Raw genomic sequence first — 110,060 nt, forward strand, 5'->3', positions numbered from 1 at the left:
TTTTCTGATGCTGCTGGAAAAGGCATCTGGACAAAAGAGAGAAAGAGGCGAGTTTCAAAAATGCCTGTGTTGCAGAAAATGACAGGCTTTAGACTTCTCAGGATACAGGGAAAGTTTATTTGGCAGCCAGGTTCAGAAAGCTAGCCCATGGCTTAGCATTGCAAGTTCTGAACAACCTTCATTATCGAAGCACGCGTTCTTATACATTCTCAAAAGCATTGCAACACGGAAATACTTAACACATTTCTTAGTGGTTACCTTGAGGAGAAAGCCTTATAAGGAGATGGGGGTCTTACTTATACTTTTTGTTTATGGAGTACATGTCATTAACGAACTTTAATTGAACCTTGGACTTTTGACATAGATTTTGACATAGAGACATCTTGTGGTGAGGCACTGGCTTCCTGTTTCTTTTGCAAGCTGCAATTCTGCCTATGTGGCTTTAATATAGAAGTAAAGGGGCTCTGATAAAGCAGCCGTAAAGTGAGATTTGGACATTAAGTGTGAAACCTACTGCGTCAGCCTCTTAGAGCCCCTATACTTCTATATTAAAAGCCACATAGACAGAGTTGGAACTTGCAATAGAACAGGAAGCCTGTGCCTAACCACAAGATGTCAAAATCTATGTGAAAAGTCCTAGGTTCAATTAAAGTTCATTAATGACACGTACTCCAAACGTCTTTATGAGCAAGTCCATACAAAAACATCTTTGCACCTTTTTGCTTATGGTGCCTCTCATATAATGCTGCCGTCCTCCGTTTGTTTCCTTTTTCAGCTTGTCTTTAATTCTCAGTGGTGGTATCAAAAGTTTTGCAGATGGTATTTCATAAAGTATAAATTCTTTAATGCTTCTCACTCCTCCTACGCTCTGTCTTTCAAAGTAAATCTTCTGTGTGGCTGCCCCCTCTTCAGACATTCCATCTTTTTCTCCCTCAGAGGTAAGCCAGTTGCCTGGAATATCAGCAAGTTGAAAATCTTCATCTCTGACATCTTTCGTTTGTATTTCAAGAACATTCAAACATTCAACATTCTCATTTTTTTCTTCATATTTTGTTGCTAGAAAGAGCAGATAATCCAGTTTCCTCTCAAATCTATCATATGTGGCAGATAATTTTTGTAGTGCGGAAAAAATCATTTGAATAGAGCAATGCTTTTGAGAATGTATAAGAATGCGTGCTTCGCTAATGAAGATTGTTCAGAACTTGCAATGCTAGCTATGGGCTAGCTTTCTGAACCTGGCTGCCAAATAAACTTTTCCTGTATCCTGAGAAGTCTAACGCCTGTTATTTTCTGCAACACTAAGAGGCTGTCCAGCCTGACCCAGTAGGTTTCACACTTAATGTCCAAATCTCACTTTACGTCTGCTTTACCTGTGCGGATTCTCAAATGCCCACGCAGGGGTTTCACACCAAGGAGAATGAACTTAGCAACGCCTTCTACTTCTCTGGAGAGGGCAGATGAATTCCCCCTGATCAGAGACATTCTACTACTAGGTAACAGTAAGAAAGTTGCTTTTGCTTTTGCTTTCTTTCTCTCTTTTTTTGCAGCAGATTTTTTATTGTTTTTTCCTTCCGTAACATCTTACAATCATCACATCAACATCGTTATGTCATCAGACCTGTACGTATCAATCTTACTTCGCTTCTATATTTATATACGTTTATCTACAGTTCTATACATTTCTCTATTGTTTCGTGGCTGAATTAATTTTATTCCCGTTTTGCAACCATTTGTACCAATTATCCCATCTTTCATAATATTCAGACTCTTCTTTGTCTTTTAATTTTAGCGTTGACTTGTCCATTTCTGCACAATCCAAAGTTTTCTGAATCACTAATTCATCTGGGGGAGTATTATTTTGCTTCCAACGTTGGGCAAACGTTATTCTAGCTGTAGTCAGAAGATGTATTATTATGCATTTAATTTTCTTTTTTATATTTCCCCTCTGCTTTTGCTTTCATGTCTCAAAAGGGAGTTGTCCAGTGCAGTGGTCTCCAACCATGGCAACTTTAAAACTTGTGTACTTCAACTCCCAGGATTCTTAAAGTTGCCACGGTTGGAGACCACTGGTCTAGTGCGTGTAAGAGAGGTGGACTAAGTCAGGTTTGATCAGGAGGAGACACAGGATGCCTTTCTCTGCATTGCCACGGTACCTACGCCCCCTAATTTAATTCCATTTCCCCCAGGATCTGTCCTGTGTTATTCCTTCTGTTTTGGGGTCGGGAGGGAGAAAGAGGGAGTCAGATGGTTTTCTTGCCATACCTTTCATCGGCTTCTCACAGATAAATGAGGTGTTGGCCTCACAGTCCCAGTCCCTCCACTGCGCAGCGTAGATGCCCACAAGCTGGGTGCAGTGCTTCTGCCCGGGATGGCCCTGGAGCCAGTGGCTGGAGAAATGGAAAAACCCAACACCGGAGGTGATTTAAATAGGGCTCCGTGGAAAAATGACGTTGCTGGATGTTCCATGACCTGGAGGCCACCTTGGAAGGTCTTCTCCAGTCAGGAGGCGATGGGAGAGGAAAGGCTGACGAGGCCACCTCTGCAGGCTTTGATTTAATAAATTTGATTTGATTTAATAAATTTATAGGCTGCCCAATCCCGAAGGACTTGTCTACGTTGGCTGAACCCTCCCTTCTCTTGGGAGGCCCACCAACCGAACACCAAACTCTTTCTTTCCTCACCTGTACCAACTCTGTGATATTGGTGTGTCGTCCACCCAGGTGAGTTGAGCCTCTCGCCAGGCCAGTCCAATCCAGAAGTATGACGCGTGGCCCCTGGCACCTTCGGTAAGGTCCCTCAGGAACATCTGTGCAGGTTTCAAAGGCAAGGTCTTAGCCTTTTCTCTGCCCCTACAGAGAGTGGGCAGGCTAAAGCTTATCTATGGCTGATGCAGCAACAGAGCTGTCTTCATGGCAGGTGGACCCAATCCAACCACCTGCATGGGCACTCCCCCCCCCCACTCCTAATTCCCCAAGAGTGTGTGGGTTGCAAAGACCGCCTCTTACTTGCTTGTTATAATCCTTGATGACCACTAAATCTGCCTTTTGGTCCTGACAGAAGACTCGGGCCTCCTTCCAGGAGAGAGCAGGGGCAGCCGGGAGATAGAGGCAGAATTCATCTCTGTATGGGATCCACTTTGGGGGGCACCAGCCCAGCCCTGCATGCAGAAGCAGTAAAGGGGCACCTTGGATCAGAATTTGGTTGCCAACAGGAAAGGTCCCGCGGTGTTTAGTCCCAACAGCTCCTGAGTTTCAGGCCAAGGTTCAACCTTCCTGCCCAAGAACGGCCACTTATCACAGGCAGGATGGATCACACAGGTGATCTGTTCTTTTAACTACAGCTTTCTTCCGTGGAATCGATTCTGCGGGCAACCTTGTGGCAGGTTCTCTGTCCTCACCCACACAGCCAGACTCCCATGGCCTGTTAGAATCCACAGGCTAAAATATTTCAATCCCAATAATAAAATGAGACCGGGCAGACCCCGGAGCGGAAGAAACGAGAGGGCATTCAAAGGAAATATTTCAGAAGGAGGACTTGGGAGAGCGTGATAACTGCTCAGACCAGCCCTTCTTCCTGACCATGGGGATGGCAAGGGAGATCTCCGTCCGGACAGATAAAAGGTTAAATGAAGCATCCTCTCACCAGAACCTATGAAGAGCAATGCCAACGGCCCCCAGGCTACCTTCCTCTGCGATTCTCCTCCTCCCATCTCGATGGGCCCTAAAATCAGAGGGAAACCACCGTTTTTCTTCCTCGGCCTCCGGGATGGTGGGAACCCCCTTTAAGTGGAGACATTTCCACCATCAACCAAGCCAAGCTGGGCTCTCTCACTTGAGCAATTATTCGGGAACGCAGTCCGTCTGGAACCCCTGTCAGTAAAAGGAGGACCGGCGGTTGAATAGGACTGGAAACCCCCCATCCTGCCTCCCACCCTGCAACATGGGACGTGGGGTCCTGCCAGGGAGGGCATCCCTGGGCATCCTCCTCCATCCTCCCCAGGGGCCGGGCAGCCGGAGCGACCCCTCTCCTCCCTCTCTCCGTGGTGGGGCCAAGGCCTCTCAGGGGCCCTCAGGGGCCCACCTGGCCCTGCTAACTTGAGGCAGGCTTCTCCGGCTGCCACTAGGCCTCAACGGGCCTCACCCAGGAAGGGACCGGAGCAAGAAGAGGGAGGGAAAGGGCGGGGGAGGGAAGGGGGGAATAAAAGACCTGGAAATCTGGACGCAGCCTCCAAAAACCTCCCCAGGAGCCTCTGAGGCCTCCGAGGGCCACAAAGGACGGAAGCCTCTTGCGACAGGCAGACATACCTACCTGCCTGGATGCTTCCAGCCTACCGGGCTTTCTTCTTCTCACCTGGCCCAGGCACCCAGGGCTCCCCCTGAGCCTCCCCAGGCCCACCGTCGGCCCTGGAAGGGAGGTGAGACCCAGAAATGGCCCCCGCTTTCCAGAGGGCTTTTTCTGAAGAGGTTCCCCCACTGTCTTCCTCTTGATTTGGGGCTACCTACTATCCCTCTGCGCCTCCAAGTTCAAGCTTTCCTGTCTGCCTTTTAAAAACAGACTCATGAGTAAGAATTTGCCTGAAATATGTATGTTTGTGTGTGTGTGTATGTATATGTATGTATGTATATGTGTGTGTGTGTGTGTGTGTGTGTGTGTGTGTGTATATATATATATACACACACACACACACATACACACACACACATATATACATATTCTATCTTTCTATCTCTCTCTCTTTCTCTATCTCTATCTCTATCTTTCTTCTCTATCTATCTATCTATCTATCCATCCATCCATCCATCCATCCATCCATCCATCCATCCATCCATCCATCCATCCATCCATCCATCTATCTATCTATCTATCTATCATCTCTACCTACCTACCTACCTACCTACCTACCTACCTACCTACCTACCTACCTATCTATCTATCTATCTATCTATCTATCTATCTATCTATCTCTACCTACCTACCTACCTACCTATCTATCTATCTATCTATCTATCTAAACAGCCACTTATAAAAAATATCAACTGATACCGAGGCATGGAAAAATCACGAGCAGGTTCATATTTGGAAAGGCAGGTTTGTGAGTTTTAATTAAAAACAACCAAGGCACCTCAAGCTAAAATATGACTTGGCAGATCAATTAATGGTGCGTCAGGAAAGCAGAAGCAGCCAAACCTTTTGGATCCCTTCATGATTTGATACTAAGGCAGGACATAAAGCGAGATTTGGACATCACATGAATCAGGGTCAGACTATAAGACCTCCTGGGGGCCCCATCCATCCCTTCTATTTTGTTATACCTTTACTGAGTCTTGAACCGGAAACTTGAACTCTGGAAATACAAACGTCAGACCACAGCATCTGTTCTAAGGAGGCAAAGTCAGTTAGTGGTCTCGCCTACGAGTCAGGCATATACGTAGCTTAACCACGTATGTCAGAATGAAACTAGTGTTTCCTGTATGCTTTTCTGCTTAGAATTAAGGAATTTTGCCAATAAGAATGCTTTAAAATATTTCCGTGTTTTTGATGCTTTGAATACAATGTCAAAATGTGTATTTGGACCAGAATGCTGTCCAGATGTTAGAAATCATTATCTCTGTCTGGACCTTTTGGCTAAAATAAAGCTTATCTTGACCTCGCAGTCCAAATCTCCTGATTTTCTGCACACAATACGGCTGCTTGTCATTCAAACATCCAAGTCGGGCTAATTTCAGTATTTTCACTTGTGCCAAATTCGACAGGTGAAATGAAGGGGATGGAGCTGAGAAACACACATTAAACAACGTTTTAACCAAGGCGTCTGAGAAGCACTCAGATATCACAGATTTGAAAATCAACGTTTACTGCCTAGTACTGACTCCTCATGAAATTAACAGCTCTGTAGATTATCAATGTTGACATTATTTTCTTCTACTTATGACATAATTCATATCAGAAAATACTTTAATATTACTATGGGGCTGCCCTTGAAGAGCACCCGGAGGCTTCAACTGGTCCAGAATGCGGCTGCACGGGTTGTCATGGGGGCACCCAGGTACTCCCATTTTACACCCCTTTTAGGCGGCCTGCACTGGTTGCCGGTTGTCTTCTGGGTGCGATTCAAGGTACTAATTATGACCTTTAAAGTGCTCCATGGCTTAGGCCCAGGATACCTGCGAGACCACCTACTGCCACTGGTAGCCTCCCACTGTCTAGTGCGATCCCACAGAGTTGGCCTCCTCAGGGTGCCGTCGGCCAGACAGTGTAGGCCGTCGGCCCCCAGGGGGAGAGCCTTCTCTGTGGGAGCTCCTTCCCTCTGGAGTGAGCTGCCCCTGGAGCTTCGTATAATCCCCGATCTCCGGTCCTTCCGACGACGTGCCCTAAAAAGTTGGCTTTTCCAGCAAGCCAGCCTGGCCTGAACAAAACAAAACAAATTATTGATCATTGTTAATTTTAATTCGATTTTTTAAAAAAAATGTTATTGTTAATCCTAATTGGGTTTGTTTGGGATATTCTATTTAATTTTTTTTAACTTTTGTAATATGTGTTTTTTTAATGTTGTACGCCACCCTGAGTCCTTGGGAGAAGGGCGGCATATAAATCGAATAAACCAAACCAAACCAAACCAAACCAACTATTGCGGCAAAATAGCAGCATGATGTTATTTCACTTGCGAACTGTCAGAAAGACATCCCAGTTTTTGAAGAAGTGACTGACTTAAAAATATATATATCTTTTACAAAACTTACAGAATCAAAGAGCGTACAGAGAAGCTCTTGAAGTTCAGCCCCTGATAGAATCACAGCCAAGGATGTTCTCCCAAATGGAAAACAGAGAAGGGCCGGGGGTGTTTACTCCAAGGACGCCTGGTGCCCAGTCCAGTAAAAAGACAAAAATTGGGAGGTAAAAGAGGGGAGAAGAGCAGAATGACAGAACTGGAGGGACCTTGGAGAACTTCTAGTAGGACCCCCTTGCTTAATCAGAAAACCCTGTACCATTTCAGGCAAATGGTAGAAAACCACCAGACCAGGAAAGTCTGGCAAGATGCAGCAAAAAGATTCTCAGAAAAACCTGGGATCTGAAGCCCAGCAACGAGCAAATGCTTCTCCTCCCTCCCCAGTTACTCCCCCCCCCCCCCCCGCAAGGTAGGCAGGCAGCTAATTCAGCTCTGAAAAGCTGCAGTGGTTGCACAGCAGAGAGAGGGGTCGCAGGGGCAGCAGCAGGAGGGTTGGGGTTCAGGTACGACATCCTGGCACGAGCCGCTCGGCTGCTCCGTGACGGCTGGCTTCTCCTTGGAGAACTGCTCCAGCTGCAGCCGGCCTCCCTGCCGGGGAAGCGCCTTCTCGGACTTGACGGCGAGGAAGGCCGCGAGGTCCAAGTCAAGCATTGCCACCCCTCCGCGTGGGGTAGGGGTGTTCTGGCGGCACTGGGGGCAACGGATCCACCACTGCTCGTTGGCCGCTACATTGAGGCGCCGGATGCAGGCCTGGCAGAACGCATGGCCGCAGTAGAGGCGGCGAGGGAGGCGGGCAGAGAGGTCATAGCCGCAGTAACAGATGACGCACTCCAGTTTGAGGCTGCCGGGACCAGGGACAGAGGCCTCCGGGATGGGCTTGGCAGCCTCATCATCCACAGGCCCGGAAGGCAGAGCAGTCCTGCAGGGAGGAACCCAAGGGAGGAGTGGGTCAGGGCCAGACGTGGACGGCAGCAGCTCCAGCTGGTCTCAGTCGCCACTCTTTCAAACCTGCCTGCTGCAGAAGGCTGGTCAGCTGAGAGGCTGCCTCAGAACTCAGCCTGAAACTCCTACATCTACTCCGGAATCTGTTTCTAAAGCTCAGAACTAGAGTGAGAGGGGGGGGAGAGGGGGGGGAGAGGGCACAACGTCCCAGTCACATTGTGATCTAGACAGCCAGGTTGCTGGCAAAGGGACTTCAGGTTTTTAGGGGGCGCCTTACTCCCTTGGAGGCACCGTCTGCAATTTTAATGCAAAGTTGTCCAGCAAAACCGGTCCCTTGAAATCAGGGGACAACCAGCCGGCCCCTTAAGAGCCTTCATTCAAGTGAAAAGCGAGAAAGTTAGATGGAAACCCCTCCCGAGTGCAGCTCCCCAAAAGAGGCGACCTCCACAAACGGCCTCGGGGCTGTGGTCAGCAAGCCACCCTAAGGGCTCACCTTACCCAAAGCCAAAGACCGGAGGCCGACGGGGGCTGCACAGTCGGCAGGCCGGTCTCTGCGGGAGAAACTTACGTTTCCTGCTCCTGCTGCATCTTCTCTCTCCTCCAGAAAGAGAAAAGAGAGGCTGGCAGCTTCTGGCCGCAGCCCCTCACGCTGTTAAATTATACCATAGGTTCACATTTCAGGCACAGTTGCTGGGACTGTATCTACCACGAGGAGGCTGAGATAGAGTTACAGGTGTCCTGGCCAACAATAGCCACAGAAACACAACTAGAGGCTCCCTCTTTGCCTGCCTCCTCCAACTCATCCCACCTGCACTCCCCTGGATGTCGGTCATGAAACCACTTTCTGCACAAACGCCTGAAGTGCTTACCTCCCACCCACGGGAGAAAGGACCCCTAGGACTGAAAGAGGGGGAAGCGAGAGAGACTGTTCTATCACGTCCCAGAGGCTGGGAGAAGAATACCTGGGGGAGAGAGGATGCTGGTGGAGGAGCCTCAGGTGAGCCCGTCAGAGAAGCTCCTTGGGCAACCTGGAGAACAGTCAGGGGGGGAGCACACTGCTTGCAACAAGAGACGTGGGAGGGGGGGGGGTTGCATGGGAGGCGAGGCTGCTGGTAGAGTGGCCCCTTCTGCAGATTCAGATCAGCTGTAGGAATGCTAATGCTTGAAAGCACAACCGTGGCCAGTGGTCCAGAAGGGGGCTTTTCACCAGCAGCTCCAAAACTGGGACTTCTTCCTCTTGCAGGAAGCCTACTCCTCTTTGGGCAAATCTTAAATGCCACTCAAGCCTCTCCTTGGTAGCCTTAAGGCTAAAGAGACTGGTCCCTGCTATTTGAGCTGGCTTTCTAGATATGCCGCATTAAGCATTTATTGTAAATTGCCTTCTGAAAGAAAGATAAGGAAGTTAAAGAACAATTCTGCATTTCTGAAAAGTTCAGAGTTGGGCCACCTGTTCCTTCATGGGGCGTCTGTTGTTGTTTTTTTCATAATGTTCCCATAATTCCCAAATGGGCTGAACAATAAAAGGAAGCCGGAAGAGAATGGGACTGTTTCAAACCCAGAGATGCTTTGCCCGTCCTTCAGATCCCCCTCTTCCCACAGACAAGACCAAATACGTGGCTGTCAGAGAGTTCAGACAGGATCTCAGCCCCCTCCCCAGAAGTCAGGCCACAACAGAGGCTGCCCGTCCAAAGTCTTCCCGGAAGGGCTGCTGGCGGATGTTGCCCTGTCTTCTGGCTGCAATAATGGAAATCGGAGGGCAGAAGGGACCATGGGCCAACCCTGTAAAGCCTTGCCCACATGGGGCATAGACTTTCTAGGGTGCCCCACTTCACGAAGCAGCCTCACTGCTATTTCTCTAAATCTATCCCATGCCTAAAGTTTTTTCCCCAAGCTATCATAGTTTCTTTAACTTGTTCCTCTTGTAATTTAATCTCCAATAAATATCCATATAGTTTTTTTAATTACTTTTTCATCAGTACCTGTTAGGATTTTATCTAACTCAGTCATTTTGTTGTAAAAACCTTTTGATTTTCTATCTAGATTGTATCTGTACATATGAGTACCAATTCATTTCTATCCCTTCTTGTTTCAACTCTTGGATAGATTTGAGTTCCCCCTCTGCATTCAGTATTTCAACATATCTAACTGTTTGTTCCTTTTTATATATTATTGGATATGAAAGTGCTTCAATCGTTGATATCCAGATTGGAATTTTTAAGTAGTGTAATCTTTTAACCTTTTCCCAGTTTAATAACAAGGCCTCCCTTATATAATGTCTTCTAAAACAGCCATGTGCTTTAGTTCCCTTATACCATAAAAAAGCATGCCATCCCAACAGTAAATCATGACCTTCTACATTCAGTAGTCTAGAGTTTTTTAGTGTTATCCACTCCTTAATCCACATCAAGTTTGCGACTGACTTGATGAAATGGGAAAATTTACAACTATCAATGATGGGAAGAATTTCTACAATCAAAATGAATATCCTACCTAGAATTTTATACCTGTTCCAGACAATCCCAATCAGACTGGGTAAGGACTTTTTTTTCAAGATCTAAAAGAAATGAGGCGGGAGAAGGAAAGGCCGAGGGAGAAAAAACCGCTGCTGTGGGCCAGACCCAAAGCAAGCCCTCTCTTGCCTGGCTTCCTCCTGAACAAACAGCCAGCAGTGGGGCAGGGACCCGCCTGGCAACATTCCTCAGCCCTTCATAGAAGGGGTGTGTGTGGCTGTTTAATTTCAATGGGCTCGGTGGAGGGAGGCATAGCACCCATGAGACCGTGGGGGGTGGGGGTGGAGAGGGTGGAAAGTGGGGAGAAAGAGGGGGAGAGCCAGCCCTTCTCCTGGGGGGGGGGGCATTTAGCTGGTAAATGCCTGCCTGCCTTCTGCTACTTGCTAGTGCGCTGACCAATGTGTACCTCCGTCTGAACCCTTCGCTCCCACTTAGCTGGTCATAAGCAGGAAGGGAGGAGGTCCAGAGTCCCCTTTGCCCCCCCCCTGGAAACCTCCACCTGCTACCACCCCAATTCCTTTCCCGTGACTGGGCGAAACTGACCGGAGGTGAAAGGTTTTGAAGACCAAGTACTTCAAATTTACAGAATCTCTCCGAAATCCAGGACTCGTGACTCCAGAATAGAATTGAAATTTGGCAAATTTTATAAAACTTTTTTTTTGCGACATTAAGATTATCATCATACAAAATGCCATAATGTACTGACGCTTGGCTACGTTGTAACAGTTCCACATGGGCCCATTTTCAAGGCAGGAATGCCTCCGGATGTCTCCCACGGAAGAAGGCCGGACAAGAGATGCTCCACCACTAATGGAGGAACCAGAAAATCTCCCAACGGATGAGCCAGCGGTCGGTGGGTCGCCCAGTGCAGAACCCGAAAGCAGCGCCATTCCTCTTACTGTGCACTAATGCGCTGGATTTTGCTTCTCCTCCACCTCGGCTCAGAGCTGGGCTCTGCTTTCCAGGCCCCCAGAAGTCAGCTCCCCAATTCCAGCTTTGGAGACGCAGCCCTAAAGCCCCCGGGCAACTGCTCCCCAACTGTCTGCTCCAGCAGAGGCCTCTGTTGCCAATGAATCTGAAAGGGAGGCCCAGCGGAGCGGTCACGGCAGGGCAGAGAACGAGGCAGGGTGCCCCAGGCAGGAAGGCTGGCGGGGCAAGGGAGACGTGGAATCTCGCCCTGTTGGGGCTGTGCCAAGGAACGCCCGCAGGTGACCTTCCGAGTGCCTGTCCTTGGGAGGCTCACAGAGCAGGTCCCGAGCCAGGCTGCCTTGGGCGAAGATAAGGAAAATGGGCAAAGGAGGAGCAGGGGGGCGAGGGGAGCAGGGGTGCCCCTCCGTGAACACCAGGAAGACATGCTGGCTGGGCAAGGACAGGTTTTATGACCCCAGTTATTGATAGAGTACTTTCACTGCCCCTCCCTTTCTTTAAAGGACAGAGGCCAAGGGCCGCACCCTGAGCAAGCAAGGTCGGCTTTCCACACTGGCAGCCACGCACACGCCTGCCTGAATCCAGTGCCCTCTCCACCTCCATTGGTCTTCTACCCACTTCCTCCCAGGGAAAAGGCAGGGGGAGAGGCCAGGTGTCCAAGGGAAGGGAAGGGAAGGCACCAAAGGCTCCGGCTGGTCCTCTCGGGCAGAGAGCAAATCCGGCTCCCACCTCCAGATCGGGGTTTGTGCCACGTCTGTTCTTCATCTGCCAGGGGAACCTTTTCCCTGTTCTTCATCGAAGGCTGGCCCAGGCCGCCCTCCCCTGCTACCCATGTTGCCTCAAGGGAAACGGGAGAAAGAGAAGTCGACTGTTCCTTTAGGCCTCCCAGGCATCAGGGCACAACCAGTCTGGCAAAGGGAGGGCGGTGCCCAGGTGTGGGGCAGGTGAGCGCAGCAGTCACATCCAGCCTCAACTGCTCTTCGATTAGGAGATGCGGCAGCAGCACTTCCTGCAGCAAGGAGAGCAGCCGCAGCAGCCGCAACAGCAGCTGGGATCCGGAGTGGCCTCTTCGTGGCTCTTCCAGTGGAAGGGCTCCGGAGCATCCGCCTTGGGCACCCTGAGGCTGGCGTAGGGGTTGGTGGGTCTGGCTTGTGACTCCGCCCACACTTGGCCGTTCCAAGCCAGAGAGGGAGGCGTGAGGTCTGCCTCTTTCCGTGGGGCTGCCGAGCAGGGGGGCAAGGCGCTGGGACTCACGTCCTCCCCCAGGTAGTATCCCAGGAAGTCGTCCTTCAGTTGAGTCCGCGGAAGGGTGACGCTGGCGTAGGGGTTTTCGATGGTGAACCCCCGGTCCATGGCTCTGCCTGCTGACGCTCCCAGTGGCTGCAGCGGCACCTATGGGGGGCCTCTGGGCCTGCCCAGCTGCTGCTTCTCTTGTCCCGTCACCAATGAAAAGGAGCAGCGCTTGAAGACAAAAAGGAGGTTTTATTGTCAGCAATTTTCCCCATGTTGAAAAGCAAGAAAGGAGGCGTTAAAAAGAATCAAATGGAAACTGACTTTGGGGAAATTATGGCAAAAGTCAGGGACCAGCCATCTTCTGGCAGAGGGGCAGGGGGAGACTGGCGGCCCACAGAAAGGGGCATTGTGGGTGGGGATGGGGGGAGGCTGCAGGCCACTTCAGCTGACTGTTATCTGCAGTTCGGCGGTTCAAATCTCACCGGCTCAAGGTTGACTCAGCCTTCCATCCTTCCAAGGTGGGTGAAATGAGGACCCAGACCGTGGGGGCGATATGCTGACTCTGTAAACCGCTTAGAGAGGGCTGAAAGCCCTATGAAGCGGTATATAAGTCTAACTGCTGCTGCTGCTGAGGCTGGGTTACAGCCCCTGTCCCCAAAGCACTAACTGGTGGCCTTGCGGCTCCTTCCGTTGCCTGGACAGCTGCCCAAACCGAGAGAGAGCGGCTCTTCCCAAGGTTACCTGGCTACTCTGTGGTGACAGCAGCACAAAAGCGCACTGAGAAAGTAAGCAATGAGGAAGTGGGCGGGGTGGGGCAGTGGGGCTGTCACTGGTCAACAACTTTCAACGGGCTGCATTTCCATCGGGGAACCTTGTTTCTCTGGCTCCCAGCTCTTCCTTCTGGGAGGGTCTCCAGCATTGCCGCCCTGTTTGGAAGCCCCAGGCTTGGCTCTGGAAAGTCCCAGCTTCTCCTGGGGGTGGGGAACAGCTGCACCGGTAGAACTTCTTCCTGCCAAAGGCAAAGGGGCCGCCCGCCTTGGGAGAACCCAGAGGCTACCTCTACTCTCAGCGCGCCCAGCGGTGGAAGCCTCGGGGTGCCCCAGGGGGCCAATCCTCCCTGGGTTGACGGACAGGTGGACGCCTCTGTTCCCTACCTGCCTTCTTCGGGAAGCACCCCCGCGACCACCACCCCCCCGCGACCCCAGCCTCGCTGTCGCTGCCCGGGGAAGAGAGGGGGCTTCAGCCAGCGCGGCCCCGACCTACCTCGCAGGATTGTCGGGAGGAAGGAAGAGGTGACTTCAACCTGCCGCCCTCCCGGCCGGCGCTGCCCTCTCTCTGCCAACGCTCTGCTCCGCCTCCGGCCAGGTGCGCCCGCCCAGCCTTCGCAGGAGCCGCCAGTGGCACCGCCCAGCCAAGTTCGTCCGACGCGCCGAGCCCCGCCGCAACAGCCCTCCGCCGCCGCTTCGGGGCGCCACGCGCAGCCGAAGCCCCTCCGCGTGCCCCTCATGGACAGCCGACGCCGGCAGCGGTTCGACCTCGGGGGTAGGGAGGAGTCTTCCCCAAGTCGCCCCCCCCTCCGCCTGCGCCTTGCCCCCCCCATCCCATCCCAGGGCGCACCGGGCAGGAGGCTAAGGATGCCCCCTCCAAATTTCCCCTCCCCATTGGAAGTGGGGGCCATCCCTCCTAAGGAGAAAGGCTTGGGGGGGGGGCTGCTCTTCGCTTCCCCACAAAGGTGCCTGGCTCCCCCTCCCCACCGAGAGGGGCTCTTCCTACCCTGAGCCTGGATTGCGGGGGACAGAGAGGTCTACGGGGCTGCCCTTCTCCCCGAGGGAGGGACAGGTAGGTAAGGCAAGTGCTGTTCCCCAAAGCCAACACTAGGGGTCAGCCCTCCCCTAGCCCTGGCCTGCTTCCCCTCCCTCCGCCCCAATGCTTGAGAGTTGCGGAGTATGGGGCTGCGGGGGGGGGGGGGACATTATTTAAAAGGCAGCAGGTTGACTAATCTTATGGATAAACTGTGCATGATACCACTATCTTACAACTGTATATTAAAAGAACTGCTACATATGAGGTATAACTTTTTAAAACAAGGAAACAGTTCCATGCATATGGAAATAAATAGAATTCTCCATGGTCCAAATGTGATTGGGCCCATAAGGACTTTGTCTTTGGTGCAGATGCTGCGCTCAGCTTATATGAAAGAAAAGACACATCCATCACCAATCATAAGGTACAGCACTTAATGATAGTCTTAGGGTACAAATAAGCAATCAAACCACACTTAGGAAACAATCAATATAAATGGTAAGGATGCAAGCAGCAAAGTTACCCTCATACGGTCATAAGTGGGAGGAGCTGGGTGACAGGGACGATGGGAAGGTTAACTTAGTGAATAGTTTGATGGTGTTGAGGGGATTATTTGTTTGCTTGTAATTATTTGTAAAATGAAAAGAAAATGCAACTTTCCCCTCACTCCTCACTCCTGGTTCCCAAAGTGGCTCACTGTGCAACATTGGGCCACACTCTCCTCACAACCACCGGCAAGCACAAGAGCCTCTTCCGTTTAGCTCAGGGCTCGGGTTAAGCCCAGCACTTCAGCCCAACTAAGGGCCTGGTCCAGTGTTGTGAAAGCTTCCGTGGCCCTTGTCAATGCGGCCTTCTCTTGCCAGCACAGGGAGCTCCGGGCCAATCCAGCTGCCTCTTGCCAACTTGAGTGAGTGGCCTAGCTGGCCTGATTCCCCACAGCCCCCCTCGGGGTGGGGGAGGAAAGCCAGCCATTGTGACCGCCCACTGAGTCTCCGGCTGGAGGAGAAACGGAGGATTTCCTGTCCCGGAACCAGCGGTTCCGCCTCCTGGGCCCCTCCCTGTGGTTATCACCCCCCCAGTGGAGAGGGTTCCACCCTAGTCCTGCCCCGTGTTGCCTCTTAGTCATACTTAGCAAATTTCCCAGCCCAACAAGTCATAATCGAGAGCAACAATGCAATTTTCATTATCACTATTATCATACCAAGTAAGGTTATCACTCTGAGCAAGTTTCCTCAGAATGCCAATGACTCGCTTGGCTCCCCCAGGGAAGATTCTGACTGAAAAGACAGTGCCCTCTGCCCTCTGCAGCCCTCAGCCAGGAGCCCAATTAAGCCTGCGCAGCATCCTTCAGTTAAACGAGCATCAAATGAGTACATTTCACATATCTGTCACAATTCACAACGTCCAGAAATTTCCAAAAACAAATCACATCATACCTTAGCCACCCCATGTCTCCCCTGGGGTTCAAAATCAACATGTTGAAGGCCAGCCGAACCTCAAAGGAGTTCGGCTCTATGGGAGGCCAGATGTGGCTACCTTGAAGGAAAATGGAGCCTCCAAGTTCCATTCACGCTGGGTGCCAAATGTAACATTTGAGAATACATTTGATGTTTGAGAACACATCCAAGTCACCATGAGCCAAAAATGAGATTTAAAACGGAGGCTTGAATAACAGTCAGCGTTTAATCTTTGATCAAAGTTTAAAGACAGGATGGCCAGTTGTTCCCAACATACCCCAAGGATATGCAGGGAGAGAAATACACTTCAGAGAAGGTGTAGCTCCTTTTTATACAGTCAGAAACATCATAAAATGGCATTCTGGCTTCACAATACTCTCACTAGCTTTATTAGTCTTATCTCTTTCCTCTGTTCTCACGATTGGCCATTTGACAGGGAACAGATCAAAGGTGAGATACTTTCTTAGGCAGAAGGTGAGGCATAGGTTTTGACAAATGCCAGGTACTTTCCAATAACAGCATTTTCCCTTAGGAAATAAAAGCACCAGGGTCTAATGTGGCATATTTGTGTTACAACTACAAAGGGCGTAACAGGTATCACAAAAGGCGCAACATATATGTGTCACAGGAAACAAATATTCACAGCATGCAAGTATACAAAGGCATCATCTAGTACAGTGTTTCTCAACCTTGGCCACTTGAAGATGTCCGGACTTCAACTCCCAGAATTCCCCAGCCAGCATTTGCTGGCTGGGGAATTCTGGGAGTTGAAGTCAGGACATCTTCAAGTGGTCAAGGTTGAGAAACACTGATCTAGTATCTTATTATTGAATATATCCTTATTACTATTCCCCTTCAGCCTGATGGGAAGAGGAGGGAGAGAGCAGGGGAGATTTCCCAGGTTAAATTCTGATTAACTGGTGTGGGGGGGGGGGTGCAAGCAGCCTGTCCTTCCATGGGTATCCCCAACCCATGTGGGGTACAAACCCACAGGGAACAAAAGGATTTCCCCACCCCCCACCCCGTTTGCCATCAATAACTTTTGGCAAGGTCCAGCAGCCCCCCCCCCAGGAGGAATCTGCTCAGCAGCAGGACACCAACCCCCCCCTCCCAATTTTATGGTAGCCTTACTGCTGGTGTTATTTTCCAAGCACCTTAGGAACTTGGAACAAAGGTGGGGATTAAAAGGGATTCGGTGACCTTCTTCTTCTCGAGGTCAAGATGGAAAGTCTGCAAGGTGGATCTTGAAAGTGGGGAGTGGAAAGAGCATGAAGGGCGCCTGGAGGCTGTCCTCCCCCCCCCCCCGCCCCAGGATCAGGAGGGGGCCAGGTGTCTCTTTCTATTCCCAAAGGTTGGGGAGTGGGAGAGCAGGCTAAGCAAGTTTGGGATGGCTGGCTGGGGGGTGGTTGAAGAAGGGGAGTGCGTTGAGCTCCTTTTTATACAGTCTGGGAATTGAGCCGAGGTGGCGCAGTGGTTAGGGTGCAGTACTGAAGGCCACTTCAGCTGACTGCTATCTGCAGTTCAGCGGTTCTAATCTCACCGGCTCAGGGTTGACTCAGCCTTCCATCCTTCCGAGGTGGGTGAAATGAGGACCCGGATTGTTGTTGGGGGCGATATGCTGACTCTGTAAACCGCTTAGAGAGGGCTGAAAGCCCTATGAAGCGGTATATAAGTCTAACTGCTATTGCTATTGCTATTGCTCCAGCCGAGCAACAGCGGATGGAAGCAGCCAGGGCTGCCTGGGGGAGGCTGCTGCTGCTGCCGCAGGGCGCCTTCCTCTCCTTCGGGCTCCTCGGCATCTCTGCCCATCTCTGGAGGTCCCTCGGCCTCTGCTTCGCCCTTTGGGCTCCAGAGCGACCTACCCCGCAGGGCTGTCGTTCCAGGCTGCAAGGGGAGGCCCACCCGGCAGCCGGAAGGAAGCTGCTGCACTGCCGCCGCCGCCACCACCGCCTCCGAGGGTAACTTCGCAACTGCCCGCCGGGCGAGCGAGCGAGCGAGGAAGGCGGAGCAGAGCCCAGCGCGGCTCTTCTTCCTGCGCGACCTGAAGACACGAGCTTCTCCGCAGCGCGGCTGGCAGGAGCGGGCGGGCGGGCGGGCGCTAAGGCAGCGCAGCCCGCGAGGTCGGGCCAGCGGCGGCGGCTGCTGATTGAGGGAAACGTGAGCCGAGCGAGCGGGGCTGCCTGCATCACTGCAGTGCTCTCACTGCGGAAAGAGCGGGGGACGGAGTGAGGCGGCGGCCGCGGGCATCCGGCATCGGCAGGGCAGGCAGGCTTCCCCATCGACCAGAAGCAGACGGCACCGAGGCATCCCGCGATCCCGGGCACCGCTGGCCTTCAGGCCGCCGAAGGAAAGGAGGCAAAGCCGCCGCCGCGGCCTCTCTTGGGTACCAATCGCGCCCGCCCGGCCGCAGCTTAGCATCCCGCTCCGCCTCGGGGGCTCCTAGGAAACCAGAGAGAGGACCCGTCGGCCGGGCGCTCCCCCTCCGTGCCTTCCCGGCTACGGGGCGCTTCGGCTGAGCCCGAGGACGCGGCGTCCGCTCCCCAACGCACCTGCTCCTCGGCCAAACCGCTGGAGCGGCGCCAGCTTGCTGGGGAGCCAGCCGTGGAGGATGCCCGGGGCTCCGGGACAGCCGGGTGGGAACATTCAGAGGTGAGGATCTGGGACCGCGATGAGTGGGGGGGGGGAATGCCCACGAACAACGGGTTGAGCATCTGCCTCGGGCCAAACAGGATGGGCCCCGGAATAGCGAGGCCCCACCAGCAGCCTCCTCTACAAAGGCAGCAGACTAGCTGTGCTTGTTGGCTCCCGGGCCTCTGCAAGGAGGGCGCTGGACTCAACCCCCTTGGCCTGAATTCACCAGGCACTTTCCCTCCAAAGACGCCACAGCAACTCCTCCTCCTCCTCCTCCTCCTCCATTAGTGTCCTTCCTCCATCACCCCCAGCAAGGTCTCTGCAACCCAGAAGAGATGGGCCATCAGCAGCGTCTCTCTTGGGCTGCCCAGCGACGTTCCTGCTGCAGGACCTGTGAGCCCCCAGAAGCTGCTCAGGCGATGAAAGGGGACGTGAGCTTTGTGGCAGAAGGGAGATGAGAGCCGGTCGTCTTCTCCTCCCGCTCTGCCAGCACAGCTTGTCTGTAGCCCAAAGGCACCTGCCAGCAGAGCGGAGGGCAGAGAACTCTACGTCCCTCCTGGCCGAGAGCCTTCGCTCCTTCCTTCTCAAAACAGGCTTCCTGGCCGGGCTTGGAACAAACGCAGGGCTGGTGCTCTCACCTCATGGCACCTTCGCCTCCCCATCTTTGCTCCTAAAGGGCCGGTGAGCCCATTACTTCAAAACTGGCCCCATTGCATTGCAACCTGAAGTTATTCTGCCTCACAAGCCCCCATCCCAAGACGTTAGCCCCCCATCAAGGCCTCCTGGCCGGCCCTGGGCGAGCCTTAGCCAGCCGTGTCCCTTAGATTTGTATCAGGCAGGATTTGAACAGCGATCCAGAGGGCCCCATCTCAGCCTTTCAGGGCAGGCTGCTTTCTTCAGCAACAAGGAAACCCCCCCCCCCCCGCTTTGGGTCTTTAAAGGAACCCTGCTCCCCCCCCCCCCACCGGGAGAGACGATCTCTGGGCTAATGTTGGAGTTCCCAGCTTGCCCCAGAAGAGGAAGTGGCCGCCGTTGCAATCGGCCTCAGTGGCCAAGTTGTGGCTGGGGAGCCGTGACGCGGAGCAGGGGCCCAGCCTCTCAAATGCAGAAGGACCAGAGACTCTTATGGGCAGTTTGGAAACTTGGCTGGTGCTGCTCGAGCAGATTGTTCCTGGCAGCTGTGGACAGAGATTGGCAGAGAGACGGCCCTCGCCCCGTCCTTTCCCCAGCCTGAAAACCGTGTGTGTGTGTGTGTGTGTGAAGGGAGACCTGCCTTCAGAGGCCAGGGCTCATTTTGAAGCATTTCCCCGTGCCCCCTCCCCAAGGTAGCCTTACACCCCATCCATGTCCCGAGTGTCCGGAGGGTCTTTTGCAGGGTCATCTTTTCACATAGATGCCGGGGGGCCCCCTGTGTATTGCACCCTCCCCCCCCCGCCCGAGGTTTCAAAAATGCCTTGCAGAGCAACAGACCCAGTTAAGAGCTCCAGGCCTCTCTGAGCTCTCTCCAGGAGAGGGTGGTAGCTGAAGGCCAGATAAGATGCTTGGCACAGAGAAGGTACCCAATTTGGTGCCTGCTATCTCTGGGTAGGAAGGTCAGGGACAACTGGTGCTGAGCGAAGAGGGCCCACAGCTCCACCTGGCCTGGTTGGTTCAGAGCAGCAGAGAATTATGGCTCAGAGAATTAAAAACGCTCCTAGCCCGCAGAGAGTAAATACACCAAAAGAGAAAAAGGCAGGGAAGAACGGAGAGAAAAGAACTGACAGTCGCCAGTGGGGAGTTGAGCAGCAGAGGACAGGGAGATGCCAGGTGTGCTGGCTGGTATTTCAAAAGGAGCCCCCGTTTTCTGGGTGCCTTTCAAGCTTTGGGAGGGGGAGCAAAGGGACCCACAAACATGCGCTGCTCTGCTTTGTTTTCCAGGGGTCTGAAGGGCCGGGCCAGTTCCAAGTGAAGCCGGGGCAGCTTCCCCAGAGCAAAGCCTCTGCCTGGCGCCTGAGCAGGATCTGCCCCACCTGGGGGCCTTTTCCTGGGACCTGATCTTCAGGGAAGAGCGTGGAGGAAGGTGCACGTCAGAGCTCAGGAATTTGCAAAACACATTCTTGAGCGTTGTTAGGATCTCCCCACACGTAAACAGGAACCGAGGCGCACGGGGAGGGAGGGAGGGAGTGCTCGGGCCTCCCCTGGACACTCCGGCCACATTCCATCCCCTCCTCTTCACCCGAGTGGGCTCAGCCACGCCAGCAGGGCGGAAGGCAAGGCACAGGCCAGCACTCCCCCCGGCCTCCTTTCCTAGGGCTCATCCGGGGCTCATCCTGCCAGCCAAGCACCCGTCCTGGGAACTAGGCCCAACGCCCTGCTGCCCAAGAGAGCCGCATCTGTGGGCATAAAAAAACTCCTGGAGTGGACATCGCCCCCCTCCCCCCGGCCTTACGACCCGCCTTGGACAGAAAGCGTGGAAGGCCCAGGCCGCAGCCATTTTGGCAGCCCCGCTGCAGGATGCGTCTCTGCCCTGCTGCCCCCCTCCAGCGCTGCCCCTTCATGGTCCGTGCCCGGTTCAAAGCCTGGCTTGCCACCAGCCCCATCTAGCCTCATGCAGGAGGCCTTTGGAGGACACAGAGCCGCGGACAGGAAGGTGAAGAGCCTCCTCATGTCATGTCTGAAGGGGCAGCAGGTCATCATCAAAATGGAGGCCATGAAGATCATCCACCCTGAAAAGTTCTCCGAGCTGCAGAGCTCCCAGTCGCGCTATGTCCCGGCACCACGCCGGGACCCTCCCCTGGTTGCCAAGCGGGCCTGGCCCTCCGATTCCGAGATCATCGTTAACCAGGCCTGCGGCGATATCCCAGCCTTAGACCACAACCCGGGGTCTCTGGGGCTGTCCCGGACCCCGCCCCTGCCCCGGCGAGAGCGGCTGTATCCAGGGCAGCGCAAGGGCAGCTCCGACCTCTGCTTCCACCGCCAAGCCCCGGCCTCAGACGAGGTGATCGTCAACCAGTACGTGCTGCACCCCTCCACTCCCTCCGAGCCCCTGGAGTGCCCCACCTGCGGCCACACCTACAACTTCACCAACAAACGCCCGCGCATCCTCTCCTGCCTGCACTCAGTGTGCGAGGAATGCCTGCAGATCCTCTACGAGTCCTGCCCCAAGTACAAGTTCATCTCCTGCCCCACATGCAAGAGGGAGACGGTGCTCTTCACCGACTACGGGTTGGCTGCCCTGGCGGTCAACACCAGCATCCTCAACAGGCTGCCGGCCGAAGCGCTCTCGGCCAACCAGGCGCAGTGGAGCGGCGAGACCGACCGCAGCTGCTATCAGACTTTCCGCCAGTACTGTGGGGCGGCCTGCACCTGCCACGTCCGGAACCCGCTCTCTTCATGCGCCATCATGTAAGCTGCGTGTCCGCCCCTGCCCCGCTCTGCCCACCATCTCCCGCCGGCCTCGGCAGTGGGATTGTGTGAGGGAGAAGAGGGTGGCTTCCTTCTGCAGGTCCTGGGAGATGCCCGACCGACTGGTCCTCCGCGATGAGCAACTATCTGGCAGGGGACGCCCCTGAAGTTGGGACTGCTGCTTGAAGGAGAGGAAGTAATCTTGGGCAGTCACTCCTGGTCGGGAGGGCCTGCTCCTGGCTGGGGCTGTCGGAAGAGCCACCAGGAAGCATTGTGGAGATCCGACTGCCCACTGCCCTCCCCTTCCATCCGCCCCGCCCCCTTCCTCTGCGCATCCCGAGAGACCCCCCAAGCCGTGCTTGGCTTGGCTACTCAAGGGCTGGATGTGGCCTCTTTCCTTTCAACTGACGGCTCAGCCCCAGTGGGGGAGAACAGGGCGCTTGTTGGGGGAAAACGAGCCAAGGCAGGACCCTGGAACAATACAGAGACGATGCCAGGCGGGGCCTGTGCTGGAAAACACGGCCGACGCCAGTTTTAAGTTATTTGCCAAAGCTTCTGATTCCGCGGCCAAGCGTTGTTAAGTCCACTCCATGCTGCCAACTGAAGTCCGGTGGCAAACAGGAATTTCCTAAAGAATCGCCCCGTTTTCCTGATACAAATCCTTAAGGGAAGCGGAAAACAAGTGTACATTTTTAATCCTCGTTTTGGAGGAAGCGTTCCTCAGCACTGTTTCAGAAATGCATCTTATTTGGGCCCTTGCTGCCGAATAAAATGGACCAAGAGGGCAGTGATCCCTGGGTCGCGTCTCCTGGGGCGGAGGGAAAGGGGTGCCCCCTGGCAACGGAGGCTCTGGCAAGCAGCAGCGCCCTCCCACCCGGGACACGGAATCTCCTCCTAGGAAAAGGAAGGTCCTCTTTTCCCTCTAGGGCGACTTCGGGAGCGGACAGGGTGTGGCCACTCCCCAGCTGTAGCCGGGCCCTGATAACAACCCTGGTGTCCTTCCGTCCGTGGAAAAGCCCCCCCCCCCAGCTGAAGGGGCAGAGAGAAGGCGGCCGATCCCCAGAATGCCATGACAGTATCAAGCTGGAGGGAAGAGGATGCCCACTTCCTCTGATGGAGGCTGGTCTGGGAGGAAGTGCCCACCTTACAAAACATTCTGTGCCAAGCTAGAAAGGAAAAGCCATAACTTGACCTGACTCCAACCTGCCCCCGAGAAAAGGGGCTTTCCTTAGTGACCCATCTCTTGAGGTTCTGTGGGTCCAGGAGAGCCGAGATTTACAATTCAGTTGCCCTGCAGTGGGGGTGGGGGTCTTTCTAGAAGTCAACCAGGAAGGCCGGCTCAGCTGGCAGTGGGCCACCAAGGGGCACCCCTGGGTCAAGCCGGGTTCAGAATCTGGAGAAGCCGCAGCACGAGGAGGGCTGGGAGTGAGGCCTGCTGGGAGCCCAAAAGATCCTCCAAAGGGGGACGTTGAGTCTTGCCAACCGGGGATGCCCACGTCAGCCAAAGGGCAGAGCTGCCTTAGCCAGGCTCTTCTCGGCTTCGCTTCCACAGGGGCGGAGAGGATGGGGAGCCAAGCCCCTCCTGAGTCCATCTCAAGAGGAGGAGCTGAGGAAGGCAAAGTTCCTCGGTGGTGGCCTGGGCATTTCCCCTCCCCCCAACCTCCCAGGAACACCTCGGGTCAGGAAAGGCCTGGCGTTGGCTTGGCCAAAGGCCCACAGCTGCTTGTCCCTTGGGTAGGTTGCCGAGCTTCACCCAAAGCCCAGGCGGAGAGGAAAGAAGGCGCTGCAGCCATCAACCCAGAGAACAAGATGGCTGACGAAGAAGATCCTGTTTTATACCTGGCGGTCTCGTTAACCCTCAGCCCAATCTAAATAAAGAATGCTCCTGAACCAAAACAGGCATGTGCTCTCCATTCATGTGTGTGCAGAGGGAGAGAAAGAGGAGGCGTGTGTGTGAGTGAGAGAGAGAGGGAGAGAGAGGGAGAGAGAGGAGGCAACTCTGTGAGAGAGAGGGAGAGAGAGAGAGGGAGGGAGAGGGAGAGAGAGGGAAGGAAGGAGAGAGACGGAGGGAGAGAGAGAGAGGAGGCAACTGTGAGAGAGGGAGGGAGAGAAAGGGGGAGAGAGGAGGCAACTCTGTGAGAGAGAGAGAGGGGGAGAGGGAGGGAAAGAGGGAGAGGGAGAGAAAGAGGAGTGTGTGTGAGAGGGAGAGAGAGGAGGCAACTCTTTGTGTGTGAGAGAGAGAGAGGGAGAGAGAGGAAGTAATTCTGTGAGAGAGAGAGAGGGAAAGAGAGGGAGGGAGAGAGAGGGAAAGAGAGGGAGGGAGAGAGAGGGAAAGAGGGAGAGAGAGGAGGCAACTCTGTGTGAGAGAGGGAGGGAAAGGGGGAGAGAGGAGGCAACTCTGTGAGAGAGAGGGGGGGAGAGGGAGGGAGGGAGAGAAAGAGGGAGAGAGAGGGAGAGAAAGAGGAGGAGTGTGTGAGAGGGAGAGAGAGGAGGCAACTCTGTGTGTGAGAGAGAGGGAGAGGGGGGAGAGGGAGGGGGAGAGAGGAGGCAACTCTGTGAGAGAGAGGGAAAGAGGGAGAGAGAGGGAGGGAGAGAGGGGGAGGGAGGGGGAGAGAGAGAGAGAGAGAGAGAGGAGGTGGGCGAGAGAGGCCAACCTGCAGAGTGTGGACTGGGGCGCTGGAAGAACCGGGCTCCGGGCCGCAGAGGTGGGGTTTCCTCAGCTGACCGCTGGCTCTGCCTGCAGCCAGAGAGTCCAGCAGGCGGCTCGCCACCCTCCTTGCCCTGATCAGCCAGCGCAACTGGAGGACCCAAAGGAAGACAGGTTCATCCCCTCAGCCTGAAGGAAAAGCTGTGAGCCCTCAGCTCCTCCAGTGGGTCTCCGAGGGGTCCTTGAGGGGGCCGTCACCCATCACTCGAGAGCTGTTTGCTTTGCCTCCCCCACCGTTTCTCCCCCCTCTTCCTCCACGTGGTTCCTGCCACAAGGGGGAGAGAGGAAGTGGTTCTGTGGCTGAAGCTTTGCAATGAAGCAGGAAACGCCTGGAAGAGGTGTGGCAGTTGGGGAGGGGGGGTCAGGGCAGGGCAAAGAAGCCACTGGAAACGGGTCCACAGACACACGCCCACAACACAGGACTCCCAGGGTCACCAGGTGTGCAGTGCACCCTATTTGTGTTGTAAGAAACCAGGCCATAATACTCAACACCGAGAGAGGAGAGACTCTGGGGTGGCGTAACCCTGCCTCCTCCTCCTGCCCTTCAGGGAAGGCGGCCCCTCCTTCCTCCCACCCTTCACGTGCCACCAGCTCCCCCAGGCAGGCCCTCCCCTCCCCTTCCTGCCGTCCTGGGGAGGGGGGAAGGCACTTGTGAGTCCCCCAAGGCGGCCACCTTGAAGGGACCCCCATTTGCTCACTAAGCAGAGTCGGCTCCAGGTAGAGAGTCACGCACGAGACAGCCGTTCTGGGAAAACCTTTATGTGGGTCTGCCCCAGAGAGCGGGCGTTCGGCCTTTCAGGGGGGCGGGAGGGAGGGGCACTAGGTCTCCCAGGTGGGCAGGCTGGGGAAAGCAGCCCTGGCGGGAGGCAATCCACACGGGATGCTGGAGCAGAACAGCCAATGGGTTTCTGGGCAGCTGCCGACCTCCTCTCCTCTCCTCCTCCCCCACGCTTGAGGCAGGCCGTGCCAGCCGCTCCCGCCTCTGCCCTCCTCCACCGAGCAAGCAGAGGGCGCCTGGCACCTGCTGAGTCACGCCAAACCAGAAACCCCGTGCGCTTGGTTTGGCCAGATTGCCTGGCAGCTTCCTCTCTTCCCTCTTGGCGAAGAGGACGATGTTGTTGGCAGCAACTGTTCCCTTACACACCAAGCCCGGACCCTCCTGGGCAGCCTCCGGTCTTTGCTGGCTGGGTCGAGGACGCAAGGATCCGAGGCTTCGTGGAGAGAGCCTGGGCAAGAGGGCTGGCGTGGGCAGAACAAGGCCAGTTTCCTGGGAAAGCACAGGACACCACACTGCCAAGAGCTCAAGCGGTTGGGTGCCAGGGACAGCCCCTCCCTCTGCTGCACCAGGTGCTCCTAGCTGGGCACAGATACGGCAGCCCACTTCCCCAGGCCCTCAGAGCCATCTCCAATTCATCTGCGCCGCCCGCAAATGCCACCGTCCCCTGCTTTCCGAAGCCTCCTTTCCCAGGGAGCTGGTTCCTTGCTTGGTCGGAGGAGCGGGCAACATTCCCAGGGAGGCCACGTAGAGAACAGCCTGGAGTTTGGGCCCTTCCTCGCTTGCAGGCTGTGCCGGAGGCCCCCACCCTTCCTCGCTCGCTCGCAGCCCCTTGGATCCGAGCCAGGCCAGCGGGAGTCCTACTTGTCCAGGATGAGGAAGAGCAGCAGCAGCAGAAGGATGGGCAGGAAGACCAGCAAGAGGCTCAGCATCTCCGCTGCGGCCAGAGCCAAGAGAGCCGTCCGGTAGCACCAGGGGCATCGGCGCTCCAGCTCCGCCAGGCCGCCCACCAGGCAAGCTGGATAGCGGAGGCAGGGGAAGAAGCCCATCACGCGGCTGGTGTGGAAGCGGACGCGGAAGTGGTGCTCCAGGCCCCCCCAGAAGCCGGGCTGCCGGGGTGGCAGTGGACTAAAGGCAGGGGGCTCCGGGCCCTGGGCAGCGTTCAGCAGGAACAGCTCCTCTTGCAGCTTGCAGATCTCCCACTCCATCATTGGCGTCTTCTGGCGGCAGATGGGGCATCGCACACGGCCAATGTCAGCCGCGCTGCCCGCCTGGAGGATGGACTGCAGGCACTGGCCGCAGAGCACGTGGCTGCAGTTGAGCAAGGCCGGCTTGCGCTCGTCTTGGTCGTAGAGTTCCGTGCAGATGGGGCACTCCTGCTCATCCCCCACCACGGGCTCTTCGGCTTCGATGCAGCAGGATTGCCCCGGGGCCCCCCTGCCCGGGCCCAGCGCTTTGCTCCCCAGCAGGCAAGCCCCTTCCCTTTCCTCCTCTTCCCCCAAAGTCAGCTGGGGTGCATTTCCTGGCGGGCGGTTCTCCTCCTCCTCCTCCTCCTCCTCCTCCTCCCCAAGTGTTGCAAGCCCAGGTGGGCCATAGGCCTCTTTGGTCATAGGAGACCCTCCAGAATCCACTCCCAGCTCACCCAGACCTCCTTCTGGTTGCCCCATGGGGGAAGCGATGCTGGGCTCCTCCTCCCTGCCTCCAGAGGGCTCATCTGCTTCTGGCCCAGTCCTGGGCCCTTTGCCCTCCTCCTCTGTCAGCTGGGGACCAGTCCACTCTCCCTGCAGCAAGCCTTGCCGAAAGCTGCCCGAGGAGGGAGCAGCCCTGGACTCAGACTCCTCCTTCTCGGGGTGAACCTCTGCGCCCCCAAGGGCCGAATCCGAGGGAATCCTCGTCCCCATCCTCGTCTTGCTCCCAGCTTCAAGGAAAGGCGGTCCGGGAGCGGCTCAGCAGCTGCCGCCTTCTGCTTCTGGGGGCCAGAGTTGCCCGGGGCGCATGGCAGGATTCCATCCCGCCCAGCCTGAATCTCCTGCCCGGGAAGGGCTGCTGTTGCCTCTGCTCGGCGGCCGAGCGGCCTGACCCCAAGGGCTGCCAACAGGAAGGCTGGCAACAGCTAGGATCCTCTCTCGACTTGCGACAACCGAGACGCTGAATGGAGGGCGGAGCAGCTTTCCCTTGGCTGCAGGCCAGCGGGCGGGGGCGGGGCCGGCTGAGCAGGTAGGGCCATCCAGGTTGCTCCATGGGCAGCGATGCTGACGGGCGCGGCTTTTGTTCCTCCGTGCTGAGATGACGCCCAGCACAAGGGTCGCTGCTGCCTTTCTGTTGGCCTGCTGCCCTTCTTTGGGCTGGGCCGCGTTTTCTGGAGGAGGGGGGGGGGCGCTTCTCTGAGAGCAGCCCCAGCAGCAGCCATGCTGAGCGCTGCCTGTTTGAAGGGAGGGGGGGGTCTCCTTTGCTGCTCACAGGGATCCCTGCCAGGAGCTCAATGGAGGCAGCAAGGCTGGGCCCGTCTCCCCGTTAGCCTCGGTTCCCGTCCTCTCTGCCGCTGGGACGCTCGGGGGCTCCTGCACAGCGACTCCACGAATGCCAGATCCTCCCAAGAGACCAGGAGGCCGAGGCTTCTGGAGGCAAATTCTATCCTTGGGCTCTATCCCCCAGCTCTCCACCCACACCCACGGGGAACGTCCAGGCAGGAGTGCAACTCGGCAGCAGGGCCCGGCCTACGCTTCCCCTAGGCTCATGGGTGGGGCAGGAGCAGCAGAAGGGCCCAGCTGAGTTGGGACATCTGGAGGAGGCCCGAGAGGCCTGGCTCCTGACCTAAATGGCCTGGTTCTCCCTGTCTGCCTTCGGCCTGAACGGCCCCCTCCCAGCTGCCTGCAGCCAGCTCTCTGATGCTGCGGGAGCAGGAGCCCCTATGCTCCCTATGCCTCAGCATGATTTGCTTGGGGGAACCCCGTCTCTTCCTTCAAGGGCAAAGACAAGAAGGGAAATCTGGCACAAACAACCAAACCAAGCTCAGCCCTCTGGCCAGAAGCCGGAGCCAGGGAGGCGGGGAAGTGCTGGGAAGTGCTGGGAACCTCCGGGGCTGCTACTCAAAGGAGAGACTTTCCTCCACCTTTCCCTTCATCTCTTGAACCCTTCCCCCCTCCCCCGATTTGAGAAGAAAACATAATGTCGTCCCCCCCTTTTGCCCACCGTGAAGAAATTCTACTTCTTACTGTGAGAAAAATAATAAATTCTCTGCCCAGCGGATGTTTTCGCAAACTCTGTAGGGGCCGAGGCGATCGGATGAAGTCCCGCGAGCCACAAAAGGGGATATCATAATATCACTGGGGCTCCCCTGGTGTTTCCTCAGGCAAGAGCGAAACCTCCGGTCAGTGCCAGGCACCCCTGGATGTCTGCAGAGTGAGGAGGGGCTTCTCCACCTGTGCCCTGGCTACGGCTGGGCATCTTTCCTAGGGTTCTGTCGCCACAGCCCAACCTCAGCTGCTGAGCCCTTTTTGGAGCAAGGCCAAAGGGACCTGGGGGTGTCCCCGTGGAGCCCTCCCACCAGCCCCCCCTCTCACGGTCAAAGGCAAGAGCCAAGCGGTCATAGGCTCCGATGGCCCGGTTTATTGGTTGCGATCACGGCAGCGCTACAGCGGTTCGGTCCTTCCCCATCCACCCCAGACTCCGTGGCAGCTCAAGACCAGGTCTCAGCTTGGAAGCGGTGGGTTTGTGCCAAGCGGGCAAGGTACTCCTCCGCTTCTGGAGCAGAGAGGCCTCCTTCCGACTGGAAAACAAACTTCAGGGCTTCCGCCACTTCCTCCGGCATCTGCTTGGCATTTCTGGAAGAGAAGGGTTGCCGTAACAGGAGGAGGAAGCGGGGACAGCAAAGGCTCAGGGCCTGGTGGGCTGGCAGGAGCTCCGGAAGGGCTGCAGCAAGGGGCAACGTTTCAGCTCGGCCTGGCCCACCCCAGGAGGAGTCGGAGCCGGCTGATGATACCAGAGAAGAGTCCCTGGGGCAGATCAGGCTCTCATCGCCCTCCAGCTGCGTGGCCAAGGCGGAGCCAGACCTCCCTTCGGATGAAGCTACTTAAAGCGGATGGAAAGAGGAGACCGGGACAAAATCTGCCTACACCAATCCCTGCGTGTTGTCTCCACATCAATCCTTAGAAAGCCGAGAAATAATATAAAAATCTAATGCAATTAATTCTGTATAAAATAATACCAAGTATCAAATGTCGGAACAGCAGGTGTTACCTTTTTTTAGGGATTTAAAAAAATCCTAGAAACACATTTAAACATCTTAGGGGGGGGGGGAGAGTAAAGGGAAGCCACAAATTCAGGAAAGCGTTTTGGAAAATCCTGGCGTAGATTTTCTTCCTCCAGTTTTTTTTTTGGCGCGAGTGAAGTTGCTTTGAATGTTTGACAGTTACTACTTTTAAAACTTCAGATAACTTGGAGGAGACAGCTCCAGATGTGCGACCTACATCTGGGCTAACCTCACACAACGCCCAGTTCGTCCTCCAGGCTCCAGAAATGTGAAAAAACTCGTTTTACCCCCAGAACGGGATTGGCGTGGCCTCCACCCTGGCCTGGGCAGGAAGATGAATCAAGCGTTTCCGCCCAGGATTCCCCAGGATACACACGAAGGTGCACACCAGCCCCACATTGGAAGAAGCCCAGGCTTAAAAGCCCCACCACGCTGGCGTCCGTGCAGACATAACAAGGAAGGCTGGAGCCCAACGTGGGAAGGAGGACGGAGGGTTAAGCCCCATTCAGTCAGCAGCTCTTGCCGTCGCAAAAGCTCAACTCTCTGCCCAGAAGCTGTGGCCACCGATTCAGCGCTGCTGCCTGACCCCCTCAGGCCTTCTGCCCCAGAAAACCACCCGTACCAGCCTCCCTCTTGGCCCCCAAGGCCTATTTCCAGACGGTGCGATGGATTAGGCCACAATTCCAAACGTATGGATTGGGGGCAGCCCCGGCTGGAGCTTTGTGTGTGGGGAAAAGGAGGAACATAGCACAGGACTGGGTAAGCGAAGGCAGCCTTTAGCTGTGCCCCGAAGCTAACCCCCTTTGCTGTGGGGGCTTCCCGTGATGTGAGTTTGTTCTGGATTCTGGCATCGCTCTGTGCCACAAACGGGCTTCGTGTCACTGGGCGCCGGGAATCCTTCACTTGAGCTTGCCAAGAGGAAAGGGGGAAAGTGCAGAGCGCAAAGCCCCAGGCCTATCCCTGAGCAGCTCCACCGGCAGCGGCATTTCTTCCTGGGTAGGCTAAACCTTGTCAATCGGAGCCGGAGTATCCTCCGTGCTGAGGATAACTGGGCACTGGCTTAATTCTTTCAGCAGCTTCCTGGCACTTACCCAGATAAGTAGACGTGGGCCTCCTTGTGCTCCACCAGTTCCCACACCAGCTCCTTCTTCTCTCTGATCCGGTGCTGGACGTAGACTTTCTCTTCCTGTGGAGAGACCCCCGTGAGAGCTCAGGAAACCCCAGGGGCTCCAGGCTCCAATAAGGGAAGGAAGGGGCTGCTTCCAACCATCCAACCCCGGACCTGGCCGACTCAGAAGTGGGTTCGGGGTGCAATCGCACAGGGGCACTAAGAGGGGCCTCTGGAACAAGAGGAAGTGGGGCAAGAAGGACTATTCCACGGAGGGCACCCGCTGGCCTCATGGGCATTGCATGGGAGACACTCCCAGGGGGCTCAGGGGCTGTACAATAAAGCAGGGAAAACACAATTCTTCCTCTTTCTTAGGCAGTCAGGGGAAGCTGTCTTTCCTCCTGATACAACTGGGCATGATCTCTCCTTTCTTTTTCCCCCCTGGGCAAACGGAACAGGCGGCTGAGGAGCCTCAACAACATGGAAAACCAAATCCAACTCCGGGCAAACCAAACAGCCGGAGCGTCTCCGACAGCGGCAGCCCAGCCATGCCTCTGCAGAGGCTCCCCAGGAGCCCAGCCTCAGCACCAGAGTTCCTGGGAAGGTGGTGACGAAGGGAAGCACTTCCAACGTGCGGAGCCACAAAGCTCGCTCAGACTCAGAAAAAGGCCACCCCGACTGCGTGTCCCCCGGCGGCTGCCGCAGGAAGCTGGGTGAGGACACAGGGCCCCTCCTGTCATTGTTCTCCTCCCGGCCCCCCTTCCGAAGGCAGCTTTCGGACCAGAGCCAGGCTGCACGTTCAGCAGAGACGCCCTGTGCCACCCCTTCCTGGGCGTGAGCCCCATCCAAATGCCAGTGCCAGGAGACCACAGGCTTGGCTCATCCTCTGTCCTTTAAAAGTATGCCGCAAGGGGAAGGAGATGGCCAGGAGCCCCTTCGGCAGGCTGAGCGTTTGCCAAAGGGAAGGAAGCGTTCCCACCGGGCGGTTCCCCCACCTGCTTGCAGAAATGGGATAGAAGTAAAGCCAGGGCTGAAACTGGACTATTACCCACCCAAACCCAATGCTATTTCCTGAGCGGTAACCTCTTCCTGGAGCCTCCAGAAGGACTCTTGCCGTCATGTGGATTTTTAAAAATCTGATACCGCCACTAAGGCGAGCACCGGAGACCTTTGGCCCACTAAGGCAGATCCTTGGCCGGTCAATGCAGGAGGAAGCCAGAGTCAGACCCACCTGGCACTGGAAATGGGCAACAGTCTTGGCGTTGTATTTATTCAGTGTCAGGACAACAATGAATCAAAGCGCCAGGCCAACCATACCTGGGGGCGATAAGGCCCCGTCTGCTCCAGAGGAACAAAGTAGGAGGATGGGTGGATCTGGTGACCCAAAGTACCCCAGCCTGTGGTCTTCTGCCCCTGGACGTCACCAGCCAAAGGCCGGACCGGGCTAGAGCCTGATCACTTTCAGCGAGAACCTGCCAGACAGGCTGGCTCTCCAAGGGAAGACAGGGCCCCAGAGCCAGCCAAAAAGGGGGGGGGGAGCTGACAAAGACACAGAAGCAGCTGGCACAGAGGAAAAGCGGATGGTACGGCTCCCCCCACCCCCAGGGCAAACAGGGCTCCTCCTTCCGGCCTTCCAAAGGGCGGTTCCAGAGCCTTCCTGGATCTGGCGCAGATGAATTTCGCGGGATCCGAAATCCAAAGTTCCCGAGGGCCCACAGGACGATTCCTCTTGCCCGCTCTCCTTCCCTCCCTCCCTTTCTGCTGTGATTCCTCGAGGCCCTTCTTGGCAATCCTGGCAGAGAAACACACCCCTGCACCCCGGGTTCACTGGTGCACAAAGCTGTGTGTGCGGGATTTACCTGATCGCGGGAAAAGGCCACAAAGAGTGCCAGGAGCCCCCTCTCCACCAGTCCTTCCCACTCCGCCTGGCAGTAAAAATCTCTGGCTCTGTTTCGGCAGCCGAAGAAGAGGCAGTTCCCTCCTGAGGGAAGGCAAATGGGGACGGCATCAAGAAGGGCGACAGCCGGAGCAGCCGACGGGGCGTTGAGGGGCAGCCTGGCCTGTTCCATACGAGATCTTGGGAATGGCCAGGCTCCTCCTGGGCAGAGCCATTGTCTAAGGGAGGCCGGATGAGCACGGGGATCAACGTTACTCCGGACAGGGAAGCAGAGCCAGTCCCGGTTCCCGCCTGACCAAAGTGCGGGCAGGGCAAATAACCGAATCTTTGGAGGGCCTGTGGTGCGTTTAAGGACTGACAGCTGGAATAAAAGCAGCTGAACAGCAAGGACTTCTAACCGCAGCCATTTGTCCGAGATAGGTGATTTTATAATCTTATAAAGATGTATTGTAACTTAATAGATAATTAAGGATTTAAGGAAATAAGGTTTGTTTGAAGAGTTTGTTTTAGAGCCGAGGTGGCGCAGTGGTTAGGGTGCAGCACTGCAGGCCACTTCAACTGACTGCTATCTGCAGTTCGGCGGTTCAAATCTCACCGGCTCAAGGTTGACTCAGCCTTCCATCTTTCCGAGGTGGGTGAAATGAGGAGCCAGACTGTGGGGGCGATATGCTGACTCTGTAAACCGCTTAGAGAGCGGTTGAAAGCCCTATGAAGCGGTATATAAGTCTAACTGCTATTGCTATTGCTATTGAAATGAAGGAATATTAATGGAAACCTAAACACATAATGCTCAATGACAGTGATGTATATTTAGTTATGTTTGATGGGCAACCAGTAATCTTATTTCTAATTGTAAAAACTGATGCACCAAAGATTGTAACCAAATGAACGGCATGCTTGACAAAATTGAGGAAAGTTTTTTTGCATGTGTTGTTTTGTTTGTCTTAAAAATAAAAATATTTAAAAAAAAAACCAAGAGGCCTCAGACTCAGCATGCGAGCGGAGGCAGAAACCTGATCGAATTCTTCCACACGCCACCCTCTTTCAAAAGAGCTTTTCGGAAAGTCCCCGGCCACAACCCAGCGCCACCTACTGAAAGCTACAGGTGAGATCACACCATGCCCCTCCCTGCTGCTCAAAGTGTTCTTGCGTGACTAATTTAAAGATTAACTGGGGAGACTTTTGGGAAGTCTGCCTCAACCCCCCCCCACACACACACACAGCGGCTTCACCTGTTTTGCGCTGGGCCACTCGCTCCTGTATCGCTGCTCTAAAAACCGCCACGCCGGTGCCGGGCCCGATCATGACCACCGGAGCGCCCGGCTCCTCCGGGAATTTCAGGGTCCCCTTCTTCACCCACAGAGGAACTCGCACCACCTCTGGAAAGGGTTAAAAGAGGAGCCCGTGTCACAGAGAAGGGCACAAACCTTCCTTATTTTAAATGGCTTTATGGCAATTCCCTAGTTTTGAGAGTTGCGAGCAGTTGTGGAAAGTTGGGCGGCACACAATTGGGACAGATAAATAGACCCCAATGCCCCCCACCCCCCCCAATTCTGCAAAGCAAGACCTCCTTCTCTCCGCAGTGGTTTCGGTCAGCGGTGGGTTCCTACCAGTTTGGACCAGTTTGGCTTGGTGACCTGGGTTGCTGGAACCAGCAGTGACCCAGACCCGCCATGCCCCCGAACTGGTTCTATGGTACCGCTATCTTGTTTTTTGGCTTCTGCAATTTTTATTGCATTATACATGCGTGCACAGTGCGCAATAAGCATGCACCCAGCGCATCCACCAGCAGACCGGCAGCAGTGACCGCCGGAACCCACCCCTGGTTTCCACGAAGCTAAAAGCAGGGCAAGCTCACCATTCTGTGGATTGAGAGAGGCCAGCCAGGTGGAGCACAGGCCCCGCCGAGCTTTAGTGAGAATGGTCTTGTACTGCACCACAGCCAGGAGGATCTGAATCCGGTTGGGATGCACCTGGGAGGAGGAAGAGGGGGGGCAGAGACAGAATAAGTCCTGGACCCCGGATGGGGGGACCTGGCAGACCTGAAGAGCCGAGGTGGCGCAGTGGGTAGAGTGCAGTACTGCAGGCCACTTCAGCTGACTGCTATCTGCAGTTCGGCGGTTCAAATTTCACCGGCTCAAGGTTGACTCAGCCTTCCATCCTTCCGAGGTGGGTGAAATGAGGACTCAGACTGTGGGGGCGATATGCTGACTCTGTAAACCGCTTAGAGAGGGCTGAAAGCCCTATGAAGCGGTATATAAGTCTAACTGCTATTGCTATTGCTAACTCGGACAGGGATCAAGGGGGAGAAAGTACCTGCTGCCCTGAGCAGCAGAAAAAGGACACAACCCTTTGTAAATAAGAAAAGGAAAGAAAAAGCGGTGCCTGTGAGCAATGAGCTGTTTGGGGGACTGGCCAGACGTAGGCAGAAAAACTCTCTCTGCAGGCGAGCTTTATTTTTATTTGTTTGTATTTTTGTATTTGTATTTTATTGGTCTTGTATGCCGCCCACTCCCGAAGGACTCCAGGCGGCTTACAATAAACAAAGGAAGGGGATAAATAGACAAATAGACAAACAACAATTTAAAATACACAACATTCATAGTTCCTGTGGGGCTGACTATTTCAACAGCCACCCAGCCTGCCAGAGCAGCCAGGTCTTCGTGGCTTTGCGTAAGGCTGGGAGAGTAGTAAGGGTCCGGATCTCCACAGGGAGCTCGTTCCAGAGGGCTGGAGCTGCAACAGAGAAGGCTCTCCCCCGAGGAGTCGCCAGCCGACATTGGCTGGCAGATGGGATCCGGAGGAGGCCTAGTCTGTGCGATCTGATCGGTCTATGGGAGGTAATTGGCAGGAGGCGGCCTCTCAGGTACCCAGGTCTGATGCCATGTAGGGCTTTATAAGTAACGACTAGCACCTTGAAGCGAGTCCAGAAACTAATGGGTTAGACTAGACTAATTTCTTGGTTCTGTGGGAAAAGTGAAGGAGCGAGGGCAGCCTGTGGGTTGAAGGGGCTCCTCCTCAAGGAAATGGGGAGTCCATTACACTCATCTAAGTGCCACTTTTCAGAAGGTGGCAGAAGCCCAGGGGAAGCGAGGGGGCTTTCCTTTCCCCCAGGGTTGGAGTTCACAGGAACTAGGAAACCTCCAGATTTCAGTTCCCTCCACCCAAGAATGAAGATGAGACGAAGTGACAGCTTGGAATTATCCCAGGACAATTCCCGATTCCCTCTCAGAGCTCTAGTAGGGCAGGTGAAGAATCAGGGACGGGATGGGGGGGGGAGGAGGCGTCCATTTATTCCAAATCCATTTAGCATCCGTTCAAAGCACCCATCCGCTCTTCCCTTCCCGACATCTGCGCCGTCTTACCAGCGTGGAGGAAGCAATGGAAAAAGCCCGGGGCCTGATCTGTGGAATGAGATCCAGCAGGTAATTCCATGGAATGGCACATGTTGTGTGTGGGAAGTCGCAGAGGACCTTGGGAGGAGGAGGAAAGGAACAGGTAATATTCAACTGCGGTAAAAAAAAAGAAAGACAAATGCAGAAAAGGAAGCAGCAATATTTCAACTGCTCGAAAGGGCTTTTCTGAAGCCAATGCAGAGGGGGTTTTATTGGGGGGGGGGAGGGTCTCCTGAAGATTAAAAAAAATTTTTTTTTATATATTCTCTTACATACCATTTTAAGTATACATTCACATAATTGTTATTCTTCTTCACATCTTATACATTTGTTATTCCATTTAATAGGTTATAGTATACAGTTTGGGTTGCTTTATTTACCATCCCTTCCGCCTGTTGTAACACCACCTTCTTTTCCCTTTTTCTCCCTCCCTCCCTTCTCTACTTGCTTCCTTCCTCCTCTCCTTCCCCTTCCTTCTTCCCTTAACTCTCTCCTACTTTTCCTCTTCCTACCTTCTCTCCTTCTCTTTCTCTCCCTTCAATCCTCCTCTCCTTTCCCTTCCTTCTTCCCTTCCCTTTCTCCTAGTTCTACTCTTCCTCTTCCTACCCTCTCTCCTTCTTTCTCTCCCTTCAATCCTCCTCTCCTTCCCCTTCTTTCCTTCCCTTTCTCCTACTCTTCCTACCCTCTCTCCTTCTCTCTCTCTCTCCCTTCCATCCTCCTCTCCTTACCTCTTTCTTCTTCCCCCCCCCTTCCTCTCATTCTCTCCTCCTCTCTCCCTTTCCTTTTCTGTTGCTGTAGGTGTCTCTTTCAAATCTCAGTTTATGTTTTCTTGGGGATGGTATTTCCGCAAACCCGAATATGATTTGCTATCATTTCTTATTCCCTTACCTTCGCTAATCTATCCTAGCTATGTTTTTTCCCCCCTTGGAGGTTTTTTTAATGGAACTAGCTCAGCTGGGGCAGAACGCGTGTGCACAGCTCTGTGGGTAAATGCTCTGAGATCTCAATCGCCAGAGTGGACGGGATTTCTCCCAACCCAGAGAGGGAGGGGAAAAAAATCACAACCCCCTAACCAAAAAGTGCAAAGCTATTGGAAGGGCGATGGCTCCTGGGAGGTCTGAACTTGAAAGGGGTTTTGGTTTATGGAGGAACGTGGTTGGGTTTGAGGACAGGAGACCAAGGCAAACTGACCCCACCAAGTCCCCCAGCTAGCAAACAGCGGCTCCCTTCCCTGTGGCCGGGTGCAGACCCAGAAAGGAAGCTGGCTTGGCCTACCTCGAGGGTGGTCCTGCGTGGCCTGTTGCAGTAGGCGTAACGCTCCTCCTGGCCTTGTGCTGAGCTGAATTCCTGCAGCTTGCTCCGCTCCAGGTCATTTGGGGAGAAGTGAGACAGGAACTCGAAGAAGGAGCGACGAGGGACGCATGTTATGTCCAGACAGTGGGTCACCAGGTCACAGACAGTGGATGCCTGGGGCAGGTGAGCAGGGAGAGATGTGCCTGGAAGGCAGGAGTCCAAGAAATCAACAGGGCTCTGGTGGCTGAAAGGCTACTGGATTAAAGCTCCTTGTGAAATGGGCCAATTTCACCGGTTTTCATAAAAGCTACCAATGGCGACTGGACCTTATCACAACCACCATCTTGAAATCAAGAGGATAAGTCCCTTTATCCCTTTATAGAGCCGAGGTGGCGCAGTGGTTAAATGCAGCACTGCAGGCTGACTCTGTAAACCGCTTAGAGAGGGCTGAAAGCCCTATGAAGCGGTATATAAGTCTAACTGCTATTGCTATTGCTATTATCCCTTTCAAACTGGCTGCTACAGAACTGTCTTCATTTCTGCAAATCGTATCAATCAATTAATTAAAATTGGTTGGTTTATTCCCCTAAGATTTCTTTAATCAGACACTAGCCAGAAAATGGCACGACAGAGAGTTTATCAATTCGGCACAAGAAACCATTGGTTGCCCTCTGACACCACGGGGTGACATCACCAGATCTCGCTGCTTTAGCAGAGATACTCAGAGAGGATTCACACCCTGGTCAGTGTCTCTTTGCACTTCGACCATCAGGGCAGAAGACATCAAAGCATAGCCAGCCGAACAAACAGGTTTAAAGATAGTTTCTATCCTTGGGCTGCCAGACTTTCAAATACAACCACAATCACTCCATGCGCACGCTAGTTTCCCCCCCCCCCTTTTTTCTTTCTCTTTTTGTTTCTGTTATAATTTTGCACCAGTGAGGTTAAAATCAATTTCGTTGTATTTAAGTACAACGACAATAAAGATTATACTTTATATGTCCAAGATGACAGGATTCAGAACAAGGGATCAGAACAAGAACAAGCCTGGCGTTTGGAGACTCTAGAATTCTAGCTGTTGAAAGTCAGCCTTTCTGGTGCTCTTGCCCCACAAGGAAGCCCGTTAGCCCTGGGAGTGGGGTGGGGAGCAGCCGGAGGGAATTCCCAGGCTCCCTCAGCTGCTGAGAGGCTGGCAGGGAAATGACTCCTCTGCCAACCAGGAAGAGGGGGCTGGGGAGGCTCCCATTGGTCTGGAAGAGACTGCAGAGGGAAACTCTTTATACCTGCCTCCGTTGGCCTCAAGGTGAAGCAGGCATCTTGGTCCAGGCGCAGGAGATCACAGAAAAGGCGCACTTCCTCAGGGCCATTGTGTGGCTGGATCATCACAACATCCCCTGCAGCATATCTGCCCGGAAGAGGCAAGGCCTGAGATCCTCGCTGGGGATCCGTTTTCTCAGGTTTCCTGCTTTCTTTTACGCCAAGCTGCCCTTGGAGAGCTTGTTAGAGGCCCAGGAAGCTACCTGCGACCTGCTCTATCACAGCCAGGCTGGGCAGGGGATGCTCCTTCGCCTGCCCCTTGCCCACTTTGACCAGGCGATGCTGGCAGGGACTAACCTGGGCACTGAGTAACAGGCCCTCCCATACAGGGAGATCCTCTTCTAACCCTTTCTCAGTGCTCTGCGTTTGAAGACCCAGGAGAGAGCAGCAGAACGAACCAAGGAAACTCACTCGATTCCAGAGCCTGTGATATCAAATTCGATAAGGCGGACATCTTGGAAATGGGATTCTGACGTCACCCTCTGATTGGAAACCATCCGGGCATAGAAAGGATTCCCCTCTGATGGAGCATCGCTCAGCCCATCCTCCTCCGGTTGCAGCCTTGCTCTGCAGGGGTCACCAGAGGCCTCGTCCAGGAACTGAAAGGTGTACTTGGGGGGCAAGCTGCAAAAGTCGGAATTGGGATAATAAGTTCTCTTTCCTCAGCATGTGGGGAAGGCAGGAAGATGCCGAGTCGCTGTGGAAAACCCATCCCTTTTCCCCCTTCACCTCGCATAGGCAGCCCAGTTCTATTTGCGTGTTTCAAAAAGGAAAACAGCAAAGTTATTCGAAAAATAATGGAGTGTGCTGAAATGAGTAAATTGACATTTGAAATTAGAGAACAAGAAGACGAGCAATTTTATAAGATATGGGATTTGTTTTATCAGTGGCTGGGGGAAAAAAACCTGGGAATGAAAAATGTCATGTTTTAACTGAAGGAGCTAAGTGATAATACAATTATGCTGTGAAATCATATAACAATGATACAATGACTGATACATATATGAATTGAATACTTTAGAACTTTTTGTTTTAAAATGGATAAGGATAACAATGAATTTATGTATACTTGATAAGAGGATTGGTGATATAATGTATAACCCTAAGAATATATTACAAAGATATCTTGTTGTTGATATATAATTTTAGTAAGGAAGTAATGAAAAATTGGTATATATATGAAGTGGCTATTTAGAATACCTTGTTGAAAAATGAAGGAATAGCATCTTTGTTTGAAGGTATGATGTACAAGGACAATAATGAACATAAGCATACTCAATGGATGATTGGTGGAATTATAATTGAAAACAGTGATATACAAATATAAATGGTTGGTAAATCTCTTTCATATCGGGATCTGTGATTATATAAAGGTACACTGTTATTAAATAGACAATCAAGAATGTAAGGGAATTCGGTTTATTGAAAAAATAATAATAATATTAATTGTAACTGAATATACATTGTACAATGAAAGTGAGGTATTTAGTTATACTAGATGAAAAATCTGTGATTGTAAATGTATTTGAGAATATGGATGCAAAAACACTTGTAACCAAGTGTTGTATGTAATGGATAAGATCATTTTTTTTAATATTGTTTTTTTATGTTTAAAAATAAAAAATAGATTGGAAAAAAAAGGAAAACCGCTTCTACTTAATTTTAATCAATACATGCACGAAGATAGCCCACATTTCCTTTCCTCGTTGTGGTACTTACGGGATATCGGGGCTAATCACACGGAGGCCAGGAGGAAGGGGATACAGAGCTAAGATCTTGTCCCATAAATTCAAAAGCCAGGGCTCAATCACGGCATCCGGTCTAAAAAGAAACGAATGAGTTTCAGAACAGAATTCTCGTTCGTGTTCACTTATTAGGGTTTACCACAGCCAACGTGAGCCTGTAAAGCACCCACATTCTCTCACTGGCACCTCCGCCTTGTGGGGAGTGGGGGGGAAGAGGCCCCAATGGTCACCCCACATGCAATGAGCTGTGCGACTAGGCAGGAGGCAGCTTTCCCTGTGAATTTGGCCGTGCGATATGAAGCTTTGGACGAGGAGCAGAAGAACGATACAGGGAGGGGAGGGGAGGGGAGGGGGGGAGACAAAACCCCTGTGGCTTTTCAGAGCTCCCCGACAAGTCACCATATTCCTCTCTTACCCCAAGTCGTGCTGGTCGTCCCCCAGTGCAGCGGGTGCAAGAGGGCTGCCCCCAAGCTGAAGGAGCCGCCTGTGCAGTTTTTTGGCAACGAAGTTGAATCTGGACCAGGAAACAGAACAACACGCTGAGCAGCAACTGAGGGATTCGGGGGTGGGGGTGGGGGTGAATTCCAGAGCCTCCATTCCCACAGAAGCAGAATGCAGAGATGAGTTACAGAGCAGGAAGGGTCTTTTGGATCAAGGTAATGCAGGAAACTCCTTGTTTGTTTCATCACGGTGGACAACAAACTTGTTAAGCCTCCACCTCTCATTGCATTTGGCACGAGAAACATTGCAATCTTATGGGAAAAAGCAGGCAGGGGGGATGAAATGGCGGTGTGTGTATATGTTTGTGTGTGTGGGGGAGAGATGGGAGGAATCTGTTCACCAGCAACCTGAGCAACGCATTGGCCCCCCTGGATGTGCCCCCTGAAGAGCGAAGAGAGTTTGTAATGCTAAGCACCACAGAGGAGCCTAAAGGTTCTTAAGGGACAAGAGCCACTGCCACCATAGGACAAAAGAAAAAGGGGGGAGTGGGGGGGGGGACCGAAAGTTGCAGGAGAAAAAGTGGTTTGAAAATCTTATTCAGAATATAGCGGATGCTTTTATTCAAAGACAAGCAAAAAAGGAAAACGTCCCACTCGCCTAGCATTTCAGTTACCTGTTTTTGTGCAAATCAGAATTAATAAAGTTTAGATTCCCCCCCCCCATTAGCTAATTCTGCCCCACATTTTTTTTTGTTTTGACGAAGATCTAGAGCCCCAAAGCCTAGTCAGCAGCGCAGAAGGCTGGAGGCCTCAACGTGACCAAGAACTATTGATTCCCCTGAGAGAGAAGCGACACTTACTTGGGATAGGAGGAATCCCCCAGCCCCAGAACAGCATAGTCCATCTGGCACAGGGAAGTGGGAGGCAGGTTCTTCCGGAATAGAAACTTCCAGAAATTCTGGAAAATTAAAGGAGTCCGCAAGGAAGACGTTATGTGGAAGCTTCCCCCCAAAGGAACCTTGTCCTGGGAATTTGGCTCTAGCCCCATTGGGGGGGGGGGGAGCCAAAGCTGAATGGCACCATCACCCCTGCTGACCGGCAAGGAAAAGACCGAGCGGTGTTAGCCAGGTCAGCCACATTGAGCCACGCAGGCAAAGGCTCTTCTCCGGCTCAGAGCCTTCCTCGGCCCAAATCACAGACGGGGGGAAAACTCTGATGCCAAAGGATTGGAGCCCAATCAAGTATCACAATCAGGGATGGAAGGGAGCGAGCTTTGTTCATGGCTGTCTGCCCCCCCTCCCCCTCCCCAGGAACAAGGGGAGGGTTTCTGAACTGACCTTCATGTTGTCGGGAGGGTCTCCTTGTCCTGTGGTTGCGCAGACAAATACCACCAGCGGCTCATTGATCAGGTTTGCCTTCCGAGAAGCCACGCAACGACACAGAGAGGGTTGCAATTAGTTCCTAACGAAGGCCAGCCAGCAAGGCTCTTTTTCCCCCCCCCAGGAGCGTCGATTTCACTGCTGACCCATCTTTCCACCAACACATTTCTATTTGGGGGGCGGCTAAAATGGCAAAAGCACCACTTGTAGAGATGGGTGGCTATTGAAATGAATGAAATCAATAAATGTGAGAAGCAGCTCCCGCCCAATTCCGGGAAAACCACGAAAGGTTGACCTCCTCTGGCTGGATGCTGTCCCTTTTGACCACCTTTTAAGGGTGCGTGGGTATGCGACCAAGGGAGGGGCTCCTTCCACAGGTCGGAAAGCTGAGCTTAGGCCACTTCATAAGCTAAGACGGGATGGTTTTCTACAGATATGTAGGCCGAAATCACTGCAAAGTCATCATAGCTGCTACTCACCACATGGTAGTCGTCCAGGGCCTCAACCTTACAGTGGAAATGGCATCGCTTGGCTTCTCGGCCGACCCTCTCGGCATTATCTTGGGCAGTTCCTGTCTGGCTGCCATAAAGCACCAGCATCTTCCGTGCTGCCATCTGAAGGGGAGCAGGACGAAGACATCCGGGAATTAGGACGGAGGCACAACTTTCCCAGTTTAAGAATTCCACAGTGGAACGAAGGAGGTGCCGTTGTCGGTGGAAACAAGGGGAAGACAAAGCAAACTTTTCTCTTGACCTCTGCCCAGCTGTACAAACCTTTTGCCTCCTGAGGCTGGGGAAAATCACCAGGCAAAACCACCACTGGGAATCTAGGCTCACCTAGATTAAACAATTGAAAAAGGGACCAGCGAGGGAGGTTCAAAAGCTAAACGTGGCCTCTTTCAGACAAAAGGTTTCTCCTGTCAAATTAAGGGTGCATAAAATGGATTTATTGCAATGTATGACTTGCACATTATGCCTTAAACCAGCCGGTGATCTAACTGAAGTGGCGTAGTAGCATCGGTAGACTAAAACAAGAGCTGCGTCCCATATGCATAATAACCACTTAGCGGTGTCTTTGCACATTTCAAGAGTGCATAGGAGGAGGACCTTAGAAACCCTCCTATTGGGGGGAAAAAAACCCATATAGGACAGATTAGCCAAAGTAAGGGAATGAGAAATGATACCAAATTATATTTGGGTTTACGGAAAAACCATCCCAAGGAAACATAAACTGAGATTTGAAAGAAACACCTATAACAAGAGAAAAAGAAAGGAAGAGGGGAGGAGAGAATGAGAGGAAGAAGGGGGGAAGAAAGAAAGAGGTAAGGAGAGGATGGGAGAGAGAAGGAGAGAAGGTAGGAAAGGGAAGAGAGAAGGAAGGAAGGAAAAGGAGAGGAGGAGGGCAGTAGAGAAGGGAGGGAGAAAAGAAAGGGAAAACAAGGAGGTGTTACAACAGGCGGAAGGGTGGGAAGGGATGTGGGATTGGGGGGCAGGGAGGTAAGGGGAAAGGTATAAAATTGTAAAACTTATTAAAACTTTTTAATAAAAAAAACAGGCGGAAGGGATGGTAAATAAAGCAACCCAAACTGTATATATTACAACCTATTAAATGGAATAACAAATAAGGTGTGAAGAATAACAACTATTAGGTGAATGTATGCTTAAAATGGTGTGTAAGAGAATAAAGAATAAAAACCATTTTGGGAGGGGGGAACCATTCTATTCATGGAAGTCCAGCCTTCGTCTAGCACCTCCACACTGAAGGCTCCCCCCGCCCCTCCCCCCACGGGATTCATGATATCTGAACTGCAGTTCTGTGTGTGTGTTGTGCGTTGTGTGTGTTGTGTGCCCACGTTTGCATTTTAAGCCCTGTGCAAAGTGACAGGCGTTTCCCTTCCTCCTTTCTGCTCGCCTGCACAGCAGCTTCTATACAACAAGAGACCCCCCCCCTCCCGCTCCGAGCAGCCCTCGCCCCCCATCCTGGCCCGCGGGCCAGAGGGAGGGAGGGGCCGCCAGCCTCTGCCTCGCCTGACCTCTTCTCTCCTCAGGGGCGCCGAGACCAGCCAGCGGGGGGAAGAGAAAGGAGGCTCCGCTGGAGGTGCCGGCCGGGGCTGCTTTCGGACCCTTCCCGCCTCGGGCCGGAGGGAGAGAGAGAGAGCTGGGCGGGGGGGAGGAGGGGGGAGGAAGGAAGAGCCGCTGTTCCCGGCCGCCCGGCGACGTTCCCTCCACTGGGGCCAAGCACACGTGCCCGCCCACTAGCCGGGGGTGGCCACGCCCCCCCTCGCGCAAGGGGCCCGCGCCCGCCGCCTACGTCACAGGAGCGCGCCGGAAGCGCCTCCCTGCGGATCCCCGGGCGCGGGGGAGATCCTGCGGCGGGGATGCTGTTCTCGCTGCGGGAGCTGGTGCAGTGGCTGGGCTTCGCGCCGTTCGAGCTGCTGCTGCAGGCGGCGGCGCTGCTGGCGACGTCGGGTCTGCTGGCGCTGAAGGCGGACGGCGCGGCGGCCGGGCTGAGCTGGTGGAGCGTCTTCGCGCCGCTCTTCGCCGCCGACGGGCTGAGCACCTACTTCACGGCCATCGTGTCGGTGCGCCTCTTCCAGGACGGCGAGAAGCGGCTGGCGGTGCTGCGCCTCTTCTGGATCCTGACGCTGCTCAGCCTCAAGTTCGTCTTCGAGATGCTGCTGTGCCAGAAGCTGGGCGAGCAGAGTCACGAGCCGCTCTGGTACGGGCTCATCATGTCGCCCGTCTTCATCCTGCTTCAGCTCCTCATGATCCGCGCCTGCCGAGTCAATTAGCAGGAGGAGGAGGAGGAGGAGGAGGAGGCGCCTTGGCAGGAACGACCAGGCCGCTCTCGACCGGGACTCCACTGGGAGATTCTCTGACCGGCTGCGCCTGCTTCCTGACAGCCAAGACTGAAAGCTTCCGCCTAGACCGCAATGAAGGCCTCTTCCTGCCCTCCCAGGCAATACTTCTTGTGCTCTGGGAGGTGTGGCAGCCTTTCTGTTCTGCCTTTGAACTCTGATTTCTGAAGGATGAAACATCTGGGAGAGCTCTGATTAAAATCAAGAATAAAAAAATGTAAAGCCAGTATGTAAGACTTTTGTTTTTCTTCCCAAGGCTGAGATTTGGTTTCACTCACACCCTGTGACCTCAAGACTGGACTACTGCAATGCGCTCTACATGGGGCAGCCCTTGAAGAGTATTCAGAGACTTCAACTCGTCCAGAATGCAGCTGCGCGAGCGATTGTGGGTGCACCTCGGTACACCCACGTTACACCTATCCTCCGCGAGCTGCACTGGTTACCGATCAGACTCCGGATACGCTTCAAGGTGCTAGTCGTAACTTATAAAGCCCTTCATGGTATTGGACCTGGGTACTTGAGAGACCGCCTGCTGCCAATTACCTCTCATAGACCCATTAGATCTCACAGGGTTGGCCTCCTCCGGGTGCCATCTACCAGCCAATGCCACCTGGCTATTACCCGGGGGAGGGCCTTCTCTGTGGCAGCTCTGGCCCTCTGGAATGAACTCCCCGCAGGGATTCGGACCCTCACCTCTCTCCAGGCCTTCCGAAAAGCTGTCAAAACCTGGCTTTGCCGGCAGGCCTGGGGGTGATGAGTTCCCTCCCCTCTCGACATGTATGGTTGTGCGACTGTTGTCTACTTTTATTATTTGTATTTTGTCTTTTATATTCCCCTTTTTTCCCCCCTTGAATTGTTCGCTGCCCTGAGTCCTCCCGGAGAAGGGCGGCATACAAATAATACAATACAATACAATACAATAAACGCTGAAAGGAAAGCTGGGTGTGTTTTGAGAAATAACTGACAGCAATGTTTGAAAAATGGCAGGCAGTTTTTTGTTTTTTTTTAAAGTTATTTTTATTTTTTATTACACAGACAACAATGGGAAAGGGAGAGGATGGAAAAAAAAGGGGGGGGAAGGGAAAACCCATCTTCACATATAATATGTCGTTTAATCACAGGTGCATCCCTACTAAGTTTATACATCCCGTATCTCTCTATTGTATATTTGATAAGCACCACAATAAGCTAGGGTTTAAGAAACAAAAACAACAAAATAAAACAAGGGAGAGAGAGAAGGAAAAAAAAAGGGGTAGGGGGAGGAGGGGGAGGCCAAAAAGGGCAAAAAAAGGTCAAAAAAGGAATGGAAAAGAAAAAAAAAAAGAAAAAAAAACCATCATCACATACAAAAATTTTAAGTATGGGATTGATTTAGAGAATTGGCAGAAATTGTGGTCTCAAAATTACAAAATGACAATGTCTACTGCATATAGAGAAAACTTCTATAAGATGTTTTACAGGTGGCACCTACCCCCGACCAGAATCGCAAGAATGTTCAAGAATAAATCAGAAAAGTGTTGGAAATGTCACCAGATACCTGGCTCATACTACCACATGTGGTGGACTTGCACTGAAGCCAAAAGATACTGGACTAAAATCCACATGTGGTTGGAGAAAATGATACACAAACAAATAGACTTTAAACCAGAGGTCTTTTTATTGGGAATCTTACCAGAAATCTACAACAAAGACTTAAAATATCTGATTGTAAATGTGTTAACAGCAGCCAGAATTGTATTTGCAAAAAACTGGAAAAATGAAACAATACCAAAAGAGGAAGAAATCATTCGAAAAATAATGGACTGTGCCGAAATGAGTAAATTGACATTTGAAATTAGAGAGCAAGAGGATGAACAATTTTATAAGATATGGGACTTGTTTTATCAATGGCTAAGGGAAAAAAAACAAAATTTTGGAAATGAAAAATGATACACTTATGTCTTAATTGGAAAAAGTAAATGATGATATAATTATGCTGTGAAATAATTCAACAATGATATGAAGGTATGAAATGAAATGCAAGATTAACAATGAATAGAAGTATATTCTCTGGGGGAAAATAATGCTAATGTTAACTGAATATATATTGTAGAAGGAAAATGAGACCTTTAGTTACATTAGAGGAAATATCTGAGATGGTAAACATTATTTGAAGATGTAGATGTTAAAACAACCGTAATCAAAAATGGCAGGCAGTTTTATACAGAATTCCTTTTGCAAGGGTATACTTCCAAGTTCATTGCTAATGGCACACAATCAAAAGTGAGCAGGGCTTCTTGCACTGCTTCCCCTGCAAGAGAGAGAGAGGGTGAACTCCAATGAAACCGATGGCATTCAATTACAAGTATGTAGCTGAAAGTGAAGTAAGTGCTTGTGGGCTGGATCATAGTCCAGCAGCCTTTCTAAAATTGCACATTGTCAAGGTGCTTGAAATAACCAATTTCAGGATTAAAGATTTGGATTTGGCTCATGTGGGCTGCATGGAGAGATTTAGCTAATAAATGCCATGATCTGGATTGGTGGAAGAGTGCCAGTGGGAAAAAATGTGGAAAAAATAGATGAGCAAATATGGCAGCCTTAAATATAGTTATATAACATGGATAGTTTGCTTCTGGGTGTAGTTTCTTGTGTTTGGGAAATAGGCTGACTCATGGCCCACTGGAACATAGTATATTTAATTAACCAAATTGCCTGGACTCACAACAGACCCACCCTAAAAGCAAACTAACTATATTTAAATTTGGCCGGACTGGTCTTGCAGGCAAACCTACTGCAGTGTTATACTCGTTTGGCAGCTTTGCATGTATTATGTTAGCTTCTCTAAGAGCGTGTGGAGACGGCCAGACACGGGGGACGGCGGGGCATCTATCCTATCGCCTTCAGAAGGGCCGCAGGGGAGATTCCGGAGGTGAAAAGGCTGCCAAGTCGCTCCCCGGGAGCCCATTCTTGCCTGACTCCAATTCCCAGAATCCCCAGCTAGCGGGAGCAAGGCTCCCGACCAATCGTTGACGAGTTTCTCCAAAAGACGCGACTCCTGCCCAATAAGACTTCGCTTGCTCGTGGGAGGGCGGGGCTTCTTCGTGGCTCCTTTGACCTGATTCGACGGAGCGTTACCCTTAGGCCTGCGGGATGTTCTCGCTTAGCGCTACGCCCGAAGCCGCTTCCGCCCGAAAAGCGCCACTAGGTCCCAAGCCCTCAGCAACGAGCGTTCCGCTTACCTAACGAAAAAAAACAACAACCAATGTGAGACTTCCGCCATAGGCTGGGCGGAGCCGTCCCGCCTCCCGTCCAATGAGTGACACTGCCGACCGCGGCTCCACGCTGAAAATCGGCCACGCCCCGAGACGTCGCGAGTGGCTAGCCGGGGGGCCGTCCTTCGTGCGCAGAGGCGGGATTCCTCCGCGACAGCCAATCGGGTCGGCCGCTCCGCCGGGGCGTCTCCTCTGCGGTCGGTGGGCGGCGCTATCGTCGGCGAGCCCAGGAAGTCGCTGGAGGAGGCAGCGGCGGCGCGGCCGGTCGGCCAGGTGGGAGGCTGCCGGCTGGCCATGAGCGGCCTACGGGAGACCGCGGCGGAGGAGGCGGCGGCGGCCGAGGCGCCGGCCTGGAAGCTGGCCCTTCTGGAGCGGAAGCGGGCCAAGCTGGCGGCCGGCATGAGCCAGGGACGCGGCCGGGGCTCTGCTCCGCGGCCCGGCCAGAGCTCCGAGGCGGTCGAGGCGGGGTCGGTGGTGGCCGAGAGCCTGGGCCCGCTGCGGGAGAACCCCTTCATGCGCCTGGAGAGCGAGCGGCGGCGGCGGCGGCGGAGGGGCGCCTGCGAGTTCCCGGTCCCGGCTCCCCCCCGCTCTCCGCCCGCCGAGTCCCCGGCCCTGGCGCAGCTGCTGCAGCTCTACGGGGCCATGCCCGGCATCCGCACCATCCGCGCCGAGAACATCCTCATCATCGAGTCCAGCGACGCGGCGGAGCCCGCGGAAGGCGGCCGTCAGAGGTCCCAGCTGCGAGAGCTGCTCGCCCGGCACGGCCCTCCCGTCACCGAAATCCGCGCGGCCCAAGTGGTCGTCTATGAGTCCGAAGCGCCGCCGCTCGCCGGCCCCGATTCCGGTCTGGTCAGCCGGCTGCTGCAGAAGTTCGACCGCGCGGCCCAAGGCAAAGGTCGAGGAGGCGACGGCCCTGCCCTGACGGTGCCCCCGCCGGCCGGGACCCTCGCCGCCCGCCCGGCCCCGCCGCCCGATGCTCAACGCGCCGGCGTTTTCCTGCAGAAAATCGGCTCCAACTCCTTCGTGGTGAATCCGCGGGGACACCGCCCCCGCCTCCGCGCCATCTCTGGGCTCAGTAATGAGGGTGCAAAGGAGGAGGAGGGCGCTGCTGCCCCTCCGCCTCCTCCTGGCAGTCCCGGTCAGCGCGATGTGGCCTCCACCTCCAACGCCGTGCCATCCTCCGGGAGCCCCACACCTTCCTCTCCGCCAGAAGCTGAGGTGGAGAAGCCAAAGTCCGAGGCTGCCGCTGCCCTTGAGACCTCGCCACAGCCGTCCCCGCCGTCCAGTGCCACTCCGGCCGGCCGAACCTCAGACGGTCCTCCCCGGCCCAGCCCGCTCTTCAGCTCCAGCTGTTCCTTTGAGATCCACCCAGCCCCGAAGCCCGATCTCGATGCCATCCCTGCTCACGACCTCCAGGCGCGTGCCTTGGCCAGCCTGCGGCTCAATTCCCGCAACTCCTTCCTCTTTGTGCCCCATCGGAAAAAGGCGCCTCCTCGGCCCGCCGAGGCCCTTCCCGCTGCCCCCGAGGAGAAGTCGGCAGAGGCTCCGGTGCCCGTGACTTACATAGACGAGGACTTGGTAACAGCCATGCCACCCTTGAAAGTCTTCAGCCCCAGGCTGGAGGGTTTCCATGTGCCCCGAGAAGGTGCCTTGGCTCTGGAGACGGAGGAGCCTGCCTTGCCCACCTACAGGCCCCTTTCCACTGGCTCCGTTACTCGCACCAACAACACCTTCACCGTAGTGCCCAAAAGGAAGCCCCCCACGGCCGGCCTGGAGCGCTTCAGCAGAGCCTGGCTGCAGGAGGAGGAGGAAGAGGAGCAAAGCCGAACGGAAGCGCCGATGGGAGCCCTCCCGCAGGAATCGGGTCGGGTCAAAAAACGCTATCCCACCGTCAATGAGATCGAAGTGATCGGCGGCTACCTTTCTCTCAAGAAGTCCTGCATGAGCAAATCGGGCATTCGGCGCAAAAAGGTAAACCAGTTTGACGCCTTTGCTGACCACTCATATTTCAGTTATGCTTCTACTGAATATTTGCAGAGTGCGGAGGTGAGCAGGAATTGGCTGCAAGAGAGCCTTGGCCACTGTTGTGCAACTACCGCAGGGCCTCTCGATCTCATAGGTTGTTTAGGGGGGCCTTAGAACGGTGGATTAAGCTGCCTGCATGTGCCCAGGGGAGCATAATATGCCACTGTTCCCCCTCGAGTAGCTGATGGTATAAACAGGCCAGACTTTAACGCGGGCACAGAGCTAGCCTGTGTGAAATAGCAAACAAGAACTCGGAAAGGTCATCCATCCCTTGTGGATTATTAGGAAGGGGCCCTCCTTGTCCTGGGGTCCTTTGGTCCGGCGCTGTGATTTAGTGGTGGTGGATCCTATCCAAACAAGCATTGTTTATGTTTAGAAAGTTTCTTTTTAAAAAAAATAGTGATCTTTTAACGCTCTGCTTTTATTGGAGGATAAAGGATTCTCTTGCGGAAAGAGTTATATAGTCTACGCACACAGATCAGGGACGTCCTTCAAGGCTGAAGATGACACCAAAGAGATCTGCCGTTGCTGCAGGGCATAGGTGGCTTCCTATCTTTTCACACTGACCTGTTCCGCAACTGCTTAGAAACTGATGGGAGATGCAGGCCGTTCACTTTAGGACTCTTCGACCACCTGGGCCACTGCTAGGCTGGGGGGGGGGGGGGGAATTGTCACTTCCCAAACTCAGTCATGCCCAACCAAACAGAGCCAGTTTCCTTCTGATTCATGCAGTTGCCTCACCATGGGTACGGATTCCTCTCACTGGGTGTGGCAGACGCAGGGTGGGAAAGTGAGGTAAAAGTGATCGAATTATTACGCAATATCCAGGGTCAGGCTGGAGGAGGAGGTGGAGGTGGTAATTATTTATGTATACGTTTCCTTGCAGCTCAAGTTTCCTTTGAGACTTTGCTGCACTGTTTCTTAGCTGGGCTTCTTTTTTTTTTTTGTATAGAGGTTCCCGCACCCCCTCACCCCCGCCTGCCTCCACGCGACCTTTTTTCTAAGCAAAACTTTTTTTATTTTCCATTTTCATAACACATAATCGCATGTATACTATTACATAGCCAATATCATATTGTACTAATTATTAATTACATCAGTTCGTCTTGCCATCAACTCCCGGAAAAAAAAAAATGAAAACCAATTATTGGCTCTTCTGCTCTCCATACACCCTGTTTATGCCTTATCCACCCCTTTCTTCTGCCCCTCTCCTCCCCCTCCCTACTTCCTTTCTTCCCTCCATCATCCTTTTCTACTCTACTTCCCCTTCCTTTCTCCTCCTCTCTCCTCTTTCCACTCCTTATTCTCCTCCTCTTCCCCCCCTTACCCTCTCTCTTATCCTCCTATCCTCTCTTCCTATCTTTCTTCTCTCCCCTGATTCCCACTCTTCCTCTCACTCACTTGGTGTATTTCAGCTTCTAAGCAAACTCCATTCTTTTTTAATGGTGTTTATACTTCCATTTCAATATACATGACATATCTTAGTTTTAAAGAGAAAATAAGAGAAAACAGTATACATGTACAATCATATTATTTTAAAACCTAACACCCCTCCTCAAGCCTAATATACTTCCCTCCCCACCCCAACCTTCCCTCCCCTGACTTCCCAGAACCAATACACTGTATAAATCTTTAACAAAAACAGTTTAAAATATATTTGAAAAAAGAATAAGAAATTAATAACATCTTTAAATTGAACTTAGCTCCGTGCCACCTTTTTGAAGACTAGTGCCATTTTTTTCTTTGTCCTTCAACTGGCTGCCTGTTATGCCCCCCCTCCTTTTCCAGCTGTGTGGAAGGGAAGAGCTTCCCCCTCTCCGGCTGAGGTTGCCTTTTATATAAGTCGCCAGAGGGAAACCTGCTTGCCCCCCCTCCCCCCCCTTTGTGCTGCTTCTGATCAGCTCCTGCAAGGCTCTTGTCCCTTACTGGCTCTTGGCTTGGGAGCTCAGGCTGCTGTCAACAAAGAAAACACAGGGGCATTGATAGGAGGGTCCTGCTGGAAGAAGAGCTATAGAAGAATGATAAAACATTCCTGGAAATTACTCTTATGCCCACAGGATACCTGTTGGCCAGAAAATAACCTGCCGACTTCATTCAAGGAGGACTAGTTTCAAAGAACTTGGGTTAATTTTTGATGATGAAGGTTGCCCTTCTCTTGTCCTCCTTCCTGGAGTTCAAGTAGCCATTGTAGTTCTTGGCAGGAGCTCTTGTGAAGGAGAAAGAGAGGGGCCGTCCAGAGTCCTCCCTGACTGAGGACGTGCTTGGGCCCAAGGCCCCTCTCTCCTGGTCAACTGTCTTAATCTCCAGGCCACCCTGGTGCTTTAAAGTAAAATCTGGTGGACTGGAAGTTGGCCACAGTCAAAAGAGTTTTAACTTGCTTGCTGTTCAGTTTTAATCAATATTTACAGTATCTCTTTTGGGGAGATGCTTTCTGAGTTAGAAAATGTGTGTGTATGTGTGTGTGTGTGTGTGTGTGTGTGTGTGTGAGCAAACTTGCCTGAAATGTCTGAAACTTGGATCTCCCCAGCGGCACCTGATCCTGCTCTGCTTGCAGGATCCTTCAGGGTGTTGATTACAGGCCGAAAGACAATCACTTTAAGGGCCTTCTTTCTTGCACAAGGACATTCTGGCATTTTGGCCCAGTGTTGGCTTGCATTTGATTGCAAAATGATGATCCAGGGAGAGATAAATAAGGAAACTCCTGGAAGTAGCGGTGAGAACCAAGGGAAATCTGGCTTCTGCACGGATGATGACAAAATAGTTATCCATTAGACGCTGCAGAGGCTACACAAACTGAAAAGCTTTTTGTATGAATCATTCACAGGCTTTAAGCTCAGCCAAGCCTGCTTTCCTCAAGTTCTAGTTCTCTCTTGTGGAACGGGGACATTTGGCCATTGCCACGAGGACCTCAAGACTGCAGCTTGTCATGTATTTTCCATAGCTGGAGGACTGGCCTTCTGCTTTTTTTTTTTCAATGCTTGAAATTGGATTAAAAAGTTAAATGGGCACAAGTGAGCATTGTAAGCTTCCCTGTTGATGTTTATTTTAAACTAGATTGCTTTTGTTTGGGACACAATTTATTTTTAAAGTAGCTGCTTTAAAACAAGACTCAGTGGCGACAGTGAAGATGATGGTTTTTTTTTTCTAAAATGGAGCAAAAGTGATTCGTAGTTTGGCCTAGTGGTTAAGGCACTAGGCTGGAAAGCAGCAAATCCTGAGTTTTGCGCCCTGTCCTATTTGGGTGAAATTTGGGCCATCCCACCTCACAGAGGATTATGGTTGTGCGGGAAATAGGAGGAGGATGGTGATGTGTTAGATATGCTCACTGCTTCGAATTATTTGTAAAAATAATAAAGGAGGGATATCAATAAATACGGGAATCTGCAGTCCTCTTGGGAAACTTCCTGAAGCGTTCAAAAGGGCCTCGGTCTGCCTGTTGATTCCCACTGAAAAGCGAGGCTTCGCCTGTCTCGTCACCAGTTGACATAGATGGCTACAGAAATCAAAAGTACGGAAGGATTCCTGCTGGAATAAGCTAGAAATTTTGAGACTTGAGGTGGAATTGCAAAGCAGCTTCTTTCTTGTTCCTTCAGATGAAAATATCCTTCAACGAGGCCAGCTTGCAAACCATGTTTGAATATCCATCTGAGGGCTCCTTAATGGTGGAAGAGGAGGAGGAGGAGGAGGAATACGCCACAGAAGTAGATGAGACGCCCGCCTTCCGCATTCCTCGCGCAAACACTGCTGTCAACTCAGGTAAGCCTCTCCTTTTCTACCCTGTTTCAAAACCTTTTGGGTTGAACCTATGGCAGATTCCCCAATCATGACAAAGGGGAGTTGGGTAAGGAGATGACACCATTATCTGGTGCTTTCCACATCCAGGAATGGAAGCGGATATTAAGCCCCTGCAGTTAAAGCACCGGCATCCCCAGTTAAGATAGAAGGAAATAAATTCAGGAAGTTGAAACTTTAAACTTCCACGTCCATCTCAGTAGAGATTTTGCAGAGGATGACGACTTTCCACCCTCCGGGATCTCTGCTCACCCCATCCCCTCCTAGTCTTCCCCTCATGCTTCTACTGACTCTGGGCACTCACCCTTTCTGCTAGGTTTGTCCGGTTACATTCCAAAGCACTCCCTGGGCTTCAACAAGTGGCAGGAGCAACTGCACCAGAAGTTGCCTTCAAGCGTCGGAGCCCTTCCACAGGAGACTGACCAGCCGGCCATGGTAAGACTTGGGCAGGCGTGTTTTGTCTTTTTGCCTGCAACTGTGGGGGTGGGGAGGTATCAGTGGGTGGCAGCTTCTTAACGTGCGAACAAAATAAACTTGTCTGCAATAAAGCAGAGGTAGCAGGCAAGGTTCAGAAGAAAACTGGTGCTACAGGTAAGACCTGGCATCAACGTCATTCCAGTTTTAAATGGCTGCCCTTTCTACGGGGCCACAGGGCTCTGCTTCGTTGCATTTCTCTTCTCTGGGACATGGAGTTCCAAGAAGAATTAAATAGGTTGCCTCTCCACAGTAGGGACAGAATAAAACAGGGTGTGTGGGAATCAGCAAGATATCTGAATGACCTGATCTCTCCAAAACAAAGAATAGCTTTCTTCAGAGCCAGATTTAACATTCTTCCCTCAGCACTCCTCCAGGGCAGGTATAAAAGAACACCTATAGCCAAACACGTTTGTATTTGTGGTAAAGGAGAAGTGGAAGATAATTCACATGTACTATTACACTGCGAGCTATACAGAGCTTGTAGGTCTGCATATATTCTCCCCTTATTAGAGAGATTGCCAGGGAGGGCAGACAATGTTTATCTAGGCTTTCTCCTCCAGGACACTAACCCGGTTACCACGTATGCAGTGGCAAAGCTCTGTGCTGCTGCAATGTCCATAAGAAAAAAATTGGCTACAGTATAGTACCATCTTGTACCAATTATCTGGACATACCTTTAACAATCTTTGGACCATAATGTTATTATCCACTTTTAATGTAAATACTTTTAATTATATCTTAATGTTAGTATTTTTAATATAGTGTAAAGACAAATATATATTGCTGGTCTTTGACCGTAATAAAGATCTTACTTACTTACTTCTCTGGGGAAAAAAAAAAGCAGCATGGCAGCTACCTTTTGTCTCCCCACAGCTCACCCCTTCCGAAAAAAGCCACCTCTCTGACTTCAGTAGCGAACCTGCCCTCTACTTCTGAATCCTGAGCGCCGCTGAAGAAATATATCCTTGGCACCTTTGCCCCACCAGGTACCCGGAGAGACAAAGGTGGCGCACCAAGCCAAACTTCTCTTCCCTCCTCAGGTACTGAGATGCCCCGAAGGGCCCCTCACGTTCAAATGCACCTCTCGTTTTGGCAGCTTGGTTTTTTTTTTTGTAACCTGCAGCCTTCCTGTACTGAGAAAACAAACAAGCACCTGAAGTGGCCAGATGCTGAAAGGCCGCCAAATGCTCAGACTGCTGTTGAGCCACTAGGCTGAGCTGCTCCCTCCAGCCAGATGTGCGCAAGGCGGCTCAGCAACGAGCTGCCGCCGAACAAACAAGCAAGCCAGCTGTAACCCAACGGAAAATATTGCCTCGGGGCTCCCCTTGGGGAAATTGTGTTCCAAACACTTAGCGGAAGTGGCCATTGGGTTTTTCAGCTGGGCAAATGATGACAAATACTGCTGCCTTTAATAGACTAACTGTACTAGTGGACTCTTGTTACTTTTTAACGGAAATTCCAGTTCCCCAAAGGGCCAATTGCAAATAGGCGCCCTAACCTGTTGCTTGCAGTTCTGTGACCAAACCGTGCAGGAGCTCAGCCGGTACAGTGGTCTCTTAAGATGCATCTAGCGGCAACTGGAATCCTGTAGAAAGTTGGCAATTGGTGATCCTTGTAGTCTTTTTTTTTTTTTTTTTTGAGCCTCACACGTTTTCCTTGCCAGATCCAAAGTGTTGGTAACCGAGGCTTTCAGAGCTCCTGTGTCTGCATGAAGCTCTGGGTCAGGGGGCCAATCCTTCACCCGCGGTGCCACTTAAGTGCTGCTTCGCTGCTGGGGGCTCTTCCCCTGCTCAGCTCTTAAGAGCCAAGTTTTTCAGCTCAAGCCTGAATCTTGGGAGAAGGGACGGAGGCTCCTGGCCCTCCGATCCTTCCTCTCCAAAGTATAGCGATAACCTTTTGCCGTCATATTTTCCAGAAAGCAGCTGGTCGGATCCTCTGAAGGATGATTATTTTTCTGATTAATTGGCCAGCACTGCATTCAGGTTGTGGAAACCAGAGTAAAAACACTGTCACTAGCATTTCAGTAACACTCCAGGCAAGAGCCGGATGTTGTGTTTTGTGTCCGGGGCTCAGCCACGCGGAGGAGCCTCCTGTGACGAAAGGACCGCGTTTTAAGCCTCCCGGAGACTAGTTGTGCGTCTTCTTTCTCTTTAGTATCTTAAATCAAAACAAGTTAATTCACTCTTGTATGTTTTGCACTTAATTGTTTATTAATGGAGGAAGCTGGGGCTTTGATCTTACACTCCGCTGGGTCCTCCGCTGGAGGAATGAATCTGCTGTACACGTTCCTCTTCCGCCTTTGAATGGTGTCACTGGGCTCCCCAGGTTCATTAAACCACACAGGTGATTTCTTCATGATTGCCGTTGAGTGATTTATTTGGCTGTTTTGTGCAGCTGGTATATCCATGCATGTGCAGAATTGCAACATGAACCTGCAGCGAGATCCCTGTCTGACCAACTCTAACCTTCAGATTCCTGTAGCATCTGCCCCTTTTGCTGGATCCATGATCAGGGGAGCTGGGAAAGCATAGAAGGCTGGAGGGAAAGGAAGCTGAACGGCGGAGACAAATCTCTATTCGCTAGGCAAAACTAACCGGGCTTCAGGTGTTCTTCAGGCCAGGCCCACTTGTAGGCAGAGCAAACACCAGGCAGGGAGGATGCCTACAGAGGAGCCTTCCTTGCTGTTTGCATTTACCTGTGCTGCCAGGACGGCTGTAGCTACAGCTTCCACCTCCTCTACCTGTCCCTTCGCTCTCCCTGCACTGCAGGAGCCTCTCGCCATTTCCAAGTCAGCTGTAGGGCTGGAGACACCAGGGGTGTGTATGTTGCATCAGTCAAAGGTAGCACCAATTCCCCTTCAGAGTTCAGGGTTGCCTCAAACTGAGATGGGCAGCAAATACATTTCAAAATAATAAATAAGGCCACGTCCCTTCTAAAGACCTGGACGGCTGGGTGTCCCAAAGAAAGCCAGGCAACGGGGCCACCAGTGATGCAGCTGCTGGGAGCCCCTCTCCCCCTTGCTGCCCACCTGCTTCACAGTGAAGGGGGTTGCAAAAGGGCCCAGGGGACCCTGAAAGGCGCATGCCCCCCTGTAAGGAACAGAGGTGGCGCAGTGGTTAGAGTGCAGTACTGCAGCCACTTCAGCTGACTTCTAGTTCTGTAGTTCAAATCTTACCGGCTCAGGGTTGACTCAGCCTTCCATCCTTCCGAGGTGGGTGAAATGAGGACCCGGATTGTTGGGGGCAATATGCTGACTCTGTAAACCGCTTAGAGAGGGTTGAAAGCCCTATGAAGCGGTATATAAGTCTAATTGCTATTGCTAAACCTTATGCCCCCCCCCATTGAAAGCTCCAGGAGAGTCTTTTGAGAAATCCAAGAAAACTTTTATTTGGTGGTCCCCGCTTCCCCCCCCCCCACCAGACCCCCTCAGCTGTCCTTGGCGGGGAGGCTCTTGGACTCGGTGGCTTTGGCCAGGTTCCCGGCTTCCTTCTTCAGCACGTTAAGCAGCGTCTGCGAGCTTTCCAGGATCTGGGGAGGGAAAGGGCGGCTGGTCAGGCCGAAGGAAGAAGGGCGGGCGCGGGGAGGCAGAGGGGCGGCCGGGCTCTCTCACCTTCATGTAGGCCGCCTCGGTCTCGGCGATGGTCTTGTCGAACTCGTTGCGCGAGGCCATCTTGTGGGCCAGGGTCTCGTTGATGCGGGCCAGGCGCTCGGTCAGCTGGCGGAGGTCGCCCTGCAGCTTCGCCTTCTCCTCCTCCTCCTGCCGGATCTGCCGGCTCAGCTCGTCCCGCTTGGCGCACAGCTCCTCGATGCCTGCGGGGGGCGCCGCTCAGGGCTCAGGGACCCCCGCCTCGAGCCCCCCCCAACAACCCCCGCTCCTACCCCCCCCAACGCCCCCCCCCAAAGCCTTACACTTGACCAGCTCGTTGTTGTAGCTCTGCAGCGCCGCGCCTTGCTGGGTCATCGCCGCCGCCGCCGCCGCTCTCTCCGCCCGGCCGCCTTCCCGCCCGGCGGCTCCGCCTTCTCCTCTTCCTCCTCCTCCAACGGCCGCCTTCCCGCCCGCCGGCCCGCGCGATGGAGCTCTCGGCCGCCTGGCACGCCCTCAGCACCGGCCTGGTGCCGGCCGCCGCGCTGGGCCTGGGTGCGGAAGGCGCGGGGCCGGCGGCGGCGGGCGAGGACCTGCGGGCGGCGGCGGCGGTGCTGGCGCGGCACGGGCTGCTGGCGGCGCTGGAGGAGTGGCTGCTGGAGGTGCTGCAGCGGGACTTGCAGGCCCGGCTGGCGCCCGAGTTCTGGGGCCGGGCCGGCGGGGAGCCCCCGTGCTCGCGGCGCCTGCTGGAGGCTTTCGGGCTGCTGCGCCGCCGCCTGGAGCCCTACCTGCGCGGCCTGGGCTTGCTGGAGGAGTGGGCGCGGCCGGCGGGGCGCTGCTGCCCGGGCGGCCCGCGCGAGAGAGCCGGGGCCCTGCTGCGCGCCGTCCTCTTCTTCGCGCCCCCCGCAGACTTCCGCGAGGCCGTCCGCCGCTTCTACGGCCGCAGCTTCCGCATCTACATGCGGCAGCGCGGCGGCGGCGGCGGGGCCGAGGAGGAGGCGGGCGGCGGGGGCTGCGGCTGCGGGGAGGAGCGCTGCTGGTGCCCGCTGGCCATGGAGCAGTTCCAGCAGCTCAACGCCATCCTGTAAGTAGCGGCGGGCGGGGGTCGGGAGCGGGGCCGGCGGGGCCGCTGAGCGGGGCCTTTCTCCCCGCAGCCACGAGCTGAACCTGCTGGAGCGGGTGAGCGCCGACGCCGTGACCCACGTGCTGCACGGGATGATCGAGGAGCGCGTGGAGTGGCGCTGCCGGGGCGAGTACGAGCGCTCCTTCCTGGGCGAGTTCCAAGAGGTGGGCGGGCGAGGGGCGCCGCGGGGAGAGGGGCGAGGGGTCTCCCGGCCCCGCCGACCCTCCTGGCTAAGGGCCGGCGCCTTCCGTGCCCTCCCCAGTGGATCGAGAAGGTCATCGGCTGGCTCAGCAGGGTCTTCCTGCAAGACAGCACCGGGGCATCCCTGCCCAGCAGCCCCCTGAAGCGCTGGCGGTGCCACGTCCAGAGGTTCTTCTACCGCCTGTATGCCAGCATGCGCATCGAGGAGCTCTTCAGCATCATCCGCGGTGAGCCCCGGTGGGAGCTGCTGAGCGGAGCAGGGCAACCCCCTCCCCTCCAAAACGCCCAGCGCTGGGTGCCCTTCCTCAGCCTCCCTCCTCCCGGGTTTCTGCTACAGATTTCCCAGAGTCGAAGCCTGCAGTGGAAGACCTGAAGTATTGCCTGGAAAGGACCAATCAGCGGCAGCAGCTCCTGACCTCCCTGAAAAGCGCCTTGGAACTACGGCTCCTCCATCCTGGTGGGTGACGGCAAGGCCCTTCCTTCTGCCCAGCGTTTCCTCCCTGAGGGAATCTGGCATCTAGTCCCCCCTTCCTCCTCCTCCTCTCTGTTTCAGGGGTGAACACTTCGGACATCATCACCCTCTACATCTCAGCTATCAAAGCCCTGCGGGAGCTGGACTCCTCCATGGTCATCCTGGAAGTGGCCTGTGAGCCCATCCGGAAATACCTGAGGTGAGGAAGAGGGGCTTGGTGGGCCTTCCCTGATGTGAGTCGGGATGGCTGGCTCTAGTTTGGGTGGTTCACCATCGGCCGCTCCCCCGCAGGACCAGGGAGGATACTGTGCGGCAGATTGTGGCAGGCCTGACGGGGGATGCTGAAGGATCGGCTGACCTGGCCAATGAGCTCTCCAAAGCTGACCCGGTGACACTGGAGAATGGCCAAGAGAGCGAGGACGAGGGCTCCGAACCCGAGGACTGGGTGCCCGATCCGGTCGATGCCGATCCAGGTGAGTTGAGGCTGCGGTTGGAAAACACCGGTGGGAGATGGGGACCGGGTCTGTGATGCTTCTGGTCTCTGCCCACACCCTCCTACCAGGGAAGTCCAGTTCCAAGCGCCGCTCCTCGGACATCATCAGCCTGCTGGTGAGCATCTACGGCAGCAAGGAGATCTTCATCAATGAGTACCGCACTCTGCTGGCTGAACGCTTGCTGCATCAGTTCAACTACAGTGCCGAGAGGTGAGGCCCAGGAGGTCCCGCAGCTGAGGCAGAGCCAGCCGAGGCCTCCCTTTGCTCTGCTGCGGCTGGCCGGGGATTGTGGCGCAGGTGGAGCCTCTCTGCCCCTGCTTGCTCCAGAGAGTCTCCTCTGCAGAATGGGAGCAGCAGCGGCCTCAGCAACAGCCCTTCCTCCTCCTCCTTCTCACTTCAGGGAGATCCGAAATGTGGAACTGCTGAAGCTGCGCTTTGGAGAGGCCCACATGCACTACTGCGAGGTCATGCTAAAAGTAGGTGCTCCCCATAGAGACGTTGCCAGACCACCCGGGTCCCTCCGAAGGCTGGTTTAAAGGCCCCGTTGCGGCCTGTCCAGCTGAGCTTGGCTGCCCCCGTTCCTTTTGTCCCTCCCACGCAGGACATGGGGGACTCCAGGCGCATCAATGCCAACATTCGTGACGAGGAGCAGAAGCTGCCTGAGCAGGAAAGGCCCCCCTTCAGCCTCGTGGCCATCATCCTCTCCAGTGAGTTCTGGCCCGCGTTGAAGGAGGAGAAGCTGGAGCTCCCAGGGCAGATCAAGGAGGCCATGGAGGCCTACGCTAAGAAGTACGAGAAGCTGAAGGTAGGCGAGTCCTCCGTCTGCAGGAAGCTCAGCCATGGGCCTCTTCTGCAGCTGGCCACGGAGGAGGCTGCCTGTTTCTCCTCCACGTACAGCCTAGCTCCCTTCTAGGATTCGGCTCTTCCTTCCTTGCCATCTCCCTCTCCCTTCGCCCAGGACACCCTGCCATGTTCTCCCGTGCGGAACAAGACATGTGGCGGCTGGGGCGCCGGCCAGGAGCTCCTGGTCCTTCAGCTGAGTAACCGTAATTCTCTCCGGTGGCTCCTTCGCAGGCCATGAGGACCTTGAACTGGAAGCATCACCTGGGCTTGGTGAACCTGGAGGTGGAGTTGGCAGACCGCACGCTCTCCCTGTCTGTGTCGCCAGTGCACGCAGCCGTCATCCTGCACTTCCAGGGCAAAAGTAGGTCTCCCTGAAAGCCTCCGGCTTCTGCCCTCCAGTCTTCCGTGGAAGGGCCCGCAGATACGTATGCGTACGTGCACAGGCGTGGGTCATACGTGGCCACCGGGGGAGGGACGCATTTGGCAGCGTCGAGGTGGATAAATGGGAGGTTTCCTACCAGGAGGTCCTCCTTGGGCATCTCTACACGAAGTGCTGCCTCCGCCCCGAAGCCTTGGCTCCCTCCTTGGGGAGCCTTCCTTATGGGGGCACTAAGCAGGGTGGGTGCCTCTTTTGCAGGCACCTGGACCTTGGAGGAGCTGAGTGAGGCTCTGAAGGTGCCTGCGGCCTCCCTGCGGCGCAAGATGACCCTCTGGCTGCAGCAAGGGGTGCTGCGGGAGGAGCCCCCAGGGACCTTCACAGTGATCGAGGAGGAGCTGAAGGACCAGGGCGAGAAGGTGGTGCTGATCGATAGCGACGAGGAGGGGGATTCAGCCATGGCCTCCCAGGCGGACCAGAAGGAGGAGGAGCTGCAGGTGCTCATCTGGGGAAGGAGAGGCCTCCCTGGCTAAGGAGGGGAAGCCTGAGAGCATCTGGGCTCTGAGCACTGGCCCTCGGTTGAGTGACCCACCCTTGTCCAGCACAATGGTAGCCTCCCCGCTGAGGGCTGGCTGGATCCCAGAAGCACCTGAGCCAGAGCCCAGCTTTGTTCAGCCGCAAGCGTTCTAACCTTTGCCTCGGCCTTATTTCTGTGTCCTCGTGTCCCCTTCGCAGCTCTTCTGGACCTACATCCAGGCCATGCTGACCAACCTGGAGAGCCTCCCCCTGGAGCGCATCCACAGCATGCTGAAGATCTTCGTGATGACGAGCCCCATGGTGGCCGAGATCGACATCCAGGAGCTGCAGGCCTTCCTCCAGAGGAAGGTCCAGGACCAGCAGCTCGGCTTCTCGGGGGGCGTCTATCGCTTGCACAAAAGCTGCAACTGATCTGTCCGTTCCGGGGGGCTTGACAGGTGTGGGCCACCCTCAGACTCTGGTCCGTGGTGCTACCTTGCTTCGCCTTGGTGCATGTGGCCATAGTGCGTGTGTGTGCGTGTGCGTGTGTGTGTCTGTGCAGCCCAAGGGGCTGCTAGCAAAACATTTATTTTGGTGGATTTCCTGGTTCATAATAAAGTGGCTTCTGTGAGCCATTGGGACTGTGATGTATTTTTTCTCCGTGAATCGGGCTAGCTTTCTCCCCCTGGCAACTCGGTTCCTTGCCAACATTTCCCTTCAGCCCCTCTGCAGAGTCTTTTGGGGAGAGCCATGGCTGGGGTGGTTGGCGGGAGGGGTCTCTCTCCCTTCCTTGCCCACCTGGGGTGGGTTTCCTACCACATCCTTCTTGCCAATGAGTACAGCCTCTTCACTGACGTGATACCGGGAGAGGTGCGGAAAGGAACGAAGCTCTGGGCAGCTCCCTTTGCCAAGGGCCGTGGTCTCCCCCTCCTGCCCCCCTCTCTGGGGAATCCCAGGAGCTAGGGTGTGGTCCCCAGGAGGCCGGTGGGTCTGGGAAGGAAAGGAAACCGGCAGCGGTTCTCTTGGTTGACATGAGTATCAACAGCCGCCTTTTAAGTTCCCAAATGCCCATCACGAAGCACCGGCCTGGCCTGGCAGGAAGGCCGAAAGGAATCAGATGCTGGGGAGATGGAGAGCTCTCGAAGGCAGTTGATGAAGGAGAACCGGCTGCCCTGGAGGACTTGTGGTGAGGGACTGAGGCAGCTTTCTGAGGCTTCCTTGGGAGGAGGAGGAGGAGGGGGACTGCTTGCAGCTGGGCTGGAGAGAGGCCCATTGGCTGGCCAATGTTCTGGGACCTTGTGAGGTCACAGAGACTCTTGGATTTCCTGTCTAGCTGGGGGCCTGGCGTGTTTTCAGGGCTCCTGGGAATGGTGAGAGGTTGGGCTCAGAGCTCCAGGATGCAACCGGCATGCCTGTTCGTCGTAAGCGTCCTCTCCTTAGCTTCATGTGAGTAATGGAGCTGATCATCCAACTGGAGTTTGGGGCTGGGAAGAAAGCCTGGGGACAGACATGCTGCAAAGTATTTGGGCTTTAAATCTGGGTGTGCTTGTAACCCCGGTAGGCATCAAAATGTGAGATATCTGTAAGCAGCCCACAACTGGAGGGGGAGACAAACACACAAAATATAGATGTGTGTGTGTTAAGGATCACCATGGGAAGAACACAGGCCAAATCTCCTGCATCCATTTTTGCATTCAGAATTATTCTTCCGTTGATTTGCAGTGAGAATGAGCAGGGTAGAGGCCTCAAGAGATCATCTAGCCAGTTTCCACCCAAAACATAAAAAGAAAATAGCTGCCTCTCCGAAAGATGCCTTGAAGGAGGAGGAAGAGGAGGAGGACAAAGAAGAAGGATTCAGAGAGCAGATTGTTCGAAGGGCCGTGAGGAAGGTCAGCCTCTTGGAGCACTCGCTGTTAAATGTCCCCTATGGCAACCTGATTTGGGGGGCCATGGCGGCTGCACCCTTTGAATCTCAGTGCTCCCAAGTGAGCAAGTAACAGCCCCCCCCTCCCTGTGCTGTGGGGGGTGACAGAAGAAGAGACCTGGAAGAAGGGACCTAAAATGCAAATCCTGCCTCAGCGGAGGGCCTGGTATGAATCTCTGCTATCCCAACAGTATCCCGAAGACGCGGAAAAGCACGTGGAAGCTAGCCACCGGAAAATCTCTATCCCCAGTAAGGGCTTCTCCCTCCTGTCTGTGATTTGGGGAGGGAGGACTTTTGCACCCCTTCCTGTGGCCTGGGGAATTGGATGTGGCTTTGCTCCTACATTTGGAGGAGTAGGAATAAGAGTGGCTTTCCCCCCCTCTGAGAACCAAGAAGGGAACTCACTGGGAGGGTAGGAAGCGGCCTCGGAGGACACTTTCTGTCTCTTGCTGCCCCCAAGTGCAGAGAGGACATCCGTCCACGGAAGAATTGGAGGGGGGAGAGGGTGTCCCTCCTGCCCCTGATTGTGCTTCTCTCCACGTGCCTTCAGCGGGCAAAGCCGAGGGCAGCTGTCCTGAAGTGCTGGCCAAAGGGACCCTGGCAGTGATTGTGGCCGCCTTGGCCTTCCTGGGCTTCTTCTCCACTTCGGTCCTCCTGGTGGTGGCCGTCTGCATCTTACGGATAATGGATAAGCAAAGGTGAGTCTCGCAGGCCGGAGGGAAGGCCTGGCCTCTTCTGGTCGTCGGGTCTCCATCCTTCTGGCCCTGCCGACCTGCTGCAGGAGCCCCCTAGGGGCCGGAAGCAGCCAGATCTTCCCCGGGCTCTGCAGTCACTGCAAGCAGATTCCACCGCCCTGCCCTTTGCCCTCCCTCCTGGCTCTGCCGGAGGACCAAAGGCTTCCCAGATGGAGAGGGTGAAGCAAAGCCTGCCGGCCGGAGGATTAATCTCGCAGCCCAGGGTTGCTCGGTGCCTCCGTCTCACTCCCCAGTGTTTTTCTGCCTTTTCTCTGTTTCTCTCAAGGAAAACCGGGAAGGAAGGGAAAAACGGTTACCCTTCTTCCAGGAGGACCCTTCCTCCTATCCCGTAAGTGAATCAGACCAAGGGTGTGTGTTTGTGTGCAATGTGTGTGTGCTGAGATCTGGGTAGTCAAGGTTGAGCAACTGAAGTTGTGGGGTGTTTCAAGTGCAGTCTCATCTAAACATGAAGGAAACGGATCGGCCAGCCGAGGGTTTTGTCTGCTCAGACACCTGGTCCTTGCCTAAAGCTTGGTCTGATGCTTCTTTCTCCCCCAGGCCTCAGGGAGGGAGGGAGGGGAAGTGTGTGCCACAGATGGACGCAGGCCCCTTACATTCTTGCCCTCCACTTGCAGACCTCCCCGCCCAGAGCGTACGTACATGACCATGAAGCCCCAGGGCTCGGATCGCCTCCATCCAGCCACCCCGTGAGTAACAGCCCTGGCATTGGCCTCAGAGGAGCCTGGTTTTAAGAGGAACTTCCTTTATAGCCCAGACACTATTAGCAACTATTTCAGTGTGGAGTTTGGCCACCGAGCAGTCTCCAAGGGACAGCTTTAAAGCTACCGGGGAGAATATTTTGCAGAAACCAAGGAGGTCTTGAAAGGGTCTATTAGCACAATTAATGTTGGACATATGGCTTTACATCAGGAGAAATGTATTTAGCTGATTCAGAAAACAGCCGGAGCTCTCGACTGCCCCCCCCATGTGGGATTTGGGTGCTTAATTCAAGGGTGGGGTGAGGTGGGAGGAGATGGGGCCCCTTTCTTTGCTGGAGCACTGAAGCCCATTCTTGTCCCCCCTCAGGAATACCACAGAGGATGCCTACCTGAGTGTCAATGAGCTGAATCCTGGTCCCAGGTGGGTCATGGAGAGAAGATGGGAAGGGACAGGATGCCCTGGAAAAAGAGCATCTCTTTTGGCAACTCCTTCAGGGCTGCTTTTATCTCTTGTTTGGGCTTCTCAAGGCGAGAAATGCTGTTTTAACAGGAGACAAATATATAGAGAAAGGGCTTGCTTGGAGGTAAAGTCGTGCTCTCTGGCCGTATTTGGGGATCTTGTGGGGCATTAGTGAGGAAAAAGCCTTCAGCCCCTTTCAGAACCAAAGGAGGCTCACTCTCAATATGCCCTGGGGCCACTGCTGAGAAGCAGAGCACCTCTTGGCTTCTCTTCGCACCATGAAAAATCAGGCGCTGCAGCCTTTTTTGAAGGAGCGAGGAGGTTAGGAGTGGATGGTTTCTCGCTCAGGCCAAGCTCTTTTCGCCCTGCAACCATTCTCTCCAGTCTCAGCTTCCTCCACTTCCACTTAAAGGAATGGCGGTCAAAGTTAGAGTTAACCAATGATCACGAGGGTGCCTTCTCTGCTAAGCCAGAAGCACCAGTGGTCATGTGGAGGTCCAGCTCCAGCCAAATGGCCATTCCTTGTGTTCGTTTCAGGACCCGTCAGAAACTCCACTACCAGAATGTGAGCGCGTCATCGCCACCCAAGTAAGTAGGAAGAAGGCAGGGTGGGGCTGGGAAAACAGGGAGGGTGGGTGGGCTTGCCCTGGGCAGAATGTATTTGCTCTTTAAAAGCCAGGGGCAGGTTCTTCATCTGGGCTTAGGATCCTTTTGGCGGATGCTCTCTAGGTAGCCCAGGCCTTGCGGTCCGTCCCCCTCTCTCCTTGGCTTCTGCAATCATTTCCTTCTGCTTCCAGGGCCCCCATAGAGAAGGAGTACATGACTCCCGACAAGGTGCAGCCTTTTTCAAGGTGAGTGTGAGGGATCTAGGATGAAGCTTTAAATTCTTTGATAAAAGAGGTGACAACTAAAGTCCTGCCTGTCCTATTTAGAACCTCCTTTAACAAGGGATCACATGAGCTGACCTCGTGTAGAAGAAACTGGAAATTTTTACTAAAAAATGCTCAGTGTTTCATTTTTTATCTATGTGCCTGACCCCTTAAGAAAAGCTTGTCTGCATGCACAGGTATGCTACTAGGTAAACTTCCTGTGTGTTCTGCTCCTGAGGAGCCTGTTTGCATCTGGACTTTGCAGTTGGAACTGGCAGTATTAGCTACAACTAATACTAATACTAACTACAACTAATACAAGCTACAAGAACCTCCGTATCCGGTAGCTGCCCATCAGTAGGTTTGTCGGTGGGCTGGGAAGGAGGAACAGAAGTGAGAGAATTGTAGTCTGGACTTCTCGAAGGCACCTTGGCTACCACCAACACCTGGGTGCCTGGTTGACTGCTCTCATCCAGCAGGATCCATCTGTATTTCAGCCCTCCCTCGGGAAAGAAGTACGTGACCGTGGAAGAGCCAGGCCCTACACCTGTGTAAGTTTTGTGGGATGAAAGGAGTGTTCCCTTTTTTGAGCTCTTCCTCCTGCAGAGACCTAAAAGGAACTATTTCGTTGTATACCTGATGTACAATGACAATCAAGGCTATGTAACTACTACTACTAGCAATTAGATGCCCGGGGGAATTGTAGCATGGCCATGTCAACTGAGGCCAAGCAGAAAAGGGGCTTTGCGCCTGAATGTCATCTCTCTGAACCTTTAGCCAGTGATTAAAGAGCAGCTAGAGTTTTGGTAACTGATCAGAAGAAAGAGGTGGTCCCCTGCTCACTCCCAGCCTCTTTGCAGCTGCTGAGCTGCCCCCCCCCCCCTTGCTGCCCAAGGGAAGGAGACAGGAAGCTCTCGGCTTTCCTATCCCAGATCTTTCGAGTAGAAGTCCTGGTTATTTAGCACCTTCCCTAATAGGATGCTCTTTACCATTCTTTCCTTCTCAGAACGGGAGGCTCTCCAGAGATTGGGACGACACCTCCAGGGTAAGTTAGCGCTTCCTGGGACTGTGGGAGGTGGGCAGGCTGGATCAGCTGTTTTGTGTGGAAATGTTTCCCCAAATATGTTCCTACTTGACCCAAAATGGTAAGAGGGAAACTTAGATTTCAGGAGACAAAGCGTTGGGGAGAAGAGGGTAGACTTGTACAATCATGCCTTTAAAAGCCATAAAGAAGGGAAAAGCCATGCATCTAAGCTTCACATCAGCATTAATGGGATCTGAACTGGGCAGAACTGGTCAGGAAAGGGAACTTGATGGTGTAATGGACAGCTTGAAGGAAATGTCAATCTAGCATGCAAATTTGTTTGGAACCATTATAAGTGGAGCTGAAGGGAGAACTGTCCCTGTATTGGTGTAAATCTTTGCTGAAAGCATTTTATGCTGTTCTGTTCCCTTAAAATCATTCTGTCCACCCACCAATCTTGTTGTGTGTAAAATATGTCCTGGAGTGTTAAAAAACAGGCAACGTATCATACTGGCTTGTTTTTCCATCTCATTGTTTAACAGACACGACAATCACATTTACGAACAAGTGGAATAGGAGACTCATCCCGAAGATGGGCTTTTGCGCCGTATGAACTTTTCCTCGGAGTCCTTGGGCTGTGAAGTGGCTCCTCTGGCAGGAACCACAGGGACCCCCCTTTCCTATTAAACCATGCTTTAATTCCTCGTCGGTTGATTTTACTGTGTGTTCCATAGATAGAACCCGTTTGTTGTGAGAAGCTTGGCTTGGTGTGTTCTAAAACGTTGCATTTTGCCTCCCTCCAAAGAAAAATTCTGATCCTTAGTGCAATTTTAATGTGAGGATTAAAAAGCAACATGTTCCTAAAATATACTGTATTGCAAGGAAAAAAGTGCAGCTTTATTAAGTTGGAAACTGAGCTACGGTACATAATCCTGAAAGGACTAGCGGAGTGCTGATCACTGGCAGTCTCCTCCTGGCTCTTCCTGGCCCAGGCTTTGGCCTCTGCCCAGCTGGCATCTTCATCGCTTTCTTGGCAGGGGACAATGGGAATGCAGTTGGGGAACCCGGGAAGGGGAGGACATGGTTGGGGAGGAGGACCTCCAGGCAGGCCTGGGACTTGCTTTCACCGGCAGCAGTTGACAGGAGAACCAGGGTGCTTCAAGGCGGCTGAGGCCTGTTTACAGCCCTGGGTCTCCATTGTGGAGGATGCTGTCAGCTGCCCTAGAGGCGTTGCTAAGGCAACGGAGCCCCGTTGCTAAGGAGCGGCTTGTTTACGGCGTCCACCGCAACCGTCACGCCGACAACGCAGTGCGCGGGGAGCTTGCGCTCTTAACGTAGTCGCCGTAGTGAACAGGTTCTCGCGCCTACATTCGCGCGGGTATTTTTCCCCCTACGACCGTTTTGCTAGGATACGCCTCTCGGCCGCCAATTAGAGGTCTCCGTCAGTCATTCAAATCATCCAATAGAAGAGGCTTCTTCGGGTTTTTTTTCTTTCCCCGTTGGTAGGCGGCACGGAGAAGCAACGCGAGGAGGAGGCGGAGTCTCGGGCGACCGTTGTAACGTTCCAATAGAAAATTCGAGGGAGAACGTCCTCGCGCTAAAAAAAACCGTTCAAGCGCCGGGAGGTATTCGATCAAGACTGGCATCTCGAGCGCCCAATCCCTAGGGCAGCTGGAGCATTTTCGCCCAATCATCATCGGCAAGACGGATGACGGGGAAGGTGGAATGAGAGGGAGACTACGCAGCTCCGCCCCCTTTCTTGCGCCTCGTATATAAAGCCGTCCGTTACCTTGACGCAGCTAGTATTCGTCGTGCAGTCGGCGTTGCTCGTCTTGTTCCCCGGACCGGAGAGAAGAGGCCGATCCCGCCCGTCGGTTCCGACGCCATGAGGGAGATTGTGCATTTGCAAGCAGGCCAGTGCGGCAACCAGATCGGCGCCAAGGTGAGCCGAGCCGGCCAAGAAGGACGAGGAGGCCGGGTGGGGCTCGGGAGGCCTCCCGCGCCGCCTTCTCATAGCTCTCCCCGCTTTCCCGCCCTTAGTTCTGGGAGGTGATCTCGGACGAGCATGGCATCGACCCCACCGGCACGTACCACGGCGACAGCGACCTCCAGCTCGAACGCATCAACGTCTATTACAACGAGGCCACCGGTGAGTCTGCCGGGCGCAGGGGCTCGGAGCTCGCCGACGCTCGCGAGGCGCCCAGCGGGACGGGAAGAGGGCGAGGGGGCTTCGGGTGTTGCGGCTGAGCTGGCCTTTCCTTCGCAGGCGGCAAGTACGTCCCTCGGGCGGTGCTGGTGGATCTGGAGCCGGGCACCATGGACTCGGTGCGCTCGGGCCCCTTCGGGCAGATCTTCCGGCCCGACAACTTCGTCTTCGGTAGGTGATGCTCGGCTGGGCGACGGTTGTTTTGGGGGAGGGCAGGTGGGGCTCCCCGCACGGCCAACAAGTGAAGGGCGCAGCGCATTTCCTCCTTTGCCCCTTGGGATGGGGGGACTTGAGGTTAGGGGCTCCAAGGGTCGCTTGTTTAGGTGATCTAAGCGGGTCTTGGGGGGTGTTTGCTGCCTTTCTCGGGAGGGAGGGCTGGGGAAGGGCCCACGGAGGCTGGTTTGCAGGGAGCCCCATTTCAGGAGTGTTCCAGGCAGGCGCGCTGGTCTTCCAGCCCTAAACGTGCCAAGAGCTGTTCAAGCAGGACAAGAGCATCACTAGGCAGAGGCGATGTCACTGGCAAAGGTGGGGCTTCCAAACGCTGCCATCTAAGTGGGCTGCCATTCTAAGTGGGCCGTTTGCTGCTCCTGCTGAGTGATTGTGTTTGTGCACAATTCTGACTGAAGCCCCTTAGGGGCTCCTCTAATGGGTCTTCATTCTCCTACTCGCTTCCCCCTCCCTTGCAGGTCAGAGTGGAGCAGGCAACAACTGGGCCAAGGGCCATTACACCGAGGGGGCCGAGCTTGTTGACTCTGTACTGGATGTTGTAAGGAAAGAAGCCGAGAGCTGTGACTGTCTCCAGGGTTTCCAACTCACACATTCCCTGGGGGGTGGCACTGGCTCTGGCATGGGAACGCTCCTGATCAGCAAGATCCGGGAAGAATATCCCGACAGGATTATGAACACTTTTAGCGTGGTCCCCTCCCCCAAAGTGTCAGACACGGTGGTTGAGCCCTACAACGCCACTCTCTCGGTCCACCAGCTGGTGGAGAACACAGATGAGACCTATTGTATTGATAATGAGGCCCTGTATGATATTTGCTTCCGGACCCTGAAGCTGACCACTCCTACCTATGGCGACCTCAATCACCTGGTGTCCGCCACAATGAGCGGAGTGACCACTTGTCTGCGGTTCCCAGGCCAGCTAAATGCTGACCTGCGCAAACTGGCAGTCAACATGGTCCCCTTTCCTCGGCTACATTTTTTTATGCCTGGCTTTGCTCCTCTGACCAGTCGTGGGAGCCAGCAGTACCGTGCCCTGACGGTGCCTGAGCTCACCCAGCAGATGTTTGATGCCAAGAACATGATGGCAGCCTGCGACCCCCGCCATGGGCGCTACCTCACGGTTGCGGCAGTTTTCCGTGGGCGAATGTCGATGAAAGAGGTGGATGAGCAGATGCTGAATGTCCAGAACAAGAATAGCAGCTACTTTGTGGAGTGGATTCCCAATAACGTGAAGACCGCCGTCTGTGACATCCCTCCTCGTGGCCTTAAGATGTCAGCCACCTTCATTGGCAACAGCACTGCCATCCAGGAACTCTTCAAGCGCATCTCCGAGCAGTTCACAGCTATGTTCCGCCGCAAGGCTTTCCTGCATTGGTACACTGGGGAGGGCATGGATGAGATGGAGTTCACCGAGGCCGAGAGCAACATGAACGATCTGGTCTCGGAATACCAGCAGTACCAGGATGCAACAGCCGAGGAAGAGGGTGAGTTTGAAGAGGAAGCAGAGGAAGAAGCAGCTTAAGAGACTGAGAGGAAAGTCACACCTGTTTGTTCTGTTCAAAGGTGTTGCAAACTTTATTTGTTCAAGACCTCTGTTTATGTGTGCTGCGTCGTCTTTATGTTGCTTGTCTGATGCTGAACGGGCATTAAAAGCATTTTCAACCTGTATGTTGTCTCCGCTGTACTTCATCATAATAAGCTTTCCGAGTGCTGTTCCCAAAAGTTAGGGCGTAATGTTCACGGATAGCTGCATGGAGGGGGGGAGAGAGAGAAAAGCCCCAAGTCAGCAGCTCTGCATGCTCCAACTGGTTCTTTCTGACATGTGGCAACACAGGATTGAGTGGTATGTTAAAAGGGGACGGGTGTAAAGACTTCATTGTCCTTTCCCTGCAAGTAAAACTTCAGCTGGCAGAAACAGTCATAGAACAGTGTTTTTTTTAAAGATTGCAAAGGATCTTACTGGCCAGAAGACGGACAAAAAGTGTTGCCAGTAATCTTGCTCGTCATGTTTCATAACTAGGACTAAGCAACTGTCAGCCTGAGCCAAATTGCAGCTGCTCACTGAACTCGGGTGTTCAGTTCTGTGTAGCCAGAGGGGAACAAATGCTTTACATTCAATACACCTCAACTGCCCCAGGAGCTAATGGGGAGGGGAGAAATTTGTCTTGACAGGTCCCATCACTTACTTGGCACAAACCCAGTGTAGAATGGAACCAGGCCTCTGCTGTTGTAGATCTTTGTGTTGGGCCAGTAAGTGTGGGGCAGGCGCTGTCCAAAACTATACATGGGGTTTCTCAGCCTTTCCTGAGGAAGGGCAATCGAGCGTTAGGCAGGAAAGCTTGCTTTGGGATTGGCTAAATTTGATGCTACAGCATATGTCACCTGCCCTTTGCTGCACAGATGTAGCCTTGCAAGAGAGAAAGGGCTGTCAAGCTGGACCCCTGGCCAGGAGTCTTCCCGAGGTAGGAAATTAGTTCTGGAGACCAGTTTGTTTCATCTGTTTTAGGGAATGATGGGCCCTGCTCCCTCTCCCAGTCTTACCTGGTTTCTATCAAAATTATTCATGGCATCTTTCACTCCCTTCAGGTAGTTGACGCCCATAATCCAGCTGAAGCATGGGATAAATCCAGCATATCCTGTGAAAGAGGTTCCAGGGAGCTGGTCAGGACCAAAGTGACTGGCTACAACCCTTCTTATGCCTTCTAGGCCCAGAACAAGGGTGGGGGTGAGGCTGTGGCTTTTTAAAAACCAATCTTGCCTAATGAGAACTGGGAAGGGGCTGAAGGTAACCTTGGGGTGCACATTTTCTCTGTTCTTCCATGAATTACGCTTCAGCTCTTAGAACTCCTGGCCACCTCCTTGGCATGCCTGGAGGGCATCGGGCAGATGCAGGTGTTCCATCCAACACTTCCCAAATTGGCATGCTAGAGCAAGCTGCTGAAGGTGGGGGAGGGTGCACTGGCTGAGGCATTGGGGAAGATTTGGGGCAGGGAGGGACATGCTGTTAGTTCAAAAACTGCTTCATTGCTCAATGTGGTTTCATTTTCTCAGAAAGAGCCCCATGTGCTTCAATGTGCTTTTCCTGATCCCATTTCTCTAAAGTTAAAGAAGCCGAGCCTACAGCAGGGAGCACTCTGGGTGAGGGAAGGAAGACTTTCACCATTGCCAATAGTTTACCTGAAATAGCTTTTCGCTGAATGAGATTGGGCAGATCCAGCCTGGGGGTCCGGTCAAACCGCCTGACATCCACAGTTTCTGTTACCAGTGGTAAAGGCACTCCTTCGGTCCTGGTTGGCTGAGACCCAAAGGAAGAACAAAAAAGCAATTGTGCCTGACTTCTTGCAGGGAAAACGCAACTACCTTCCAAAGCAATGGAAGCTGGTTGCTGTGGCTATTAAGGCTTCAGGCTAAACATTGGGAAATGAGTTTTAGTCCTGGTTAGGCACAAAGCCAGTTGAGGGCAGCAAACCTCCTTTCTTGAGTTCCAAGTGGTAAGTTTCTTGGACTAAAGTGCAAAAAAACCCAACCCCCAGACTCCTTCCCATAAGTGCAAATGAATATTGTCAGAGGGCTCTTGCTGGTCTCATGTTCTGGGCAGGTTCATGAGGAAATTGTGGCTCCCTCTGGGCTTCAGGGGTAAGGGGCTAGACCTAACACTCCCAATCCAATATTTACAGAAGCTGTTGTACTCACTGGGGGCAACACCATCAGGAATAGCTGTCTACCATTGAGGGTGGACAAAGATCTTGACTGCAATTTGCACCTTGGTCAACATGAGAATTGCCCCAGGATTTAGGTGCCCCTACTGTGGTCTGCTCATTACAGCTGGTCTCTATCTCATGGTCTGTTTTTGAGCACCTACCTGATCATTTCCTGCACGGCAAGGAGGCCCCCTCCAGCCCTGTCCGCACACCAAGGACATGCCAGCCTTGCAAGGCCCTCGGCGCTCCTCCTGACCACACACCAGCGCAATGTCTGGATGGCAGAGAAACCTTTGCTCGGCTTTTGGGGAGAATTGTGAGCGGGCTGTGGCTGCAAACTGTCTCCACCCGGGCCCACAGGCCAGCCGGATGCCGGGATGATAGGGGATGACTTTTCCCTGAGCTGCCAGTGGTGCTGCATGGGCTTCTGCCCATCGAGGAGGCTCAGGCAGGGGAAGAATCCTTGGTAAAGGGTGCTGGAAGTCTTGGCTTGGAGCAGGAAAGCAGCCGCTGTAGGGTACAAATCCTAGAGGGGGAAATAAAGGGAGAAAACCAACATCCTAAATTCAGCCTTGAAAGGAGCCAGAAAACCTTTTCAGTCATTCTGGGGATCCCTACAAAGCCAGAAAAAAGGAGGTAGGGATGGGCAGCTGGCAGTCAAGGTGGAAGCCCTGCCCTCCATGGGCAGAAAGCCCCTTGGTTAATTCCTGACATCATCCACCCACGGAGTGCTACTCTGGAGCAAGCAGGGTTTTTTGTTTTTGTTTTGGTAAGAGGATCTTTTTGGTGGTAGGATAACATTTTTCTGTGAATTTCTATTACTTGGCCAGATCTGCAGTTCTGACTGCGTTATTGTGCCATGATTCCGTCCTGTTGTTTCGTCCATCCCGAGCAGAAGAGCCAGCAGGAGTTACCCCAGACACCCGAGGAGCCACCTCGCCCACTTGGGCCACAGCTTCCTTTCAGGGGCTCACCTGTGTATCCTGGGATGTAGGACTGGCCCTGATCCAACCTGTCTGGCACAGGGAGCTTTTGCTGGCTGAAGTCTTCTGTGAACTTGGGCCTCTTCAAAGGTGTGAGAATGGAGCAGGGGCTCTTGCGGACCTCGGGGTCGGTCAGCATCCTGGAGGTGGTTCTGCCATAGCTTTGCCCAACATGGTAGCGGACCTGAGGGTAAAAGCCTCCATATCTGGAGAGGCACCAAGGAATCCACGTGTCAGCATGCCAGAAAAACGGCATTCATTTAGCATCCCTCCAAGTCGCCAATATAAGAGGTCTGCCCATGGCAATTTTATTGCTTTCGGAAATCCAATAAAAGGTTTAAATAAAGGGGTGCAAGGGGAAAAGGGACGGGGAGCAACCTTGGGGGGGGAGAAAGTCAACCTAATCCTGAAGCCAGGAAGCCTTTGGAGGGGCTCAGGTGAAGAAGGCCCGGCGGGTAGCCCTCCAAGGTTCCCTAGAAGACAGCCAGGTAGACTGCTCCTGTGGGGGGAGGCTCTGCGGAGAGCCTGGCGTTACATCGCTTCCCTCCGTCCACGGACCCACCCGGGGATGTAGTAGGGCTCCTGGGGGAAGAAGCTGCACTTCTGGGCTGCGGTCATGGTGGGTCAGCGCAGCTGCTCCCCGGGTGCCTTCAGCTGCCGGAGGGCCGGGCCGCGTCTCCCGGGCGACCATTGTGAAGCGGCCCGCCTCCTCCCGGGCAGCCCCAAGCCGAGCGGGGCCGCCGCCGCCTCCCGTCCCACCGCCCAGGCTGCGCGGGGCGGCCGCCAGAGGGCAGCACAGGACCGCCGGCCCGGACGCCGCCCTGCCTCGCGGGGATGTCGTTCTGCCGCCCGCCGAGCGAAGGTTCCGCCCGGGGGTTGCGGCGCCCGGGGGACCGTTTGGCCGACCCACAGGGCGAGGCGCCACTTCCGGCCGCCTGGCCCGGTGAGCGGGGCCCGCGGGGATCTCGGGGAGGGGGAGGCGGGGATCCGAAGGCCTTGGCGCCCGCCCGGCTTTCCCAGCACGGGAGGCCGATTAATCGCAGGGCTTCTTCCTCTTCCTCCCGCAGCAGCAGCAGCTCCTCCTCCGTCTCCCTCCCACCCTGCGGGCGAGGAAAGCCCCGCCGGACTGAAGGCTGGAGGCCTCCGGGGAGCAGGTGGGTGTCCGCCCCCCCCCCCCGCCTGAGGAAGGGGAGCCAGGCCGCGCCTCCCCGTCCCGCCTCGGCCGGCTCTTCCCCGGCTCTGGAGTGAGGAGGGCCTGGCTGCATCCCGGCCTCCTGGTGGCCTTTGCCTCCTCGGGGCATGGCTGGAGGAGGGGAAGGGGAAGCTGCCTGCCTGCCTGCCTCCCTCTTAAGGAGGGTCCCGACTGGCTGGCCTGGGATCCTCCCAGCCTCCCCTGCAGGGTCCCAGCTGGCCTGGCCTGCCAGAGCTTCTCTCTGGGTGGCATCCTGGGTGCCATCAGCAGCAGAGGCTGGGGATGGGGGCTGTGGGCATTTGTCTGCGGAAAACACCCTCGGCTGCTCTCCAAGCGCAGCTGCCTTCCTCAAGTGCCTCTGCCGGGCTTCGCCCACCCACCCGTGTCCTGAGTCCGGTCAGTTTCAGGGCAGAGTCCAGTGGGGTGAGTGGGCTTGGCAGGGACCCCCTTCCAGATGGAGCCTGCAGCTGTGTCCCTGGAATGACTCTGCACCTGAGGCTGGTGTGTGTGTGTGTGTGTGTGTGTGTGTTTTGTGGGAACACGACATGCGGGTGAGTTTTGAGCTTGTCTCCTGGTGATCAGGATGAGCTTTCGGTGGTTTCTAATTTGGATGGAGCTGCAGGATCAGATCTTTGGGAACGAAGGAGATCCCCGAAGAGCTCTCTACCAGGAACAGCAGCTGACGGGCTCTCCGTTGTCAGGGGCTCTTGATATGCTTTGGCTTTACTGAACGCATTCATGTGGTTTGTGGGGTGTTTGCTGACGTCTGTAGCCCCTGAGAAATGTCAGCTAGAGGCTGCCTGTGCTCCACGGGACTTTAGGGGGGGGAAAATCTATATCCCTGGAAATCCTCTGTTGGCAGCGCATCCCAACAGCCCCTAATTTTTCAGCTAGACAGCAGCGCATCTTCATTTATTTTGTGTTCTGGAACTTTTTAAAAAAAAAAGAATCGTTTAAGTTAAACTCTCAAAGTGAAAAGCAAAACAAACAAAAAAAAGCAGCACACTCAGCAATTGTCCAGAAAAAACATCTGGCTCTCTTCCCCTGTGCAGCTGTTTTTATTCTCAAGAATCAGCGCTGGCTCCCAGTGCATATTTCTTCAGCCTTTAGCTCATGCGAGAGGCCGTGCCTGGCGAATCCTGGTGCCGGTGAAATGCCGGCTCAGAGAAGCTGCCTTCTACACCTGCCTTTGACCTCCTGTGCCTCGTGCAGGGAATGGCCGCCAGGTCGTGTTCCTTGAGTGGGGCTTGCCTCCCATCTCATTTGTAAGGGGGCTTTGGATCAGCATCAGCTGCCGCCAGGGAGCCGCAGTTAGAAAGGGACCAAAGAGAGGTTGCCCCTCAATGCTTCCTCTGCAGCTTTTCTTCCCGACCTTTGGCAGTGGCTTCCCCAACAAACACAGTCCTCCTCCTCCTCCTCCTCCTCCTCCTCCTCCCTGCTTCAGAGGGAATCACTTGCTCGGGATGAGGCTAGCTCCCCCTCCCCCCGAGGGTCGGGGGTGGCAGGGGTGGCCCTTGTCTGTCATCCACTTGTTGCCAGTAACCAAATTCTCTCCTTCCAGGACGAGGGGGCAGCCGTCTTCCATCCCCCAGAAGACGCCCTGGTGGAAGATTGCCCAGGTCGCAGCTCCAGTGGTGAGGCCCAGCTTCTGATGGCTCTTCCTCCTCCTTTTCCTGGCTCCTTGTGTGGAGGAGTCCCTTACCCTCTGGGGTCCCTGTTTTTAGATACCAGCCAATAGGTAGTTTTTGAAATGGGAGGTTGGCCACAAAGACTGTGGACCACAGAGGTTGTGGTAGAGAGGTAGGTATTTCAGGGCCTCGGATCTCCTTCTTTAATTGAGCCCCCCTGAAACCAGGCCGAGGGTTTTAGTCTCCTGCAAGGTGGGCCCAGAGGCTTCCTGCAGCCGTCAGTGCAAACCCCCCTCCCACCCACCCCTTACTTGGACTTCACAAGTTTGGATCCGTGTGCTTTCGTGTGTCCCTTTAGAAAGCTTTTCTTGTTCTTTTTGGCTCTGGGAAAAGAGAGAGAGGGAGAGTCCAGAGCAATACCCAAGACCCTTTTTTTCTTGGCCCTCTTCTCACTCCAGAGGGAGGGGGAGGGGCCGCCAGGTTCCCCCCATCTACGTTTTGCATAAAACAAGCTTTAGCAGGGTGACCTTTGGGGGGGGGGGGCAGGGAGAAACAACATTCTCTTGCGTAATAGTTAGATTGTCCTCCTAAAAGAAATTCATCCTATAGGATGTGTGATGGGTAGGATAGAGATGTTCGCTCAGGGTGGGGCGGGGGGGGGGGAGGCAGTACAGGAAAAATTGCTTGGAGAAGCCAAGTTCGGTAGAAAAAAAAAAGTTTTTAAGTTTGGGAAGCCCTTGGCGAGAGAGCCTGCTGTGAATGTTTCCAAAACTTCCCAGAAAATTCTCGCCCAGCCACGGTCTGAGAAGACGGGAGGCTTCCACCAGATGTAAGAACTCCAAGGAAACTTTGGCTGCCTTCTTGGATTCTCTCCTGTGCTCCAGCCCATCCCCCATCTGATCGGTCCGGGGGTGGCCTCTGCCTGTCACCCTCCCTCTGTCTGTCCTTCCTGCAACAGGCAGCCCCTCTTCAGCTGTTTCCAAGACAAACACTGAATTTGCAGAAGGAGGGGAGGTGGAGGCTACTTCCTCAAATTAAAGGCCTGGAGCCCCAGGCTGTCAACCTGCCAAGCTGAAGGCCCAGCTCCCTCTTCTCCTTTGCAGGCAGAGGCTCCAGCAGGCCAGAGTTGCTTTCCCCCTGGAGGCACATTGCTTAGATCTCCGCATGCCCCCCCCCCCATGCCAAGCCATCAAGTCCCCCGCCACCCTGTGCCCACTCTCACTCAGGGACTCCTTTCACACTGTCCTTTAAACCCCCTTTCTTTGCTGCCTAATTTTTGAGAAGCAGAAACAGCCACACCTGCAGCAGGGTGAGGTGCTACCTCCCCTCCCTCTCCATTTTGTCTCTGGGGGAGGGGGATGTCCTGGCTCAGGCTGAGCTGCCTGCAAAGGACCACTTGCCCAGCATCTCCCCAGGCCTCAAAGGCTGGAAGCCTCCGCTGTTCCATCCCAAACTCTGGCACCTTCCCAGCCCCGTCCCTGGAGAGTCAGACTGCTGGCCCCCTCTCCCTCCTGGGGGACTGCAGGATGGGAGGGTGGGCTCTCCTCCTCCTGTCCAGAGGGCTGTTTTCATGAGGACTGGTAGTTTCACTCTGTCAAACTGGCATCGTCACGTGACATATTGCATCTCTCCCCCCTTTGCTAAACCAGGCGTGGGCGTGGCCAGTGCGTAAAGCATCTGGCCCGTGGGCCATGAGTTTGGCAGCCCTGCTCTAAGGTGTCTCAGGAGCCTGCATCTCCTGCTCCACCACGGGGGGAAAAGGGGAGGCCGAGGGGAGGGAGGGGCAGTTGTGGGTCTCTGCGGAGTAGCATTTCCTGGAAGGGAGGAAGGTCAGAGGGCCCAGCCCGGCCAGGAAGCAGTTGATCTGGCCTCTTGTTGGCTCCGAGTTCCCAGGGGGTCTTCCTGGGTGGAGCGGCTGCCCAGGGGAGACCACTGTAACAACCCCCCCCCACTCTCCACGCGACAACATTCTGGGTGGACAAGGGCTTCACCCTTCGTTCTTCACTTCCACAATCATGTTAGCCATTTAGGTGAGCGCTGGAAAGGCAGAGACGGTTTTCGGGTTTTGTTCAGGAGGCACCAAGGGTCAGGGTAGGAACTCCACCCAAGAAGTGTGTGTGTGTGTTTATGTATGTGTGGAGGAGGCCCCGGGCCATGCGGGGGGAAGGAACCACTTTCTAGCTCCTCTTGTTCCCTGAGTTTTCTCCCTCTCCCTCCAGAGGAAGACCCCTTGCTTCAGAAACTTCACACTCTCTGGGCATGTAAGGACATGGAAAAGGTGAGTACATGAAGTGGCCAGGTTTGCAGCAGTGCCCACCCCCCATAGGGATATCCACCCCCCCCTCTTTCTGAAGGGGAAGCTGTGTGCCCCCCCCCCCTATTGTTCAGGCCTCCTGCTTGGTGAACAGCTCAGGTCTTCTGCTCCCACCACCAGGGGATTCAGCAGGTCAGTTTGCGCTGGTTCCCCTCCTCCCTCGCTGGGGGGCTGGCCCTCTCAGAAGCCGGCTGTCCCCCGTGGGATTTGTGGCCTGTGGGCTGGCAGAGCAGCGTCCCTAGAGAGCCTTCTGGGTTTCCCTAGCTCCGGAAAGAAATGCGCCTGGGGTTTGCCAGCCTGCGTGACCCCTGGGCCTGGCTCCTGGATGTGCTGGATTGCTGTGCGGACCAGAGAGCGCCGGGTTTGCTGACCCACATTGTCCGTGAGCTGCAGGGCTGGATAAAGAACCATGCCAGTGATCAGCCGGTAAGGGGGACTGCCGGGCTCGGCTCGGGCATAGGCCTCAGAGCCTTGGGGTGCCCTGGAGAGGCGCAGAGGCCTTGCCCAGTCGCCCCTCAAACGGGTGGCAGTGGAGCTGCTTCTCCTCCCGAGGAGTATCCGGGCTACTGATGGGGCTTCTGCGGGATCCCCTTGTGGCCAGATGAGGTCGGTTGCCACTTCCCTTGGAGTTCGGCACTTCCTGCAGACTCGGAGAGGGAAGAGGGGTCCCCCGTTCCTCCAATTTCGGCCTGGATTGATTTGAGTCTTTAGATTCACAGCCTCCCCTCTCCCTCCCTCCCTCCCTCTGTCTCTCCCTCTGGGGTCCTCAGTGCGGCTTAAAGCTGGAGAAGCTGCAGGCCCGTCTCTTCCCCTTGCTCAACGGGTGCCACGTCAGCCTCCTGCAGCCCCTGATCAGCATCTATCAGCTCCACACGGCCGACCGCCACCATTTGCTGGGCTTCGTCCTCCAGCTCTGCCGGCAGGGGAAGTTCAAAGAGGTGAGGTGCCCTCGCTTGGCCACTGAGGGGCAGCGTTGCTCTCCCTCTGGGATTGCGAGGGAGGGGCCTGGGAGCAGGTGGCGGCAGGAGGGCTTTCCGGGTAACGGTGGGCAGCCCCCTCCTGCCGGGCTCCCTCGGGAGACCATGTGGGACTCCTGTGGGCCTTCCTGGAGTCTTCCTCCCTCTGAGTCTCCCCCCGCCCCCAGCCAGCCCTTCCAAGGGCCTCTGTGCCTGTCTGAACCGCCCTTCCTGGCATGCCCCCCCCCCCCCCCCGTGGGCAAGTGAGGGCCTCCTTGGGAACAGAAGCCATTCTCCCACCCACCCCCAGCCGTCATTCGGTGCCCCTGCAGTGTCACAAAGGACACGGAAGAGGCCCCTTTGACTGGTGGGGTCCCACGGCTTAACGTGCCACGATATTTCGTGTTGGAGGGATGGCGGCTGCCTCAGGGTGGCCTGAATGCCCTCCCCCCTTGTTCTTTCAGCTGTTTTATTGATGTTTCTTAAGCAAGGTGGAAAAAGAAGATATCCGTGCATCTGAAAGGGGGTTGGGGGGGGGGTTCCCAGCTTGTGGCTAAAGTGGGGAAGAAGGCGTCTTTCCGTGGGGCTGCCTGAAGCGCAGCAGTTTTTCCTCCAAGGGCTGCTCTGCCTCCATTCAGCTGGAGGCCTCCCCCTTGGCTGCAGGGACGGCCCAGGGCGCATCCCGGCCTGGGAAAGGTCTCTTCCGGTTGGAAGGCCTTTCGGATTACGAGGGGCAAAGGCTTCCCCACAGTCAGGCTTCTTTTCCCTGCAGCCCATGGGAGAGGAGGGCAAGTGACTGGCAGTTGTGTGTGTGTGTGTGCGTGTTCGTTTGTGAAAGGTGGGGGGGATTGTTGAATTCAGAATAGCTCCATCCCCAGGGAGGAGGAAGGAAGGCACCGCCAGCCAGAGGCTCTGTTTTGAGAGAGAATTCACCCTCGGATAGCTGGGCTCAGAAAGGAGGGAAGGACGGTGGCCCTGGGGGCTTCCCAGGTGGGCCCCTCCCCGGTCACAGAGGAAAGCGGCTAGTCAGGCATGTGCAACATCCCCTCACTCCTTACCGGCCGGGCTCTGGGCTGCCCTCGCTGGTTCCCATTGGATTCCAGAGAGCAGCCGTTCCCAAGAGCCTATAAAAATAACAGCAAGGGAAAAGCACGGAGGCGCAGTTGGGTTTTTTCCTTGCCAGCCCCCTCCCTCCCCTCCCCTCTCATTTCCATCGCTGATCAAAATAGAAGCCTGGGAATGGCTTCGGCTCCCCCACCCCCACCCCTTCCGCTTTTCGGAGGGGGCAAAGTTAGGTCCGTATTGGAGGCTCGGGATGCCTGTGGAAGACCTCCGCATTTCAAATGCCCTGCTGTGCGTTTAAAGTCACTCTGTGCACTCCTGAAGGAACGTCCAGAAGCGTTTCGGGCTCCCGAGTCCTTGCTGTTAGTCCCTGCAGGCCGAGGGTCTCGGGTGGGGGTGGGGGTGGGGGTGGGGGAAGCTTTGTTTGTAAAGGCTGGGTCAGGTGAGGCTTCTGGACCGGGCACACACACCAGAGGCCAATGACATGGGTGGAGTCCTTCGTGCCCTCCCAGTTTGGCTGTCTGCTTGCAGATGTTTCATTGCCCAACTGGGAGGTACCAGCGGGATGAGTCCCTGGTGCTTGGAGACGTTGGGTGCTCTTGGGGGGGGGGCAGAGTCACTCAGAGGGAGCTGTGCCCCTCGTGAAATGTGTGTGCACTGAGAGGCGGGTAGGATGCCCTCTTGCAGTGCTCGAAGGGGCACAGAGGGAGCATTTTGGCCGCTTCGAAAAATGCCCGCAGGCCACCCTGTGTGCATGCGTGCTCATCCACAAGCCCTTCCCGCTGACTCCTGGCCCTGCTTTATGAACTCTCCTCCCACCTTCCCTTATTCCCTAGGCGGCTACTTTGAGTATGAAACTGAAGCTGCAACCAGACCTGGAATTTGAGCAGGTAAATCCCGTGTAAAATGCAGAAGTCCTCGCATCGTCTTCCTGCTTCTCCCTGAAGTACTAGCTGTCCACCTGCAGGGACAGAGAGCATTCGGGGTCCTTTGGCCCCATCTGGTCGCTCTTTTGGGGTTTCTTCCTGCAACCTTTGAGACCAAGGAGAGCGCGGAGTGCCAATGCGGCTTCCCCCTTCTGTGCCCTAGATGTGCGTCCCGTTGTTGCTTCAGGACAAAACGGAACTCGTGGAAGCTTACGTGGAAGGCTACCCTGAGCTGCAGCAGAGCCTCCTGCGGCTCCTGGACTCGTGGTCCGTCCCAGGCTTCCAGGTCAAAGACCTGGCAAGGTGAGGGGGCTGCTGGGAGGCCGCCCGGGGAGGAGGACTCTTTTCCTGGGGGAGCAGCATTCCCTCTCCCTCAGTCAGCTGAGCCAAAGGGAAATAGCAGCTGACTTTCCCGAAATTCCCTCTGCAGGATGAGTAAACTTCCTTTCTCCCTCCTTGTGGCTTTTGTTCTTAACTTTACAGTGGCTTATAATGAAAGTGAGGAAGGGGAGCCTCCCTTGAGCCCCAGAGTCCCACCTGCTGAACCCCGAAAAGGTCCCCACATAAACGGCCTTCAGACCTTGACTGCCGTGGGAATTCAGTTTCCAAACTCTCCCCGAATGCGTCTTCTGTGCTGCTGATGAATCAGAGCACACTGGGGGGGAGGGGCTGTATGCATGGGGGGGGGGAGGGTGTCATCCTTGGTTAAGTGGCTGGGGGGGGGAATTCTGCCCAGGGTCAGGGGCAGCTGGCAGGGAAGCCCAGGGATCTTGCTGGCTGCACTGACACCCTCCGCCTGCTGGGATCCCTTTCAGGCAGTATCAGGCCCTTCCTGGCAAGTGGCCAGAAAAGATCAACTACAGGACGATGCATAAAATGGCCTTCCGGGTGCTGGACAGATACAGCCTGGACCCAGGTGGGCACGCCTGGCATGTTCCCCGGGGGGTGGGAGTGAGGGAGAAGCCCTCATCCAGGGGGACGGTTGGGAGCTGGATGGAGTCCTGGGTTGCTGAGGGTTCTTTCCAACTGAGAGAGGGAAGAGAGGCCTGGGCCCCACACTCTGAAGGGACTAGAAGGGGCAGGGAGAACGCTGTGAAATAAAGGGTGAGTTTTCCTTCACCCTCTGCCTGCTCCCTCCCTCCCTTCAAATGTCCTTCCCAGAATGTCTTTTTGTTTAAAAAACGGGGGCTAGAAATTGACTCCTTCAGCCTTTCAAAATGGACAGGTCCAGTATTATCACCCACCTTCCGCTTCCGCCTTCAGCATTTTTACCATATTCACCCTCCCTTCCGTGCCCCCACTTCAAGCTTAAGCAAGGCTGCTCTTTACGGCTGAGCTGAGAGCCGGGGTGTGTGTGTGTGTGTGTGTGACTCGAATTGCCCCACCCCACCCCCTGCGATTGGCTAGTAAAGCTTGCTGAGAACCTGCCTGGGGATTGCAAGCGCCACAGGTGCCTGAAGGGCCAACCCGGAGCAGCCATGCAGGGGGCTGTGGGCTGCCCTGTGAGGTGAGCTGCTGCCAGCAGCAGAGGGCAGGCAAGAGCTGCCCTAGAACGTGGGGCTCCCCTGCCTCTCCCTGGGGGGAGGACCTGCTCCCTCTCCTGCTGCTTTGTTGCTCGGAGTTCACACACAAAGGCACACACATGTTTTAAGGGGGGGGTTGAATAGCAGAGCCTTCCCGGTGTTGGTCCCTCTGCATCCATTGGGATTGCAACCCTCTGCACCCTCGTCTTCAGGGCCTTAGAAGAGCTCAGCCCAGGGCAGGGGCGAAGGGCCTGGGCAGGAGGTAGAGTGAGCCCAGCTGGGTCCCTTTCTCTGCTTCCACTGACCCATCCTCTCTCTCCACCCTCCTAGCGCTTTGTCCTCATATTCTCAACCAGCGACACCTGGGCAGTTTGAAATACCTGCTCCACAAGAGGTTTGTTGAGGTAGGTGGTGGAAAGCAGTGGGGGGGGGGCACGGAAAGGCCACGGAGGCTCCAGTCCAGCCTCTTCACAGCCTTCTTTTGCAAAATCTCTTACAGAAATCCATGACACAGGAAAACTGGGCAGATCACATCCAGGTCAGTGTGGTTTTGCTCCCAGCCAGGGAGGCCTCTGTGGCCGCTGCCCGTGAGACCATAACGTGGCTGGCTTGGTTTGGGCTCAGGCTGGGTGCCAAGCAGTTGTTATGATTTGCAGATAGAGCTGCGTTCTATGTGGGGGGGAGCTTTGAAACCAACCGTGGCTCCTTGCAGGGGGTGACTCTGTCTCGGGTCCCCCGGGTTAAACAGAGGAAACCCCTGCGTTCTAATCCTCAGAGCCCTCTGCCACACACTGACTTTTACGTCAGAAGTCCCTCGGAGGCTTCCGGGGTGCAATCAGTGTAGATCGTGCTTTTCCCTGCATCGGAGAAGCTCTCCGTTCCAGCAGGTTCTGCCAACCTTCCCAACCATTCCTCCACCCTTGTCGGTAGCGTCTCCTCTGTCCCTCTCTGGGCACACAGTGATCCCACCGGTCCTGGCTTTCCTTTGGGGGGGGGGGGTTGGGGCCCTCTGTGTTCGACTCTTTGCTTCGATGAGGAATCATCCCAGGGTTGGGTGATTCCAAGGCAGCTGTGTGGGCGAAAACTTAGGAAGGTTACCTTGGAGAGCCTCAACCGTACCGAAAGGGAAGGACCAGGAGGAGGAGGAGGAGGATGCTCTCTTTTGAAGGTGATGGGCCGAGGGGAATCCTAGTTGCATTGCCTGCCCTCCCAAGCATCCCATTTCCACAACGGGACCCCCGGGGGATTTCCAGAAGGGCATCGAGAGAGGTTAGAAAGAGGAGGAAGATTCCTCTGGCGAGCCTTCCGTTGGTTCAGGGCCTTGCAAACTTCCGGTGTGCCGCTTTGGCCTGCAGCAAGGTGGATGCCTCAGAGAGGTCTCAGGAGCTGTCACCCTCCACCCTGCCGCAAAAGGGGGTGTAGAGAATGCCAACGCCCAACCTTCGGCTTATTTGTAGCTCCAGGGGGACGGAGGTGGACTTGGGAGGCATCTGCTCCCCCCGCCCAAAGCCCCAGCCCCAAAAGCACCTGCAGCCAGCATGGAGGCAGCTCAGCAGCAGCAGAGAGGGGGCTGCGCTGGGTCTTCCTCCTTGCTTCTGTTAATGGGGGAACTGCCCACTAAGCCCCTTCCTCAGCTGAAATGGGCCAGAACGAGCAAGCTATCCAGAGCCCCCGCTGCCAACCCCAACTGGGCATGTGGGGCTGAGAGTGTTTATGGGCTGTGAATCCGAGTTGCCCGGGCAACTTCCCGTTGCTGCCGCCTCCATCTTCCTGCCAGGGCGGGCAGGCGCAGGCGCAGTCTCCTGCCGCTGGGTGCGATGGGAGGGCGGGAGAGCAGCCAGGCCTCATTCCTGAGATGCCTCCAGCCACCTGAGGGTCTGGCGCTCCTGCTGGAGTGGGGATAAATCCCTCAGTGCCTCCAGGGGAAGAGGGGCCGGGGGGGGGGGCTGCAGGCTCTGCCCCCAGAGAGGAAGAGGGGCTGGGGCAGAGCCAAAGAGAAGGAAGCCCTTTTCCAGGGCACAAGGGACACTATGCCACACACAAACCCCTGCTGGAAAACAGCCCGTGGGGCCAGGGGACGAGCCCTGGGTGGAAGGCAAAGGGAAGCCATTGTGCCTGTTGGGGGGCCTTTGGTTTCACCTCCCATTGATTCCTGTTCATTGGCCACCTCCTCCTCCTCTTCCTCCTGGATGTCCCCCCTGCCTCACTTTTGCCACTTTTGTTGGCTTGGAGCCAGCGCCCGATGCCCCCCTTGGCCTGCCCCGAGTGGGACAGGAGGGGACGCTGCCCCCCCTCCCCAGCCGGCGCTTCTCCCCTGGGTTGCCCCAGCCCTGCTGCCTCAGCGGCTCTGCAGGGAAGAGGCCAGGTTCCCACACGTTACCTGCTGTCGCTGGAGAGAGGAATGCGGCCCAGCCAGTGTTTCGCCTCCGGTGCCGAACCCATAAAACAAAACCGGAACGGTGGGAACGGCCAAAGCAGGGCTCCAGTTTCAGGCTCTCCTGCTCCTCAGGAATCCCGCACAGGAAGGCAGGAGGGGAGGACGAGCAGAGGGAGAACCAGTGTCCCTGGCGGCTCTTCCCACGGAGGATGGGAGTGGGGGTCGGGCGGGGCGGGGGGGGGTTGTTGTTAAGGAAAGTATTTTAAAAAATACGTACTAAATAGTAAATACCAAAACACAGTTTTCTGTAAAAGCAGTGGAGAAAGACCTTTTCCCTTATGGCTGGGCTGGGGGTCCACAGCCCCCCCCCATTAGGAGTCGCTCCAAAAACCCCTACTTTGCTGCCCAGGGAGGGGGGTCTTCCCTTTGCCTTCCCTGATGGGGGGGGCAACTCTGGATCTCCCCCGAGATCGTTGACCCCCCCAAATGTCCCGTGGGTTGCACCGCCACAGGCGAAGGGTGGGGTAGAGGACTGGGCTGCCTCCCGGCCCACCGGCATCCCCCTCTTCTCTGCTTCCCAGGGCATCGTCCAGGAGAACCGGTGGCTGCAGGAACAGCTGGTGCAACTCCTGGTCCGTTACGCTGGCCTGGGGGTGGCTGCCCAGTGGGCCCGGCACTACAGCCTCACCGGGGACAGCTTGCCGCCTCGCCTGGCAGCCCAGATAGGAGAGCCGGCCATCCCGGAGAGGTAGAGAGAGCCAGTGTGTGTGTGTGTGTGTGTCCCCATCCTTCCCTGTGGCCGGCAGAATCAGCCAGGGGCTTCCTTGGAAAGGGAGGAAGTCCTTGGGCCTCCAGTCTTTGGCTCCCAGTCCCTCCGAGAGGGGAGCAGGGTGGGTGGGTCGCTCTCAGCTTCCACCTGCCACAAGAGGGGAGCGAGGAAGTCCCCGGCAGGCCCTTCTCCAGGAAAGGGGGGGGGAGAGTAACACTGGGGGCGCCACCCTCCCTCCCTCTTCAGATGTGGGCTCCAAGTTTGGATCTTTCCCAAGTCAACTAAGAAGCCAACTTGCAGGGGATTGCATTTCCAGGAACGGCTCCTTGGAAAGAGGGGGCTGTGCTCCACCGCATCCCTCAACCGAAGGAAAGCCCCCATTTTGGGGGCCCCACCTGCGAGGCTCCCTCTTAATGCTGCACACAATTTATTCCCCCCCTTTTTTTTTTTGGCCTGGGGCTTGTTTCTGGGTGTGGGGAAGGTCTTCCTTCTGTTTGTTTAAAAGAAGCCCCCCCTCCTGCACTCCCCCCCCCCCAGGGACGATGCCTCAGAGCAGGGTGTTTGGGACCACAGCACGAAGGAGGGCTGCTACCAGCTGCCCCTGCCAAGGACAGACATCCTTTTCTTATCCACCTGGGAAGAGGTGATGGCGTGCCAGGAACAGGTGCTGCAGGTGAGGGCTCCCCTCCCCTCCTCTGGCCATGGGGGGCTTTTCTCCTGGCTTCCAAGACCCCCCCCCTGGACGTTTCCCCACTCGGCCACTTCATCGGGGCTGGTGGCCCACGGGGCCCTTTCCTGAGACCCCCCCTCCCCAACCTCTGGGAAAGGCTGAAGGGCCTTCATGCTTTTCAAAGGCTCTGTGGGGCCCCGGGGCCCTTCCTTCCACCAGCCCCACGCAGGGGACTCCGGCTGCGGCTCCTCCTCAGCTGCATCTCTGGGGCAGCGCCCAGGGCTCCCCGGATAACCCGCCCACCGTCCTTCCCTCCACAGCCTGGGCAGGTTGTTGGCATTGACATGGAGTGGCGGCCCTCGTTCAGCGCCATCGGAGGGAAGCCGCGGGTGTCGCTTGTTCAGCTGGCCGTTTGGGGCCACGTCTTCCTCCTGGACATGCTGCAGCTGCTCCGGCAGGGGGAAGAGGAGACGCAGGCCGCCCTCTGCGGCTTCTTCCGGGCCCTCCTGGCTGACCCAGCCATCGTGAAAGTGGGCAAGTGTTGCCGGGGGCATGGCCTTAGGGGAGGCTTGATGAAGGCCCCCTTTTCTCTAGTCAACCCCAAATCCTGCAGCCGTTCTCCGTGTTCGTCTCTCCAGGCCTTTAATCAGCAGCTCCTCTTTGCTCTTTTCCCAAAAGTCTCAAGGTCTCTTTTGTCATGTGGGGACCAAAACTGGGCGCAGGATTCCAGGCATGGCCTTAGGGGAGGCTTGATGAAGGCGTTTCATGTGGGTTGCCAGGCTTCCCTTTGGGCTCCGGATCAGCCGGAGGGGGGCGGAAACCCGAGCGGAGCTCTCTGTCTTCCCTGCAGGCTACGGGATGTCGGGAGACCTGCGGAACCTCATGGCAACCTGTGGCATTTCCAGAGATGGGGACTTCCAGCTCTCTGGAATCCTGGACCTCCAGCTGGTGCACCAAAAGGTCAGGAGAGACAGTGGGATTTCGGGCCCATGGAGTTGAACAACACCCCCCCCACACACACACACACCACACACACACCACACACATACACACACCCCAAGGTTGGGCAGATTGGGCCCTCCCTGTGCCCACCTTGGGGTGCTTCAGGTCAATCCCTGGCTTCTTCTTTTCACAAAGGCTGCACGGCCCCTTCGGCCGGATCTTCTTGGGGAATAACACACACACACACAGAAACACACAAACACACAGGCTCCATATTCCAGCCTCTCCAAACCAGGAAATGTCCTTCCCCAAGACTTGGCCCAAATCCAGGGTTAAGGACACTGCGTCACCTCATCTTCCTTCCTTCCCTCCCTCCTTTCCTTCCTTCCTTCCTTCCCTCCCTCCCTCCTTTCCTTCCTTCCTTCCCTCCCTCCCTCCTTCCTTTCCTCCTTCCTTCCTTCTCTCCCTCCCTCCCTCCTTCCTTCCTTCCCTCCCTCCTTCCTTTCTTCCTTCTTTCCTTCCTTCCCTCCCTCCTTCCCTCCTTCTTTCCTTTCTTCCTTCCCTCCCTCCCCCCTTTCCTTTCTCCCTTCTTTCCTTCCTTCCCTCCTTCTTTCATTTCTTCCTCCCCTCCCTCCCTCCTTTCCTTCCCTCCCTCCCTCCTTTCCTTTCTTCTTTCCTTCCTTCCCTCTTTCCTTTCTTCCCTCTTTCCTTTCTCCCCTCCCTCCCTCCTTTCCTTCCCTCCCTCCCTCCCTTCTTCCTTCCTTCCTTCTCCAGTTGCCCAAACACTCCAAGAAGAGCTGCCAGCCCGCACTGGAGCCCTGGCTGGCGAAGGAGAAGGCCTGGGGGAGGAGCAGGGTCCCCGAGAAGGGGCTCAGCCTGCTGGTGCAGGAGGTCCTGGGCAGACCCCTCAACAAGACCGAGCAGATGTCCAACTGGGAGAAGAGGCCCCTTCGGGAGACGCAAATCCTTTACGCAGGTCTGCCCCCCCTTGCCCCCCTTTCCAGCTGAGTGGCCGGAGCAAGAGGGCGCTTTAGTGGGGTGCAGTGGCAGGAGTGGGACCCCTCAAAAGCTGAGCTGCAGGAGCAGTCCAGCCTTTTCCCTCCGGGGAGCTTCCTGTGTGGCTACAGGCAGGCACTGTTCCCGCCTCAGCTTCTCCGCCCCAGAGGTTGATGCTGCCCTACCTCGCAGGGCCGTCGTAGGTTCATAGAGGAAGAGGGAAGGCTAAGCCCTGAGACTTCGTAGCATCCCTGACCCTGGTGCCTTCCTGCAGCTTGTGACGCCTACTGCTTGCTGGAGGTTCATGCGAAGCTGTTGAAGGACCCAGCGGCCTTCGGCCTCAGCTCCGATTGGGTGGGGATCACGAGGAAAGCCAGCCACCCCGAGGCCAAAGTGAGGAAGCCGCCGAAGAGGAAGCCGGAAGGGCCCCCCGTGGACAAGGAGGTGTGTGGGACCGGAGCCAGAGAAAGGAGGCCGCTGCTGAGGAGCCCCACCTCCTTGAGCTCCAGGGGGCTGAATCTCTGGGCCGACACTGGGCTCGTTCCTCGGCCAGCCATGCTTCGGGGTCTCTTCCTCCTCTGGGGGTCTCAGGTGACAACGGGGTTGAAGGCCAGCCCCCCCCCCCTTTGGCGAAATGGAGCCAGACTCTGGACGGACCCATTTCCCCCTGCAGAGCCCAGCACCCGTCCCGGCAGAGGCCGCCAGTGCTTCGGTTGGCATCCTGGCGCAAGACTTCCGCGTGGTCTGCGACAACATGCTGCAGGGCCTGGGACGGTCCCTGCGCTGCCTCGGGGTGGACGTCCAGATCCTGGGGAACGAGGACGAGCACCGGAGGGCTGCCGAGGTTGGTGGCCGTTGGGCCGAGTCTTCTTGGGTGGGAGGGGGCTCCTGTCGAGGCCGGTGGCGTGGGCCCCGCAGAGCAGTCTGGGCTCCGGTTCAACCTGCAGTGAAAGTCCTAGACCGTCCTAAGGAGGGCAGCTTGCAGCCCTTCCGAAGACCAGAGAGGCTCCTGCTTGGCCCCCTCACTCATTCCACGCCCCCCTCCCCCGGCTTCCCCGGAAGGGTGTCTGTTTCCATAGAGACCGGGCCACTGGCTTGCCCGGTGCTACCCCCACGGTTGGTGGCTTTGAGCCACGCTTGGCCAATCAAAGATGCCGACGAGCCCTTCAGATCTTCCCCCCTCTCCCGCCTCCCAGCTCTTTTCCTGGGCTCCACGGGGGCTGATGAGCCCTGGCAGGTGGACCAGGAAGCTCCCTGCAAGCAGCCACCAGCCCATCCTCCGGCTCGTGTCCCCGGCTCCCGTGGCTTTGGTTGACCCAGGTGGAGAGCACGGTAGCGGAGGTTGGGGTGGGGGCATTGTCGTGTTAGTGTCCCCACTTAAACGGAGGGCAGAAAGCAGGAGGTTCCCCACAGCCGCCCCAGAAGTGAAGGTTTGCCCGAAGTAATTGGATTCCTTTCCTAGATTGCCAGGCAAGAGAATCGAGTGATTTTGACCTCCGGCCTTCCTTTTCAGTCGGTGAGTGCGCAGAGGGGTGAGAGGAGAGGGGGGGGATTTCCTGAGCCCCTCCATCCCCCCCGTGGCTCCCCTTGGCCAACGTAGACTTCTCTCCCGTGGCAGCTGGGGGTTGTCCCTTCCTTCCCCTTTCGTGGCCAGGCTGGAATCTTCAGCCGGCTGCCCTGCAGTTCCTTTCCTCAGTCGCAGGGTGGTCTCTGCCCCCCCTCCTTTTCCCAACCGGACCCCCCTCTGGCTTTTCCCCAGCTGCGCTCCCAAGTGGGCGAAGGCCGGTGTTTCTCAGTGAGCTGCTCAGAGAAGGCCCGGGACCAGGCCCTGCAGGTCTTGAGGCACTTCAACGTCCGGGTGTCCTTGGCCGATGTTTTCAGCCGCTGCCAGGTAAGACGGCTGGAGCCCCCCCCCCTCTCCCTCCAGCAGGCCCTTCCCCAGGTCTTCTGGCTCCCCTCCGTGTCCTTGTGGGGCCTGAACCCATCTCCTCTGGGAGCCGGTGGCCGTCTGGAGAAGGCCAGGTGGTCTTCCGGGATGCTCCTTTGGGCTCTGCTGGGAGGAGGGCACTTCAGCCCCACAGCAAAGGAAGGGCTGAGGGGGAAACTGCGGGGGGGACCCAGTTTTTCGGTTCCACCACAAAACTGCGCCCGACTAAACCGCGTTGCTGACGTCATCAACAGGGCGACAACAGCGCGGAGACAGAAGCACGCTGTAAACCTTAAACCTAAAATTAACCCCTAAACCTAATCCTAAACCTAAACCTAAACCTAACCCTTAACCTAACCCTAAACCTAACCCTTAACCTAACCCTAACCCTTAACCTAACCCTAACCCTAACCCTTAACCTAACCCTAAACCTAACCCTAACCCTTAACATAACCCTAAACCTAACCCTAACCCTTAACATAACCCTAAACCTAACCCTAAACCTAACCCTAAACCTAACCCTTACCTTAAGTTGAATCGGCTTGCTTTCAAAGCGCTATTTAAAGCGCCCTCCTTTCTCCGCGCTGGCTGTGGTCGCCCTGTTGATGACGTCAGCGACGCAGTTTAATCGGGCGCGGCTTAGTCGAGCGCGGTTTTGACGGGTCACGCGTTTTTCTTCCCTCTTTCTGGCAAGGAGGGGGTTCCAGGAACCCCTTCCTCAGAGCCCTGTGGGGAAAACCTGTTTCCTTCTCGTGGCCTGCAGGGGAAGGTCGAAAAGCAGGACGGGGATGGGGAGGTGGGGGTATCTTTGGTGTCTCGGTGGGGCTGCGAAGGGGCCTCAGACTAAGTGCCCCTTAGCTGTGCCCCCCCCCCGTGGAATCCTGTAGAGGACCAGTGGCCTCCCTTTATTGCGTCTATCCGCCAGGGGCTTCTCCCCTTTTCCTTCGCAGGGGCTGATGGGCTGGGAGCTGGGGGAGGGAGCGGCTGGAGGGGCCCATCTCCTCCTCTTGCCCAGGGGGGACCGTGGGGCCTGCAGGCCAGAGCTGGCACCTTCTGTCCAGGCGAGACCCTCCCTCTTGGAGGTAGGGCGCAGTGGGGATGGGGGCGCCGAGGACTTGTTCATCCCCGGAGAGCGGCTGTGGGGTGGAGACCTGCCCCGGACGGGAGGCGAGGGGGGCTTGCTCAGGCAGGCTCCTTCCCAAAGCTTCTGCACAGGAGCCTCTGGAAGGGAGAGGGGGAAAGAGCGAGGGGGGGAGGGAAGCCACTTGGACCCTGGCCGGGATCCCCCCCCCAGTGGTAGCTGCCTTGCAGAGCCCGGCTGCCTGGTTCCCACAGACGGTCTGTTTCCCTGCCAAGATCTCAGTATCTTCAGAAGCCCAGCGGAGCATGAAGGTCACAACCAGGGAAGAACAACCCCCCTCCCCCACCCACCCCCTTCTCCTTTCCCCTAAGGAGCCCCAAGCTGCCCCCTCGGAGCCCAGAACAGAATACACTCCTTTCCCCATCCTGCTCAGAAGGGGCCCCCCTTTGGCCTTCCCCCCCTGGCCTGCCTGCGCCTTCCCTTACCTGAGGCCAGCCGAAGGACTTTGAGACGGAGCAGAGAATCCGCTACGGTTTAAAACTAGCTACATCTAGCAACATGCAGTTGCTGGGAAGGGAAGGGAAGGAAAGGAAAGAAGGGAAGGAAAGGAAAGAAGGGAAGGAAAGGAAAGGAAAGGAAAGGAAAGGAAGGATTGATTCCCTGACCAGCGCTTTCCCATCCTTCGGAAATGGCAGGGTCCTTCCTGCCATGGATCTGTCCCCCCCCCCCCCTTATGGGAAATGGCCCCACAGACTTCCCAGGCTGAGAAGGGCAGCTGGCAGGTGTAGCCCCTCCCCCCCTCCTTCCCTGGGCTGGTTATCTGAGGTCGTGGAATGGGATGTTTGCTTGCTGGAATCGGAAAGAGGAGGTGGCCCAGGCCCTTCTTCTTTGGGACAGCCAGGGGAGCTGGGGAATCTTGGGGGAGGGGAGCGGACCTTGGCATTTTCTTTGGGGGTCTTGGAAGCAGCCTTTCTTCCAGCTGGGCCTTATGGGTCTTTCTGCCCCCAGGGCTCCCTTCTTGGCTCCCAGGCAGCTTCGTGGCTTCCACGCCTTACTGGATCCTCCTGCCCAGGAATTGCTCCGTCTCCTGAGGATGCAGACTTGGGGTGTGGCCATTGCCTCTCGCTGGGGGGGTCTTTACTTTGCCCCCGCCTCCCCCCTTTTGGGGTCTCCTTGGTGGCAGCCTTCCCACCAGCAGCCTCTGCGTTGCAACCCCTGGCGCTGTGCTCCCTCCGGAACAAGCGAGAGGCTGGGAGATTTTGTGGGGGCCCTGGGGCAGAGGAAGCTGGGGAAGGACACCCAGGGGGCCACGGTCCCTCTTCCACTCTCTCTCCCTTTGGGGCTGGAGGGGAGGTGGCAGGACAGGGACCGGTCAGGCCTGGCCTTTCCCTGAAGGGAGGTTGGCAGGGCCAGGTGGCTCTTTTGCAGATGCCCTTGGCGGCCCTTTCAGTGTTCTGCTGCCGACTCTTCTGGTGTGAATCACCTTTGCGTGAGCCCCGCTGGCCTCCTTCCCTGCCCAGTGGGCCAGCCGGAGCCTCTTCCTATTTCCCCCAGATTCCTTGCGATCCTTATTTTTCACAGTCTGGGCTTCTCTTCTCCGGCCAATTTCCCAGGAGGGCCGTTGGAGGGCAAAGATTTCTCACGATAGCAGAGCAACCGGGGGCTGCAGTGTTCACGGGACCCACAGTGGGGCGGCTGGCGCTTGGCACGCGGCTGCTCAGCTACCCAGAGAGCTCAGTCCGCAGCCTTCCCCCGGACTGACTTTGCCCAGGCAATGGTGCCTTTCCCACCAGGGGCGAGTGAGGCAGCTCCAGGTTCCCTGTTAAGGAACCGCAGGGAGGAGGGCTGGTGGTGGCCAGCCAGGAGCTTTCGTGCACCTGCCGAGCGAAAGTGGCGGAAAGTCAGCCCCTTGGCTCACTTCAGTGGAGCCCCGGGGAGCTCAGAGGGCCTTCTGGGGGGGCCACAGTAGTGAGCGCCTCCTTCCCTGGAAGGGAGCACGTGCTGAGCTTCCAGGGCCCCTCCCTGCTCCATGATCTGTTTGCACACAGGAGATTCTCACGCTAAAAATACCCTCTTGGTGATAAGAGAGAGCTGGGGGGGGAGGGGAGGGGCATGGAAACATCCCTGCACTGGGAAGAAAAGGAGGCTGAGCTGCTGCTAAAAATACGGGGGCATCTCGGAACGGGGGAGGGGAAGCTCTTAACCCTCACCCTGCGGGTGAAGTTGAAACCATGCTGGGGGCGTTTTGCTGGCAGCTGCTTCTCTTCCACCAGGACTTGGGCACGGGGGCTTCAGTGGGCTGCTGGCAAATCGGGAGGCTCCCCGAGACCCCTGGGGGCTGCCCAGCACGGCCAGGAATGTGGGAAGACCCCCAAGCAGGTGCCGCAGGGCGAGGAAGCAGCAAGGAGGTCAGCCTTTGGGCCTCAGCTGGGAATCCGCGGCCAGCGCTGCTCATCTGGGCACAGAAGGGCTTCCCCCCTTTGGTGGCACCGGGGGGGGGGGGCTTTGCCCACTGAGGCCCCTTTGAGCAGAGTGGAGCCCCATCCCACAGGGGAAGCTGACGGGTGGGGCCTAGAGGGCGCTTTGGCTCAGTGGCATCTGGTGGGCTGGCCGGGAGTCTCCGCTGCCTGCCCTTCTGCCTCTAGGGGGCACTGCTTGCCCCCCCCCTCCTCCGTCCTTGCTGTTGGCCTCTGCCCTGCCTGCTGGGGGCCAGTTTAACCTTTTGGTCCCTTCCCGACCTAATAAAATCTCCCGTCTTAGTTGGAAGGATTAGCTGGCCATTGGCAAAGGCCAAGCATGGAGGGGGGAGGGGAGGGGGGGGACAGGCACACATCGGGTCGTCTCCCTCCGCAGTAATAGTGAACCCCAGTTGCAAATAAAGCCACGGCCTCCTGTTTGTTGGGGCTGAGCGTTCGGCTGGCACAGCAATGTGCCCGCTGCCTTGGCATCCCTTCTGGATCCTGGGGAAGGCCCGGAGTGGGATGTGGGCTCCCTGGGGGAGGGGACATAGCCTTGGGGGAGCCAGGAGCCTGGAGGCGAGGCCATCCCAGCCCACAAGCCGCTTTGAGGTATGCAGGGACCAAGGGGGCACCACGTTCTTCTTAGCGCCTTGGGCCTCCTATCTGGGATCCTCTTTTTCTGGGGAGGCTGCGGCTGCTTCCTGCTGGGCACAGAGGCCTTCCCAAACCCATTGTGGGCCCAGCAGTGCCCCTCCCTCCTATAGGGCTCCTTTCCACTCAGGGGTCCAAGAGAGCCAGGGCTGTGTCCCCCTCCCTGCCCCCCGTGACCCAGGCCAAGGGCTGCAGGGCAAGCTGAGCTGCTCCAGGCCTCTTGACTCCGTGTGCAGGGAGGGAATCCGACTTAGTCTGATCCTATGCCCTGGATCCAAGGCCAGGCAGTGCAGTGGTCAGGGCAGTGCTCATCCACGCTCCCTTCCTCAGGCTGCTGGTGCCAGCAAGCTCTGAAGGGGGCGACGTGGCGCTCTGGTTGAGGGAGGGAGGGGCTGAGAGGCAGAGGGTGGGGAGAGGATGCAGGCATAAACACAGGGGAGGAAAGGGAGGCGATGCACAGCCTGTCACTCTTCCAGGGGGAATTCCTCTTCCTTTCGGGCATCTCGCCCTTCCCGCAGCTGACCAGGAGGCTTTAGGAGGCCTGCTGTGGCCGTAAAGAGCCAGGCGCTTTCGGGAGGGGGTGTCCTCAATTCATTGAAGATGGGCTGTGGTTGCAGGCAGCTGAGGCTCCCTGTCCTCCTCCTCCTCCTGCCCTTTCTCCCCACCTCAGCCCCCCCTCTGGTCATTCAGGTAGCCTCTCCACCTGGGTCTGGGTCCCTGGGGGGCAGCAAAGGCTTCTCCGAGCAGGGAGCCTGGACGCCTTGGCCCCCATCCCAGAAAGAGCTGCTCCGCATCCTTCCTTATCGGCTTCTACTGGGCTGGACAAGCCCTTATCTCCATCCGTCAGGATGTTAAGCCGCTCATTAGGGAGAAAGCTTACGTTAGGGGAGGCAGAAGGGGGAGAAGCCGGCAGTTGCTGTGCCCCACACCTGTTCACTGCCAAGGAACACCCCCCCCCGTGGGTGGGATTCAGGGGCAGAGCAGCCAAAGGGCCCCAGGGAGGGCAAAGGGCAGCTTTCCAGAAGCCCCAAATCCCCTTTTTGGAAGCAAAATGTCTCCCATAAGGGGAAGAAGGACCAGGAAGGGTGCAGATGCCACCCTCCCCAGCTGGCTTTGGGGGCTTCAGGGCCAGCCGGGGCTCCCAGCAGTATCACCTGATGGGCGGGGGGGGGGGCTTTTGTGAATGCCTCCCTGCAGGGAGAGTGGAGACGTTAGACGAGCTGAGCTGGGCTCTGCCGGCCTTTGCAAGCAGGACAGGGGCCTTCAGAAGCAGAGCTGGGGGGTTAAAGGGCAGCTATTTCCAGTTTCCTCCCCTTGAACTTGAGTTCAGGGTCCCTCCGCAGCCAGAGGGGTGATGGGGGGGTGGGGGCAGGGTGTGCGTGGAAACCCAGGGGCCGGAGCTGCTCCCGTGCAGCTCGAAGGATATAAAAGGAACGGAAAGTTGCTTCCAATCCGGAAGCCTGCCCTTCTCCGAAATGTTCTCACAGAACCGCGTCTCTCTTTAGCTCGAGTCACGGGGAGCCGGGCGCTCTGGGAATGCGCCTGGGGGCTTCCCCTGCGGAGCCGCCTGGGGTCTGACCCAGCTTGCCTCGCCTCCATGAGTGGCGGTGAATAGGGAAACGGTCCTCCGCACTCAGGGAGGGCCTGTCTCGGGCTGTGGGTGCCTTCTCACTGTTTGCAGCATGTGAGGAAGCTGTGTGGGCAGGAGCTTGCCTGCCTGCCTGCCTGGTGCATCCCTCACAGGATGGGGAGATGAGCAGCTGCTGGGATGCCGGCCTGCCTGGCGCTTGGGAAGTCTGCTCAGTGGGTCTGAATGGGGGAAGAAAGATTACATGGCCCCATGGCTTGACCAGAGGTTGGTGGGCAGGGATGCAGTCCATCCCAGCAGGGACCCTTCACCCACTGCTGCCTCTCTGGGATGGGGGAATCGAGTGCGATGCAGCCCCAGTGAGGGGAACCTTGGCCCTCCCTCAGGAATGTTGCCCCCAAGGAGCCTGGCATCCTGGCACAGGAGCTGGGACCCTTAGGTGGGAACGAGACACTGAAACTGGCTGTTTTCAAGACTCCCTGCCCCCCCTCCGCTTTCACTAGTTCTGATCAGCTCTCCCCCTTCCCCCCCAAAAAATTAGTCCCTCGCTGGGGGGTGGCATCTGTTTGTGGCCTGGGGCAAGGCTGCTGCTTCTGAGCCTGCCCTGCAAGGCCATTGTGGGCTGGCCTCTTCCCAGCCATGCCAGCCCAGTGAGCCTTGGGTTTAGGTCAGCCTGGAGGAATGGTGGGTGGGAGAAGGGAGGAGGGCTGGGGGTCTTGGAAGAGAAGAGGTGCCATGGGTAGAAACTCTCCTCCGCTAGGCCGGAGATCCTCCGCTGGATTGGCTGGGGCCAAAATCTGCTTTCCTGGCTTTGTGCATTGGGGCAAAGGCAGCCTGGGGGGCAGGGAGGGTGGGCTGGGGCTGGGGGGAGAGGGCTTCCTCCCCTCGCCTGCCAGTCAGCCAGCCAGCCTTCCTCCCTTTTCAAAAGGCCAGGCCTGCCCCCCCCCTCCTCCCTTGGGCTTCCCAGGCCTTTGTCTGCTAGCAAGGCCCACTGAAGGGAGCAGCCTCCCCCCCCCCCACTTCATTCCCACACTCGTAATTGCTGGGTCACGAGAGGCCCAAAGCGGTGGGGACAGAGCAGCAGCAGGGGAGGGGGGTTTTTTGGTGGGGGGAGGTGGGGGAGCTGCTGCATTTCTGTCCAAGCCTCTTCTAGGAAGGTTTTCCCAGGCAGGGATTCGGGCATTCGCCTGCTTTCTCGTCCTCCCAGCCCAAGGCCCGGCTGCCCAGAGCGGCCATCTCACCACCACCACCCCGCTTTAGGGTGGAAAGGCGGCCCTGGATGGATGGAGCTGGCTAGAGGGGTCTTGGGGACCTTAAGTGGGCAGAGGGGAGTTTGGAATTGAGAGGCAGCTTTGCGAAAGCTTTGCTTCTCCCCCCTTCCTCCTCGCCCTCCTCCTTCCCTGGCCTGCCCCCCTCTTTCCTCACCCAGGTTTCTCTAGTCCCAGCCTGGCCATGGGGGGCTCCCCTGGGTGTTTGGAAGGCCTTGGTGGCACCCCCCCTGTGGCCAGAGGAGCCCTGCCTGGCCAGGGGCTTGATTGCTTGCAGGGGGCCCTGGGGATAAACTGGCAGGAGAGGAGACTCCCCTCTTCCTCCCCCCCCCCCCGCTGAGCCCATCCCCTTGCACCTCTGGGGCCCCTCTGCTTCGCCAGGCGGGCCCTGCCTTGGGAGGAGGTTGGAGGCAGAGCAGGTTCTGCCCCAGGGAGCCCCTCCCTCTGGCAGCAGGAGGCTGGGAAGGTGTCCTCAGGTTGCCTCCTGTAGCGGAGGAGGAGGGATTCCCACGCCTCCTCCCAGGGAGCCTCCCGGGGCCAAACTTCTCACGCCAGCCCTGGCACTTGGCATCCGTGGAAGAGGGCGGCCCGTTTCCCACAGGCTTTCCCTGGGGAGCTCTTGGCGATAAGGAAGCGCCCCCCGCCCTCCCTCTTCCTCCTCTTCCATAGGCCCAGGAGCAGCTCCTGCAGGGGTGCCCCGGGGAACCTCCGGAGGCCCCGCCTCCTCCCTCGCCGGAGATGGGAGACCCGGGGCAGGGGTGCAGCCATGGGGATGCTCACTGGGGCAGAGAGGGCCAGGGCTGCGCACCCTCCTCATGCCCACACCCTGTGGGGCTTGGGGGGGGAATCAAGGACCCCCCCACAAGCGGCTCCTGTCCCTCTTTCGCCAGACTTGGGAGGCTGCCGCTAACTCAGCAACTGTCGCACAAAAGACCCCCACCAGCCCTTGGGGTCTTTTGCAGAGGGGAAGGGGTGCCTGTGGCCAGGTGGGGGGGGCACTTCCTCTCCCAGCGCCTTTCTGACAGCCGAGGTGACGTCAGTCCCTCCGGAAGCACCTGAGAGAGCCAGAAAACCAGCTTTCTCCTTTCCCTCGGGGGATTTCTGGGGGGAACGCTCTCCTCCTACCCACCGAGCGCATGGAGCAGGATGGGGGCCAACAGGGACCCACAAGCCCTTGCCTAGACCCGAGGGGGGGGCGGGAGGAAGGGGCAGCTTTGGTCTGTGTGTGCTGTGGCTTCTGTGTGTGTGTGGTGGTGTTGGTGGGGAACAGGACACGAAGCTTTTCCTCTGATTTAACTGAAGTGCCCCGAATGTCCCTTTCGCCAGAGGGCTCTTGGCTCCTGGCATTGGGGAATCCTTCCCTGGCACCCGACGGTGGGCTGAAGGCGGGCAAGGCAAGAGGCAGCCTCTGGCTGAGGCTCCACTCCCCCTGCCTTCCTTTCTCTCCGCAGGCAGAGGGCATGTGGATTCAGCCCCCAGCCCCATTGTGCTAGCAAGGTACGTGTGTGTGTGGGGGGGGGGGGGTGCTGCTGCAGGGAGGGCAGGCAGCCCCTCCCTCCCTCCCTCCCCTCCCTGGGACTGCTACAAATTGAAGCCCTTCTCTGCCCCCTTTGCAACAAACGCTGCAGGGCCCGGTGCTTTTCATGCTTCTGACACCCTCCCTCCCCCCTCCAAACAGAGCTGCAAGGCTGCCTTGTTGGGGGGGGGGGGGTTTGTTCTGGTGGTGGTGGTGGCTGCTCCTGCTCCTGCTCCTCCTCGGGCCGCCTTCTCCTCTTCCTCCCTGCTGCTGCTCAAAGCCGCCCGCCCTTCCCCCACTTTCCCACACTGCTTAGCAAGTCGACAGGTTCTCACACTCGGCTCCCAGGGGGCCGTCTTCTCAAAGCATGTCCGCCCGGCCCAGGCGCTTCCTCTCCCCCCCCCCCCCCGTTTCCCTGGCCAGGGAAGCCCCCCCCCCCTTGCAGGCGGGCACGGGCGTCCCCACTCGGCTGAGCACAGCCAGAGGCAGCGGCAAATGGAGAGCTTCCCAAGCGGTGTCCTCCTGTCCCTGCCAGCTGCCCCTGGCACCCTGGCCTGCCCAAGCCCAGCAGACAGAGCGGAGGAAGGAAAGGACTGGCACTCGGGTGGGCATGCAGTTGGGACCCAGGCCGGGCCGAGTGGGGCTGAGGAAGGGGAGAAGCAGGCAGAGGGGCAAGCCTGCTTAGAGGAGTCCCATCTCTGGGGAGGCGGTGGCAGGCTCCTCGGGCGGGGCAAGAACCACTAAGCAGAAAGGAGTCTCCCCTCCCCGCCGCAGGCCCACAAAGGGGTTCTCCCTCTTTGCCCTTTTCCCCTCCACCGAAAAGACCCCCCCCCCCGGCCTCAGCCCCAGCGACCTCTGAGCTCCTGGGGCCGCCTGGCTCTCTTCCCAGGGTTGGTGGCCAAATCCTGGTCGTCCTCCGTCTGTTTGCCAAAGAGTTTAACTTAAAGGGATTAATTGGGGAGGGGAGGCGGGGGTCTCTTCCTCCCTCCGGAGAGGCTGAAGCTCCCTCCCTGCTTTGGGGGCAGCCCCCTGGCCATGGGGCTTATGCTTGCCCCACGGACCATGGACCTGGGTCAACTGGGCAGCAAGGCCTTCCTGGGTAGGAAGCCCCCTCCCCTGCCAAACTCTTCCCCATGGCAGGAGCAGCCTGGAAGCCTTCCCCGGGCTCCGGGTGCCAGTCCTACTCTGCTTCTTGCAGAGAAGGGAGGGGCTGGTCTTGGGGGCCCCAGAAGAGGCACCACAGTCTCCCTCTTTGGCCCTTGAAGGAAGGGCCCCTCTGGGCAAGCCCGTCGTCTGTTGCTTTGGATCCCTTGCCAGGGATGGGGGTGTCTTTGGGGGGGGCAGAACTTCACCGCAGTGAGTAGGGAAGAGCAGAGGAGGTGGGGAGGGGTGGGTGGGCCGCGCAGACGGGGCACTGCTGTTGCCATGCAGGGGAAGGGAGAGGAGTCGAAGGCAAGGAGCGCCAAGCCAGAGCCCGCCTCCCCTCCGCCTTCCCTGGGAAAAGGGGGTCTGCAGCAGCTGGGAACATCTGGGCTGTGCCCTCGCCAGTGCAGCGAGGCGGCCTTCTCAGCGTGAGCCTTGGATGGCTCTGCCTGGACACACTGATTTTGCCTTCTGTGGAAAGGCCGGCTGCTGGTGGGGGGAGCCGGGAAGCTCTGGGGCAGGTTTCCTGAACAGGGGGGAGCAGCCCCCTGAAGCAGCCCCCAGGAACCCTCCGTCATCTTCCAGCCTGTCAGGGGAGAAGCCTTGGGGGTGGGGGTTCTCCAGGAGGGTCTGGGCCTCGAGCATGGGGTGTATGTGTGTGTACAATGGGGGGGGATGCATTCCCTTGCGTTCCCCTCTTGTTCAACTCCTCCCCTGGGTGCTGGATCCCACACGGGGGAGGCCTCCCCTGACACAGCAACCCCTCCCTCCCTCTGCCCCCCCCCGTCTCTGTCTCCCTCCCCCCAACAAGAGGCCCACCACAGAACGGCTGGGGAGTCGGGGGTTGGGGAGGGTACCAGCAAGGCCGGCCTGGGGATGAGGAAGGGGTTCCCTTTTCCCCTGGAGCCCAGACGCTCCCCCCTGCCCCGAGCAGCCTGTCCCCTTTGGCCCAGCCGGCACCTGCTGTGCCCTTCTTGGCTGCTGCTTCTTGAGGCTGAGGTTGTGGCCGATGGGCATGTTAGTCCGCCCGTGGCGAGAGCAGCCGGGAAGAGCCGGTTGCCTCCTGGGTCTCTGGCGGTTTTGACAGCCTCGGCCCTCCCTGTCCAGCCAGCCTCTTCCCTTCTCTGCTCCCGGATTGTTCCACCTTGTGTGCGAAGAACCGGTTTCTCTCCTTCTTCTCCCGGGGGGGCGGGGGGGGGCTTTGTTTCCGCTAGATGGGTTACGTTGCTCCTGGGCCTCGCTCGCTCGTATTTCCTTTCTCACGCTTTCTAAAGGGCGTCCTTGTGTCCGCTTCCCCGCTTTCTGGCGGACAGGGAGAGGACGGGCACAAGCAGCCCTCGCTCCGGACACTCTCTCCGGCCAGCTTGCCTGAGACCGGGGGGGGGGGGCAGGATTGGCAGGCGAGTAAAGAGGGGCCTCCTTGGGGGTGGAAGCGGCAGCCGTCTTTCCTGCAGAGGTTTCAGGGGGGACTCCAGCCTCAGATGCAGTCTACCTGTGAATGGAAGCTCTGCCTTTCTTGCTCTGGGTGTTGAAGGGGGTTTCTGGAAGGCCAGCCAAGCAGTGGGGGGAGGACATTCTTCTCTCTCTCTCTCTCTCCCTCCCTCCCTCCCTCTCTCTCTCACACACACACATACATGGACCCTCCTCGGTCCCTTCCTTATCCCCCCCCCAACTGCCACACATTCGCACTGCTCCACAGCTGGCTGCAGAGAGGGGGCCCCCAGGAAATGTCTCTGGGTGGCTGATTTGCTCAGGTCCTTTTGCCAGGGCCGGGGGGGGTGGGGTGGGGGTAGGGGGGCAGGCGAGGAGAGCAAGTGCTGAGGGTGGGGGGGGGGCGTGGGCTTGTTTGGGGAATCGGAGCTGAGCTTGGAAAATCCCAGGGCGGGAAGAGGGCTGGGCTCCTGGGGGGGTGTCTGAGCCCATGAGGCATCTCCCAGCAATGTGTGACTAATGGGCCCAGGAGGAGAAGCCGCTGGGCTCCCCGGCTGAACTCTGCTCTGGGGAGCCCGGCCCAAGCCGCCTGGTGCCACAGCCCTTCCCCAACAGTGGTGGGATCCTTGGCCGCAGGGAAGACCAGCTGCAACCAGCAGATCCCTTTGGCTGCCCTTCACCCCCTTAGCGTGTGTGTGTGTGTGAGTGTGAAAAGACACACTGCACAGCTCACTGCCAGCCCTTTCCCCTCTGCAGAGCAGCCCAAGGAAGCCGGGAAGGTACAGACCCTCTCATGGGGCCCTCCCTCCTTCCCCTCCCCAGCCCCACAGAAGCAGCCGTGTCCAGCCGGAGGGGCACCTTCTGTGGGCACAAAGCCCTGCTGGGCTTCCCTGCTGGGCCTGGGGGCTTCCAGTGCGGCCCAGGACATGCAGCAGGCAGGTCCCAAAGAGGCAGGAAGCAGGTGCTGCGCTGGTGCCCTCGCTCAGGTGAGGAGGAAGTGCTGGCGGCCGTTCCCACACTCGGGCCAACCTTGCCAGCTCAGCCTGAATCAATGCCAAAGCTCAGACGGGCCCTGAGCAGCGGGACTGGGCTGGCACCCTCCTGCCAGCCAAGCTTTCCAGAGGCTCCCGAGTCACGGCAGGCCCCGCTTCCCACGGCCTCTCCTGCCGGGCCGGCAGAGGGGAGGGGAGCAGGGGGCGGCCCCAGGGGCTGCAGGGCCTTGGGCAGAAGAGAAACCACGCCTGGCATCCCGAGAGTTGCCAGGAGGGCCTGGCAGGAGGACTTTGCTGGAACTGGGTCTTGTGCCACCCCCTTTCCTCCTCTTGCTCTGGCTTTCAAGGAGCCAGTCCCGGGGTTCCCTGGAGAACCGCCTGTGGACCTTTGCCCGTCCCTGGCTTGGAAGGAGCGACTGAGATTCTGCCAGCTCTCCCAGAGGCCCCGTGCGGAAGGGAGCACCCGCCGTGCCCCGCTTCGGGGAGATGCCATCCACCGCGTGGGATCCTTTGTTCCCAGGGTCACGAAGGGGAAACGGGGAAGCTTCCGGGTCTCTCTGGCTCCCTCCAGAGCCAGAGCAAGCGGCTGCAGAGAAGTGCAGGGTGCCTGCCCCCTGTCTCCCCCCCCCCCCCCCAGCCCAGGTTGCCTGCACTGCTTGAGCTGGCGAGCCGGGCGGGGCCACCCCTGCCTAACGGCTTCCCCGTTTGCTTCTCAGTTGACAAGGTGTCGGCCTTCAGCCGGCCCAGCCCTGTGGGAGATTTTCCCATCGGAACGGTGGGAGCCGCGTCATCCTTGAAACCTGCGCTGGGGAGCGTTCCCAGGGCTGGGGCTGGGCACAGGTTCCCTGCTGCTGCTGCCTTCCAAGTGGGAGGGGTTCAGCGGGGAGAGTCATTCTCAGGGCCGCCCCGCCCTTCCCAGAAAAGAGTGTTTGGCAACAGGAATTGCCGTGCAGGTGAGGAAACCGGGGAAGTTCCCGGGAGATTCAGACCCGATGCCCCAGAGAGCTGCACCCCCACCGGGCCTCCAGGGCCCTGAGGCAGGGGAGTGGCTGCGGGCACCACGCCAGCCTCCCTCTCGGGCCTCTGCCTGGCTCCCCCAAAGGGCCGAAGGGCTCCCTTCCCCAGGTGGAGCCAGTGGCTGCTCAGCTGATGGTGGTGGGAAAAACCAGGTCAGGCCCATTGTGGAGAGCTCCTTCGGTGGCCTTTGAACTGGACTGAGGCCCCCTTCGCACCGGCCAGTTCTCCGGCCATTCCATTCCCATAGGGCCCCCGGGACAACCGGCAAGGCCTTTTGTGCCTGGGGGGGGGTCTCTCTGGGAGTCCCCGAGGCATCCCAGCATCCGTTCCCCAGAAAACACATCTAGCTTCCACCGGGCCCCCAGCTGGCCACATCCCAGAAATGGCTAAGGGGAAGCCCAGGGGGGAGAGGCCCCCAGAGGGAGGGCAGGAGGGGCTGCGAAGGGGGCTGTGGAATCCCTAACCCTAAACTAGAGGGGGGGCTTCCTCACGGCTGCCCTTAAACTGGGGCTCCTCAGACACAATGCTTGAGGTGGCTGTAGAAGAGGAAGGCAGAGCGGGACCACCACCCACTTTTCAGGGTACCCCACTGCAGATATAGGGGAGGGAGAGGGGGCTGGACTGTGGTTCCTCCGGGGTGGATTCTGTTCCCCTTGGCTGCAAGCCGAGCTTTCCCAGGGCCCCCCTCCCTTCCGAAGGCCCCGGAGCCCAGGGGAGCCTCACGAAGGCTTCTTCCCTCTGCCTCCCCACAGGCCTGCAACTGCAACCGCTACGTGAGGGTCTCCAAGGAGAACATGGCGCTGCTGAGGGAACAGGGCGGCTGCTGGACAGGGGAGGACGCAGGTATGCAGGGGGGGGCTGTCCTCCAACCCCGTTGAAGCCTACCTGGCGGCCGGAGAAGCCTCAGAGCACACGGGAGCATGAGGGAAAGTCCCCTTTTGGGGGGGAAATGGGTGGGGGCGGTCAGGGCTGGGGGTTCACTTCAGGGAGCCCAGGAGGGGGCAGGAAAGCCCCTCCCCTCCCTGGCTGTCCCAAAGCGGAGGGTGCAGGCCGGGGGTTGCTCTGGTGGGCTGCCGTCTCTGGATTCCTGGTGGGATGCATCAGCAGCAGGGTCCTCCTCCCCCCCCTCCCCAAGAGCCCCAGACGTCCCGCAGGGGAGGGCCACCCGCTTGGCTGAGACCTTCCCTGCCCCGGCTGCCATTCTTGTGACCGACCCAGCTGGCTGAACAGGTTTCCTTCTCAGGAAAGGCCTGAGAAGCAGAGAAGAACCTGGCTGGTTCCCTCACTGGCCTCTCCTCCTTCCCACGAAGGATAGGAAGCGCCCTCCGGGACCCCCCTCCCCTCCCCTCCCCAGGCAGCTTGCAGGAAGAGGGGCAGAGCAGAGGAGCAGAAGCAGCGGCTGCCCACTTCTCCCCCCACCCACCCAATGCCAGGCTTACGTGCCCACTCCTCTGGCACCAACTGGGGGCCAAGGAGACCTTGCCCACATTTCTTGCCTTGGAGGGGTCTGCCCCAATCCTTCCCCGGGCGGCTCAGCCAGGCCGGCTGCGGGGCTGGTTCTGCTGCTGCAGGGGGGACGGGGCCCCCTTTGCCTGGTGAGAAGTGGCCAAGCCGGCCCCTTTTGGCTGCAGCTCAAAAGGTGGAGCTGCCGGCTTCTCACAAGGGCCCCTTCCCCAGAGAAGCCGCGGAGGGAGGGGAAAGGGGCCGCTGACCTGGAAGAGGACTGAGCACAGCGGAGCTGGGCTGCTGCTCTTTCCGGGACCCACCCCAGGCCTGCCGTTTTCTTTCCATTTCCACTGTGCTTGCACGTTAGGAGAGGACAATTAATTGTGGTATAATTACTCATTTGAATTTTTCACCCGGGGCTCCGTGCAGATTTTTCCCAGGCTTCCCGCCTCTTTCTCCTTCCCGAGTCTCAGTGCCTCCCCCTGCTTTGCCCGGGATCCCCTCGCCAGCCCCAAGAGATCTGCCCGCGGCTGCAGTGCCAGCCTTGTGGCCCACATTGCCTCCGTCTTGAGGCCTGGCCGAGCGCAGACGGTGGGCAGCCCTCCTGCCTTTTGGCTGCTTGCCTGCCGAAAAGAGAAGGGCGAGAGGGAGAACCAGCAGACGGAGAGAGGGGAGCAGGGGAGGGAGGGGTCCTTCTGGGCATCTGGACTTGACAGACCCAAAGCAGGAGGGTCACCACTCTTCCCCTTCCGCATGCCCGCGGGCATCTTCCCTCGGCTGCCCTTTGGGCCACACAGCAGGGCCGTGGGCGTGGAGGGGGTTTGCCCTGGCCCTTCAGCCAGAGAACGGGGGCCTCTTGGCCCCGCAGAGGATGCCCAGGGCCCCAGGGGAGGCCCAGACGGTGCTTTTCCTCTCTGGACCTTTGGACTGCCAAGGACGCGCCCAAGGTGTGTTCTTAAGACCCGGGCGGGTTTTATGGCCCCAACCTCTGCCTTCCTCTCTCCAGGCAGCCGCCCTGACTTTGCACGCACACCTTCAGCCTCCTGAGCAGGGCTGGCTCTCCTTGGGGAAGCGGGAGAGGTGGCTGGGTTGGGCCTCCCGAGGACTAGCACCTTTCCTGCTTATTGCGGAAGCCGAGACAGTGCCAAATTCCCCACCGTCACCTTTTCAGGGACGCATTTTGACCGTTTCTGACATGCCGAAGGGTTGTTTTTTACACCTGCGGCCTGTGAATGGGCCAAATTGCTCCTATCTGGAGGGTGTGGGTGTGTGTTGTTGTTGTTGTTGTGACTTTACACAGGAAGGGGAGACGGGGGCCGTTTGGCCTTTCTTGCCAGGGACACTTCAAAGGGTCACCGACAACAAAAGCACTTCAAAGTGGCCGTTTGTCAATGAGGAACTTGTAAAGCCCCCTCCATCCCATGCTCCCCCCCCCGCCCCTCCAAGGAGTTCTTTTCAAAGCCCCTCTGCCTTGGAAAAGCCCCCACCCCACCCCGGCCAATGCAGAGAATGCCAAAAGGTCAGCTCCTTGCCGTCTCACCAGAGACAAAGGGGGTTTTCTTTGGGAAGGGAGGGAGTTGGAGGAGCAGAGCGGGGAGGGTGGGTGGCGGAGGAGCCCCCTTTGAGTGGGGAGACAGAGTCACCGGCAGAGTTCTCGCTCTCCCACGCTGGCTGCACCGGCTGCAGTTCACACCAGAAAGGCATCAGCAGAAATCTCCCCATTTAGGCTGCAGGTTCAGGATCTCCCCACAGCCTCCCGAGGGCTTCTCAGGGCAGCCGCGGTGGCAGAGAAGACGGTTGAAAGTGGGTGGGTGGGTTGAGATCTTCGCCCACAGAGCCCAGGGCTGCCTGGATGCAGAGACTCGGTCACCGCTCCTCCCTCCAGCCCAGTAGAAGGGGGTCTTCCCCTGAGGAGGGAGGCCAGGAGTGGGAAGCAGCAGATCCCCCCCCCCATGGCCAGTGGCCAAGAGCAGGGAAGGCTAAAAGCTGCTCTTTCTTTTGCAGAGGCCTTTTTGGGAGACCCCGGCCCCACCACCAGCCTGGAGCCTCAAAGTTGCAGCCTCGGCCTTCCTCCGCCTGCCCGCAGCCCACCCTGGCAGGGCCCAGAAGCAGCAGGCCCAGGGGACGAACCCGCCCTGCTGCCCACTGGCGTCCGCCTGAGAGTCGAGGCCGTGCCACCCGGGGTGCTGTGCCAGGAGGACCTGGCCTGCTTCTACTGCTGCAGCCAGTGCGGCCAGGTCTTCTGGGAGGGCTCCCACTTGGGCCGCCTGGTCTCCCAGTTCAGGGAGGTGCTGGAGCTGCCGGAGGAGAGCTGAAGCGGGTGGGGCTCTGCGCAGGGAAGCTGTGACCTGTCAAAACCGCGCTCGACTAAGCCGCGCCTGATTAAACCGCGTCGCTGACGTCATGAACAGGGCGACAACAGCGAGCGCGGAGAAAGAAGGGCGCTTTAAATAGCACTTTGAAAGCAAGCCGATTCAACTTAAGGTAAGGGTTAGGTTTGGGGTTAGGGTTAGGTTTAGGGTTAGGTTAAGGGTTAGGGTTAGGTTAAGGGTTAGGTTTAGGTTTAGGATTAGGTTTAGGGTTTACAGCGTGGGTTAGGGTTAGGGTTGTTGTCGCCCTGTTGATGACGTCAGTGACGCGATTTAGTCGAACACGGTTTAGACGAGTGCGGTTTTGTGGTGGAACCCAGGGAAGCGGGTGACCCTGGGGGCCCCCAGGAGCTTCCCTCACGGCAGGAGGGCATGTTGGCAGGCCACCCCCTTCTCAGAGGGATCTTTGGAAGGGTTTTCGGCCTCTATTCCGGGGCTGTTTTGGCCATCAGACCAGCCCCCCCTCCCCCCCCCGGCCTCTAGGGTGAGATGGATTGGTAGCAGCATTTGCATCCTAGATCCCAGGACCAAATGTTCTCTTGTGGGTTGGGGGCTTCCACAACACACACCAACAACACCCATCTGCACAGTGCAACTTGGAGCCTTTGCTGTAGAACTGTATCTCCCCCCCCCCCCCCCCCCCCCCCCGTCGCTGTTTCTCTGGAGATAAGAGGCCCTGGCAAGAAATGTCTCCCTTGATCCCAGCCAGCCCACCCCCCCTCCCCTCCTCTTGCCCCTTCTTTGCTGGCCCATTTCTCCTCTGAGCTTTTGCCAGGAGATTCCACAGGGAGACCTTTAGGCTGCGTTGAGGAATCTGGACCTTCAGCCTGGAGGACAGCGCGCTCTCTCTCTCCTCCAGGCGCTTTTTTGGCTCTGTCCCCCCTGCCCCCAAAGAGCCGCACCCCCCCTCGCTTCACAGAAGAGCAAAGACCTCTGCAGGGCGGGACAAACAGATCTCACCACTTTGGGTCATGGTGTAAACGTTGCCGGGGGTGGTAGATTTGTGCAAGCAAAATATGAATTTTTACGCATTCAGATGT

At 56.3% G+C, this 110,060-nt stretch overlaps 10 protein-coding genes across 18 annotated transcripts; 7 read left to right on the top strand and 3 right to left on the bottom strand.

The window, feature by feature from the left end:
* Positions 1-3,063: 3,063 nt before the first annotated feature.
* Positions 3,064-44,175, bottom strand: NDOR1 (NADPH dependent diflavin oxidoreductase 1). 4 transcript variants are annotated; one of them, XM_032232947.1, is made up of 16 exons: positions 43,955-44,175; positions 42,402-42,536; positions 41,881-41,958; positions 41,404-41,501; positions 40,519-40,617; positions 40,078-40,179; positions 38,770-38,982; positions 38,325-38,446; positions 37,024-37,244; positions 35,719-35,826; positions 34,212-34,326; positions 33,586-33,732; positions 32,316-32,437; positions 30,440-30,534; positions 3,643-3,720; positions 3,064-3,157 (listed from the first exon to the last, which is right to left on the bottom strand). In XM_032232947.1, the coding sequence occupies exons 2-16, from the start codon at positions 42,534-42,536 to the stop codon at positions 3,115-3,117; spliced, it is 1,776 nt and encodes a 591-aa protein (XP_032088838.1). In that variant the 5' UTR covers positions 43,955-44,175; the 3' UTR covers positions 3,064-3,114. The 4 variants fall into 4 exon arrangements, with proteins under 4 accessions (XP_032088838.1, XP_032088839.1, XP_032088837.1 ...); XM_032232946.1 differs by lacking the exons at positions 3,064-3,157; positions 3,643-3,720 and adding exons at positions 28,686-28,920; positions 42,696-42,758; XM_032232948.1 differs by lacking the exons at positions 3,064-3,157; positions 3,643-3,720 and adding an exon at positions 12,470-12,567.
* Positions 17,282-23,547, top strand: RNF208 (ring finger protein 208). The gene is made up of 2 exons (XM_032232949.1): positions 17,282-18,248; positions 20,148-23,547. The coding sequence occupies exon 2, from the start codon at positions 20,818-20,820 to the stop codon at positions 21,616-21,618; it is 801 nt and encodes a 266-aa protein (XP_032088840.1). The 5' UTR covers positions 17,282-18,248; positions 20,148-20,817; the 3' UTR covers positions 21,619-23,547.
* Positions 44,176-44,228: 53 nt separating the features above from the next.
* TMEM203 (transmembrane protein 203) lies at positions 44,229-45,008 on the top strand. Its single transcript, XM_032232950.1, has one exon. It carries the CDS (start codon positions 44,300-44,302, stop codon positions 44,711-44,713), a length of 414 nt encoding a protein of 137 aa, XP_032088841.1. The 5' UTR covers positions 44,229-44,299; the 3' UTR covers positions 44,714-45,008.
* A 3,249-nt stretch (positions 45,009-48,257) lies between these two features.
* Positions 48,258-56,679, top strand: TPRN (taperin). 2 transcript variants are annotated; one of them, XR_004256635.1, is made up of 5 exons: positions 48,258-50,001; positions 53,649-53,811; positions 54,164-54,282; positions 55,198-55,364; positions 55,448-56,679. XR_004256635.1 is itself a non-coding variant. In XM_032232935.1 (4 exons), exons 1-4 carry the CDS (start codon positions 48,325-48,327, stop codon positions 55,258-55,260), a joined length of 2,022 nt encoding a protein of 673 aa, XP_032088826.1. In that variant the 5' UTR covers positions 48,258-48,324; the 3' UTR covers positions 55,261-56,679. The 2 variants fall into 2 exon arrangements, 1 of the variants encoding a protein (XP_032088826.1); XM_032232935.1 differs by having other exon boundaries at positions 55,198-56,679.
* Positions 56,680-57,596: 917 nt separating this feature from the next.
* Positions 57,597-58,365, bottom strand: SSNA1 (SS nuclear autoantigen 1). Its single transcript, XM_032232941.1, has 3 exons — positions 58,234-58,365; positions 57,935-58,134; positions 57,597-57,852 (listed from the first exon to the last, which is right to left on the bottom strand). Exons 1-3 carry the CDS (start codon positions 58,283-58,285, stop codon positions 57,751-57,753), a joined length of 354 nt encoding a protein of 117 aa, XP_032088832.1. The 5' UTR covers positions 58,286-58,365; the 3' UTR covers positions 57,597-57,750.
* ANAPC2 (anaphase promoting complex subunit 2) lies at positions 58,313-62,563 on the top strand. The gene is made up of 12 exons (XM_032232934.1): positions 58,313-58,991; positions 59,062-59,194; positions 59,293-59,458; positions 59,569-59,688; positions 59,785-59,902; positions 59,995-60,176; positions 60,266-60,407; positions 60,598-60,673; positions 60,799-61,002; positions 61,272-61,401; positions 61,678-61,913; positions 62,152-62,563. The coding sequence occupies exons 1-12, from the start codon at positions 58,396-58,398 to the stop codon at positions 62,362-62,364; spliced, it is 2,316 nt and encodes a 771-aa protein (XP_032088825.1). The 5' UTR covers positions 58,313-58,395; the 3' UTR covers positions 62,365-62,563.
* A 106-nt stretch (positions 62,564-62,669) lies between these two features.
* Positions 62,670-69,301, top strand: LOC116519186. Of its 3 annotated transcripts, none has more exons than XM_032232937.1 (13): positions 62,670-63,118; positions 63,266-63,378; positions 63,655-63,821; positions 64,048-64,105; positions 64,407-64,554; positions 64,877-64,939; positions 65,226-65,297; positions 65,677-65,730; positions 66,307-66,357; positions 66,567-66,620; positions 67,136-67,189; positions 67,645-67,683; positions 68,205-69,301. In XM_032232937.1, the coding sequence occupies exons 1-13, from the start codon at positions 62,964-62,966 to the stop codon at positions 68,236-68,238; spliced, it is 1,062 nt and encodes a 353-aa protein (XP_032088828.1). In that variant the 5' UTR covers positions 62,670-62,963; the 3' UTR covers positions 68,239-69,301. The 3 variants fall into 3 exon arrangements, 2 of the variants coding, with proteins under 2 accessions (XP_032088828.1, XP_032088829.1); XM_032232938.1 differs by having other exon boundaries at positions 62,970-63,118; positions 63,289-63,378; XR_004256636.1 differs by lacking the exon at positions 68,205-69,301 and having other exon boundaries at positions 66,836-67,189.
* A 155-nt stretch (positions 69,302-69,456) lies between these two features.
* TUBB4B (tubulin beta 4B class IVb) lies at positions 69,457-71,761 on the top strand. Its single transcript, XM_032232936.1, has 4 exons — positions 69,457-69,604; positions 69,703-69,811; positions 69,929-70,039; positions 70,555-71,761. Exons 1-4 carry the CDS (start codon positions 69,548-69,550, stop codon positions 71,613-71,615), a joined length of 1,338 nt encoding a protein of 445 aa, XP_032088827.1. The 5' UTR covers positions 69,457-69,547; the 3' UTR covers positions 71,616-71,761.
* Positions 71,655-75,555, bottom strand: FAM166A (family with sequence similarity 166 member A). Of its 2 annotated transcripts, XM_032232939.1 has the most exons (7): positions 75,340-75,555; positions 74,769-74,983; positions 73,956-74,320; positions 73,271-73,388; positions 72,635-72,729; positions 72,280-72,397; positions 71,655-71,840 (listed from the first exon to the last, which is right to left on the bottom strand). In XM_032232939.1, exons 1-7 carry the CDS (start codon positions 75,393-75,395, stop codon positions 71,752-71,754), a joined length of 1,056 nt encoding a protein of 351 aa, XP_032088830.1. In that variant the 5' UTR covers positions 75,396-75,555; the 3' UTR covers positions 71,655-71,751. The 2 variants fall into 2 exon arrangements, with proteins under 2 accessions (XP_032088830.1, XP_032088831.1); XM_032232940.1 differs by lacking the exon at positions 72,280-72,397.
* Positions 75,556-75,628: 73 nt separating this feature from the next.
* On the top strand, positions 75,629-109,067 carry EXD3 (exonuclease 3'-5' domain containing 3). Of its 2 annotated transcripts, XM_032232932.1 has the most exons (22): positions 75,629-75,720; positions 75,845-75,931; positions 77,531-77,603; positions 79,817-79,875; positions 80,176-80,337; positions 80,682-80,849; positions 82,766-82,819; positions 83,019-83,158; positions 83,671-83,771; positions 84,709-84,782; positions 84,878-84,916; positions 87,337-87,503; positions 88,062-88,197; positions 88,515-88,728; positions 89,045-89,154; positions 89,911-90,112; positions 90,407-90,576; positions 90,806-90,976; positions 91,595-91,648; positions 91,892-92,023; positions 105,958-106,048; positions 108,656-109,067. In XM_032232932.1, the coding sequence occupies exons 4-22, from the start codon at positions 79,867-79,869 to the stop codon at positions 108,964-108,966; spliced, it is 2,505 nt and encodes an 834-aa protein (XP_032088823.1). In that variant the 5' UTR covers positions 75,629-75,720; positions 75,845-75,931; positions 77,531-77,603; positions 79,817-79,866; the 3' UTR covers positions 108,967-109,067. The 2 variants fall into 2 exon arrangements, with proteins under 2 accessions (XP_032088823.1, XP_032088824.1); XM_032232933.1 differs by lacking the exon at positions 75,629-75,720 and having other exon boundaries at positions 75,727-75,931.
* The last annotated feature ends 993 nt before the right edge of the window (positions 109,068-110,060 follow it).

Source organism: Thamnophis elegans, chromosome 16 (assembly GCF_009769535.1).
Source record: "Thamnophis elegans isolate rThaEle1 chromosome 16, rThaEle1.pri, whole genome shotgun sequence".
In the NCBI taxonomy this organism is placed as follows: domain Eukaryota; kingdom Metazoa; phylum Chordata; class Lepidosauria; order Squamata; family Colubridae; genus Thamnophis; species Thamnophis elegans.

Excerpts from the sequence above, each read along its gene's own strand:
- TPRN (XM_032232935.1), top strand. The coding sequence starts at position 48,325 with ATGAGCGGCCTACGGGAGACCGCGGCGGAGGAGGCGGCGGCGGCCGAG. Across the intron at positions 50,002-53,648 it reads CGGGCATTCGGCGCAAAAAG|ATGAAAATATCCTTCAACGA; the intron begins GTAAACCAGTTT and ends TTGTTCCTTCAG. Across the intron at positions 54,283-55,197 it reads AGACTGACCAGCCGGCCATG|CTCACCCCTTCCGAAAAAAG; the intron begins GTAAGACTTGGG and ends GTCTCCCCACAG.
- SSNA1 (XM_032232941.1), bottom strand. The coding sequence starts at position 58,285 with ATGACCCAGCAAGGCGCGGCGCTGCAGAGCTACAACAACGAGCTGGTC. Across the intron at positions 58,135-58,233 it reads CAACAACGAGCTGGTCAAGT|GCATCGAGGAGCTGTGCGCC; the intron begins GTAAGGCTTTGG and ends CGCCCCCCGCAG. Across the intron at positions 57,853-57,934 it reads CCGAGGCGGCCTACATGAAG|ATCCTGGAAAGCTCGCAGAC; the intron begins GTGAGAGAGCCC and ends TTCCCTCCCCAG.
- TUBB4B (XM_032232936.1), top strand. The coding sequence starts at position 69,548 with ATGAGGGAGATTGTGCATTTGCAAGCAGGCCAGTGCGGCAACCAGATC. Across the intron at positions 69,605-69,702 it reads GCAACCAGATCGGCGCCAAG|TTCTGGGAGGTGATCTCGGA; the intron begins GTGAGCCGAGCC and ends TCCCGCCCTTAG. Across the intron at positions 69,812-69,928 it reads CTATTACAACGAGGCCACCG|GCGGCAAGTACGTCCCTCGG; the intron begins GTGAGTCTGCCG and ends TTTCCTTCGCAG.
- EXD3 (XM_032232932.1), top strand. Across the intron at positions 82,820-83,018 it reads CAGACCTGGAATTTGAGCAG|ATGTGCGTCCCGTTGTTGCT; the intron begins GTAAATCCCGTG and ends TCTGTGCCCTAG. Across the intron at positions 83,772-84,708 it reads CAGATACAGCCTGGACCCAG|CGCTTTGTCCTCATATTCTC; the intron begins GTGGGCACGCCT and ends CCACCCTCCTAG.
- LOC116519186 (XM_032232937.1), top strand. The coding sequence starts at position 62,964 with ATGAGTATCAACAGCCGCCTTTTAAGTTCCCAAATGCCCATCACGAAG. Across the intron at positions 66,621-67,135 it reads AAGGTGCAGCCTTTTTCAAG|CCCTCCCTCGGGAAAGAAGT; the intron begins GTGAGTGTGAGG and ends TCTGTATTTCAG. Across the intron at positions 67,190-67,644 it reads GAGCCAGGCCCTACACCTGT|AACGGGAGGCTCTCCAGAGA; the intron begins GTAAGTTTTGTG and ends TTTCCTTCTCAG.
- FAM166A (XM_032232939.1), bottom strand. The coding sequence starts at position 75,395 with ATGACCGCAGCCCAGAAGTGCAGCTTCTTCCCCCAGGAGCCCTACTAC. Across the intron at positions 74,984-75,339 it reads GAGCCCTACTACATCCCCGG|ATATGGAGGCTTTTACCCTC; the intron begins GTGGGTCCGTGG and ends GTGCCTCTCCAG. Across the intron at positions 74,321-74,768 it reads CTACATCCCAGGATACACAG|GATTTGTACCCTACAGCGGC; the intron begins GTGAGCCCCTGA and ends TTCCCCCTCTAG.
- ANAPC2 (XM_032232934.1), top strand. The coding sequence starts at position 58,396 with ATGGAGCTCTCGGCCGCCTGGCACGCCCTCAGCACCGGCCTGGTGCCG. Across the intron at positions 59,903-59,994 it reads CCCATCCGGAAATACCTGAG|GACCAGGGAGGATACTGTGC; the intron begins GTGAGGAAGAGG and ends GCTCCCCCGCAG. Across the intron at positions 61,914-62,151 it reads AGAAGGAGGAGGAGCTGCAG|CTCTTCTGGACCTACATCCA; the intron begins GTGCTCATCTGG and ends TCCCCTTCGCAG.
- RNF208 (XM_032232949.1), top strand. The coding sequence starts at position 20,818 with ATGCAGGAGGCCTTTGGAGGACACAGAGCCGCGGACAGGAAGGTGAAG.
- NDOR1 (XM_032232945.1), bottom strand. The coding sequence starts at position 42,536 with ATGGCAGCACGGAAGATGCTGGTGCTTTATGGCAGCCAGACAGGAACT. Across the intron at positions 37,245-38,324 it reads CTTGAGGCCAACGGAGGCAG|GCACATCTCTCCCTGCTCAC; the intron begins GTATAAAGAGTT and ends CCTGCCTTCCAG. Across the intron at positions 33,733-34,211 it reads CTCTCTCAATCCACAGAATG|AGGTGGTGCGAGTTCCTCTG; the intron begins GTGAGCTTGCCC and ends AACCCTTTCCAG.
- TMEM203 (XM_032232950.1), top strand. The coding sequence starts at position 44,300 with ATGCTGTTCTCGCTGCGGGAGCTGGTGCAGTGGCTGGGCTTCGCGCCG.